The sequence below is a fragment of the Heptranchias perlo genome, chromosome 14 (genome assembly GCF_035084215.1).
Source record: "Heptranchias perlo isolate sHepPer1 chromosome 14, sHepPer1.hap1, whole genome shotgun sequence".
NCBI classification, from domain to species: Eukaryota; Metazoa; Chordata; class Chondrichthyes; order Hexanchiformes; family Hexanchidae; genus Heptranchias; species Heptranchias perlo.
In genome coordinates, this window is record NC_090338.1 from 40,688,706 (window position 1) to 40,832,884 (window position 144,179).

The 144,179-nt window shown below is 41.9% G+C and overlaps 3 protein-coding genes and 1 long non-coding RNA gene across 6 annotated transcripts; 3 read left to right on the top strand and 1 right to left on the bottom strand.

Annotated features, from left to right (window-relative positions):
- Positions 1–16,792: 16,792 nt before the first annotated feature.
- LOC137332467 (uncharacterized) lies at positions 16,793–63,888 on the bottom strand. Its single transcript, XR_010965671.1, has 3 exons — positions 63,805–63,888; positions 52,540–52,678; positions 16,793–23,179 (listed from the first exon to the last, which is right to left on the bottom strand). It is a non-coding gene; the product is annotated as an uncharacterized lncRNA (long non-coding RNA).
- Positions 27,288–30,208, top strand: si:ch211-39i2.2 (DNA damage-inducible transcript 4-like protein-like). The gene is made up of 2 exons (XM_067995835.1): positions 27,288–27,663; positions 28,866–30,208. Exons 1-2 carry the CDS (start codon positions 27,441–27,443, stop codon positions 29,351–29,353), a joined length of 711 nt encoding a protein of 236 aa, XP_067851936.1. The 5' UTR covers positions 27,288–27,440; the 3' UTR covers positions 29,354–30,208.
- Positions 63,889–63,949: 61 nt separating the features above from the next.
- Positions 63,950–90,889, top strand: dnajc18 (DnaJ (Hsp40) homolog, subfamily C, member 18). The gene is made up of 8 exons (XM_067996335.1): positions 63,950–64,174; positions 69,239–69,416; positions 74,203–74,348; positions 80,087–80,272; positions 82,905–83,014; positions 86,028–86,137; positions 87,917–88,089; positions 89,604–90,889. The coding sequence occupies exons 1-8, from the start codon at positions 64,042–64,044 to the stop codon at positions 89,726–89,728; spliced, it is 1,161 nt and encodes a 386-aa protein (XP_067852436.1). The 5' UTR covers positions 63,950–64,041; the 3' UTR covers positions 89,729–90,889.
- An 8,220-nt stretch (positions 90,890–99,109) lies between these two features.
- On the top strand, positions 99,110–109,141 carry LOC137332469 (extracellular matrix-binding protein ebh-like). 3 transcript variants are annotated; one of them, XM_067996336.1, is made up of 3 exons: positions 99,110–99,262; positions 100,089–100,224; positions 102,696–109,141. In XM_067996336.1, exon 3 carries the CDS (start codon positions 102,881–102,883, stop codon positions 108,860–108,862), a length of 5,982 nt encoding a protein of 1,993 aa, XP_067852437.1. In that variant the 5' UTR covers positions 99,110–99,262; positions 100,089–100,224; positions 102,696–102,880; the 3' UTR covers positions 108,863–109,141. The 3 variants fall into 3 exon arrangements, with proteins under 3 accessions (XP_067852437.1, XP_067852438.1, XP_067852440.1); XM_067996337.1 differs by having other exon boundaries at positions 100,089–100,145; XM_067996339.1 differs by lacking the exon at positions 100,089–100,224.
- The last annotated feature ends 35,038 nt before the right edge of the window (positions 109,142–144,179 follow it).

Genomic DNA, 144,179 nt, shown 5'->3' on the forward strand with positions numbered 1-144,179 from the left:
CCCCAGTACGGGAAACAGACTCAGTTCATTTCAAAATCCCACCCCTCCTAAAATATCAGGTCAATCAGGTCTGTAAACGACCTGAAGTACCTGTTTAAGTACTTTCAGTGGCACCCCGCCGGTGAGTCCCGCAAGCGGGGGCTGCACGCGCATGTAAGCACGTCACTGGGGAACCCGGAAGTGGGCGTGTTGGAGCCGGGCTCCAGACCCGCCCCGGGAATCCCCGATTTTCGCAGCGCCCCCACCATGAACGCACCCGACCGGAGGTGCAAAAATCGAGCCCCTGATGCCTTGCCCAGTCTTCATTTGTGAACCTAAACAATGACTGTCGGCATTGAACTGTGAGTGGACATCACAGCTCAGCTATACCCACCAGATGTTCAGAAATGGAACTCTAGCTGATATTTTCTCCTCCCTACCCTAAGGGCACAGAGGTCAATTTCAAAGCCTTTACACCCTTTCCATTTGAAATCAGCACAAATCTATCAAGGTTAGTTTTAGATTCTTGTTGGTAGTTGAGATTTCTTGTATCATCTCATAGACAAATAGAAGATCCTAATTCAGAAGGGTCCACGGTTTAGTCTCCATGGGCAGTTTAATTGAAGCCTTGTGGGCCATATACAAGATTCAAATCAATGTTCCCATTAAGTTTCAGATATCTCAAGCTGTGAAAACTAACAGATCTATTGTGGTCTGCCTTGGAATTTATGTACCAATGAAGTCGCAGCATCAAAAACAGCCCTTTCCAAAGCTCCAAGCCCATGAGTTCAAATTGGACAAACTAGTGAGTAAGAAATACAAGGGGAAACTCAGTAAAACTGCACTTTTGGCCCAGAGATTTGTTTACTGGGAGTACAGGTCGCAATTGGCCCTTAGTGTTGAGTGACCTATCTGCAACCTACCCTGTTGTGGAGTGAGACTACATGCCAGGAGCCTAGCATCACTGAAATTACCCTATAAGTAAATTAAACTTAAGTTGCCTAGGCTTTGCGGGCCACGTACGGGCATACGAGATGTAGGATCCACTTACAGGAGCAACTGATACCAATAAATCTGAGCAAGTATCTACAGCAAACCCTAAACTTGTAACAATTAGTGGCAGTTTCCTGGGTATTGAGTTACACTGATAATGAAGTTGATTACAATTTAAAGCTGAACAGAAACAGTACAATGTTCAAATCAAACCTTGAGTTGGTGAGGTTAGAGTTTGATTGATGCAGACAGGAAGAATAACAATACAGCTGGGAAGAGAGGAAATGGCATGGTTTTGAAGCTAATGAGAAAGGGAAAAATCACCAGCATGAGGCTGATGAGAAGGAGCAAATGCATCATCAGTCTCAAACTTGCAGAGAAACACACCAGCAGCGAGTCCGACAAGTGGGTTTCTAGAACTCGGGGCCGACCATTTTATTAAATCAAACATTATTCCAAATTTGAAACAGGGGGATAATTATCTGGGCATTTGAATTGTTAGCCGCTCACCAAAAGTGTGTCAAAAATTAATTGGCCAGCCGACTTACAACGTCACCACACGGAAAAGTGTCCACTGTGTTTTATCGTGTCAATCTGGATGATAGTGTGAACTATGATGTTGTAAAGTGTGCTAGTCTCAGGGCTTATGATTTAACTTCTGAAGCATACCGCCAGAAGTATAAGAAATTAAAAAAGGATCTGTTCAATTCTTATAAAGAAATGGTTGTCCAGCTCAAAGATACGTGGCAGGTGTGGCTGGGAGGTGAAGGTGTGACAGACTATGAATATCTTTGTTATTTAATGCGGAGGGACAACATATGGAAATAGTTTCAGGCAATTTCAGAATTTGGTTGCTTGATCAGGAATGTAAAACTCTCAAGCAGCTAGGCACATGTGCTGATTATTCTATGATCTTGAGAGCACAGGTGAGCCATGGTATGGGTGGGGGATCAGGTACTTCATGCCTTCCCACATACAAACTCCCCAGCTGTTTAACACACCCTGAACAAAGCCAGAGGAGGGCAGTCAAGCAGAAATCGGAGATGTTAACAATGAGATCAGGTGTTATAAATATGGCGACGGAGTCCACAAGGCGAACCATTACTAGTCTCTTAGAAATCCTGGGATGCAAATTGGGATGCCAAGTAATCTCAAAGGGTTTGAGTTGGCCAGTTATATGGTAAGGTTGACTCATTATCATCAGCTGGTCACAATGAAGGAAATGCACAAAAGGGGTGGTGAAATTTTGGCTGCTCTTTCACAACAGTATATGGTGATTGATGAAGGGCTACCATTATGTCCACATTTGGGGTTATGGAGGACCACAGAAGTATCCATGGCAGAGTTTGGCTGGAATATTTTGGTTACGCAGGGGTCATGGATGTGGGTGCAGGGGCGGTTATTCCATGTTGTTTTATATTTTAATAGGAAATGACATAAATACTGAAGGTGTTAAAAACAAGCAGCTCAGAGAGGCGATGCAGTGCAGGACCGGTCTAATTGGCCCAGTGCAGGCAGCTGCAGAAGCCAATAACTCAAGTTGCATGAAGTTGAGGGCTCCACACACCTGAAGAAACTCGGGGATAAGGCGATTTCAGGTGCAGGATTTACTGTTTTGGCTCCAAACGCCACAGAGGCTGGCAGGGTGGTGGCAAGTGGTGCATCAAATAATCTTAGGATTTCACCTTCCAAGGAGGTCTAGATATTTGAACTTGAGGTTAGATTGGAGGAAGTGCAGCGATTTGTAATGATCTGGAATGCACTGCCTGAAAGGGTGGTAGAAGCAGATTTAATAGTAACTTTCAAAAAGGGAGTTGGATAAATACTTGAAGGGAAAACATTTGCTGGGCTATGGGGTAAGAGCAGGGGAATGGGATTAATTGGATAGCTTTTTCAAAGAGCTGGCACAGGCACAATGGGCCGAATGGCTGCCTCCTTGCCTCCTGTGCTGTACCTACTATGACACTATGATAAATATGAAGTGATGCACTTTGGGAGGAACCACATGGAGAGGCAGTATAATCTAAATGGTACTATTTTGAGGGGGGTACGAGAGCAAAGGGAACTGGGGTGCATATTCACAAATCTTTGAAGGTAGCAGGGCAAGTTGATAAGGCAGTTAAAGAAGTGTATGGTTTCTTGGCTTTGTAAATAGGGGCATTGAATACAAAAACAAGGAAGTCATGCTAAACCTTTACAAATCACTGGTTAGATGTCAGCTGAAGTATTGTGTACAATTCTGGGCACCACACTTTAGGAAGGATGTCAAAGCCTTGGAGAGGTACAGAGGAGGTTTACAGGGACGATACCAGGAATGAAGGACTTCAGTTATGTGGAGAGATTGGAGAAGCAGGGATTGTTCTCCTTAGAGCAGAGATGGTTAAGGGGAGACCTAATAGAGGTATTCAAAATTATGAGGGGTTTTGATACAGCAAGTAGGGAGAAACTGTTTCCACCGGCAAGTAGGTCGGTAACCAAAGGTCACAGATTTAAAATAATTGGCAAAAGAACTAGATGGGAAATGAGGAGAATTCTTTTCACACAAAGAATTGTTAAGATCTGGAACCCACTACCTGAAAGGGTGGTGGAATCAGATTCCATAGGAACTTTCAAAAGGCAATTGGACATGTACTTGAAGAGGACTACTAATTTGCAGGGTTATGGGGAAGAAGCTGGAGTTTGGGACTAAACTAGACAGCTCTTTCAAATAGCCGGCACGGGCATAATGGGGCAAATGGTGTCCTTCTGTGCTGTAAGATTCTATGATTTATAGCATGTTTAAAGTTATTAGTTTCACTACAAAAATTTGTTTTGCTACTAATTAATTATTAATAAAGAATGTAATCTCAACAGAAATTATAAACCAAAGATCATTAAGGAACAAAACTCAGTTTCTGAAAGATATATTACAATGTTTTATCGTTCTATGCTGCATTAGCATTGTTTCATATTAACACGCAAACTATTTTTAATAAGAATATATTAAAAGGACTGATAAGTAGTCTGCAACATAGCGCTGACATGTTATAAAGCAATGGTTGCAACATAACCGGTGAGTACTGGGTCAGTGAGTCTATCTCTGGCAGCTGCTGTACGGCATCAAGTTCATGTTTCCTGTGGTACTAGCTCTGGTTCATTTCCTATGGTTTCCAAATGTGTATCACAGGTCATTGTGAGCGATGCTAGTTTAAAATTCATTATGATATTACAATAGATTAAGAAATGCTCATGAAACATTTAAAAATGCAAAATTGTGAAAAGTCTTGCCCTTGATATTCTACTTTGAAGTAGTTTTATCTTAATTATAATCTATACTTGTTAATTCTGTTTAACATATTTTCCCTTAAACTTATCAAATGTACAAGAAACAGTAACATTCTGCAAGATGATAAATAGATAAGCCATACTGCAACTTCTGGACTAACTAGTAATAATGCAGGAGAGAACTCATGTTAACACTGACTCTCAACAGAAAACTGAGGAACAGGAAATAGTATTGTAAAACACAGCAGAGGTAATAAAATTATCAGCATCCAAAATTCTTTTGAATGTATAAGTTTCTTGATATTCTGAAATATACAGGAAGCAGATGTATTTAACAGACTGAAGACATCACAGCCATATTTTATTTTAAAGAGTTTAATCAATTTTAAAATGCCCGTGCATCTTTAAAGCTGTTGATACATTTCCAATTTGCCATTGCTGGCTCAGCCAAACTTATAAATTAACTTTATACTTAAGTCAACTTTCAGTACTAGAAACAGAATGAGCCACTTGATATCTTATCTCACATGCTAAATGGAGCAACGAAGCAGACTCCAACTTTCGGCAATGAGTAAAGAAATACTTTTGAAGTTTGTTGTGCCTTATTGCAGTACTTTTGTTTATTTTGGAATTTGTCATTGAGCTAACTTTTCCTGCCAAGATCAGCTTTATAAATTTAAAAGTCTATTGGTAACAAAAGAATGAAAATCAGTCAAAAATTAAATAAGTGAATGCGCATAACATTTTGCAAGGCTATTAAGTCTCATTCAAGTTATAAAGCATACAGGTTGTGCAAATTAATACACTGAGCTCAAAAGTGCTCATTTAAAAATAGTAAATATTTTCTCTTTAACCTAGCTTTTTGAATAAACCAAATCGTTCAAGGAACACTCACTCTCCAGATAAGGTGCGGGAGGCTGGGATGGGAATTATGTCACAAATTCAAATTTTGTTTCCATAAGAACATAAGAAATAGGAGCAGGAGTAGGCCATATGGCCCCTTGAGCCTGCTCTGCCATTCAATAAGATTATGGCTGATTTTCTACCTCAACTCCACTTTCCTGCACAACAGAGAGGGGTGCCGCTGGAGGAGGCCCCATCCACATTTGCCACCCATATTGAGGAGGAGGAGGAGGAGGACGAGGTCGAGGGGGCAGAGGAGCAGGAGCAGCCCATGGGCAGAACATCGGCTCACCTGGCTGCTCGTGAGGCCAGGGAGTCACTGATATGTGAACGATTCTCCTAACATCAGACAGTGTGAAGAGTCCAGTCCTCACCATCTGGACTGAGGAGCGGCCACACCAGCACCATCTCCCGGCCCCTGCACAAAATAGTCGTGCAACTACACATATACCCACTGTAGAGTGACCCAATGGGTGGCATCGAGTGTGGGTGTTTATGGTGAACCTCATGAAAGGGATTTATTACACAAGCCAATCAAGAATGGCCAAGACGTGGCAGTAGTGGTGACAATAACAATATTTAATATGCCATTAACAAAAATCAAATATAAATAAAAAACATGACAAACCGTCAAATACCCTTGTGCATCCCCTTTGTGTTCACAAAACCTTTGCCTTACGCTTACGTGGTGCTTCCCCTGTGGCTGCAGCAGAGGTAGTGGCAGGTAGCTCTTGTTCATGCCCTGACCGATTAGATGCTTTGGGCTTACACCTACTGGGTTTCGGTGCCCATGAGGACCCCTCCAAAGACTGTTCCACCTGCACCTGTGCAGGGGCAGACTCGACCATCTGGAGAGGAAGCAGCATTGCGGGTACTGGTTGAGAGGGGGCAACTGGTAAGACGTGGGAGTGCTTTGAGTAGCGTCCCCACTTCCATGTCCCCTTTCGCCATCATCCCTCTCCTGGGCCAGGTCCACATCACTCCTACCACCCTGCTGGACAACAGTTTGGAGGACATGTGTGAAGCCTTGTAAGGTCAGTGCTAGGGTATCTGCCTGCCTGTTTAAGGCAGCAGAAAATTGCTCACCCTGAGTCCGAAGGGCCGTTGTCAGGGCTTCAATGGACTCATTGGTGAGCCGTGCTTGAAGCTCGATGGAGGTTAGCCTTTCCTCCATCGCAGACATTCCCACACTTACCCGCGACACTATCTCAGAGATGCCCTCACGTCCCTGTGACAGCATCTCAGAGATTCCCTCCTGTACCTGTGCCACCATTCCACTCATGCAGGAGTTGGACTCCTCCATCCTCTGCGCAATTGTGGAGAGTGCGCATGGCACCTGTTCCAACACCACGCAAATGTGCTGCTGCCCCTCGATCATTCTCCTTTGAAAGGATGGCCCCCAGGGTTCAGCATCTGTGTCCAGCTGAGCAGAACCTGGAGAAGAGTGCTCCCACCGATGCGGACTCTCCACAGCTGCCTCTGCCACTTGTGTGTGGTGGCTCACCATGTGTGACCCCAACTAACTGAGGTTGGGGACCCACCGAGGTGTCTGTATCTGCGCTCTTGGATGGCTTGATCAGACGTAACGGTGCCCTCTCAGAGGCCGGCAGGTCCTCTGAGGAATCGCCCTCCGCCACCACGGCAGTCGGTGAAGGCCCTGTTAGAGAACAGAAGGCAATATTAAGCATGATCACAGATGTTGGAGTGCTGAAGATGGCAATGCATGTTAACATCATTTGCTATTGTGAGTGCTGAATGTTAAAGTTCTGTCACCAGCCGTTTGTTGGGTGGCAGTCTCGGCGTCCCCGACAGACAGGCACTCGAGGGTTCGGCTCAGTTCAAGAGCCTCCTGCTCCACGTCCGTGAGGATGACCTGATGTTGCGGCCCCCCTCCGGTCTTTGCCCTCTCCCATGCATTCTGGGCTCTCTTCTCCTGTAAGAGATGATGACGTGGCCAACTGCTGAATGCATTGGTTTGGGTGAGGTGGACCATGAAAGAGATGCATCAGAGGGTGAATATGAGACAGAGCCATGACATTTTATGAGGATTGGATTGAGTGGTAGTGGTGGGATGAGTACTGGGGAGGTGAGTAAGTGCAGGTAAGTTGAGGATGAGGTTTGAGTGGTGTGAGGAGTGATGTGATACAGTAGTGTTGGCAGTGCAGAAGGAGGTGTGGGGTGGGGGCGGTGATGTGGAAGACGGAGTGTAGGAGAATGATTAAGTGTACTCACTTTGGCTGACCTAGTTAGGTCATTGAAACGCTTCCTGCACTGGATCCAGGTGCAGGAGACGTTGCTGCTGCTGGTGGCCTCCTCCACCATCTACAGCCAGGCCTTCTTGGTGGCAGAGACAGGCCACTTCCTCCCGTCCGCTGGGTAGAAAATCTCCCTCCTCCTCCTCACCCCATCCATTAGGACCTGAAGTGAGGCATTGTTAAATCTGGGAGCAGCCTTTCCCTGGTCTGCTCCATGCTGTAGTTTTGGTTGGTTGCTGCAGGAGCAGCATTGGAGGACTGCCCCTTCAAATAGGGCTCCTCCAGCTGTCAGCCTGTGATGCGGGTGCGCAGTCCGCCCGCTGCGCAGGTTGACGACGGGAAACCCGGAAGCCACGGTAAGTGCCTTCAATTTACCCGCGATCGCATGGGGAACGGACCGATTTCACTGGACGGGTTACCCACGCGCCTAGTCGCCACCCCCGCCTCCCTGTTAATATCGGGGTCATGATATCTGCAAATGTTATTGCATTTACCTTATAAAGGTCGGGTCCCCTGTAGTTGAATATTTTTGCTCGTGATTTTGCGCCAGCAGCTGTTGTATGAGAAGTTCCGAGAACCAGGAGGCTACCCGTGGGCAGGCAAAGAAGGGAAATTGAGGACAGGGAAGAGGCGGAGGAGCGATTTGCACACCCACCCCATTCCTTAGTCTTACTCTCTCTGCCTGACCACCCTCTCCCCCATTCCCCAGTCTCCCACCTCCCCCTCCCACCCCCAACAGTGCAGGGATTTTGTGATCCTTCTCATTCTATATCTTGAGGCCTGTCTTGCTCCTGCTCCTCAGCAAGCATGGGCAGTATGCAATATACCACAACTGTTCTGCCACCTGGCTCCAGGTCATACTGCAAGCTACCAAAGCAGTCCAAGCTTAAGAAATGTTGAGTTAATCAGCCAAAGTTTTACCTTGTGAATATACATCATTTCAGGCTTTTTCTTTTGGGATTTGAGAATTTTACAAATGTTGTCAACCATATTTGGAGTGAGTGATCTACATATCCCAGAATTTGGTATCCCTCCTTGAATATTTGAAGAATCATTAATTTTCTCAAGATATGTGCATCTTACTGAAAATGGGCATTTACTTGTATGATTTTTCACCATTGGACATTGCCATCTGAACATTAAGAAAGCAGTAATCCCTTCTATTGAATAATTAAAGAAACATTATTACAGGTTGGTTTTCTTTCATTCCCATAATGTATTTGCCTTGTACAAAGTTATATGCAGCAACATTTCACACAGCTGCCATTTTAATTTGATCCATTAAAAGCAAAAAAGGCACTTAAATTTATTTACAAAAAGAGGAATATATGGCCTTATGTGTACTAATACAATACTAAAAACATTTCCCCACTAGGCATCCAACAAGAATCACTTCTCATCATTCTGTTTCACTGAGCTTTGTAACAGAATTCAACCCTCTCTACAGACAGATTAGGCACTGCAAATTACAGTGTGTTGTATTCCCATCCCTCACCCCATTAGCAGTGGAGCATGTTTGCAGTTCACTGTTACGACAGAGTATAAATGTTTGGGGAACTGCAGTCCCATGATCTGTCATTAGTTTTGTTTTGCTTCATTTCAAAAATATTTTTCTGCTCTTTGACCAGTATAGAAAAAATACCTTTAAACTTTCTGGCATGAAAAGTCACTGCCTTCTCAGCACTTACCTGCAATTCCAGCACATCAGTACAAAAGTGCACTGGAAACACAATGGGCTCGATTTTAGCACCCGCGATCGGGTGCGTTCCTGGCGGGGGGGCTGCAAAAATCGGGGATTCCCAGGGCGGGTCTGGAGCCTGGCCCCCACATGAGGGACTCCCGCCGGCAATTAAATCCAGCGGGGTGCCACTTAAAGTACTTAAACAGGTACTTCAGGTCGTTTATAGACCTGATTGACCTGTTATTTTAGGAGGGGTGGGATTTTGAAAATAGCTGACACTGTTTCCCGTACTGGGGGAAACACTCCCAGTTCAAATGGACGTGTTGCAGCCACCAGCCTGTGGCAGCTGCAAAGGTCCATTTGACAGCTGTGGGGGGGTGGGGGGGGGAGACCCTCACTCATTGCAGGAGGCCACTCTGTCACTTTGGACAAAGTTTGGCCTCCACCACCCTCCTCCTAACGATAAAATTCACCAACTTGCACACTTACCCCGGTGTCCAGGCACATTTACCTACCTTGCGGACCCCCTCAGATGTACATCTTCCGGATGGGGGCCGCCGTAGCTGCAGTCATGACCTCCTCGGAGGGCGAACAGCATCACCAGCCTCGCCGGCCACGCGGTCCACCTTTGACACGTGGAGCTGCACAACACAGTGCTGTGACACATCCACCTACACAACAGGAGGGAGGGCAACCACAGAGAGAGATGTGTCGCAGAGGGCACTACCCTCGGCACAGGGTCTACAGACTGAGGCTCAGCATCCTGGACCTCTCTGAGCAGCAGTGCATATGGAGGCTCCGAGTCACTCGACATGTAGTCGTGGACATCTGCAGCTTCCTTCATGCCGAGCTGCTCCCGGCTGGCCCGAGCACCATCTTCTTACCTGTCGCTGTCAAAGTCACCACTGCCCTCAACAACTTCTCCTCCACATCCTTCCAGGATGCCACCGGGCACATTGCCGACGTCTCTCAGTCATCTGCACAAAAGAGCCCTGCAAATACACCTACACCCACTCTGCAGTGACACAATGGGTGGCATCAGGTGTGGGTCTTCATTGTGATCCTCAAGAAAGGGCATTATTGCACAAACCAGACAAGATTCGCAAAGACGTGGCAGTAGTGGTGACAATATAATATGTGATGTGAGTTGATCAGAAATTAAATATAGGTAAGCACCATGACAAACCCTCAAACATCCTTGTGTAGCCCCTTCATGCTCACGACACGTTTGCCTTACGCTTCCTACTGCACATATGTGATGCATGCCCTGTGGCTGCAGCACAGGTAGTGGCAGGTTGAGTGAGGCTGACCGTAAAAGAGATGCATGGGATGGTGAGTATGAGATAGAGCCATGAGATTCAATGAGGATTGGGTTGAGTGGTAGTGGTGGGATGAGTACTGGCGAGGTGAGTAAGTGCAGGTAAGACGAGGATGAGCTTTGAGTGGGTGTGAGGGGTGATGTGATAGAGTAGTGTTGGTAGTGCAGGAGGAGATGTGGGGTTGGGGCGGTGATGTAGCAGACGGAGGGGAGGGGAATGAGTAAGTGTACTCACTTCGGCTGATCTACTTAGGTGATTGAAGCGCCTCGTGCACTGTATGCAGGCGTGCGATATGTTGGTGGTGCAGGTGACCTCCTCTGCCACCTTGAGCCAGGCCTTCTTCCTCCCACCTGCCGGGGGGAAGATCTCTGTCCTCTCCCTCCTCCTCACCCCATCCAATGATACCTGGAGGCATCATTAAACCTTCCACCTGGGCTGCTCCATGCTGTAATATTTCCTATAATCTGCAGCATCAGTCAGTGGAGGACTGCCCCTTTAAATTGGGCTCCTCCAGCTGACAGACCTTGCTGCGCATGTGCAGTCCGCCCGCCGCGCAGCTTACCAGCGGGAAACCCGGACGCACAGGTAAGTGGCTCCAATTAACCTGCGATTCCGTGCGGAGCACACTGATTTCACCAGGCATGTTACCCATGCGCCCAGTCGACCCCCTGCTGAGAACCCGTCGCCCTGCTAATATCGAGCCCATTGGGCTGGATTTTGCAGGAGTGTGGCATGCCCCGTTAGTTAGACTTGTTCTTGCACATCTAGGTTTTAAAAATTTTTGCCCACAAAGTTGCTGGAAGTGTGAGCTGATGACGGGCAAGGGCGAGGGCAACAGGGATTTTGGTGAACAATGGGTCAAACAGTGTATCTCCTTTACCAATGAGATGTAAGGATTGAGGAATAAACAGAGGAAGGACTGAGAAGGAGGGTGAATTAGAGTCGGTGAATTCAATGTCAAATCAGGTCCAGAAACAGACATGAAAATAGGGAAAGGAAGATTGGATTAAGAGAAAGAGAAAAATGAAACAGAAAGGAAAAGCAAGTATTTTAAAAATTTTTAAGTTGGACATTTTTAAAATCTCCTAAAACAATTCACAACCTGAAGGCATGAGACTCCACACTTATAATTGTTTACTTTCCGGGCAAAAGAGGTTCATGGGCAGTCATTAACAATTATCAATTCATTAAAAGGGTACTTACACTGTTAATTACTAGGCTTAACTTTCTGTGGCGAGTTTAATGGGCAATTAATGTGAAAATGCAGCAACTTCATGAAAACCATGGGAAGGTTAAGTGTGAGATGCTGTTTTCGTGAAGCTAATGGCGAAGCGGCATGAATCGACTGGCAACTTGTGGCAATTCGCAGTTCATGAGGTATCTCTTCCCCGCTACAAGTTGTTGGGCGATTTGCACATTGAGAACGGTGTACGTTGTTCAGACGCCGTTATTTTTTCAGCAAAATATTTCCCATTATGATCAGTTAGCCAATATTAAACCGACAAGCCAAAAGTCACATCTGTCACTGAACAGATTTTTTTTACAGCAACGTACAGATACAGATACAAGGCACACAGATCAGATTTACCTCAATGCCCAACGCCTAAGATCAGTTGTTGCCTGGATAACTACCAGAAGGCATCAAAGTCACTCAATGACAAAATGATACAAGTATTTTATCACATGGTCTAACATATTTAATGGAAATGCTGCCACTTATGTATTTTTAACTGTTTTGTGAATTTAGCACTGAAATCCAATGTCTTGCAGGTAAATAAGAAAATTAAACTATCTGGGTGCCTAAACTATGTAGCCATTCTGATGAACAGCTTCTGTAACTTTGACAGGAATTCACTGAAATGGCTGGAAACTAGGCCAGGATCCAGTTATGCAAGATCCTGAATCAGCACCTAAATTTCTGTGATGGCCTTGTGGGGGCAGAGCCTCCACCCACCACTGATGTCAGGGGTGGGGTTGGGGCAAACATCAGAGTACCCATGGCCGTCTTCTGGGCCTGGTGTATGGTCATTACAGGTACAGCTGGTGGTGAAGTCAAGCGCGCCGGTCAACCAAGAGTTGAAAGTGGGGCCCACCTAGGGGTCTAAGATGGCATCGTGGCTGGACCCCAGAAGATCAGGGCAGGAAAATGTTCTTTTTTCCAATTTTAAGGCAGCCTCTGGAGCAGCTAAAATTTGCTTCCAGGGACGAACCAACATCTCCCCCTCCGCACCCCCCCCCCCCAACCTCCTCTCCCACCAGACACTTATACCGGACTTTCTGGCACTTTTTGTGGGAGAGGTGGAGAGGGACTCAAATGTTCCTCCCAACCCAACATGCAAATCCAACTTTGACAAGGTCAGCAACAGAGATCTGGATTGGGCACATCTTAGCACTTATATCAAGATGCGCTGCCCTGTGGATTTTTTGGGGCACTGATCTCCTGCAGCATTGCTCAGGGGTACTGTGGGGTCTGGAGTAGGGTTGAGCTGGAGCTGTGTTTAACTTGGCCTTCCCTTCTAGATCTGACCTTAGAAGACATATTATATGGATACATTAATAATGCAGCCATCATTGAGTATTAACAAAGGCCCAGAAATCCCGCTCCATAGATTTATACTAACCCATTAATTTACCGCGGTCTTTACTGTGCGCGCTTCCTCTAATGGGAAGCAGAGAAGAGCCCAGGGTTAGCTCCAGTGAAGCTAGGACTCTGGGAGAAGCGAGAGGATCACACACTCCCATCGACCAATCAGATTGGAGCATTTTTGACAAGCTGCGTACAGTTTCTGCAAGCTGGAACGTAAAAACCAGGAAGTGAAATGTACAACATTAAAATCATTGTGAAAACAGTTATAGACAGCGAAAAGAAGAGAAGGTAAGAAATAATCGAACTAAATAAAAGAGGCCGAAGGGAAAAGTAAATAAAACATTTTTTAATTAAAAAAAAACATTTTTAATGAGCAAAATCCATTAAAATAAGGAGTAATGAGACTCCACATTTTTAAAAGTTAATTTTTAATTGTTTGGCAGTCATTAAGACTTACTGCGCTGTTAAATCTTAGTTTAGACCTGTTATTTTTAAGCATACCTGTTTTGTGGCGATATTAGTTACTTTTCAGCTGGGCAGAAGACAGGTTGGAGCTGGTCCTTGGTTTCCACTGATTCCAGCTGCCGATATTCCTTTAATTCGAAGCTGACATATCGTTGGTGAACCAGGAAGTGCAAGTTCTGGATTTCCACGTTTCACTGTGCATGTATGATCGCCGAAACTTGCTCCTCAATTTCGCCGCTAACAATAGTGAGCGCTGTTGAGCTCACCGTTCTTTTTTAAGCAATTTCTGAGCCAAAATTATCATACTGACTTTCTTGCATGGTTGATGATATGGGGATGGGCCTATAGCACAAAGCTGCCCCAATTTTGCTCTCATTGACAATCTCACTGCCCAAGCTCAGAAGCACACATCATACTGTAATGTCTCTTTGTGATGAATATAAATGGACAAAAAAATCTTAAAGGTCCTGTGGAACAACCCACTGCCTATTTTGGACAAAACTCCAGAGAATGATCATATATCATTAGCTCCCGGTCCACCAAAGCCTCAAATTTAAAATTCACATCCTCCTGTTTATATCCCTCAGGACCTTGTGCCCCCCACCCCTCCCTCCTATATCTTTACCCTTTTCCAGCCCTACAATCCTCTGAGAACTCCTCTGCATTCCTCCAACTCTGGCTCTTGTGCATTCCCCACTCCCTTCGCTCCACCATTGGCGGCAATGCCATCAGCTGTCTAGGCCCTATGCTCTGGAATTATTTCCCTAAAGTTCTCTGCTTCTCCACCTGCCTCTCCTTCTTTAAGACCCTCCTTAAAATCACCTCTTTGACCTTGGTCACCCCTCCTAATATCTCCTTCTTTGGCTCAGCATCCATTTTTTTGATTACACCTCTGTGAAGTTTTTTCTACTTTAAAGGCACTATATGAATGCAAATTGTTGTTGTCGTTGAATACTCTGGAGATGGAGCTGGGGCACATAAATATCACAACAGGGGGTACTGTGGACATCAGTTCATGCATTTTGTATTTTTAAAGTTCAATGCGATGTAAATATTCTAAAGCACCTACCTTAAAATAAGAGTTAGTAATATTGTATACCCTTCTTAACAGTAGAGAATTGCAGAATACCTGACCAGACCTAATTTCGGCTATAGTGCTTGGACAGATGTTTATCAAACTAAGGACAATATATGGTGCACAACTGTACTACAGTATGGTCTGACTAAAACTATTGATATGAGCGTTTCATTTGGTGCCGTTATACTGCAGTCACACCTCAGCCTGACTGGCATCGAAGTGCAATTTCAGCGGAGCTCTGTGCTTGCACACGTTGACACATGTGCAAGGCTTTGTTCTCTTGGCAGTTAGTTTTTAATGTTGGGAGAGTGGATGAGAGTGTTTGCTTCACCTAACAATAAAAACATTCCATGCAAAGTTCCCAGGAAGTTAAATGGACTGCCTAGGCATTTTTAAAATGTGGTTTGTCACCAGACACATCTGATGCAAACTCAAAGCAATGGGATTGCGTCCTTTAGGCTGCTCGAGCGTCAGATTAGAACGAAATACCCTATTTATAGAGCACGTTTCATGTCGCTGTGCACCTGAAATGGCTTTGCATCGATACAAAAGTGCAACGTAATTGCATCTTTCATTTTTCAGACATTTACATCTATTGCTTAGATATCTTCCATGACACACCTTGGTATTTTAATTCACTGGACATATAACCTAAAATGTTCAGTCAATTATAACAACAAAAATGAATGTGGACTTGGTGCTCAGTTCTGCTCATGGGTCATGTATCAGTTCACTCAGAATAACAATTTGTAACAATACGCTGGTAAGGTGTTACAAATCCTTATCCTTAACAGATATAAATTCAAAAGTAAATCATTCTTTTATTTTGCCAAAGCAGGCTCCCACATTTGAAATGCTAAATTCATCAAATAGCCAGTTCAGCTCGATATGATTACCAGGCAACTGTGTTTAGATTTGCAAAATACTTGTACAAAGCAGCAGCCACTGAATTAAAAAGTTTTACATTCCAAAAGCTGTAATTTCAAATAATTACAAAAACTGACAAAACTTTTATTTTTGGACATGCGCAAATAAGGAAAATTGATCTAATCTCATCTAGCTTAGTTTATGATTAATAAATCAATTCAGAACAAGTGTGGAAATGCAGATGACTTAGTCAACAATTCATAGGAACCCTATCATTAATGTGTCTGTATTATAGTCTCTGGAATTTAATGGGTGGAAAAAATAACCCCTGAGCAACTGCGAAAAGCAATATGATCACAAAGCCAAAAATAATGTTGGGTGGGAAGAGTCATTATCATCAATCAAACAATATATTTTTCATTAAAACTATTTGGCCTTTCACAAAAAGCCAATTGTTATACAGGCACAGCTTGATCACATTGGGCCAGAAATTGCTGAGAAAATAATGGTAAATTCAAGGTGTAAAAACGCAGCAATTTGTGGCGAAGAAGAGACATGCCATGATTTGTGATTCGCCACAAATTGCTGGACGATATGCGCCATTCCGCCGTTAGCCCCGTATAAACGGGAGCTCACCGTCAACCTCCCGCTAAGTGTCAAGAAATTACTGGATCTGCGCCGTAAATACGAATAAATCTCGCCACAGATATTTAGGGCTGCTTTTTCAAGCAACCTCTCCAGCCAAGAAGGGGAAGAATTGAAACTCTGGAATTTCACTCCTGCAGGTAGTAAATTTTTCCTAGAGGTTTTTTAAATTTTAAATTTTAGTTTTTAAAAATTCTTTCTTACTTTTCCTTTCTGTTTCTTTTTTCTCTCTTAATCCAATCTTTCTTTCCCTCTTGTTATTTCTCTTTCTGTATCTAATTTGGCTGTAATTCATCCTATTTCCTTCTCAGTCGTTCACTCCGTTTCTTTCTCTATTCTTAAATTTAATTGGTTAACGAGATAGACCATTGGACCCGACGTTCATGATGTCCCAGATGCCCCGTTGACATCGCTGTGCCATTATCAACTCACATTTCCATTCATTTGTGAAGCAAAAATAATACGACTTGAAGAGTGAGGAAAAAAAATCCAATTGAGGCGCTCACCGCGAGATGACTCTCTCCAGCAATTTATGGCCCATTGAATTCTCACTGTTTCTGGGAAGAGGACGAAAGCAATAATGGATATACAAAATTATACTAAAAGGAGAAATTTTGTTTATAGTAGATTGACTTTAAAACTATTTTCCTCATAAAATCAATTTAATCACGTTCTCAACATTTTCCAAAATGAAGCCTTTAAATGCCCAGTTCTGGCGGTTATGAATGTTAATAACCAAACAGAGGAGAAAGAGCATTTTATTTATACCCTTTAATTAACAGAATCATCACTACCACAAAATGTCATTATTGATGTACCAGCGCAAAAAGCAGTTTCATGGACTGTTAGCTAATTTCGTCGAGGTGCTGACAGTGTCCCCGGAAGTGAGGGGGCAACCCTGTTTGCACACATAAATGTAGATCCGACAGTGAAATTCCCATCCTTAATAAACAAACATCCTGAAAGAATTATACACCACAATAATGGCAACAACTTAAATTGTTGTTAGTTATGTTCTCTTTCCATCTCCCTTTTTAACCTTTCAAGTGATCCTCCATATTATAGTAGCTCAAAAAATGACCTTAAAGCAGGAATCCAAACTTTACCTGTGGAGTTTGTAAAAATGCACGGCCTTGGCTAAAGGTTGGGTAAGTACCAAGCACTTCAAATGCCCATGCAAAAGGGCTAGATAATGACCCCCACACACCACACCACAACAAATAAGAATGTTCAGGCTCCTATAACAATTGTCGTAAATCACCACCTGCTCCATTTACCCCAAGAATAGTGACTCAACCCAATGATTCCACCATAGACAACGTAGGGCAGCCCTTGTGTACCCTGACCAGGTAACTCCACAGCACACTGAGCCTGAATCATATAACTATTATACCAATAAACAAAATTTTGCATAACCACCTCTACGCTGCTAGTGATAAGATGCAGACTTCCTTCTCCTACCCAACTGATTGACCTACCAATACCACTATCATGCATGAGTAATATATTGCTTAAATTGATTTATTTGTCAGAACTGTGTCTTTGGGTGAATGTACTATGCCTTTAAATACTCAAATTGTTCTTCCTGGTGTATGTGCAATATCTAGCTTGACAATAGAAAAAGGCACACTCTAAGTACATAAACAACAAAGGAGAGGATGACAAAAAGGAATACAAAAAGGTTAGGGAAGAAGTCAATAAAACAATTAGGAAAGCAAAAAGAAACTACAAAGTTAAATTATCAAGGAATATATAAAAAATAGTAAAATATTCTACAGACAAATAAATTACAAAAGAAAAATCAGAATAGGGATAGGGCCACTAAGGGATACACACGATAAACTCACAGGTAATGACAGCGAAATGGCACAACTATTAAATAATTACTTTGCTTCATTATTTACCAGGGTGACTAATATGGGGGGACATGGCATTAGAAGAAGAGATCAAAAAAGATATAAAGACATTTAAGATAGAAAGGGGAGAGATAATTGATAAATTAATCAAACTTAGAGAGAGGATAAAACCCCTGGTCCATATGGATTGCATCAATGCATCTTAAAAGAAGTTAGGGAAGAGATAGCAGAGGCACTATTACATATATATAAAACTTCATTAGAAAAGGGAATAGTGCCAGAGGACAGGCGGACAGTTATATTTAAAAAGTGAGACAGAACAAATCCAGGGAACTATAGACCAATTCGGTTAACGTCGGTGGTAGGAAAGATAGAAAAACATTTAGGAACCGAAATTATAATAAAGAATAGTCAGCACGGATTTCAAAAGGGAAGGTCATGCTTGACCAACCTTATTGAATTCTTTGAAGAAATAACAGAAAAGGTAGACAAGAGTAATGTAGTAGAAGTAATATATTTTGATTTTCAAAAGGCCTTCGATAAGGTACCACACAGTAGACTCACGACTAAGGTCAGAACATGTGGAGTCAGGGGACAAGTAGCTGAATGGATAGCAAGTTGGCTACAAAATAGAAAACAGAAAGTAGAGATTAAAGGTAGTTACTTAGACTGGCAAAAGGTGGAAAGTGGTGTTCCACAAGGATCAGTGCTGGGACCACTGTTGTTCACCATTTAAATATATGATTTGGACTCGGGAATCGGAAACACAGTTTCAAAACTTGTGGAAGACACCAAATTGGGGGGTATAGTTAATACTGAGGAGGAATGTGACAAAATACAGGAAGACATTAATAAATTTGCAGAATGGGCATGTAATTGGCAAATGAATTTCAATATAGATAAGGGTGAGATGGTACATTTTGGTAGGAATAAGGAAGCCACATACTCCTTGGAAAATAAGACTCTAAATGGGGTAGAGGAGCAGAGGGATCTGGGGGTTCAGAGACACAAATCATTAAAAGTAGTGACGCAGGTTAACAAGGCCATAAAAAAAAACAAGCACTGGGGTACATTTCTAGAGGAATAGAATTCAAAAGCAGGGAAGTTATGTTAAACTTGTATAGAGCCTTGGTTAGACCACATTTGGATTACTGTGAACAGTTCTTGTCTCCATATTATAAAAAGGATATAGAGGCACTGAAGAAGGGGCAAAAAAGATTTACTAGGATGATACCAGAACTGAGAGGTTAGAGCTATCCAGAAAGATTGAACAGGCTGGGGCTCTTTTCTCTAGAAAAGAGAAGACTGAAGGGTGACCTGATAGACGTCTTTAAGATTATAAAGGGGTTCGATAGGGTAGACGTAGAGAAGATGTTTCCACTTGCGGGGGAGACCAGAACTTGGGGCCATAAATATAACATACTCACTCATAAATCCAACAGAGAATTCAGGGGAAACTTCTATACCCAGAGAGTGGTTAGAATGTGCAAGGAGTAGTTGAGGCGTAGATGCATTTAAGGGGAAGCTAGATAAACACATGAGGGAGAAAGGAATACAAGGATATGTTGATGGGGTTAGATGAAAAAGGGTGGGAGGAGGCTCGTGTGGAGCATAAACACCAGCATTGACCTGTTGGGCTGAATGGCCTGTTTCTGTGCTGTACATTCTATGTAATTCTATGTAATAAAGTCTGAGGATTTCATCCATTGTATCCCATTTGTTATTGAACGTCTCCCAATACTGTGTACAACATCAACTCCCTTCCAGTTACCATTTGCTTTTGCACCTTCAATTAAAGCAAAACAAAAAATTACAAAATGTTTGTCCATACTAATTATGTAATGTGCCTACAGGCACATGACTACAAGAAAGTACATTTCTGTTGTGAAGTTGCCTCACTGATGAAGGATGTTTTGAGAATTGCTAACACTTAACATTAACCCTTAAAAGTTCTGTGTCCTTCACTAAGAACCTCCAGTACAATCAAGACAGCTCCACTCTATCCATTCAGATCTGAGCTCATGTTACATCACCAGATATCAGTACAACCATATTATAAAAACATTTATGTCAGCATTAAAGTAACGTACATAGTTACTAGATTGCTGATTTAAATAAATAATCACAAAAAGAGAAACCACTTCAAATATTTAAAATTCGGTCATTAGTTAATTGCAAATCAGATTTTCTACAAACCAATACTAAATATAATGCAAACTAGACATCTGTCCTTGTTACAGTTATCTCCAGCTACACACACTGTTATGCTTGCTAATACACAACCAAAAGAGTTAATTAGAGCCTCGCTTTTCAATCCAAAGTAAAAGAACTTTGCACGTTTTACACTTCCATATGAACAACAGATAAAATACAACTTCAAAGTGCACCAAACCTGTTCTCAGCAAGTTACTTGGGTTGCTCTGATTTTAAGTGCAGGAGTGTATCTCTATCAGTTGTTCAATTCTAAAGTTGCTGAGGCAAGTTTGGCCCTCGATAAAACTTTTGTACAGCATGTTCATTCATATCACAGATGCATCACTGTATTTGTGACACAATGCTTACATAACTGAAAACATAGCCTACAGATTTTGTTGCACAAATGAGAAGGTTTGCAACTTATCAACATTTGATACAGGATGACCTGCCAAAAGAATTTGGTAGTGGTTTAAAGATAAAGACACAATACATCCTCTGTAAAACCACTTGGGAGTCTTTCAGTTGCCAGTGTTCACAGTTAGTGCGGAGTAAGCAAATCTGTCCAAGGAGCAGTCTGGTTATTGTTCGATACTCTTAAGTACAGCTTTTCCACTCTGTGTTGCTTTCTCTTGTCCAATGATAAATTGCCCCCAGTTACAGCAGTCTTGGGCTGAGGACAACTAAGTTTCAAGACTATAAAAATATCTGTAACAAAAATGACTATTACAGTCAGTTACAATCAGAAAATTGGTTTTAACCACTGTGACAATTAACTGACTTTCCTAGTCACTGAGTACTCTATTTATCCAACTTCACATTAAATCAGCACTTGTATATTTCTGGTTGTATAACTTAGAATCATAGAAAGGTTACAGCATGGAAGGAGGCCATTCGGCCCATTGAGTCCATGCCGGCTCTATGCAAGAGCAATTCAGCTAGTCCCACTCACCAGCCCTATCCCCATGGCCCTGCAATGTTTTTCCTTTCCAGTACTTATCCAGTTCCCTTTTGAAAGCCATGATTGACTCTGCCTCCACCACCCCTTCAGGCAGTGCATTCCAGATCATTCCAGATCATCACTTGCTGTGTAAAAAAGTTTTCCCTCATGTCACCTTTGGTTCTTTTGTCAATCACCCTAAATCTATGTCCTCTGGTTCTTGACCCTTCTGCCAATGGGAACAGTTTCTCTTTATCTACTTTGTCTGGACACTTCATGATTTTAAATACCTCAATCAAATCTCCTCTCAACCTTCTCTGTTCCAAGAAGGGCAACCCCAGCTTCTCCAGTCTATCCATGTAACTAAAGTCCCTCATCCCTGGAATCATTCTAGTAAATCTCTTCTGCACCCTCTCTAAGGCCTTCACATCTTTCCTAAAGTGCGGTGCCCAGAACTGGGGCACAATACTCCAATTGTGGCCGAACCAGTGATTCATAAAGGTTCATCATGACTTCCTTGCTTTTGTACTTTATGCCTCTATTTATAAAACCCAGGATCCCGTATGCTTTTTTAACTGCTTTCTCACCTTCAACGATTTACGTACATATACCCCCAGATCTCTCTGTTCCTGTTCCCCTTTTAGAATTGTGCCCTCTAGTTTATATTGCCTCTCCTTATTCTTCCTACCGAAATGTATCACCTCACATTTTTCAGTGTTAAATTTCATCTGCCATGTGTCCGCCCATGCCACCAGCTCGTCTATATCCTCTTGAAGTCTATCACTATCCTCCTCACTGTTCACTACACTTCCAAGTTTTGTGTCATCTGTAAATTTGGAAATTGTGCCCTGTACATCCAAGTCCAAGTCATTTATATCAAGAAAAACAGTGGTCCTAGTACCGACCCCTGGGGAACACCTCTGTGTACCTCCCTCTAGTCTGAAAAACAACTGTTCACCACCACTCTCTGCTTCCTGTTACTTAGCCAATTCTGTATCCATGCTGCTACTGCCCCTTTTATTCCATGGGCTTCAATCTTGATGACAAGCCTATTATCCGGCAGCTTATCAAACACCTTTTTCAAAGTCCATATACACTACATCAACTGCATTGCTCTCATCTACCCTCTCTGTTATCTCATCAAAAAAACTCTATCAAGTTAGTTAAACACGATTTACCTTTAACAAAGCTGTGCTGGCTTTCCCTAATCAATCCGCACTTGACCAAGTGACTGCTAATTCTGTCCCGGATTATCATTTCTAAAAGTTTCCCCACCACCGAGGTTAAACTGACTGGCCTATAATTGCTGGGTTTATCATTACACCCTTTTTTGAACAAGGGTGTATCATTTGCAATTCTTCAGTCCTCTGGCACCACCCCTGTATCTAAGGATGTTTGGAAGATTATGGCCAGTACCTCCTCAATTTCCACCCTTATTTCCCTCAGCAACCTAGGATGCATCCCATCAGGACCGGGTGACTTATCTACTTTAAGTAGAGCTAGCCTTTCTGGTACCTCCTCTTTATCAATTTTTAGCCTATCCAGTATCTCAACTACATCTTCCTTTACTGAGACTCTGGCATATGTCCTGATATTTGGAACTTTGAATTGAGATTTACATTCATGCTTAGTTAATTTATTGTGGTATTTAATTTGACTTGCCTGAGTCACCCTGCATAACCCAACTCAATTGTAAGAGCCCATTAAACTTTTGATTTTCAAAAATATTAAAGATGAAGCAAAACACAATTTCATATACAACTAATCATTAGTACACATAGTCAAGGTTAAGAATGATTATTAGCTTAACACCATGAACAAAACAATAATTTGGCCTAGGAACTATAATATTATATCTGTGTTCAATTTAACAAAGCATAACTCAGTTCAGAATTACAGTATCTCAGCCTTAGGATATCAACAATGTTCATCTTTGCAGATTAAAGTATGTGTTTGGTGAAGTTTTCACTTTATATAACAGAGTTCACCTGGCAATTGTTAATAAAAAAAATGCAATCATTCTGACTTGGTTAGTGGTTTGACGTGTTTGTGGAGACAGCTGTCTTTCTCTGATGTACAGGTTTCAGCCTCCAGGCACACCTTCAGTGAGTCACCTGGAGCCTTCCTCCTTTCAACTAAGACAATGTTATGCCCCTGTTCAAAAGAGGAAAAAGGAAATGATAGATCAATTACCTCATTTGTGAATAAACTTATTACTGCTACTACAATGCATTTTCTAACACCTTTACGGTTGAAAAATGTCCCAAGGTGCTTTTTGGAGGCATAAGGAAAAAAGTGTCCTAATATTCCTTTGCTCCACCCCCTCCTCCCCCCTAAATCTGCAAGTAGCAGCTAGTCAGATACAGGATACTCAAAGTATGCTGTGCCTGGCCTGACTGGAACCCGCCTGGATTTGCAGGTTTCATTCATTTATACTTCCCCAACATAAAAAAGAATGTGCACCATCATAGGAAAATAAAAAAGTTATTGATAAGCCTTAACTACTGTGTTAGTGGCATCAACAGCAATCGATTCCACCACTTATGATCTATCAAATAAAAAATGTATTCTTTAACAAAATATGTTGATTTCAAGCAGACTAGCAAGATTGTTGCCTTGTCAGTGTCACTATTTTAGATTCAGGTAGATTGAGCATATTGCAGCTGCACATTTCCATCCATCTGCATTCGGGCATTTTACTGGCAGATTGATACAGCTCAATGCATGACAGGCTTACTATTGGGTCTATCTTCCTAGTTGACCTAAACCCAAACCTGCAGAAGACCACAAGGAACATAGGAACAAGAGTAGTCCATTCAGCTCCACCATCCACTTAGATCATGGATGATCTGTACCTCAACTCCATTTACCCACCTTTAGTCCATATTCCTTGATACCCTTACTGAACAAAAATCTATTAATCTCAGTCTTGAAAATTTCAATTGACTCATCATCCATAGCCTTTTGGGGGAGTAAGTTCCAAATTTCCACTAACCTTTGTATGAAAAAAGGCTTTCTGATTTCACTCCTAAATGACCTAGCTCTAATTTTAAGATGAAGGTAAAGACAAATGAGGAAGGTCATTTCACCAATCCTAGCTTATCCATCCTGAAAAAATCTAAACTTTCATCACAGATTCCAGCTTTTTTTTTAGTAATTCCAGTGTTTTGTGCCATCACTAAAGTACCCAGAAGTCTATTCCAGTTGTTGATCACTCTTTGTTAAGAATACATTTCTGACATGAATCCTAAATTTACTTTTTGACAGTTTTTTAATCCTCTTGTCCTATGTCATAACTTGATGAATGCTCTGCATTTACCTTTTCTGCATCATTTATTATTTTACATACGTCTAAGAAGTTCCCTCCAAATCATGTCTTTCCAAGACTGAGAAGCCCAAGTTTTTCCTCATAACTCTGTTCTTTGACTCTAGAGATTAGTATTTTGGCTCTCCTTTCCATTGCATGCAGGGCTTGAATGTATACCTAGTGTCGAGGTGAGCAGTGACTCAGCACAATACTCAAAACATCGTCTGGCTAGGTCACTGTTTAACTTCTGACCTGTACTCTTTCGACTGTACAGTTCAGTATTCTATTTGTAAATGCTGGGCTTTGTATAGTTACAAAAAAACCTGAAAAAAGACATACATTTTCTAAAAGATTGCAAACTGTAAAAGGGGCAAATGATTGCCAAAGCCAAAGTCTTCCAACGCGACTATTATTTTTTGGTTTAATATTGTGGGTTCACTAACAGTTGTTCTGCACCCCGCGATTGCAACTATTTATTTTCTCCCTGGGCTCAATCCAGGGATGCTCGAAAATTTTAAACTGGGAGGCTCGGCGAGCGAATCTGGAAACAAAAATACTGGGGCGCACCGCAAGTCTAATTCTTATAGTTGTTAAAAACATTTTTAGTAAAATTGCGATCGAAAGTGAAATGAATGGCCGATTAACACCGTCCCATAGAAGCTGCTTTCCTAACAGTGCCGTATACTTGGACGTACATGTGATTTGCTTGCAGCTTTTTCTCTTCTTTGTTCCTCCTGCCCAGTCTACAATAGGTTGGATTTAAGAAAGTAATGAAATATGGCAACTGGGTTGCAGTGACGTGATTTTGTTCATCACGCCGGCAGCCAGCCAAGGTTACATTTAAAATGCCGCAACCACTGCAGAAGCAGCCCTGTTGTCACATAACAGACAGACGTATAAAAACATCGCTGGTTTATAAATCCCATAGTGTGGTTAGTGCGTGCACTGCATTATGATGCCTATGGAAACATAGAGAGGTCACTGCATCCGCGGATTTACAATCCATTGTTTACAATAGGTAAAACACGATTTTATACATAAGATTAAGATTCATTTCTATCTCGAATTTCCAAAGGGTATTGTGAGATACTTCCCTGAAAAGAATAGAACTGAGCATGGTATTAAAAGGGGGCTACATCGCAAAAAAAAGCAAGCTACTTCCAAGGTATTCAGAAAATATTAAGGTATGTGGAAAAGGTGAGTTTGCAAGAGCTCATTTTTATTATTAAAACGTTATAGCTGCCGAATTGTTGAAAAAAACCCCAACTGGTGTTAGCCTTGGCTCAGTAGTAATATTCTCACTTGAGTCATCAGCCTCTTTCCAGTCAACTGCAAAGTAATTGAAGAAGTCATCAATAGTCCCATCAAGCGACTGACCAATAAGATGTTCACTGATGCTCAGTTCAAGATTCTGATAGAATCACTCAGCTCCAGACCTCTTCATAGTCTTAATCCAGACATGAACATAAGAACTAAATGCAAAAGAAGTGAGCATAACTTTCCTTGTCCTCAAGGCAGTATTTGACCGAGTATGGCACCAAGTAGCCTTAGTGAAACCGAGGTCAATGAGGATCGCAAAAGGGAAAACACTCTAGTGGCTGGAGTTATACCTCACACACAGGAAGATGGTCGTAGTTGTTGGTAGCCAATCATTGTTGCCAGAGTTTCTCAGGGCAGCGTCCTTGGCTCAACCATCTTCAACTGCTTTATCAATCATCTTTCCTCGGTCATAAGGTTAGCAGTGGGGCTGTTCACTGATGAGGGTGGGTACTCTGCGATGAATGGCTCACTTCCTGACCCACCAATACCACTCCGCCATCTCCAATGCTCGTCAGGGTCTGATGTAATACTTCCATTTGCCACAACAACACTCATGAAGCTCAACACCATCCAAGACAAAGCAATCTTCTTAATTAGAGCATTCCTACCCTAAACCCACTATCTACCATCTGCAGTGTGTACTATCTACCGGTTATAATGCAGCAACTTGCCAAGCTAACTTCAACAGCACTCCATAGCTCTACGGCCTCTACAACAAAGAAGCACAAGGAGAAGGCCCACCAGCATCTTCTCAGGGCAAGTAGGAGCAGGCAATAAATGCAGCTTTGCTAGTATTGTTTACATTCCTAAGAACAAAATAAAAACAAATATTGAGATCCTTGAAATCAAACAGATGGAATTTAAACTTGTCTATCATTCTTTACACTTGTGTTCTTCAGTACATTTACCAATAGACGTGAATTATATAGTACAGAAAAGTTACAGTATAGAAAATGAGTCACTGACAGAGATGGAATAACTGCATTATAACATTCAAGCACCAATGTTGCTCCAACAGTTAGCAACAAACGACCAAAACAATGAAGTTAAAAAACGTTAAAATCTCCAACATGAAAAGTTTAAATGTTTCCTCAGAACTAGATATAATCCCCAATTGTACACTGGACAAATATTAAAAATAACAATGATTTTGATTGTATTATCATCTATATCTTAGTTAAATGATGTTAAAGGCACAATTAATTTTAAAGCTATTAATTTCAGATCTGCTTATTATTCACTAATCAATATCATGCAAATATCAAAAACAAATTGGAGAGCATGAACACACGTAATACAAGAAACCCTAATATTTATGTTATAAAGCTGTTCACTTTGATCCCAATCTTATGAACTACAAAGAAGACTCTGTCCTAATACAAAATTACACTAAAGAGAAAATAAGCTTAAAGCTGATTGGTTTAAAGCAGAAAAAGGGACTAAGGTTTCATCACCCTGCTGCAGTCAAACGGAGGAGCTGGAGAGGCTCCTCCTCCGTATCCAGGGCTCATCGCGGCACATAGTGACTACTCTCCCATTGGCTGCACACTGTATCAATTCTGGCCCGAGAGCCAATGAGTGCGGGGGAGGGGGGGCCTCTTCCCTTTTGACATCAGATCATGTGGCTCCTAACAGCTGATGCAATGTTCGAGTACAAAGCGGCGGCTGCAGCCGGCCTGCCTTCGCACTCGGTACTGTCAGCGAGCTGGGGGAGGAGGAGGAGGAGGAACAGGAACAGGTCGTCGGATCCTGGTCGCGACTCAGTGGGGGACTTAATACTGAGCAGTGATGGTGATGATGTACGTTCAGACTTTCGGGGGCTCGAGTCCTTACAGTACAAGGATGAGTCCTATCGGCGATGAGGGGGATAGTGTGGTCCAGTTGATGAAGAAACTCCTTCACCATAGCTTCGCTGGCGAAGCGGTAACAAGTTCAAAGAAGATAAAACATGGTGAAAGTCCCTTTGAGAGGCACTATAGCATAGAAGATGAAAGCCTCATTCCTGGATCAGGTGAGCTGATAGGGTCGCTGGGTCGTTTTGTTCTTGATGGGACCTATTGCAACAAGTTGATACTAAGTGGTTAAAGCCTTGGTATCTTCGGTAGAATTCATAAAGAACCCCTGAAACAGTCGGTTATTATATAAGCTTTTCCTAAACATGCTAAATTAACAATTGGCGTATTATAATAGATTAACTGTTTTAGTCACTTTCTACAATCCTGAAAACAGAATTCTGGATTTTTTTTCTACTAGTGCCCTTATGTGTTTCGTTTAGAGAAGCTGTTTTCCTTTTTGGAATAACAATTACCGTGAAGTAACGTGCTTTTTTACTTTTTTTCTATAAACATCTTGAATCTGAATTCCGATTCAAACTAATCAGTTACATCACCGCTATTCTAGAATCGAGAATCCAGAATAAAGGCTGTATAGCAATTGCACAATAATAAACGTCAACCGCTTCAGAGGCAATGAAATATACCATTCTAAATGCTGTAAAAAAAAATTGAATTGCAATATTAATGTCAACAGTTTTAGTATTCTGGAGATGGCGATTAATGCTCCATGTACTGTAAGCTAGTCATTTTGACGAGCAACTGTTAAGAGGGAATGAGGAAAGACTACTGTGTAGTTGTTAAATAGATGGTCCATAGCCGAAGGTAACTAAACCGTAAAGTCGAAATTAATTAAATGTACGGTGATACCCAATGGCGTGTATCGTCTTTTTGGAAATGACCATAAATATCATGTGTAATACTGCAGCGTCACTGTTGACTGATAGGGAAAGTTTGTGCTGCAATGCAAACTTTTTTTTAAAAAAAAGTCTTACCTTGGCAAGAAGAAAATGTAATTGGGAGTGTGACATCATGTTGGTAATTGTATAATTCTCGCCCCCTTGTGTATATAGAGATGCCGTGAAGTAATAATTACCCTTTAAAATGAATCTGACCTTTTTTATCTCCATTAGGATATCATTTGAAGATCATCCAAATGTGATCAATATTAGTGGATATGACTTTATTGAAACCAGTTCCACATCACACTTTATTCATTTCAGCTGTAGAGTAAGATTTAGAATATTGAAATCAATTAACTTCCAGTTGAGAAGTTGTTAGAAAAGTAAGATCCATATTTCTACACAGATCATGTTTCCACATGGATTATCTGAAAAAAAAACATTTTGAAGATTTTCATATAAGTTTCCTTTCCTTTCAGATACATATTTCCTGAATCAATCTGGCAGTGACTTTATTTTTCTGGAGGAGTTTTTGGAAGAGGGGACATGCCAGCATCTAGCTAAGCAGATAGAGCACTGCCTGTCCACTTCGAAGAAATCTCAGCTGCACTGCCAGGAGCTCTTGATCCCCCAGTACATGAGCAGGAGAATAGCCCTAGATGTACTTCGAATGGCTGCCAGTGAGCCCTGTGGACTGCGTGGTGCAGTGATCTATGTCAATCTGGAGCATGAGAACACTAATAAAAAGCTGGGCAAAATAGTGTATGACAGCAGTGTCATTCCTACCTTTGAACTGACTCTAGTCTTTAAACAGGATAGCAACACCTGGCCCAGTCTGAGGGATTTCTTCTCCATAGGGGCCTGTTTCTCACATGCATCAAGAAGGGTGCTGAAGCTTAGTCCAGGCTTTAGATTGGTCAAAAGAAAATTATATTCTTCTGTAGGTCCAATTGTTGAAGAATGCTGATCGATTGCTGAACAAGATCTTTGAGGGCAGTTTTGTGGTGACTATTCTGACTTGTGCTCTAAGACTTAATGAGTACTACTAAGCCTGCAACAGAAGTGTTTCTCAAAATATTCTCATGTACCAGTTGCTACAGTTTCTTACAATGAATGTTAATAACTTGAATTTCACTTTTGAAGAATTCATAATATTGCATATACAATGTCTACTTAATGAATTGGATGCTAAAGTGAGCAGTGCAGTAAGCAGAGGGTACACAATAGAATTTCACACTTCTGTAGTTTTCACATTGTGTCCTTCTTTACTGATACCACTGCTAGAAGTAGATATTTTTGGTTATGGATGAGGAAAATTGAAAGCATGTGGTGATGGTACAGTGAGCGCAAAGTGCATGGGGGAGAACCCAGGGAAAGGAAATGGAAGGACATGAAACGTGTGTAAACTTTTCATCGGGATGAGGTGATGAAGAAAGTAATAAGTTGAGGCATCAGATACACTACATTACTAAGATGTTTAGCTGCAAGTGGTTACAAGGTTAAAATGGAGTTTAAAAGTTCTGTGATTTTTGTTTTACTGGTGTTCAGTATTGTTACATGTTTGCACTTTTTTGCACTGTATTTGATTGCACTGTTCAAATGAACTATTTTGTATTTTGTATGGGCATGCTGGACTTGCTCTAAAGTAGTATCTTGCATTTATATGAACAGTGCAAGCTTCCTGTAGTGGATGCAAAGTACTGTCAACTGCTACCTTCATCTACTGCAGTACTGTAATTGAGTTTTTGTTAGTGTAAGAGATTGTCTTGTTGTAAACACATTGGCAATATTGCAAATAAACTTTTTATAAAAATAAACATTATCTCCATGTCTCTCGTTTCACATTATTTATTTAGTGAAAAACTGGTAATTTTATCATAGATTAACCTTTTTCAAGTAAGAACCTTAAAATGGAAAAATATAGAATCCCCTCCCAGTTTTATACATGTTACCACAACATATTGGGAAATTGCAAAAATCCTGCCAACCATCCAGACTATATATGTCCATATCTACATAATAATGAAGACTGGAAGGTATCCAACATAGGTGCATTGTAAAATGAATGGAGCAGGTGGTGATTGTAGGGATATATGTCTCTAAAAACTCTGTCATGAGTGCTTCTGACCACTTATTTTGCAATCTGTTGCAGAACAGACAGAAATTGCTTAAGATACTTACTGTAAGTAATTAAATACTTGAACTTTGGTCCAAACCTTAAAAATGCATTTCAATTGACATTGTTTCTGCCTCAACCACTAACCATGAAGTGAATTCCAGTCTGCCAACTCTGTGCAAAGAAGTTTCTCTTGCCCTCTGTTCTAAATCTCTCTCATTTAATTTTGTATCTCTTGTAGAGCCCTCAACTACTTGAATCAGTCTATGCCATCCTTTCATAATTTTAAACATTTCTATCATGTCGCCCTGTAATCTGCGTCGTTCTAACAAAAAAAGTGATGGGAAGTAAATCTCTTTAGCGAATGTCCCTTCCTTGATATAATTGTAATGTTTGTATCACATAGAGGAAGGGATAATGTAAATCGAAATTCTTACACAGATCAGAATAGATGGAATGGGGAGGAATGGAATAGAACAGAATTTTGATGGCAAATAATAGACAAGAATGGTATGGAAATGATTTGAATAGAATAGAAGAGTAGAATGGGAGAGAATTGAGTAAAATGGAATAGGTGGAATGGTATGTAATGGAATAAATTAAATTGATAGAATAGAACACAATGAAGCAAGACCAGTTTGGCTTGTGAAAGCATTAGAAAAAGAGAAAACACTACATTTTTAAATTACATAATATGGTGATCTATAAAGATGGGCTGAAGAATGCCAAGAAACCGATAAGGGCTGCAAAGAGCGATCTCAAGTCAAACCAAGTTGGAAACAGAAAGCAGAATATTAAAGCATTCTTCAAATATGTCAGGAGTAAACAAAGGGTGAAAAGAAGGGTTAGCCTACTAAACAATGACTGGGGGAGTCTTGTCCAAAAAGAGAGAGATTGCTGAAGTACTTAACCCTTATTGTTGAACAGTATTCACAAAAGAAATTGGTGTCAATTTTTGTCTGATTACACCCATGAAGTGCTTTGGGACATTAAAGGTGCTATATAAATGCAAGTTGTTGTTGGTGTTGAGAAATGCTAGAATTGGGGGTACATTTTAAAGGTTGAAAATTTTTGAAATCACAAGAGAGGAGATACTGAGGAGGATGTTGAAGTTCAAGGTAGATGCTGGCTTTGTCAACTTTCATCCAGGGTTCTGAAGCAATTGGCTCAACTGATTGCAAGTCCTCTTGCAGATATTTTTCAGAGTTCACTGGACACAGACTAAATCCCAGAGGATTGGAAAATAGAAAATGTGACTCGCATCTTCAACAATGAGATAAGGGATGAACCATCACAGTAGACCTTCAAGTCTTATTTCCACTGTTGGAAAAATGATTGAAATTATTATGAGGGATAACATAAGGAAGCATTTTGAGGGGCATAAGCTAATCCTAGACAGCATGGTTTTAGGAGTGGGAGGTCATGCTTGACTAATTAATTGGATTTCTTTGAGGAGATGACAGACCTAGTAGATAGGGGAGAGACAGTGGATGTTATCTACTTGAATTTATGAAGTCATTTGACACTGTTCGAAATAATAAACCACTACATAACGTCCAAGCCCATGGAATAGATGGGAATGTATTAAAATGAATTAGCAAATGGTTGCTTGGTAGACAACAATGAGTAGTAGTACATGGGCAGTTATCTGGTTGGCATCCAGTTACTAGTAGAGTGCCACAAGGTTCAGTGTTGGAACTGTTGTTGTTTCTAATTTTTATAAATTATTTGGAGGAAGGAATTATGTCTAAAGTGCCCAAATTTGCATATGATTCCAAATTGGGAGCAGTGGCAAATGATGAATATGAATTCACACAAATTCAAAAGGACTCAAAGTAGATAATCAAGGGGCAAAGGGGAGGGAGGAACTAAAAACAATCACTATCACTAGAGAAAAAGTACTAGGTAAACTAATGGGTCTAAAGGCTGACAAGTCCCCTGGACCTGATGGCTTGCATTCGAGGGTCTTGAAGGAAGTGGCTACAGAGATATTGGATGCATTGGTTGTAATCTTCCAGAATTCACTAGATTCTGGGAAGGTTCCAGTGGATTGGAAAACTGCAAACGTAACACCTCTATTCAAGAAGGGAGTGAGACATAAAGCCAGTAACTATAGACCAGTTAGCCTAACATCTGTCATTGGGAAAATGCTAGAATCCATTATTAAGGAAGTAGTAGCAGGGCATTTGGAGACTCATAATACAATCAAGGAGAGTCAACATGGTTTTATGAAGGGGAAATCGTGTCTGACAAATTTATTAGAGTTCTTTGAGGAAGTAACGGGCAGGGCGGATAAAGGGGAACCAATGGATGCAGTATATTTGGATTTCTAAAAGGCATTCGATAAGGTGCCACATAAAAGGTTACTGCACAAGAGCTCATGGTGTTAGGAGTCATATACTGGCATTAAAGGATTGGCTAACTAACAGAGAACAAAGAGTTGGGATAAAAGGGTCATCTTCAAAATGGCAATCTGTAACTAGTGGGGTGCTGCAGGGATCAGTGCTGGGGCCTCAACTATTTACAATATATATCAATGACTTGGATGAAGGAACAGAGTGTATTGTGGCCAAATTTGCTGATGATACAAAGATAGGTGGAAAAGCAAGTTGCAATGAGGACACAAAGGGATATTGACAGGTTAAGCGACTGGGCAAAAATTTGGCAGATGGAATATAATGTGGGAAAATGTGAAGTCATCCACTTCGGGAGGAAAAATAAAAAAGCAAAATATTATTTGAATGGAGAAATACTACAAAATGCTGCGGTACAGAGGGATCTGGGTGTCCTCGTACATGAAACACAAAAAGTCAACATACAGTTGTAACAGGTAATGTGGAAGGCAAATGGAATATTGGCCTTTATTTCTAGGGGGATGGAGTATAAAAGCAGGGAAGTCATGCTACAACTGTACTGGGTACTGGTGAGGCCACACCTGGAGTATTGCGTACGGTTCTGGTGCCCTTATTTAAGGAAGGATATACTTGCATTGGAGGCAGTTCAGAGAAGGTTCACTAGGTTGATTCCGGGTATGGAAGGGTTGTCTTATGAGGGAAGATTGAACAGGTTGGGTCTATACTCATTGGAGTTTAGAAGAATGAGAGGAGATCTTATTGAAACATATAAGATTCTGAGGGGACTCGACAGGGTAGATGCTGAGAGGATGTTACCCCTCATGGGGGAATCTAAAATTAGGGGGCATAGTCTCAGAATGTGGGGTCGCCTGTTTAAGATGGAAATTAGGAGGAATTTCTTCTCCCAGAGGGTTGTGAATCTTTGGAATTCCTTACCAAAAAGCTATGGAGGCTGAGTCATTGAATACATTCAAGGTTGAGTTAGACAAATTTTTGATCAGCAAGGGAGTCAAAGGATATGGGGAAAAGGTGGGGAAGTGGAGTTGAGGTAAAAATCAGATCAGCCATGATCTCATTAAATGGCGGAGCAGGCTCGAAGGGCCAAATGGCCTACTCCTGCTCCTATGTCTTATGGACTTATATCTGACAATCCTGATCAGTGGATGGAGAAATGGCAGATGCAATTTAATACAGGGAAATGTAAAATGAGATTTTTCAGAGGGAAGGTTGATATGGATTATGTGCTTAATGGGAATGTATTTGAGGTATCAATGTGCTTTCTCCCAACATTCCAACACTATTTACTCAGGCTTACTTTTTCACTACCATGATCAAACCCAGTTATATTAACCCGGGCAGGTGAGATAACACCCCGCTGATATCAATAGGCCATATTTTTACTTCCACAGGTACAGCAATGGTTCACAGGTTATTGAGATTGCTTCCATACTATCTTGCAGTTGGACCATATCAGCATGAAAGCTGAGAAAAAAAAGGCAAAACTTCATCCCTATTTAACACCAGTATCTTTCAATCAGAAAGTTTTTTGTCTGATGACGCTCCTGTGAAGTGCCTTGGGATGCTTTACTACATTAAAGGTCCTATATAAATGCAAGTTGTTGTTTAAACTACTATCTTTAGGCTGGAATGAATCTGAACTGAATTAGTTGAAAGTTTTCTTTATAACTGCAGGCTATCCAAACCACTTCCCACTACAACTTAGTAGGCACACCCAGCATGCTGAGCCTTCACCCAGATCTAGATGTATATCATCCTAATAGTATTTTGTTTAAACCTAGTCAAGAAAATTGGTACAATATATTGACAAATTTTACTACTGAATAGCACCTTTAATTTTATTATGTTGTGTAATGATTGCTGCAGTTTTAACAATTACCTTTGCACTGGAATCAGCATTTAAAAAAAATCTTTTCAATAAGGCTTGCTTTGAGAGGTTGAATGGCCAATGGCAAACATTTGCACACATTACATCATCCTGGCTGACTGCTTGGAGAACAAACAAAACAAACCCCCGAAGGAGGTGATTCGGTGGGTCTTGCCATCAAGTGCACACTTTGGTGCCTGTTCTCTGGGTTTCTGTGAGTGCGTCACTCATATTAAGGCTAAGGCATCTTCTCTGATAAAACTGAATAATGTAAAAGAATACCTTTTTAAACACAATCGTGTTACATTTAGATAATTCATCAATACAGTATAAATGGTTATCAAAATATTTTTGCAAGCCAATAAATGTCTACTAGCTGAGTTAAAAACAAAAGATTTATTACATTTTCAAGTTTTACTTCTAGAATCTAGAAAACAACTTTAAAATATCAGGCTTCTTCTGCATTTGTTTTTAAACAGACACTTTGAAATCTGCCTGTCTTTGATTACTGAGCAGTCACAGTTCATAACAAAGCCACTTTCAGGATAATAGTGAATTACAAATCATTCAAGTGTAAAATGATTGATTAAGAGAACACAACTGCATAATTTTTTAAAATTAAAATTCATAATAAATTGTTCTGCAAATATAAACAAGCATAAATATCTCCAACTTATATTTGAATATATTAAGATGAACGAGGCTTTTTATTCAGATATGATTCATGCTGTTGCTTTATGATTGTGATGGCCTATTCAGCAAAGGCCATGGATCCAGCAAAAAAAACAGTGCTGAAGTGTTTTTTTCTTCCCACATATTGAACAAACCATGCCTAAAATAATCCTCTAAGGAACAAGTGTTTGGAAGCTGTCATGCTGATTGGTCCAATGAAAACACATCAGATCTCGTAGGTCTGACAGGCATTACAATGCTGAACAAAGCTGAAAGCAGGATAAATCTTCACCTAATCTGTATTCAGCTTCTCTTTTCACAGACTGGGGAAATATGTAGTAAACAATCCCACAAGCCACTAGGGCTCAACCAGCTGATCAGAGGCTTGATGAACACTTTCAGAAAAAAATAGTGCATGTGCTTCTAAAGTACTTTTTCATCTGCTTAATTTTAAAGGACAAGAGACAGTAACAAACATGTTGATGTATTAATGATTTATTTCACAGCACAGTCTTACCGATCGAGTTAATCCCCCAACTGTTTGGGCAACTGTTTCTGTAAGTATACTGAGTCTTCTGCGAATATAAACCTGCATCTTTATTTTCTGCCACATACAATTAGCATAGTCCAGATCTAACAATTAACCCAGATCACAGTGAACTGTTCACTGGACAAATGCAAAGGGTGCCCACTAATCAGAAGTTAAACGCACATTGGCTGAAATACCGGCACATTTGCCATAACCCATATAATAATATAAAATTGAATTCACTCAAGATCGATGCAGCTTTATGTTAACTGATTCCCGATCAAATGGCATTTGCCCTTTCCTACAGTTTGACAGGCACCCATCTTCCATTTTGTACCTAACAAAGTTGCAGCTTCCATTTTAAATTTGAACCAAAGTACACAAAAGGCAGAAATTATTATTTATGATACAGAGTTTCATAGACTGTACCAAAATTGCTGAAACTCCTAAAAGTAAATTATTTGCTTGTAATCACATGTCCACAACAATGCAAATGTCAGATACAGTAAGGGAGTTTTCAACATGGACTTGTATCATAACTACAAAGCAATGATAATTTCCAATTTACGAATTTGGTAGACACATTTTGCACTTTCAAAAGTATCAGCATAAATCTAGCACTCTTAAGATGTCAGGATAACTGAGGTTGTACTGTAAAGTATAACTACGTGTTTCTTTAACATTTAGACCAATGGCTAGCTGCAGTGATTACAAGCCTGTAATCTATTCAAGAAATTGATGTCATGAACTATGACAGCAAATTGAAGGGTTTTTAATCATCATCTAAACTCCAAAATTAGATTACAATCCTGAAAATATTCTCTGTCTCTGGTAATATTTACAAGAGCCGCTCAGTTACCCAACCCTCAGAGGCCTAGACATCTCACCTTATCAGCCTTCTTAACTAGAACCTTGCACACCAATGAGCAATCAGCCAGGATCTGGGTGACGTTAAAGGGAGCCTCAGACACCCGAGCTTTTAATCTGGAGATGCCGGTGATGGACTGGGGTTGACAATTGTAAACAATTTTACAACACCAAGTTATAGTCCAACGATTTTTATTTGAAATCTACAAGCTTTCGGAGACTTCCTCCTTCCTCAGGTAAATGTCCTCTCGAGCTTTTAGAACATAAGAACATAAGAACATAAGAAATTGGAGCAGGAGTAGGCCAATCGGCCCCTCGAGCCTGCTCCGCCATTCAATAAGATCATGGCTGATCTGATCCCAACCACAAATCTAAAGAACACAAGAAGTCAGAGCAGGACCCGGCCACATAGCCCCTGGGCCCTCTCCGCCACCCACAGGGCATTGACCGATCCGAACTCAGCTTCATGTCCAATTTCCTGCCCGCTCCCCATAACCCCTAATTCCCTTTACTTCTAGGAAACTGTCTATTTCTGTTTTAAATTTATCTAATGATGTAGCTTCCACAGCTTCCTGGGGCAGCAAATTCCACAGACCTACCACCCTCTGAGTGAAGAAGTTTCTCCTCATCTCAGTTTTGAAAGAGCAGCCCCTTATTCTAAGATTATGCCCCCTAGTTCTAGTTTCACCCATCTTTGGGAACATCCTTACTGCATCCACCCGATCAAGACCCTTCACAATCTTATATGTTTCAATAAGATCGCCTCTCATTCTTCTGAACTCCAATGAGTAGAGTCCCAATCTACTCAACCTCTCCTCATATGTCCGCCCCCTCATCCCCGGGATTAACCGAGTGAACCTTCTTTGTACTGCCTCGAGAGCAAGTATGTCTTTTCTTAAGTATGGAGACCAAAACTGTATGCAGTATTCCAGGTGCGGTCTCACCAATACCTTATATAACTGCAGCAATACCTCCTTGTTTTTATATTCTATCCCCCTAGCAATAAAAGCCAACATTCCATTGGCTTTCTTGATCACCTGCTGCACCTGCATACCAACTTTTTGATTTTCTTGCACTAGGACCCCCAGATCCCTTTGTACTGCAGTACTTTCCAGTCTCTCGCCATTAAGAAAATAACTTGCTCTCTGATTTTTCCTGCCAAAGTGCATAACCTCACATTTTCCAATATTATATTGCATCTGCCAAATCTCCGCCCACTCACCCAGCCTGTCTATATCCCCTTGCAGGTTTTTTATGTCCTCCTCACTCTCTACTTTCCCTCCCATCTTTGTATCATCTGCAAATTTTGATATGTTGCACTCGGTCCCCTCCTCCAAATCGTTAATATAGATTGTAAAGAGTTGGGGACCCAGCACCGACCCCTGTGGAACACCACTGGTTACTGGTTGCCAGTCTGAAAATGAACCATTTATCCCAACTCTCTGCTTCCTGTTTGATAACCAATCCTCCACCCATGCCAGAATATTACCCCCAATCCCGTGATTTTTTATCTTAAGTAATAATCTTTTATGTGGCACCTTGTCGAATGCCTTCTGGAAGTCTAAATACACTACGTCCACTGGTTCCCCTTTATCCACCCTATACGTTATATCCTCGAAGAACTCAAGCAAATTTGTCAGACATGACTTCCCCTTCATAAAGCCATGCTGACTTTGTCCTATTAAATTATGCTTATCTAAATGTTCCGTTACTGTCTCCTTAATAATAGACTCCAAAATTTTACCCACCACAGATGTTAAGCTAACTGGCCTATAATTTCCAGCCTTCTGCCTACTACCCTTTTTAAATAACGGTGTTACATTAGCAGTTTTCCAATCTGCCGGGACCTCTCCTGAGTCCAGGGAATTTTGGAAAACTATCACCAAAGCATCCACAATCCCTACTGCCACTTCCCTCAAGACCCTAGGATGGAAGCCATCAGGTCCAGGGGATTTATCCGCCTTGAGTCCCATTATTTTACTGAGTACCATCTCTTGAGTGATTTTAATCGTATTTAGCTCCTCCCCCCCGAGAGTCCCCTGTTTGTCCAGTGTTGGGATATTCTTAGTGTCCTCTACTGTAAAGACTGAAACAAAATATTTGTTCAGCATTTTTGCCATCTCCATGTTTCCCACCATTAATTTCCCGGTCTCATCCTCTAAGGGACCTATGTTTGCCTTAGCCACCCTTTTTCTTTTTATATAACTATAGAAACTCTTGCTATCTGTTTTTATATTTTTTGCTAATTTCTTTTCATAATCTAACTTCCCTTTCTTAATCAATCCTTTAGTTACTTTTTGCTGTCTTTTGAAGAATTCCCAATCTTCTATCCTCCCACTAAGTTTGGCTACCTTATATGTCCTTGTTTTTAGTCGGATACTATCCTTGATTTCTTTACTTAGCCACGGGTGGCTGTCATTTCTTTTACACCCTTTTTTCCTCAGTGGAATATATTTATTTTGAAAGTTGTAAAATAACTCCCTAAATGAACACCACTGCTCATGTACCGTCTTACCCTTTAATCTATTTTCCCAGTCCACTTTAATCAATTCCGCTCTCATACCATCATAGTCTCCTTTATTCAAGCTCAGTACGCTTGTTTGAGAATCAACCTTCTCACCCTCTAATTGGATATGGAATTCAACCATGTTGTGGTCGCTCGTTCCAAGGGGATCCTTAACTAGGACATTATTCATTAATCCTGACTCATTACACAGGACCAGGTCCAAGGTTGCCTGCCCCCTTGTAGGATCAGTTACATACTGCTCAAGAAATCCATCCCTGATGCACTCAATGAACTCGTCCTCAAGGCTGCTCTGCCCAATTTGATTTGTCCAGTTAATATGATAATTAAAATCCCCCATAATTATGGCTGTTCCCTTATTACATGCCCCGACTATCTCCTGATTAATACTTCTTCCAGCAGAGTTGCAACTATTAGGAGGCCTATATACTACGCCCACTAATGTTTTTTTCCCCTTATTATTCCTTATCTTCACCCAAACTGTTTCATTATCTTGATGCTTTGTCCCAATATCATTTCTCTGTATTACAGTGATTCCTTCCTTTATTAACATAGCCACCCCACCTCCCCTTCCTTCCTGCCTGTCCTTCCTGATTGTTAAATACCCTGGCATATTTAATTCCCAGTCGTTGTCACCCTGCAGCCATGTTTCTGTAATGGCCACAAGATCATACCCATACGTAGTTATTTGTGCCGTTAACTCGTCCATTTTATTACGAATGCTACGTGCATTCAGATAAAGAACTTTCAAATCTGTTTTGTGACGCTTAGTTCCTGCTTTTTCCTTTTTTAACACTTTACCTAATACTCCATACCTTCTGTCCCTTCCTGTTACGCTTTCCTCTCTCTCCCTGCTCAGGTTCCCAACCCCCTGCCACTTTAGTTTATTGTACTGTTTTTGCAGTGGTAGTGAAAGAAGGTTGCTGTAAATTGTGAGTTAGAAGAGGTATCCAAGTCTGAGCACTGGGGTCTCTGTCCTGCTCGGTCCCAACTCCTGACTGAAGCCCAGACCCATCTTCCCTGCTCCTACTGGACTTTGTGAGGAAACATATTTATTAGTTTCTTAGCTCTTTGTTTTACGCCTCAAGGATTGATTCTGTATCTATTCCAGAATGAGAAGTTATGGGAATAGCAGAGTCCAGGTAGGGATCAGATGGCCAAGATATCCATTTATGTTAAAGCTTCAAAGTTATGGCAATTTCAAAATTACATACGCACTTCCATAGTCAAGGTGTCTGGATATCAGGTTTTACAGTATATATACTGACTGAATAATGGAGGAGGCTTTATTCTATTTAATTCTTGTATTGACAGCAGCTGTCAATGTGCACACTGACTGCCAGTGTGTTCCATCTTCTTGTCGTGAGATGATGCTCATTTATGGAATTAATAGTTTGTAATGCTTATTTACTGCAGGTTTATAGAGAAAAAATCTGCAACTAAATTGCAGATAGTAGTAGACACAACATGCCAATTAAATAATATTGATAAAGAAACTGTAACCACCAGATAGAACAGCAGACAATTTCCAGTCCTGTAGCTATTCTGAGCAGAAATTCTTCTGAGACAAAGACATTGTTCAGTACGCAGATTTCTTCATCATGTGGGAGTTTCTTTAAAAAAGCAGAATCCTAAGTTGTTTTGGTTCATAATCACCTTTTTCCTGACTGATTATCATTTGCCCTTCCCCAATAAACCTCACACAAATTCAAGAATTAGAAAAGTATAAGAAATATACAAAGTAAAAACAAAATAAGTCCCTTTTTATATTTTCCTGTTTCCTTCTTTTACCACCGATTTCACCTCCCCATCTCCCTTGAAGTTGGTGTCACTTGTTGGAGTAATTGTACAGGAGCCATCATCCTATGCTAGCTTGTTACAATTGGTAATTCTGCATGTATGAACATGGACAGTGAATTTTGGCAAGTTATTCAACTGTGAAGGGCATTACAAATTTGAGCCAAATTCTGTTCTTGCCTGATGTGCACTTTCCAGCAGGGGATATCGGATAGTAATGAGGAGCTTTTCTGATTTTTCTCCTTCTTTTGCCAGGGATACTTAGGCCATTTGTAGCACTCCAACTGTTGTCCCATGCAAAATCAGCTAACTCGACGCAGACCAAGAACTGAAACCGTGGCCATATTGTCTGCATGACCTCACTACACACTGTTGTTAAAAATTAAGCCATCTGGCCAGTTCCCAAGTACTACCCATGGCTAAGAGGGCAGGTATGGGACTGTTTCCACCAGTGATATAAATTAAAAAATGGGATATGCACAAGAGAAGTCACCTGTGATTAGTGCCTAGCCTTCATTCGGGGCCTCATATGATGGCAAGACTAAAATTGGGAATTCAGCAAATATGAGATCATGGGTATTTGTTTGTGTCACATTGCTTCATGGCATAGCCTAATGTGCTGTCCTATCACAGTTGGTGTTTTTAGAAATTCCATTGCATTCTCCAAGTTGCAGTTGTTTAATTGTAATGAGAGATTTCAACATTGTAAAAAGAGTCTGGTTATCTTTGGAACTTTGGATTGTATTTACTGACAAACACAAGAAATAATTCAAAGTTTTTGTTTTCACTTTTACTCACAGCAGAAAATTTAAAAAATAGCAAGTAATGTAGACAACCAGTAAAGCAGCAAAGTAGGATTGTATTTTTATCAAGGTCCAAAGTCTGAAACTACCTGAACTTGAGTGAATTGAGGAGCTTGGGCCAGAATTAAATTTGAAGCATATGGGCTGCATCATGATATAAAATATATTTCTGTGATATATTTTCGGATGAATTTTAGCTAAGCTAGATTTTTAAAACTGAAGCCACGGTTACTGCTTCTGATAAGATTGTCTTTGTCCCTTTGCCTTGACAGCCTGTGGATAGAGCAAATATTCAGTTCTGTTGTGATACATTACATGCTAAAGGCGCAGAAATTCTGTGATTTGATGACATGCAATGGCTTGTTGATGCATAACATTTCACAAAATGAGTGTTGCATGCCAAACATAATAAGCAACTGACTAGAGAATTTGTTTTCATGTTCAATCCACCTGATTGATAGTAATACTTAATATTGATTACTAGGCCATTGAGAAAGAGCTCGGGTTCAATAGATTGAAAAACAAGATCTCTATGGTGGCAATCTATGATTTTTACCTGTGCCACATACTGAACAGGTTAAGAAGAGGAAGATTAAGATGGGCAATGTGTGGCTGCAGCGCTGGTGCAGCAGGGAAGGGTTCACATCCTTGGGGCATTGGAGCGAGTTCTACAACAAGGGAAGGCTATACCAAAAGGACTGCCATCGCCTGAACCGAAACGGTACCAGTATCCTTGTGGACAGGGTAAATAGAGCAGCCGGGGAGGATCTAAACTAATATGGCAGGATGGTGGGACTAAAGAGTTCGAGCGGGATTAATAAAGCTATTGTAATAAAAGCAGAAGACTGAAATAAATACTGAGAACATCAGAGGAAAAAGGAAAAGAAAGAGACTGAGGTAATGCGAGATAAAAACACTATCTGGACTCCTAAGAGGCACCCTGTCACATTACTGAGGCTGAGCAGTGCATGTATCCTCGATTGCCTAAGAATTAACAAATCATGGCTATTCCATGGATAACATGCATTGACAGTCATAATAAGGTGATACCATCATTCACTATCTGGATATTCAGGAATGAAATCTCTTCCTGTTGATGAGGTTGATAGGGCTTTCAGATGGGGTCTTGATATCCACTTGCATTGCATCAGTGAAACCCTGTATTTGTGGCAATCGAATCACTCAGAAGTTGATAGCTCTCTCTCTCTACTTTACAGGGTCCACGTGGAACTGAATGAACTCAGAGGTGTGCCTGAACAAGGCATCTGTTACCTGTCGAATGCAGTGATGCATGGCTGGCTGACTAATGTCACCAGAGGCAAACTGGAAGCATACAGATGCATAAAAATTAAATGCTGTTGTCACCTCAAAGCCACAGACAAAGTAGTGCCCTGGTGGATAGAGGCTGCAAGTCAGTTTCCAACAGCTAGCATATTTCTGTCAGAGTATCATGGGAAAAGTACAGCCTTGTCACACATTCCATGTTGACAAAAATCCAGATAGGACTTGTGGTCTGTAGACTCTATAGCATCGATACCAGTGGGTCGAGTGTTGCCTGAATACATAATACCACACTTTCCTGGCTTCCATCCTTCCTTCCTGGACGTCCTCATCATCCTTCTCAAAAGCACAGGAACAATAGAATCCCCAGTAGGAAATCCATCATTTCACTCTGCAGAGGTCCCCTCAAATTCTCTGGAAGTTTCACAAAATACCTTTAAATGCTTAGGACCAAAAAGGAGATCTACTCATGAAGGCAGAGGGCATGACCAAGGTACTAAATGAGTACTTTGCATCTGTCTTTACCAAGGAAGAAGATGCTGCCAGAGTCTCAGTAAAGGAAAATGTAGTTGAGATACTGGATGGGCTAAAAATTGAGAAAGGAGGTACTAGAAAGGCTGGCTGTACTTAAAGTAGATAAGTCACCCGGTCCGGATGGGATGCATCCTAAGTTGCTGAGGGAAGTAAGGGTGGAAATTGCAGAGGTACTGATCATAATCTTCCAAACATCCTTAGATACGGGGGTGGTGCCAGAGGACTGGAGAACTGCAAATGTTACATCCTTGTTCAAAAAAGGGTGTAAGGATAAACCCAGCAACTATAGGCCAGTCAATTTAACCTCGGTGGTAGGGAAAGTTTTAGAAAAGATAATCCAGGACAGAATTAGCAGTCACTTGGACAAGTGTGGATTGATTAGGGAAAGCCAGCTCGGATTTGTTAAAGGCAAATTGTGTTTAACCAACTTGATAGAGTTTTTTGATGAGGTAACAGAGAAGGTAGATGAGGGCAATGCAGTTGATGTGGTGTATATGGACTTTCAAAGGTGTTTGATAAAGTGCATCATAATAGGCTTGTCATCAAGATTGAAGCCCATGGCATAAAGGGGGCAGTAGCAACGTGGATACAGAATTGGCTAAATGACAGGAAACAGAGAGTAGTGGGGAACAGTTGTTTTTCAGACTGGAAGGTGTACAGTGGTATTCCCCAGGGGTCGCTACTAGGACCACTGCTTTTCTTGATATATATTAACGACTTGGACTTGGGTGTACAGGGCACAATTTCCAAATTTGCAGATGACACAAAACTTGGAAGGGTAGTGAACAGTGAGGAGGATAGTGATAAACTTCAAGAGGATATAGACAGGCTGGTGGCATGGGTGGACAGGTGGCAGATGAAATTTAACACAGAAAAATGTGAGGTGATATATTTCAGTAGGAAGAATGAGGAGAGGCAATGTAAACTAAAGGGCAAAATTCTAAAAGGGGAACAGGAACAGAGATCTGGGGGTATATGTACACAAATCATTGAAGGTAGCAGGGCAGGTTGAGAAAGCATTTAAAAAAGCATACGGGATCCTGGGCTTTATAAATAGAGGCAGAGAATACAAAAGCAAGGAAGTCATGATGAACCTTTATAAAACACTGGTTCGGCCACAACTGGAGTATTGTGTCCAGTTCTGGGCATCGCACTTTAGGAAAGATGTGACGGCCTTAGAGGGTGCAGATGAGATTTACCAGAATGATTTCAGGGATGAGGGATTTTAGTTACATGGATAGACTGGAGAAGCTGGGTTGTTCTCCTTGAAACAGAGAAGGTTGAGAGAAGATTTGATAGAGATATCCAAAATCATGAAGGGTCTAAACAGATTAGATAGAGAGAAACTGTTTGCATTGGCGGAAGGGTCAAGAACCAGAGGTCATAGATTTAAGGTGGTTGGCAAAAGAACCATGGGTGACATGAGGAAAACCTTTTTTTTTTAACGCAGCTAGTGATTAGGATCTGGAATGCACTGCCAGAGGGGGTGGTGGAGGCAGATTCAATCATGGCCTTCAAAAGGGAACTGGATAAGTACTCGAAAGGAAAAAAATTGCAGGGCTACGGGGATAGGGCAGGGGTGTGGGACTAGCTGGATTGCTCTTGCATAGAGTTGGCACGGACTCGATGGGCCATATGGCCTCCTTCCATGCTGTAACCTTTCTGTGATTCTAAGATATTTCAACTTCTAAGTATTGGAAGTGACTCCCATCCAAGACAGTGTTAGAGAATCACTCTCCTGAAGGACCTTGCACCATAGCAATTTTTTCCCCACCTGTGCAGTACAAGCTCAGCTCCGCCACTTTTACACCACAACCTGACAATGAAGTTCAAATGAAATGATCCTAGTTAGTGCTTTTGTGGTGTGTACTGCGACTGATAAGAGCCATAAAGCAGTGACATTTCTAATACTTTGAAGTAGTTTTGTTGTACAGCAGCATAAGGTCTGATTATTTTTTTTAAAAAACATCACAATCAGTTGTTCTTATTGTACTTATCTTGATTATGGTTATAAAAGCCTCAATTTTGCTAGAAAACAGAGATCATACTGAAATCACGATGCCTCAGACTTGATGCAGTTTCCCATAGCTTTGTATCTCTAGCTGCCCACGTTCATTTTATGTATTGGGCGGTATTCATTTGCCGAAGAGTTGTACTCATAACCTCTTAGTTGTGAGATAGTATCAATCTTGTTTCTCTGATTTACTTTATTTTTTCCAGTTTTTCTGTTGGGAAATAGGACAAATGTTCCGCATGAAGATTGAAAGCTGCCTGATCAGAAAATCACTGGATGTGCTACCATGATAACCAGACTTTCTATGAATCCGAAAATAACAGTAGAGCTCTATTTGTTACAGAGATAGCTGCGATCTGGGAATGAGGAGGGACGAGAGAGCATTTTAAAAAGACTTTAGTTATATCCCCAACCAACAACTGCACTGAGCTCAAGTAATGTGGGGCAATATACAAAAATGTTCGACTTGAATCCATAATCGAATGGCAAGGGAGTTGCACTATTCCCTGAAGTTGCTGCTTCAAAAGAGGCTGGAACAGGAGAGCCGAGAAGCATGATTGTTATTGAAGAAATAAGTACTAGACACAAGAGGAGCAGCAGAAGCAGCAGATTGATTGGGATTCTTTAAGAAACAAGGGAGCACCTTGGCATCTAACCAATTTGAGGGAAGGAGTCACCACTCTCGTGACCTCCCCTTAAGGTGTTAAAAGCTTTCATTCAACAGTTCAGCTAGCTTGTTGTTGGGACAGAAATGATACATATTGCAACTGGCCCATCTGTGAAATCAGATGTGGCAGAGCTAAGACAGTAGTCCTAAGTGCCTGCATTAGACTGTACTCATTTGCTTATCTGTCCATAGAATCAGAATGTTTTAATGGAGCAAAAATTATTGACCTAAAAGCCTCTTTTGCAACAGTCCCTGTTATCATGATTAGTTGATCAGGGGAGTGGGATTAATTGATAGTTCTTTCAGAGAGCCGGCACAGGCACGATGGGCCGAATGGGCTCCTTCTGTGCTGTACGATTGATCACTGTATCCCTTAAAGAAATGCTGCCGTGATCTGCAAGAAGCTGATGATCATATGAATACAAGATTCAAGAACTACTTTATGCCAATAAGCCACTCCATGAGTAACATGAGGAAGTACGATTCTGGGTTATTCAAATACTCCACTGAAACTGCTTGAGGTGCGTGAGAAGAATGGTGTCTGCTTCATTGCATCATAGGATAGTCACAAGTTTCCTTTTTCCTATAAAGGAACTTCCTGAAAGTAAAAATGCTTTCCAGGTGGATCTGTTGCAATGTCAGTTTGGGTAATAGTGTAAGTGCCGTAGCTCATTAATCTAGGCAGGTGACATTCACCTTACCCGAAGTGACACATCTCCTAAAAAAACAGGAATAAGGAAGTAGTTACAACATGCACTACAAGAAATGATGCAATGATAGATTTCTTATTAAACTAATAAAGATCTGAGAGGTTCAATTCTATGTAGTGGCACACAAATTTCAACTCAGGAGAAAGTCCTTTAGTAATTGAAAATCAGATCTGTCTTGCATCTGTCCGTGGAGAAGGATGAGGATCATTCAGAACCAATTCTGTCATCAGCCTAGGACTGGCACATATAGAAAGATTGTATTTCATCTGCAATGGCACAAAATTATCACTAATCATTATGGTGTAATTATTTTTAGCACTGTTATATAAAAGATTGATATTTTTATTTTGTTTTTGCTGTAACTCTGAGGTTACTCAGCTGCTGTGGTGGGCCAGGTCCATTCATTTAAAATAATGAAGTGTTGCAAACTCCTCAATTTATTTATAAGAAATCATCTAAGACACCCTAAGGGCTGCAGCCATGAAGTTGAATTTCAGAGTGCACAGGTACAAAAAGTAATATTGGAATATTGTGCTTTACATCAAGAGTGTTGGAATTCAAAAGTGAGGAAGTAATGCTCGAGTTGTACGGAGCTTTGGTTAGACACCATTTGGAGTACTGCGTTCAGTTTTGGGTACCGGACCTCAGGAAAGATATATTGGCCTTGGAAGGGGTACATTGCAGATTCACCAGAATGATCGGCTTAAAGGGTTAAATTATAAGGACAGGTTGCATAAACTTGGCTTGTATTTCCTTGAGTTTACCAGGTAATCTAATTGGGCTGTTTAAAATGATACGGTAGATACAGCAAAACTATTTCCTCTAGTAGGGGAATTCCACAACAAGAGGGCATAATCTTAAAATTAGAGCTAGGCCATTTAGGAGTGAAATCAGGAAGCATTCAAACCTAGGGTATTGGAAATCTGGAACTCACTCCTCAAAAGGCTCGGTCAATTGAAATTTGCAAGATTGAGATCGATAGATTTTTGTTGGGTAATGGTATCAAGGGGTATGGAACTCTGGACCCCATGAAATCTCATGACAGCAGGTCAAACATGGGCAAGGAAACCTCCTGCTGATTACCACCTACCGCTCTCCCTCAGCTGATGAATCAGTACTCCTTCATGTTGAACACCACTTGGAGGAAGCACTGAGGGTAGCAAGGGCACAGAATTTATCTGGGTGGGGGACTTCAACGTCCATCACCAAGAGTGGCTCGGTAGCACCACTACTGACCGAGCTGGCTGAGTCCTGAAGGACATAGCTGCCAGACTGGGCCTGCGGCAGGTGGTGAGCGAACCAGCACAAGGGAAAAACTTACTTGACCTTGTCCTCACCAATCTACATGTCGCAAATGCATCTGTCCTTGACAGTATTGGTAGGAGTGACCACCGCAGTCCTCGTGGAGACGAAGTCCCATCTTCGCACTGAGGACACCATCCAACGTGTTGTGTGGCATTACCACCATGCTAAATGGGATGGATTCAGAGCAGATCCAGCAGCTCAAAACTGGGCATCCATGAGGCGCTGTGGGCCATCAGCAGCAGCAGAATTGTATTCCAGCACAATCTGTAACCTTATGGCCTGGCACATTCCTCACTCTAACATTACCAATAAGCCAGGGGATCAACCCTGGTTCAATGAGGAGTGTAGAAAAGCATGCCAGGAGCAGCACCAGGTGTACCAAAAAATGAGGTGCCAGCCTGGTGAAGCTACAACTCAGGACTAGATGCATGCTAAACAGCAGAAGCAACATTGTATAGACAGAGATAAGCAATTCCACAACCAACAGATCAGATCAAAGCTATGCAGTCCTGCCACATCCAGTCGTGAATGGTGGTGAACAATTAAACAACTAACAGTAGGAGGAGGATCTGCAAATATCCCCATCCTCAATGATGGCGGAGTCCATCACGTGAGTACAAAAGACAAGGCTGAAGCGTTTGCAACCATCTTCAGCCAGAAGTGTCAAGTGGATGATCCATCTCGGCCTCCTCCCGATATCCCCACCATCACAGAAGCCAGTCGTCAGCCAATTCGATTCACTCCACGTGATATCAAGAAATGGCTGAGTGCACTGGATACAGCAAAGGCTATGGGCCCCGAAAACATCCCAGCTGTAGTGCTGAAGTCTTGTGCTCCAGAACTAGTTGTGCCTCTAGCCAAGCTGTTCCAGTACAGCTACAACACTGGCATCTGCCCGGCAATATGGACAATTGCCCAGGTAAGTCCTGTCCACAAAAAAGCAGGACAAATCCAATCCGGCCAATTACCGCCCCATCAGTCTACTCTCAATCATCAGCAAAGTGATGGAAGGTGTCGTCGACAGTGCTATCAAGTGGCACTTACTCACCAATAACCTGCTCACCGATGCTCAGTTCGGGTTCCGCCAGGACCACTCGGCTCCAGACCTCATTATAGCCTTGGTCCAAACATGGACAAAAAAGCTGAATTCCAGAGGTGAGGTGAGAGTGACTGCCCTTGACATCAAGGCAGCATTTGACCGATTGTGGCACCAAGGAGCCCTAGTAAAATTGAAGTCAATGGGAATCAGGGGGAAAACTCTCCAGTGGCTGGAGTCATACCTAGCACAAAGGAAGGTGGTGGTGGCTGTTGGAGGCCAATCATCTCAGCCCCAGGGCACTGCTGCAGGAATTCCTCAGGGCAGTGTCCTAGGCCCAACCATCTTCAGCTGCTTCATCAATGACCTTCCCTCCATCATAAGGTCGAAATGGGGATGTTCGCTGACGATTGCAGTGTTCAGTTCCATTCGCAACCCCTCAAATAATGAAGCAGTCGAGCCCGCATGCAGCAAGACCTGGACAACATCCAGGCTTGGGCTCATAAATGGCAAGTAACATTTGCGCCAGACAAGTGCCAGGCAATGACCATCTCCAAAGGGAGAGAGTCTTACCACCTCCCCTTGACATTCAACGGCATTACCATCGCCGAATCCCCCACCATCAACATCCTGGGGGTCACCATTGACCAGAAACCTAACTGGACCAGCCATATAAATACTGTGGCTACAAGAGCAGGTCAGAGGCTGGGTATTCTGCGGCGAGTGACTCACCTCCTGACTCCAAAAAGCCTTTCCTCCATCTACATGGCGCAAGTCAGGAGTGTGATGGAATACTCTCCACTTGCCTGGATGAGTGCAGCTCCAACAACACTCAAGAAGCTTGACACCATCCAGGACAAAGCAGCCCGCTTGATTGGCACCCCATCCACCACCCTAAACATTCACTCCCTTTACCACTGGCGCACAGTGGCTGCAGTGTGTACCATCCACAGGATGCACTGCAGCAACTCGCCAAGGCTTCTTCGACAGCACCTCCCAAACCCGCGACCTCTACCACCTAGAAGGACAAGAGCAGCAGGTACATGGGAACAACACCACCTGCACATTCCCCTCCAGGTCACACACCATCCCGACTTGGAAATATATCGCCGTTTCTTCATCGTCGCTGGGTCAAAATCCTGGAACTCCCTTCCTAACAGCACTGTGGGAGAAGTCACCACACGGACTGCAGCGGTTCAAGAAGGCAGCTCACCACCACCTTCTCAAGGGCAATTAGGGATGGGCAATAAATGCCGGTCTCGCCAGCGACGCCCACATCCCATGAACGAATAAAAAAAAACGCAGGTAAATGTAGTTGAGGTATAGATCAGCCATGATCTAATTGGATGGTGGAGCAGGCTCGAGGGGCTGTAAGGCCTACTCCTGTTCCTATGATAACTCCTGTGAAACATACCTTTGTTTAGTCCCCTTGCCAATCTTGGTGCTGCTACTGGCTTCAAACTTACTTGTACTGTTGGTGGGCATTGTTCTTGTACACCTTCTGAGATCACGCTCAGGAAACTGCAATTTATTTTCTGGCAAAAAATGTTATTTCATTCCCATAAATATGTTTAAATGTGTCTTACATTTTCCATTGGTATGTGACAGTTATATCCAGGTGCCCAGATGAATTTGTCATTTCACTAAAGAGTGAAAGAGATAATTTATTCATGGTCAGGGATTGGCTACAAAGTAAGTTTTGCAGAAATTTATAAAGATTATTGTGCACCCTTAAGTTTGTGAATGCTCTGTTTTTCAGCTTACAATTTTTTTGTGCTTAATGGCAGTGTTATATTACCTTGTTTCATTGCTGGGCGGGGGCAGAATATGACAAATTGTTTGCATACCACAGATTTGTACTTGTACTACAAACGTGGTAAAAACACAGTTACGCAGAACTGTAGGGCAATAGAATGCAGCTCAATGTTTCTTAAGTGCAAATTTATCAAGCGCAAAATAAGTGCAGTATTATTAGATGGAAATTAAATTATAAGAGATCAAACACGACTTATAGTCACAAGGTGTAAGCAGCTGCAAACATGCATTACATCAATGAAGATAGTGATGTCAATATGGGCCTTGTAAACTTTAGAAACACAGCAGGCTCTTTAAAAGATGCAGTGTAAACCTGACAGTGTCTGCAGACTTACTTCTATACCTGTTTAAGAGATAATAAAGTTACAATTTTTAAAGTTTGTGATGATAGAGCAATTAGGATCATAAAAAAAATTGGGCTATATCCTAATTCTTTAACCTTACTACTTGTCTCTCCGATGGGCTTGTACGAATTCTTTGCCTGCTGAGGATGTGGTTTATGCTCGAAAGACACTCATGTGCACTTTATATATAGTACTCTATCTATATATAGTACCCAAGACACAGGCATAGCCAAGTACTGTTTTCTGTTTCAATGAGATGCTTATAGAAATTCTGCCCTTTTAATCCTATTAGTAACATTTTGCAGTATTAAAATAAAAAGTGTACAGTAGACATGTTTATAGAAAACTTATTTTAAGGGAAAGCATAGTTGTTGTAGCTACTGTGCTGCAGATATGCCACTGGTTACAAAATATGCCTTCTGACTGTTTTGTCATGTCTCCTGCCCGCTCTTCCTGCTGACAATAATAGCTTATTAAAATTCATACAATTTAAAGGTACTGTTGGGATCTAGCAACACCAGCATTTCAAATGCAGACCAGCTTAGTCTACACTTTGAGCTACTCTGAACTAGAAATGCAACCACATAATTTAATGATTACTCCCCTGCTAAATACACAATTACATTGGTTCTCTTGTGCTGTTGATCATCCCACTTCTTCAGCATAATCCTTTGTTCTACACTCAGGAGTATCTTTTGTTGGACTTGATGTAAGCATATTTTTTAAAAAATGCAAGACTCTTGCAGAAGGGAGTCAAAGTCATAGAAGTAAAGTATTAGTCACAGAAGACTGCTGTCATGTTTTAAATTTAGTATGTCAGAATGGCATGGTTGTGCACCATGTGTCATAAACCAACATCATAAACCCATTATGCCAGAGTGGTAAGATGTGGAGTCTCACTTATCTGGAAAAGCTGCTGAACGATGTGTAGATTCTTCTCGTGGGAAGCAGAAATCGGGCGAGGGAGCGGGTCAACCCAGTTCATTCTGCATACCTGCTCATAGTCATTTCAGCAACAGTATAGGCAGATTAGGAGGAACTATACAGAGGAAACAAAAATAGAATGGGGGCATTATATACTTTTTGCACTGTCACATACATTTTCCTTAACTCAGACTTCAGCAATGCTGCATAAATAAAAAACCCATTGAGTCCACATCAAGTCATATATTTGTCTTTTGGAATGTGATTACTTTAATGTTAACATAAGGGTGCAATACAAGGAAAAAAATAGGATCATCATGCATTAGATCAGTTCATTTTGTTGAAGTAATTTGATCATGTTTTGATTGTAATGTTGTGTATACAAACACATCATTAAAATCAAAACATTACATCACTTTTAACCCACACTTTATTTTCATGGCCTTTGTTATAAAATGTTCTTGTCAGTTTCCTCTTTCGTATTTTTGTTACTGGCTTTGTAATAGCTTTAGCACCTTCTAAAGGAAAATCTTTGTACTGCAGAAAGATTTGTCTTATTTTCAGGACGTCGAGAGTTATTTTTTTTGTTAATTTTATTATGAGGTCTACACAAATAAAAAGTGGTGTAATGTCAGTAGAAAGAGGGAAGACAAAACGGTTTTTAATGCCGTTCTGAGGACTCTTACTCCTTGATCACGGTTTAACAAATCTTAGTGATAATGAGTAAAAGAATTGCTTTATGCTTTTTAAGGACATTAATAAGAAACCCATTCAGTATTCCATAGTGGCAGGGTCAATTTGAAAACTGAGTATCTTATACCAGGGCAGAGCTGGCGTTAGCGAGTTTAACAAAGCAGAACATTTTGAAGTATCACCACAGCAGTGACAGAAACGAATAAGACACAGAAATTTTTGTCAGACAGCATGGGTGTAGCAGTCATTGGCGGATCTATTGTAGTGGAGCAGGGCCAGATAACGGTCTGAGACTGAAGGTTGCATAGTGGATGCAGGACTCCCAATGTTTACTACACACAGGCAGTAGATCTGTTACAACAGAGTCAGCTACCAGGGCATGGTAAAACAGCACGTGAGGAGGTTCACCGGGCAGGTTGTGACTGAAATTAACGACCTATTCCATGAACACTTGCGGAGATAATCAGCCATCTGCCATTCACTACCAGTGGCAGGGAAGGTCATCACTGTTCTTGATTTTAATGTCACAGGGTCTTTCCAGGTATCCATAGGGGACATTTCAAGAGACCATCCTTTTGTTTGCCTTTTCTACACAGGGAAAGATTCACAGACTGCAAGATATAATAAAAGTTAATTAATTTTACCTCACTTATGCAATGGCAGTATGCATATATTTGATTTGTTTGCCTTGTGCTTTTGCCTTGTGTGTTGTGAACTTCTCTGTACAGGTACCATATTAGTAAATATTCTCCAGTTGAAGGAGTATTGCTAGCTGCAGGGGACATACAAGTCTTGTTACCTGTATCAGTGACTAAACCTTTGCACCTACACTAGTGCCAGCTGATGTACATCATTGCTTCCAGATGTGACAGCTGCTGTAACTTGTGGAGAGCTGTGTGATGGCACAGAACTGCTGCTGATATGAATCTCAACTAGCTGTTCTTGTGATACAACATGCATGCCATTGCTGGATGGCATCTCCTCAGAGGTCTTGATCTATCTGAGATGTGGAGATGCCGGTGATGGACTGGGGTGGACAAATGTAAGGAATCTTACAACACCAGGTTATAGTCAAACAGTTTTATTTTAAAATCGCAAGCTTTCGGAGATCATCTCCTTCGTCAGGTGAGTGAAAGGTTTTCAAATCGCATATCTTATATTAGGCTGGGACACAATCACACCAATCAAAGGTGTCGTTGGTGTTCAGACAGGTTAGCCACGGAAAACAGTACATCCCACTATACTGAATACACAATGGGTCAGATTACAAAGCCAGAGAGAGAAAGAGACCCGAAAGGCAGAGAGAGAGAGCAACAATCGCCAGACAGGAGGGTTCCCTCCCAGTCGGGGAACACTTTAAGCAGTCAAGGACATTCAGCCACCGATCTTTGGGTAAGCGTGCTCCAGGGCGGCCTTCGAGACACACGACAACGCAAAATAGTCGAGCAGAAATTGATAGCCAAGTTCCGCACCCATGAGGACGGCCTCAACCGGGATCTTGGGTTCATGTCCACGCTACACATAACCCCACCAGCAGGGAAAAAAAGTTATCTGTTTTTAATACAACTGGACATTCTCTCTCTCTCTGCCTTTCGGGTCTCTTTCTCTCTCTGGCTTTGTAATCTGACCCATTGTGTATTCAGTATAGTGGGATGTACTGTTTTCCGTGGCTAACCTGTCTGAACACCAACGACACCTTTGATTGGTGTGATCGTGTCCCAGCCTAATATAAGATATGAGATTTGAAAACCTTTCACTCACTCACCTGACGAAGGAGATGATCTGCGAAAGCTTGTGATTTTAAAATAAAACTGTTGGACTATAACCTGGTGTTGTAAGATTCTTTACATTGATCTATCTGAGCATAGGACTCTATAAAGTCTCAGAGTCTCTCTGTTGTAGTTACTTGTAATTGTTCTCCAAACAAGCAAAAGCTAGTTGAGGCACAGAGGATTGCATTTTTTAAAAGGGAAAAGTAGATATATTTGGAAAATAAAGGGATATAGGGAAAGCCCAGGCCACTGGGATTAGTTCTGGATTATCCTCGCAAAAAGCCAGTATAGACATGATGAGATGAGTGACCTTCTATGGTCTTATGATTCAGCCATGAATGCATCTTAGAGTTTGGACCCTAAGGCATCGAAGAAAGAACTTGCATTTATACAGCACCTTTCACAATCTCTGGACACCCCAAAGCACTTCACAGCCAATGAATACATTTTGAATTGTAACCACTGTTGTAACATAGGGAAATGTGGCAGCTAATATGCTCACATCAAGGTGCTACAAACAGCAATGAAATAAATGGCCAGGGTACGGTAGCATAGTGTTTATGTTACTGGACTAGTAATCCAGAGGCCTGGACTAAAAATCTGGCGTCACGAGTTCAAATCCTGCCACGGCAGCTGGCGAATTTAAATTCAATTAATTAAATAAAAAAATCTGGAATTAAAATCCTAGTATCAGTAATGGTGGCCATAAAACTACCGGATTGTCGTAAAAACCCTTCTGGTTCACTAATACCCTTTAGGGAAGGAAACCTGCCGTCCTTACCCGGTCTGGCCTAAATGTGACTCCAAACCCACAGCAATGTGGTTGATTCTTAATTGCCCTCTAAAATGGCCTAGCAAGCCACTCAGTTGTAAAATCTCGCTACGAAAAGTCATAATAAGAATAAAACCGGACGGACCACTAGGCACCGAACACGGCAAACCAAGCCCAGTCGACCCTGCAAGGTCCTCCTCACTAACATCTGGGGACTTGTGCCGAAATTGGGAGAGCTGTCCCACAGACTAGTCAAGCAACAGCCTGACATAGCCATACTCACAGAATGATACCTTTCAACCAATGTCCCAGACTCTTTCATCACCATCCCTGGGTATGACATGTCCCACCGGCAGGACAGACCGACCAGAGGTGGCGGTACAGTGATATACAGTCAGGAGGGAGTGGCCCTGGGAGTCCTCAACATTGACTCTGGACCCCATGAAATCTCTTGGCATCAGGTCAAACATGGGCAAGGAAACCTCCTGCTGATTACCACCTAACGCCCTCCCTCAGCTGATGAATCAGTCCTCCACGTTGAGCACCACATGGAGGAAGCACTGAGGGTAGCAAGAGCACAGAATGTACACTGGGGGGGGGGGGGGACTTCAATGTCCATCACCGAGAGTGGCTCGGTAGCACCACTACTGACCGAGCTGGCCGAGTCCTGAAGGACATAGCTGCCAGACTGGGCCTGCGGCAGGTGGTGAACGAACCAACACGAGGGAAAAACTTACTTGACCTTGTCCTCACCAATCTACATGTCGCAAATGCATCTGTCCATGACAGTATTGGTAGGAGTGACCACCATCCAACGTGTTGTGTGGCACCACCACCGTGCTAAATGGGATAGATCCAGAACAAAGCTAGCAGCTCAAAACTGGGCATCCATGAGGCACTGTGGGCCATCAGCAGCAGCAGAATTGTATTCCAGCACAATCTGTAACCTCATGGCCCGGCATATTCCTCACTCTACCATTACCAACAAGCCAGGGAATCAACCCTGGTTCATATGAGGAGTGTAGAAGAGCATGCTAGGAGCAGCACCTAGGCGTACCTAAAAATGAGGTGCCAACCTGGTGAAGCTACAACTCAGGACTACATACATGCTAAACAGCGGAAGCAACATGCTATAGACAGAGCTAAGCCATTCCACAACTAACAGATCAGTTCAAAGCTCTGCAGTCCTGCCACATCCAATCGTGAATGGTGGTGGACAATCAAACAACTAATGGTAGGAGGAGGCTCTGCAAACATCCCCACCCTCAATGATGGCGGAGTCCAGCACGTGAGTGCAAAAGACAAGTCTGAAGCATTTGCAACCATCTTCAGCCAGAAATGCCGTGTGGATGATCCATCTCGGCCTCCTCCCGATATCCCCACCATCACAGAAGCCAGTCTTCAGCCAATTCGATTCACTCCACGTGATATCAAGAAACGGCTGAGTGCACAGGATACAGCAAAGGCTATGGGCCCCGACAACATCCCAGCTGTAGTGCTGAAGACTTGTGCTCCAGAACTAGCTGCGCCTCTAGCCAAGCTGTTCCAGTACAGCTACAACGCTGGCATCTACCCGACAATGTGGAAAATTGCCCAGGTATGTCCTGTCCACAAAAAGCACGACAAGTCCAATCCGGCCAATTACCACCCCATCAGTCCAGTCTCAATCATCAGCAAAGTGATGGAAGGTGTCGTCGACAGTGCTATCAAGCGGCACTTACTCACCGATGCTCGGTTTGGGTTCCGCCAGGACTACTCGGCTCCAGACCTCATTACAGCCTAAGTCCAAACATGGACAAAAGAGCTGAATTCCAGAGGTGAGGTGAGAGTGACTGCCCTTGACATCAAGGTAGTATTTGACTGAGTGTGGCACCAAGGAACCCTAGTAAAATTGAAGTCAATGGGAATCAGGGGGAAAACTCTCCAGCGGCTGGAGTCATACCTAGCACAAAGGAAGATGGTAGTGGTTGTTGGAGGCCAATCATCTCAGCCCCAAGACATTGCTGCAGGAGTTCCTCAGGGCAGTGTCCTAGGCCCAACCATCTTCAGCTGCTTCATCAATGACCTTCCCTCCATCATAAGGTCAGAAATGGGGATGTTCGTTGATGATTGCACAGTGTTCAGTTCCATTCGCAACCCCTCAAATAATGAAGCAGTCCGAGCCCGCATGCAGCAAGACCTGGACAACATCCAGGCTTGGGCTCTTAAGTGGCAAGTAACATTCGCACCAGATAAGTGCCAGGCAATGACCATCTCCAACAAGAGAGAGTCTAACCACCTCCCCTTGACATTCAACGGCATTACCATCGCTGAATCCCCCACCATCAACATCCTGGGGGTCACCATTGACCAGAAACTTAACTGGACCAGCCATATAAATACTGTGGCTACGAGAGCAGGTCAGAGGCTGGGTATTCTGCAGCGAGTGACTCACCTCCTGACTCCCCAAAGCCTTTCCACCATTTACAAGGCACAAGTCAGGAGTGTGATGGAATACTCTCCACTTGCTTGGATGAGTGCAGCTCCAACAACACTCAAGAAGCTCGACACCATCCAAGATAAAGCAGCCTGCTTGATTGGCACTCCATCCACCACCCTAAACATTCACTCCCTTCACCACCGGCTGCAGTGTGTACCATCCACAGGATGCACTGCAGCAACTCGCCAAGGCTTCTTCGATAGCACCTCCCAAACCCACAACCTCTACCACCTAGAAGGACAAGAGCAGCAGGCACATGGGAACAACACCACCTGCACATTCCCCTCCAAGTTACACACCATCCCGACTTGGAAATATATCGCTGTTCCTTCATCGTCGCTGGGTCAAAATCCTGGAACTCCCTACCTAACAGCACTGTAGGAGAACCGTCACCACACGGACTACAGCGGTTCACCACCACCTTCTCAAGGGCAATTAGGGATGGGCAATAAATGCCGCCTCGCCAGAGATGCCCACATCCCATGAACGAATAAAATAAAAAATAAACCTATGTTAGGAAATACTTCTACATGCAAAGGGTGGTAGAAGTTTGGAATTCTCTTCTGCAATGGCAGTTGATGCTAGCTGAATTGTTAATTTTAAATTTGAGATTGATAGATTTTTGTTAACCAGAAGGTATTAAGGGATCTGGGGCTAAGGCGGGTATATGGAGTTGGGTCACAGATCAGCCATGGTCTCCTTGGATGGCGGAACAGGGTCGAGGGGCTAAATGTCCTACTTCTGTTCCAATAACTTGTTTTTAGTGATGTTGGTTGAGGGATACATCATTGGCCAAGACAGCGGGAAAACTACCGACCGAATAGTGTCATGGATCTTTTACGTACAGCTGAGAGGGCAGACACGACCTCAGTTTAATATCTTACAAAGTATTTACAGCACAGAAACAGGCCAGTCGGCTGAACAGGTCTATGCCGGTGTTTATGGTCCACACAAGCTACCTCCTGCCTTTTATCCAACAGGCAGCACCCCATCAGTACAGCACAACGCTGAACTGTCAGCCTAGATTATGTGCTCATGTCTGGAGTGGGGTTTGAATCCATAACCTTCAAGCTCAGAGATGAGAGTGCTACTACTCAGTCAAGGCTGACAGCAGTGAGAGCATTTGTGAGCGATGTTCCAGTTATGATTATGTCTTGCATAACGGAGTTAAACAATTGTAAACTGTGTTAATGCTATTTTATGAAACAAGTTTTATAGGGCTCATAATATATATAGTTTTAACTGGATTCCATTTTGCACATTTGGGAAGAATTTGTACACAAAACATTGTTTTTTTATAACAAAAAAGGTTTTGTGTCTGTATGAATGTAGAATTCAAAGGTTCCTGTATTTTTCAGATTGATCTGTGCCAACAAAGATGAATAAAATCCAATAATCACATGCCACAATAAATACAGACAGTAGCCGTGACTGTTCCATATAAAAAAATAATATTTAAGTAAGCTAAACTAACCATTTAAAAGTTGTAACTGAATCTTTAAGTAAATACATTAAACTGACAGTAAATATTTAAAAGTTCAAGTTCTGACTAAAATGTAACTAATAAGCAACCACATGGCAGTCTGATAAGCCTAAGCCCACAGAACACTGGAACTGGATTTATAAGCAGTCCATGTAATTCTTCTAATTAATGGAAACTAGATTAGTACGGTATCTGAGGTTTTAATGAAAGCCTTTCCTGTACAGTAAACGTGTGCACTCTCCTTAGGTACGTGCCTGGAGATCTTGGTATTGTTGGACAAATGTAAGGCAAAGATTCTCCATTGTTGCTGTAAGTTTGTTTGGAAGTTGACATATTGGCCTGGAAATTGCTCTGGGTGGCAAACCGACAGTACTCGCCGCTCATTAGATTTAAACTCACACACTAAGGGGGTGATTTTAAACCCCAAGAACGGGTGGGTTGGGGGCGGGTGGGAGCTGAAAATTGTTGTTTTTTGGGTCGCGACTGCAACCCGGCTTTATTTCCGGTTTTAATGTCGGCACTTAAAAGTACAGGCTACCAATTGGGAATGCAAAGTCCTAACATTTTGCGGTTGCGACCCAAAAATACAACTATTTTCTACTCCCACCCGCCCCCAACCCACCCGTTCTTCTTGTTTAAAATCACCCCCTAAGTATCCGTGGGCTTTTTTGCAGCAATTTCCTTCAATGGTGAGCTTAAACAAAACCAGCGTTCTTTCCCGGGCTTCTCTGAGCTGTCTCTCTCCTCAATCAATCAGCTTGAAGCAAGCCACGATGTGAGAACCAGGAAGTGAAGCTCATTTAGAAACCAAGCAAACTAAGAACCAGGAAGTGGCAGATAAGATTAGAAAATATACTATTAAATCGGATAGAGAAAGCGAAATAAGGAGAGTGAGATTAAAAGACTGAGATAAGAGAGAGAAAAGAAAGTAAAAAAATAAAAATTTTAAATATTATTGGGAGTAATGAGACTCCACATTTTTAAAACTTAAATTTCAGTGCCAGAAAGATTGTTTGGCAGTCATCGATACTCACCACGCCGTTAAAAGTTAGTTTAGACCTGATATAACTCAGTGTATCTTTTTTTTCCATGATGTGGAGATGCCGGTGATGGACTGGGGTGGACAAATGTAAAGAGTCGCACGACACCAGGTTATAGTCCAACAGCTTTATTTGAAATCACAAGCTTTCGGAGCTTTGCTCCTTAGTAGGTGAAGTCAGACTTACCTGACGAAGGAGCAAAGCTCCGAAAGCTTGTGATTTCAAATAAAGCTGTTGGACTATAACCTGGTGTCGTGCGACTCCTTACATTTATCTTTTTTCTGGCAAGGTAAGTTGGTTTCCAGCTGGGCAGTGCAGCAACTTCACGCTGGTCCATTGATTGCTGCCTGCGAGATCCCTTTAACGCGAAGCTGTCAGATCACTGGTGAATCATCCGGATTTCCGCATTTCACTGCACATGTACGGTTGCTAGAACTTGCTCTTCGATTTGCCCATTAATAATGGTGAGTGCTGTTACGCTCACAGTTATTTTATGAGCAATCTCTGGCCCATTGTGTCCGTAGTAAAACAGCGGCTCCATATCACCTTAGACAATACCATGGTTCCTCAGAGAGAGGTATGAAAAATGGTGATAGCACAGGAGTTGCAGAAGTTGAGCGCTGCAGGGACCTTTAGTGGCACCTATATGATTATCACCATTAAGTTAAGCAGAACATTCCAAATCCTCCTTTAAGATAATAAAACATTGGCATATTAATTCAAATCTCAGGAAACAGTGTACATCAGACCAATCATAAAGGATGCATTTAACTACAATATCGGTAGAGGAGGGAGTCTCATTCTGCTTCGGCTTGGAGTCAAATCAGGCCCTAACAATGGATTTACACTTCAAAACTTTTGTGTTAGAGTGATATAAAACTGCTTCATACCAATGCTAGTTATAGTTTAAATGAACCTTAAAACTAATCCATTGTTCTCAGATGAGTTCTGAGGATGTAAATCTTTCTACAGTACACACCACCAATAATCATCCATGAGTAGTTTATGATCACAGAAATACCAGAAAATGGGAACATTTTCCATGACCGTGGTGCACTATACCTCCTTAACATTCCTGAATTCTCCACGGTCTTTAGCACAGTTGAGCAAACCTTTTTCTTCAAACGCCTCTCCACCATTGTCCAGCTGAGTGGGACTACCCTCGTAATCAATCTTAGTCCAGTCCACAAAAAGCAGGATAAATCCAATCCGGCCAATTACCGCCCCATCAGCCTACTCTCAATCATCAGCAATGTGATGGAAGGAGTCGTTGACAGTGCTATCAAGCGGCACTTACTCACCAATAACCTGCTCACCGATGCTCAGTTTGGGTTCCGCCAGGACCACTTAGCTCCAGACGTCATTACAGCCTTGCTCCAAACGTGGACAAAAGAGCTGAATTCCAGAGGTGAGGCAAGAGTGACTGCCCTTGACATCAAGGCAGCATTTGACCGAGTGTGGCACCAAGGAGCCCTAGTAAAATTGAAGTCAATGGGAATCAGGGGGGAAACCCTCCAGTGGCTGGAGTCATACCTAGCACAAAGGAAGATGGTAGTGGTTGTTGGAGGCCAATCATCTCAGCCCCAGGACATTGCTGCAGGAGTTGCTCAGGGCAGTGTCCTAGGCCCAACCGTCTTCAGCTGCTTCATTAATGATCTTCCCTCCATCATAAGGTCAGAAATGTGGATGTTCGCTGATGATTGCACAGTGTTCAGTTCCATTTGCAACCCCTCAGATAATGAAGCAGTCCATGCCCGCATGCAGCAAGACCTGGACGACATCCAGACTTGGGCTGATAAGTAGCAAGTAGCATTCGTGCCAGACAAGGACCATCTCCAAGAGAGAGTCTAACCACCTCCCCATGACATTCAACGGCATTACCATCGCCAAATCCCCCACCATCAACATCCCAGGGGTCACCATTGAACAGAAACTTAACTGGACCAACCACATAAATACTGTGGCTACAAGAGCAGGTCAGAGGCTGGGTATTCTGCAGCGAGTGATTCACCTCCCGAGTCCCCAAAGCCTTTCCACCATCTACAAGGCACAAGTCAGGAGTGTGATGGAATACTCTCCACTTGCCTGGAGGAGTGCAGCTCCAACAACACTCAAGAAGCTCGACACCATCCAGGACAAAGCAGCCCGCTTGATTGGCACCCCATCCACCACCCTAAACATTCACTCCCTTCACCACCGGCGTACTGTGGCTGCAGTACCATCCACAGGATGCACTGCAGCAACTCACCAAGGCTTCTTCAACAGCAGCTCCCAAACCCATGACCTCTACCACCTAAAAGGACAAGGACAGTAGGCACATGGGAACACACCATCCCGACTTGCAAATATATCACCGTTCCTTCATCGTCGCTGGGTCAAAATCCTGGAACTCCCTTCCTAACAGCACTGTGGGAGAACCTTCACCACACCGACTGCAGCGGTTCAAAAAGGCGGCTCACCACCACCTTCTCAAGGGCAATTAGGGATGGGCAATAAATGCTGACCTTGCCAGCGATGCCCACATCCCATGAACGAATTTTAAAAAGTCATAGCGTCTCCAGCAATTGTACCTCTTCCCAACCCCACACCGTCACCTGAAATCCTCCATGATCTATCCTTGGCTCCTCCTCTTCCTCATCTACATGCCATCCCTCAGCGACATCATCTGTCGACATGAGGTCAGCTTCCATATGTATACTGACAACACCCAACTCTACCTCTTTAGCACTTCTCGTGACCTCTCCACTGCCTCTATGTTCTGAGACTGCTCGTCAGACTTCCAGCTAAACACTGGGAAAACGAAAGCCAAAACCAGCCCCACCACAAACTCCATACCCTTGCCACTGATTCCATCCACATCTCTGGCCACTTCTTGAAGCTTAAGCAGATCAATCACAAAAGCAGCATCCTATTTGATTCCGAGCTGTGTTGCTGACCGCGTATCCTCTCCATCACAAAGACCACCTACTTCCACCTGTTGTATCACCCGCCTCTGCTTTTACCTCAGCCTATCGGCTGCTGATGTGTTCATCCACGCGTTGTTATGGAGAAACTGAACAGACTTTAATGCCCCCAACAAACATGGCCGCTGGCGGAGACGCGCATGCGCTGACTCGATGGATGACGTCAGTCCCCGAGCTGGGGGTTTGTTTCCGGTCGGAGTTTCCTGTCACCGATGGGGGAGGCGGGTCGGGTAAAGGAGAGGAAAACCGCAACTGAAGACAACCCGGCCTCGGGCAATGGAGGCAGGGCTGGAGGAGGCGGAGCGCTGCTTCGAGGCCGCACAGAGGTGTTTAAAGTGCGGAGACCGGGAGAAGGCCCTGCAATATTTGCACAGGGCGCAGCAGAGATACCCGACACAGCGAGTGAAAGGTAACGCCGGGGGGCCGGGGACTCGGCCGGCGGGGGACGCGGCTCTTCGGCTCGTAGCTCAGGCCCTACTGACAGAGCGGATTCATTTAATGCAGATTACAGGAAGACACCTGTTAGGGCAGCGGCATCGCTTGTGGGCCCGCCTGGTCAAAGCAGCTGTAAACATGCAAACACGTTGTATGTTAAATGAAAGCCAGGCCCAAGACAGCAGTAAGGGGCCTTGGGGGTGGATTGTGTGTGTATGGGGGTGGATGGTGTGTGTGTGTGTGTGTGTGTGAGAGGGGGTGTGGTGGATGGCCGACCCCTTATCCTGCGACTGTGCCCTCTAGGTCTAGATTCTCCAGCCAGGGGAAACAACCTCTCATCATCTACCCCAAAAACCCCCCTCAGAATCTTGTATGTTTTAATGAGATCACCTCTCATTCTTCTAAACTCCAGAGAGTATAGGCCCATTCTACTCAATCTCACCTCATAGGACAACCCTCTCATCCCAAGAATCAATCTAGTGAACTTTGTTGCACTGCCTCTAAGGCAAGTATATTTTTCCTTAGATAAGAAGACCAAAACTATACATGGTACTCCTGGTGAGGTCTCACCAAAGCCCTGTACAACTGTAGCAAGACTTCCTTACTCTTGTACTCCAACCCCCTTGCAGTAAAGACCAACATGCCATTTGCTTTCCTAATTGCTTGCTGTACCTGCATGCTATCTTGTGTTTCTCGTACAAGGACACCCAAATCTCTCTCAACACCAACATTTAATAGTTCCTCACCATTTAAAAATTATTCTGTTTTTCTATTCTTCCTACCAAAGTGAATATCCTCACATTTCCCCACATTATACTCCATCTGCCACCACCTTGCCCATTCACCTAACCTATCAAAATCCCTTTGCAGACTCTGTGTCCTCCTCACAGCTTACTTTCCCACCTAACTTTGTATTGTCAGCAAACTTGGATACATTACACTCAGTCCCTTCATTTCAGTCATTAATGTAGATTGTAAATAGCTGAGGCCCAAGCACTGATCCTTGCGGCGCTCCATTAGTTACAGCCTGCCAACCTGAAAGTGACCTGTTTATCCCTTCTGTATGTTTTCTGTCATTTAACCAATCCTCTATCTGTGCTAACATATTGCCCCCAACCCCATGAGCTCTTATTTTGCGTAACAACCTTTTATGTTGCACCTTATCAAATGCTTTTTTGAAAATCCAAATATACGACATCCACTGGCTACCCTTTATCTACCCTATTAGTTACATCCCCAAAAAACTCTAATAGATTTGTCAAACATGATTTCCCTTTCATAAAACCATGTTGACTGCCTAATCATATTATGATTTTCTAAGTGCCCTGTTACCACTTCCTTAATAATGGATTCCAGTATTTTCCCGACGATTGATGTCAGGCTAACTGGCCTGTAGTTCCCTGTTTTCTCTCTCCCTCCTTTCTTGAATAGCGGGGTTACATTTGCTACCTTCCAATCTGGGACTGTTCTAGAATCTGGATCTGATCTTTAAGAATTCCCAGTGCATCCACTATCTCTGCAGCCACCTCTTTTAAAACCCATGGATGTAGGCCATCAGGTCCAGGGGATTTATCAACTTTTAGTCCCATTAGTTTCTCCAGTACTTTTTCTCTACTGATATTAATACTTCAAGTTCCTCACTCCCTTGATTCCCCACTATTCCTGGTATGCTTTATGTGTCTTCTACTGTGAAGACAGATACAAAATATTTGTTTAGCCTCTAATGGACCAATGTTCACTTTTGTTACTCTATTCCTTTTTACACACTTGTAGAAGCTCTTACAATCTGTTTTTATATTTCTTGCTAGTTTACTTTCATATTCCATTTTCTCACTTTTTTATCAATGTTTTAATCATCCTTTGCTGGTTTCTAAAACTCTCCCAATCCCCAGGCTTACTACTCTTCTTCGCAACATTATAGGCCTCTTCTTTTAATCTAATACTATCCTTAACTTCTTTAGTTAGCCACGGGTGGATCACTTTTCCTATGGAGTTTTTATTTCTCAATGGAATGTATATTTGTTGAGAATATTGAAATATTTATTTAAATGTTTGCCACTGCTTATCTACTGTTATACCTTTTTAATCTAATTTCCCAATCTACCTTAGTCAACTCGCCCCTCAATCCTATGTAATTGGCTTGTGGTGCCTTAAGATGCCTTGTTTAAAGTCGCCCCACCACCCTGGAGGAAGATGCTGTCAGATAGCTGAGATTTGCGACCAGCAGCTGCTGGAAGATTTTACCTGGAGGGGGTATAAGGCCATGTGCTCGTAAAGCAATGTTTCTGTGTAGAGAGGCAAGCAGTTGATTCTGAAACTTTGCACCTTCAACTGATGGAACTACCATTTAAGTATCATGTAACCATGTTAAGATTAGGAGCATGGTAGCGATGCCTTCACGTTTTTATGGTGCGTTGCGCTGGACACCGTGTCTGCCCAGTGACCATTCAAACCTAGTCTTTTCAACCTGACTATACATGTTCAGATACCCAACTAACCATATCATTTAAACTGCTGCTTTTCAAATCATTGGATGGTCAGGCATCATTGCAGTATAGATACAAACAGATATGTATAGTAAGTTTCATTAGTGGTATTTTAGCTGTATTTTAAAGTCACCGAAAACTTTGAAAGCCAGATAGTAATTTGAATGTTTTAAATCTTTATGGATAAATAGATTACAGGAAACAGCAATCAGAAACTACATGTGTGATTGCAGCAGTTTGAGCAATCAAAGGAATGCTGGTCATCAATAGTTTATAGGATTTTAAAAATATTGTCCTCACTTTATAAAGCAATTGTGAAAGAAAGAAAGAACTTGCATTTATATCGTGCCTTTCTTGTCCAATAATGTTTTATTGCCAATTAAGTACTTTTGAAGTGTAGTCACTTTTATAATGTAGGGAAATATGATTGGCTACTATATATTTCTGGTCTGCCTGTTTTTGGTTAAATTATTGTGAATCTTGACCCTGAAATGTGCTAGATTAGGTGTACTCGTAATTAATCAGATGCACAGAAAATAGCAGTTGAATATGGTAAACAGCCCAGTGACTCCATAAAACAGGCATGTACATACATTAGCAAAGTCCTGTTGTCACTGTGGCTCTAGTATTATGTCTGGTATGAGGAAGGATTTCTTCTTTGTGTTTCTCTTTTGTTTTTACTTTTTTTTTGAACCACCTTTTTAGTGTGTATCATTTCCTTGTTTCCTTTGACTTTCCCTGTGTCATTCACAGTTCCTGGCTGAGTGTGGATAGAAAACCTGCTCCCACACCTCTGCTAATTGAGCTGGCAACAAAGAGATACATGGGGTAAAGCTATGGATGGCTACTTCTGATTTTTTTTTTACTCCCTTTCCCTGTATGGAAATGTCAAGCTTCAAGTCAATGCCTCTCCCTAACAATGGGATTGAGATTGGAAACCAGCCACGAGCAGTTGTAGGCACAGTATCCATATGTTCCCACTCCCTGGCACAACTTGAGAACACAAATAGAATGCACCAACACTTCACCTGTTAAGTATAAAGTACTTTCTAAAATACAGAGTAACTTTTCTCTTGGTTCTATATGTTACCAGCAGTAGATTGATTACATTAGTAATAACAAAAAAAACAAGCTAGATGGGCATTGCACATTCAGTTTGATTTGGCAGATAGATGCAAATTATTGTGAAATTTTATAAAGCACAAATAAATTAGGTTGCCTCTTGTATTTTGTCAGTAAATATTAACAGTCCCACTTGGAATGATTTAACCTTTAATATTTTTGAAATACGGTAATTTTGTTCTGACCAAACATTCTAATGAACTTTGAATTATTATAGAAATATAGAAAGGTTACAGTGCAGAAGGAGGCCATTCGGCCCATCGAGTCCGCGCCAGCTCTATGCACGAGCAAAGCAGCTAGTCGCACTCCCTCGCCCGATCCCCATAGCCCTGCACATTTTTTTGTTTCAAGTGCTTATCCAGTTCTCTTTTGAAGGCCATGTTTGAATCTGCCTCCATTACTCCCTCGGGCAGTGCATTCCAGATCCCAACCACTCACTGCGTTTAAAAAAAAAAGTTTTTCCTCATGTCACCTTTGGTTCTTTTGCCAATCACCTTAAATCTATGCTTTCTGGTTCTTGACCCTCTGCCAATGAGAACAATTTATCTCTATCTACTCTGTCTAGACCCTTCATGATTTTGAAATCCTCTTTCAAATCTCCTCTCAATCTTCTCCGTTCCAAGGAGAACAATCCCAGCTTCTCCAGTCTATCCACGTAATTTAAGTCCCTCATCCCTGGAATCATTCTAGTAAATCTCCTCACCACCCTCTCTAAGGTCTTCACATCCTTCCTAAAGTGCGGTGCCCAGAACTGGATACAATACTCTAGTTGTGGTCGAACTAGTGTTTTATAAAGGTTCATCGTGACTTCCTTGCTTTTGTTCTCTATGCCCAGGACCCCGTATGCTTTTTTTTAACCGCTTTCTCAACCTGCCCTGCCACCTTCAACGATTGTTGAATGTGCAATGCCCATCTAGCTTGTTTTATTTGTTATTACTAATATAATCAATCTACTGCTAGTAACATATATAGAACCAAGAGCAAAGTTACTCTGTATTTTAGAAAGTACTTTATACTTAACAGGTGAAGTATACCCCCAGATCCCTCTATTCCTCTACCCCTTTTAGAATTGTGCCCTATAGTTTATATTGTCTCTCCTCCTTTTTCCTACCGAAATGCATCACCTCGCATTTTTCTGCGGTAAACCTAATCTGCCACGTGTCGGCCTATGCCACCAGCGTGTCGATATCCTCTTGAAGTCTACCACTATCCTTCTCACTGTTTAGTACCCTTCCAAGTTATTATAATGTGAGTACTTATAGATAAAATAACAGCCAAAATTAAATGAGCACTTTGCTTTTTAAAATAAATTGAGCTAACTTCCTTAAATCTATAAATTGCGTGATTGTTATTTTTGCAGTTTTATTAAGTTTCACAATGCAATTTTTAAAAATCCTATTTTAAGATAATTTTTTCTCTTTAAATTTTAGTATTAATCGATTCAATAATTAGAAATGGAAGTTCAGCTGGTTGGAGCAATGACAAGGATGCAGGTGACGCCGTTAATAAATCCAGTAGATTGAAAAGATGTGTGAATGGAAATACGCCTGCTGGAATCAGTGAAGCTGCCAAGAGTTACACTCAAGAGCAGCTAGAGGGGGTACGAAGGTAAGAATGAGTCAAATGTATTGCACACACACTTCTTAAAAGTTATAGATAGGTACTTTTGTTTGATACAGGTGAAGTTTGTGTAAATTGTGTGTACATTGTGGTGCTGCTGTTTTAAAAGGATTACAATCTATTCTCAATTCAAAATTGCTCAATTTAAATTAGCTGTTACTTTGAATTGAAATTGTGCAAAAACATGCTTCTGTGCTTTTTTATTTAAATTGCTTAATTGGAATTACTGGATGATTTGATTGTTGTTGAGCAAAACAATTTTAAATTAAGAGTCAGCTGTACCTGTAAAGGCAAAAAGAATGTCTCCTTACAGTTAAAGTATCTTTCCAAGTTTTATTATACAGCTGCATTAAAGTCTGCTTGGCATTTCTGCTGTTGGCTCATTCTGGTTGCTCTTAGTAGTGAGGTAGCTGAGTGTGTTGAAGTACCAATAGTTGATGCTACCGAGAGGTGAGCAGCACATTTGGCCCTAACTCTGCTGAGTTCTCAAGTTCAGCTGTGCTGATATGGGAAGGTGCTGACTGGCAGATAGAGAAATTGAAAAGCAGAAGTTAACTCCTTGACAGATTAATTAAGAATGGCAAAATTGGATGTCAGATAATAGGTTGCTCGGGGAGATTAGAAGGAAAGGGTGTGAATTTAGAGTGAATACACACTTGCATTCATAAATTCAAAATAAATGGGTTTTTGAGAATGTATCACAAGATTGTATCTCCTTGCTGGATTTAGATAAAGTTCTAAATCACATAGCAATCTTTGACTTGCAAACAGCTGAGTCTTAAGAATAAGAGACTTGTAACACTCCCAGCTACCTGCTAATCTTGGAAGTAATACAGCCTTTCTTTATTTCACCTGTTATGGACACCTGTAACTGATCCATTTCTTTTAAATTTTGAAGGTAAATTTCTTCCCTCTTTTACCTTTGGTCTCACCAGTCCATTTGCCAATTTCCATTGAACTACCTTTTCCCAAGCCTCAGCCAGTTCTGTTTGAACCAACTTAAAAGCTTAACAGAATAGCCTGATGTGACTCTTCCTCTAACTTTTCATCTTCTCCCCTTCCATTTCTGTGGTGAAGCAGCTAGCCTTTATCCCTCAACCAACATAGGAATAGGAGTAGGCCATTCAGCCCCTCGAGCCCGTTCAGCCATTTGATAAGATCATGGCTGATCTGTGATCTAACTCCATATACCTGCCTTTGGCCCATATCCCTTAATACCTTTGGTTGCCAAAAAGCTATCTATCTCAGATTTAAAATTAGCAATTGAGCTAGCATCAATTGCCGTTTGCAGAAGAGAGTTCCAAACTTCTACCACCCTTTCTGTAGAAGTGTTTTCTAATCTCACTCCTGAAAGGTCTGGCTCTAATTTTTAGACTGTGCCCCCTAGTCCTAGAATCCCCAACCAGCGGAAATAGTTTCTCTCTATCTACCCTATCTGTTCCCCTTAATATCTTATAAACTTCGATCAGATCACCCCTTAACCTTCAAAACTCTAGAGAATACAACCCCAATTTGTGTAATCTCTCCTCGTAACTTAACCCTTGAAGTCCAGGTATCATTCTAGTAAACCTACGCTGCACTCCCTCCAAGGCCAGTATGTCCTTCCGAAGGTGCAGTGCCCAGAACTGCTCACAGTGCACCAGGTGCGGTCTAACCAGGGTTTTGTATAGCTGCAGCATAACTTCTGCCCCTTTGTACTCTAGTCCTCTAGATATAAAGACCAGCATTCCATTAGCCTTATTGATTATTTTCTGCACCTGTTCATGACACTTCAATGATCTATGTACCTGAACACCTAAGTCCTTTTGGACATCCACTGTTTTTAACTTTTTACCATTTAGAAAGTACCCTGTTCTATCCTTTTTTGATCCAAAGTGGATGATCTCACATGTGTCTACATTGAATTCCATTTGCCACAGTTTTGCCCATTCACCTAATCTATCAATATCCCTTTGTAATTTTATGTTTTCATTTACACTGCTTACAATGCTACCAATTTTTGTGTCATCGGCAAACTTAGATATGAGACTTTCTATGCTTTCATCTAAGCCGTTAATAAATATTGTGAATAATTGAAGCCCCAAGACAGATCCCTGCGGGACTCCACTAGTCACATCCTGCCAATGTGAGTACCTACCCATTATCCCTACTCTCTGTCGCCTTTCGCTCAGCCAACTTCCTAACCAACTCCATACTTTTTTCTCGATTCCATGGGCTTCTATCTTAGCTAAGTGGAACTTTATCAGATAACATCCATTGACATTCCCCTGACCACTACTTTAGTCATCTCTTTAAAAAATTCAATCAGGTTTGTCAGGCACGACCTACCTTTCACAAATCCATGCTGGCTCTCTCTGATTAACTGAAAATTCTCGAGGTGTTCAGTCACCCTATCCTTAATTATAGACTCTAGCATTTTCCCCACAACAGATGTTAGGCTAACTCATTCCCTGGTTTCTCTCTCTCTCTTTTCTTAAAAAGCGGAGTGACGTGCAATTTTCCAACCTAGAGGGACGGTTCCTGAATCTAGAGAACTTTGAAAGATTATAGTTAGGGCATCTGCAATGTGCTCACCTACTTTCTTTAAAGCCCTGGGATAGAAGCCATCTGGTCCTGGGGATTTGTCACTCTTTCGTGGGATTATTTTCTTCATTACTGTTGTTTTACTTATGTTAATTTTATTGAGTCCCTGTTCCCGATTCAGTATTAGTTTTCTTGGGATTTCTGCAAAGTAATTATACAACATGTCCGCCATTTCTCCATTGTCAATGACAATATCCCCACTTTCAGTTTTTAAGGGGCCAACACTGCTCCTGACCACCCTCTTTTTCCTAACATAACTATAAAAGTTCTTCGTATTGGTTTTGATATCGCTTGCAAGTTTCTTTTCATACACTCTTTTTGTAGCTCTTACTATCTGTTTTGTGACCCTTTGTTGATCTTTGTATCTTTCCCATTCGCCAGGATCTGTGCCATTTTTTTGCCTTTTGTCTGCCCTTTCCTTATGTCTTATACTGTCCCTTACCTCTTTAGTTGTCCATGGCTGTTTTTTTGACAAGTAGAGTTCTTGCCCCTCGGGTATAAACCGATTCTGTATCACGTTAAATGTTTCTTTAAACATTTCCCACTGATCATCAGTCATTTTACCCATTAACAGATTTGCCCAGTTTACTGTGGACAGTCTCAATCTCATCCCATTGAAGTTGGCCTTACCCAAGTCTAGAATCTTAGCAGCTGATTCACTTTTTTCCCTTTCAAACACTACCTTGAACTCGATCATGTTATGATCGCTATTGGATAGATGTTCACGCACAGTGAAGCTGTTAACTAAATCTGGTTCATTACTCATTACTAAATCTAGTATGGCTTGCCCCCTTGTTGCCTCTAGGACATACTGCTGTAGAAAACTATCCCAGACACACTCAAGAAATTCACTACCTTTCTGACAGTTGCTAGTCTGCTTTCCCCAATCTATGTGAAGGTTAAAGTCCCCCATTAAGACCACTATGCCTTTTTTACACGCTTATCTAATCTCTGCATTTATACAATCTAGCACTTCAGAGCTGCTGCCAGGGGTCCTATACACAACTCCCACTATAGTCTTAGATCCTTTCCTATTTCTTAATTCAACCCATAAGGTCTCTGGCTGCTTACCTCTCATCATATCCTCTATCATTGAAGTGATTTCATCTCTAATCACTAAGGCCACTCCTCCCCTTTTCCATTTTCCCTATCTCTGCTGTAGACCTTATAACCTGGTATATTTAGTTTCCAATCCTGACCATCCTGCAACCATGTCTCAGTAATAGCTATCATGTCATACCCTCCAATTTGAATTTGTGCCTGTATCACTAAAATAGATTATCTGGTCATTATCACATTGCTGTTTGTGGGACCTTGCTGTGTGCAAATTGGCTGCCATGTTTTCTACATTACAACAGTAACTACACTTCAAAAGTATCTAATTGGCTGTAAAGCGTTTGGGACATCCCGAGGTCATAAGGTGATACATAAATCCAAGTCTTTCTTTAATTTGTAAAATATAGCATAAGCTAACAAAAGGATAATGACATCATCATTGCAGAGGATATATCTGTTTCTTCTTGGGCATAGTCTTGTAGAGAAATGCAACTAAATTGGAATTTGCAAAGAAAGATTGCATTTTAATTGGGATTTAATATATTTACAAGGAGTGCTGATTTTAAATTTCTACTTGGACCCAAATGCTGTTATGGTTTGGCATAGACTTTACTGTTCGCTTAATGTTGTTAGTGGAATTCAGGGGCGGTGATTTATCTAGTAATATTCTGCATTGAAAGACCATGACTTTAATAACAGTTTAACTTCAAGGTGTGAATCTTCATAAGATTAAGCATCTTGAAGAGTACTTTTCATAATGTAATGTTGCACTTTAAAGTTTATTCTGCATCCTGGTACTGACTTAAATCTTCTATACTGCCTGATCAAAACATTATGATGCTGTTCTAAAATTGGTGTTACGCAATATTTCTTGGACAGCTTAATCTGTCTCTGGCTATGTTGTAGCTGACCTGGAAGTGCATAGTGCTGACACTGGATACAAAAAGTGTTCCATTCCCTAGCACTGCCATCAGCCACTTCAAAGGGCAGCACCAAAAAAAGTAAAATGCAAAATCATACTACATTTACAGTGTAACTTTACTTTTCTTATCCTTTCTCCTGGCAAACCCCCTCTGAATAGAATATAGTCTGGAATATTTTCCATCAGATGAATTGTTATGTTAATAATTTGCAGGATAAAAAGATGTAAGAATTACTATGAAATTTTGGGAGTTGGTAAAAATGCTGATGACGAGGATTTGAAGAGGTCCTACAGGAAGCTGGCACTGAAGTTTCACCCTGATAAAAACTGTGCCCCTGGAGCAACGGACGCGTTTAAAGGTACAAAGCTGTAACTTAACATTTATGTAGAAATCAAGAAGAAGAAATATCCATAAAGGAAAGTCCTAAAACACTGGAATAAAGGACTAGTAACTAAATGACCAGTACAGTATAGAATTTTAATTACCTACAAAAAAAACTGACCAAAGTTGGCACAGCATTTCTAGAATTTTAATGACAACTATTAGCAATTTTGGAAACTTAACAAAAAATACCAAAACTCATTTTATTTTTAGTTGCTGCTTTAATCACTGAACTTATTCTCCAAACTCTCACTAGTTTTTCAGAATAATTCACATGCTATGGGTAGGTTACTTAGTTTGCTGGTTAAAATTCCCATGATTTGTGTCCCTCTTCAGAACTTTTTGATCAGAACCATATGATCTCCTCCTTAAGAGTACCTAGGTACTACCTTTAGTTCTGTTTCTCTTGTTAGTTTCCTTAAGAGAAAATTTCATTAGTGAAACAAATCTACTTTGGATGCTTGCTTTTGAGGCACACTTGGAAATGTGCTCAGTTAATCCTTATATAAGGAACAGCACCTTTCTAGCAAAGTATGAGACTGATGTCTAGAATTTCCTTGAAACTAGTTACACCACTGTTGCCTCTTTTTAAAAGAAATTTTGCACTTGCTGGTGGCCCGCAGAAGGAATTACACATGGGTTTCCTGAGTTTGCTCATTTGCATTCCCATTGTTGCATTTGTGTAAAACAGGTATAAACAACTGAACCACCTGGAGACTTCAGTATAGCTTTTAAAAAGCCAGTTCAGTCTGCACTCTTCAGCAGCAGACTGGGTGACAAACAGGTAAGAGATGGACCGAGCTTGGCTCTTTCATTTCACTGCACGCTTTAGTGATATTTTTTATCATCCATGAACACAATTCTGACTACGCAGACACCATCTGGACCCAGAGGGCGGCAAGGCATGGCACCAAGCCAGAGATGATGAACACAGAACTTCACCGATTCAGACCTCCAAGCCCTTCTTGATAAAAATCAAAGGCAGGGGGCATAGATTCCTAATGCCGCCCAGAAATGTAACTTGTGCTGTCTGGAGAAAGGTGGCACTGGCACTGAGTACCGACTCCCTCAACCCCAGGACTGCAGCATAGTGCCGGAAAAAGTTCAATGACCTCACCAAGACTGGGGAGATATACACACTGGGTACTCTCATCTCCTCTTTCTTGCCCACCCTGGGCACCAGCACACTCTTCACCCTCTTAAATCAATGCTTGCACAACTCACCCTTCAGAATGCACTCTGGTTAAGGGCGGCTATGTCTCAGCATCTTACATTACGGTTACCCTGCTCCCCTGGCAGCAATTATTTATCATGCAGTACCTTAAAACCCCTTCTTCCGCTTTAACAGCCTCATGCCCCCTCTTGTTTCACCTCCCCATGCTACTTGATGCACACTCATCATTATCCCCATATCTAGCTAGCCTTATCCCCATTCATTATCTTGCAGGACAAATTGGCACATAATGCCTGTCAAAGACAGGCACCGAAGAGCACATCCCCACTTTTAAACCGCTACCCCCTTCGAGGACAAGATCATGCAGCTTCTGGGCACTCATTCACTCTTGCCATGGGAGATGGCAAGGTCAGTGGCATCTAGCTGGTGCCAGGTTCATAACTGAGTGACCATGCTGTCACTCTTAACATCCCTCTGGAGTAACACACAGAACCTTCTCTCTCTCTCTCTCTCTCTCTCTCTCTCTTTCTCTCTCTCTCTCTCTCTCTCTCTCTCTCTCTCATGCTCACCCAATCTTACATTCTACCCTTGTTTCCTGCAGATCGACCACAGCGGTTGGGGCACAGGATGAGGAAGATGATAAGGAGTTGCTGGGGAGTTTTTTCTTTCTCATCGCATTCCAAGTGCAAAGGAATTGTATCACTTCTTAAAAGTACATCATCCTGATGGGACCTTTGCAAAGTAACCAGGGGACATCTGTGCTCATACTCTTATTGAAGAGTTGCCTTAAAGTCAAAAAAGCTATAGATTTACTTCAGTGTTCAAGGTATGAATTTGAACATGCAGTTCAGATTGAACACTGGTGCAGCAGATACAAGATCTCACTGACTAATTTGCATCTGTATGAAACAGAAAATGAGATGCACTCCATGGGTAGGGCAACAGTTGCCATGGGAGAAGCTGAAAGACAGTTATCCAATGTGAGGTGGCAGTAAACAAAACAAACTGAGTATTGGATTATATAATCTGAGTTCAAATCTGATCTTGAATGTTGACCAAGCTTCTGCCTCATCCACTAACCTTAGAAGTGAATTCCACAGCCTCACAACTTTTTGTGTAGAGGTTTCTTCTGCACTCTGTTCTAAATCTCTCATATTTAATCTTGTATCTATGGCCCCTCGTTCTTTTCCCCTTCAACTACTGGAAACAGTCTGCTTCTATCTACCGTAGAAAATAGGAGCAGGAGTAGGCCATTCAGCCCTTCGAGCCGGCTCCGCCATTCAATATGATCTTGGCTGATCCTCTATCTCAATACCATATTCCCATGCTCTCCCCATACCCCTTGATGCCTTTTGTGTCTAGAAATCTATCTAGCTCCTTCTTAAATATATTCAGTGACTTGGCCTCCACAGCCTTCTGTGGTAGAGAATTCCACAGGTTCACCACCCTCTGAGTGAAGAAATTTCTCCTCATCTCAGTCCTAAATGTCCTACCCTGTATCCTGAGACTGTAACCCCTCATTCTGGACCCCCCCAGCCAGGGGAAACATCCTCCCTGCATCCAGTCTGTCTAGCCCTGTCAGAATTTGGTATGTTTCAATGAGATCCCCTCTCATTCTTCTAAACTTGAGTGAATACAGGCCGAGTCGACCCAATCTCTCCTCATACTACAGTCCTGCCATCCCAGGAATCAGTGTGGTGAACCTTCGCTGCACTCCCTCAATGACAAGTATATCCTTTCTTAGGTAAGGAGACCAAAACTGCGCACAATACTCCAGGTGTGGTCTCACCAAGGCCCTGTATAACTGCAGTAAGACATTCTTGCTCCTGTACTCAAATCCTCTTGCAATGAAGGCTAACATACCATTTGCCTTCCTAACTGCTTGCTGCACCTGCATGTTTGCTTTTGGTGACTGGTGTACAAGGACACCAGGTCCCTTTGTACATCAACATTTCCCAATCTATCACCATTTAAATAATACTCTGCCTTTTTGTTTTTCCTTCCGAAGTGGATAACTTTACATTTATCCACATTATACTGCATCTGCCATGTATTTGCCCACTCACTCAACTTGTCTAAATCGCCTTGAAGCCTCTTTCCATGCTCCTCACAACTCATGATCCCACCTAGTTTTGTGTCATCAGCAAACTTGGAAATATTACATTTGGTTCCCTCATCCAAATCATTGATAGCTATTGTGAATAGCTGGGGCCCGAGCACTGATTCCTGCGGTACCCCACTAGTCACTGCCTGCCACCCTGAAAAAGACCCATTTATTCCTACTCTCTGTTTCCTGTCTGTTAACCAATTTTCAATCCATGCCAATATATTACCCCCAATCCCATGTGCTTTAATTTTGCACACTAACCTCGTATGTGGGACTTTATCCAAGGCCTTATGAAAATCTAAATAAACCACATCCACTGGTTCTTCCTTATCTATTCTACTAGTTACATCCTCCAGCATTTCTCCAGCACTTTTTTAAACTAATACTAATTTCCTTTAATTCCTCCTTCTCATTAGACCCTTGGTTCCCTAGCATTTCTGGGAAGTTATTTGTGTCCTCTTCCATGAAGACAGAACCAAAGTATTTGTTTAATTGCTCTGCCATTTCCTTGTTCCCCATTATAAATTCTCCCATTTCTGACTGTAAGGGACCTACATTTGTCTTCACTAATCTTTTTCTTCTTACATACTTGTAGAAGCTTTTACAGTCCACTTTTATGTTCCTTGCAAGTTTACTCTCATACTCTATTTTTCCCCTCTTAATCAATCTCTTGGTCCTTTTTTGCTGAATTCGAAACTGCTCCCAATCCTCAGGCTTGATACTTTTTCTGGCAACTTTATATGACTCCTCTTTTGATCTAATACTGTCCTTAATTTCTTTTATCTTAATTACCCTGTACCATCCTTTGACAATTTTTAAGTACTTCTATCTTATCGTTCCTTAATCTGCTCTGTTCTGATGGGGAAAAAACCCCCCAATTTTTCAAGTCTTTCTTTGTATATGTATTTCCTCATACCAGGCCATCTTCTAATGAATCTGTTTTGTACTCTGTAAAGCTTCAATATTTTTCATATGGTGTGGAGCCCAATAATGCACACGTACCCTGAGATCTTATTAAAGTTTTATATAGGCTCATTTTACCTCTTGGCTTTTATAGTCGATACCTCATGTGATTAAAGGTGCTGCCTTTAATGTCCTATACCCCCAAATCCCTCTGCTCTTCTACAGCACCGAGCCTACTTCCATTGAGTATAATTACTGCTGTTATTTTTTTACCAAAATGCATTTGCCCTCACTTATTGACATTGAATTCCATCTGTCACTTTTTAGTCCATATCCTCAACTTATCAATATCCCTTGAGGGGAGGTACAGAAATGTACAGTTACCTCATTTGCTTATGAGCCCAAAAAGCTCAGATCCCTGGCATTGGATGGCATGCCACTTCTTTTCTAAGTAAATTTCTTGTGTTTGCTGGGCCAGGGCCATCTTGATAGTACCTTTTCCATTCTGAAAATGCATCTGATCTCTTGCTAAACAGAATAGATCACTTTTTTCAAAAGTAGGGAAAGCTCTTGAAAATTTTAGCAGACAGTTTGAAATGAACAGTTTGGCTTTTGAACAGAGCAAGTTATAGTCTTGATGCCAGTGTTTGGGGCATCAAAACGCCTCTTGCTTACTGCAAAACTTTGCCATTAAAAATTGAATTTCTTCCAATTATGTTCTTGATAGGCACCTTAAACCCTGTGTAAAGTTATATAGATTCTGAACTGTCTACAATAATTCCAGGCTTTGTCTTTCGGGTGACTTCTTGACCTTCTGGTGATGTCTCATATTTAAAACTAATTGACAGTGTCATATTTAAAACTAATTGACAGTGACCATTAAGATGCTCTTATTTGCAACAGAAAGGGGATGTCATGTGGTTCTGCCGAAAAGTCTTTATAAGGGGAAAAAGATTATGTTAAGAATCATACAGCACAGAAGGAGACCATTCAGCCCATCGTGCCTGTGCCAGCTCTTTGAAAGAGCTATCCAATTAGTCCCACTCCATTGCTTTTTTCACATAGACTTGCAAATTTCTCCTTTTCAAGTATATATCTAATTCCCTTTGGAAAGTTACTATTGAATCTGCTTCCATCATCCTTTCAGGCAGTGCATTCCAGATCATAACAACTCGCTGTGTAAAAACATTTCTCCTCATTTTCCCTCTGGTTCTTTTGCCGATTATCTTAAGTCTGTGGCCTCTGGTTATCTACCCTTTTGCCAGTGGAAACCGTTTCTCCTTATTTACTCTTATCAAAACACTTCATAATTTTGAAATTATGTTCTGAAATTGGCTAGAAGAATATACCTTCAATCCAAGAGTAACTAACAACTAAAGATATGTCATCTACTTTTAAATTTTTTTTTGATTGGTAAATTTAGTTAGTCAGACATTCTTGGAGAAAGTTTATGCTCACAACCTTTGAAATAAATAAATAGCAAAGTAAGGATGCAAATACTAGTAACTAAAATGACTAATTTTTATTTTAGCAATAGGAAATGCATATGCTATTCTGAGCAACCCAGAAAAACGAAAGCAATATGATCAACGTGGAGAGGAACCACCAACTGTCCGCAGTTCTCATGCCAACAGTTCAAACTATTACAGAGAATTTGAAGCAGATATAACACCTGAGGATTTATTTAACATGTTCTTTGGTGGAAGATTCCCCACAGGTTGGTATTACTATAATGCCATACAGAAAGATCATTTCAATTAGAATAATCACAATGAGCTAAGCTAAATGGGAACCATACTACATGCAGGTCTACAACCAAGGATTTGTTGTTTAAATCTTTTATGAAACTATTGATGTCAGCCAGACGAATGTGTAGATTTCCATGATCCTCAGTTTTTTTCTTTCTATTGGAAGCAGCAAACTTGATAAAACTAACACTGGGAGTCTTTCATGGAGGAAGGTACGGAGAGACACAAATCCTACTATATTCAAGCAATCCTGGTTTTCAAGTGACTAATAGCTGTAAACCAATTTCTGGACAGTTGATTTGTCAGTCCAGACTTGGATGATCTATCTGCAGCATAAAGAAGTGGGATTCCCAAACTACTTAATGGGTAAGATGGCCCTAGCTGGACAGGCAGCAGGAAACTAATCCATATTCTGTACTGGTAAGCTGTGCAATATTAATTTGTTAACCTCCAGCGATACCAATTTCTTTGTATTTAGATGAGTGGACTGTATCCCTACTGGGAGAGAGTGTGCACTCCATATCAAGCAAAAGAAAATTTGACATAAATGGATTTTGCAGTAGTTTGACTCTTAAGCTTGATAATGGGTTTCCCTGTGTGTCAGACACCTAACTGACCAAAAAGAAATTATTGCAATGATTATTTGCCCATCTGGTAATGCTTGCTCAAAGTTTAGGAGATATATCTAGTTATATTGTGTGTCTCTCTAAGAGCAATTTGCATGCACTATGGACCTGATTGAATCTGATTGCACTTTCATCACTCTAATATCTACTTTGCACTTGGGCAGTTAAGAATGAGGAGGTATGCATTATGATTGATTTTAGAAATCCCATGTTTGTTGTGGCACAAACTGTTGCAGACAATTAAAACCATGCCAGCAGCAAACAACAATATTGAAGCAAAACACTGGCGAACTGGTTTGAAATAGTCCAAACTCATTTTATATAGACCCTTGCACCCATTGTATTCTGGGCTGGCTGTGAACACAGGTCCCAGAGCTGAAAGGTTGCCATTCCATTCAGTCTCCTTGACCATGTCAGCAGATTTGGTCCCCTGGTGTTAATTTTCATTATCTCTTTCTTTGGTCTTTTGTAGGCCCATATTTATATCTTTATTGCATTATCACTTATGTAATTTTGCATGTCTGTTGTGGTCTTAAAAGGTATACAGTTTTTATTACAGTATTTTATAAAATGGACATACTGGCAGAAAATGGCCATTATAGTTTTAAATGTAGTTTTGAACTCTGGCATGAAACCAGCTAGAGTGGAGAACATTCTTAATTCTGTGCATTGATTTTCCCATTGGTGTTACGATCAATATAAGAATAAATCTATTTATTGAAGATTATGTTCATAGATTTGTTTTGTTTGTTAGTTGCACTTCAGTTTTTTAATAGCATGGCCAATTGTACGTAAATGTACTGTAGACAAATCTAGCACAGGCTGAACAAAATGTTGAATGTCAAGTTAAATACATAAATGGGCTGTTTGAACTTTGACCATACCTATATTTTTACTTGGTCTGAACATGAAGATACCTTGAGATGCTAAAGCCTGAGACACTTTCTTAATTTTTGATTTTTTTTCTTCTTCACTGAGTTATAGAAAGAAAGCTCACTGTCTATTCCAAACTGATTCGGTGAGTGTCAATTATCTTATCCCAGGCCCATTAGGCAGGATGGAACCGCTTTGTTTTGAAAACAGCAGAAGATGTTCTTTTTAAACCCTTGCTCCAAAGGGAGAGGAGAGGTAGCTGGTTTTATTGACGGGCGTATTGGCAAATCACTAACGGGGGGGGGGAGGTCAGCATCTCTGCATTCTCTGGCTAGGAACATAGAGAGAAAAGAAAGGGTTTTAAACATGTCAGTGAGCTTGAGGCTTAGAGCTGGAAGTTAGAAATGGAGAAGGTTAGTATTTGCAGTTAGAAGAAGTCTGAAAGAAAGATGATGCCAAAAACAAGTAAGTTACCCTATGAAAGGGATAGACTGTGTGGCCTGTTATTTTTTCCATGTTTTTGAGGAGAAAAGTGAGATTCAATTAAATAAGTGATTTATTTCTAATTATTAATCTATATTCACTTGCTGTCTTGTGAAATAAAGCAGCATAACAATTTGTATCAGGCCTCATCTTACCAGGTGTTTCTCAGTCCACCTTTGAAAAGATTGGAGAAGCAATATAAGGGCACATGTGAGAGGCACAGCATCCAGCTGAGATCATAAGATGGTCCTATTGCTACATCTCTGGGTTATGCTGTTGTATAATTAGATAGTACACAGTATGGACGCACCTATAAATGTAAGATACTAGGGCCCCTATGGGAGTGACAAGCACCAATGAATCTAAGAGAATATCTAAGGCAGATTCGAAACTTGTAACACACAAAAATGACTGGTAATTTTTTTTTGAGTGTATATACTGAAGGTACCTTCATGAATTATGATTTACATTGAAATGACAATCTAGCATTGCCTAATCAAACCCAATATTTCTGCATGGAAGACAAGAGCTGTGCTAGATTTTATAAATTGTTTCACACAAAGTTTGTTTGAAATTGTTAATGTGAATATCGTTCTGATAGACGTTGCTTTTTGACCAGGTAATATTCATGCCTATACAAATGGAAGGACAACGTACACCCATATTTACCGCCGCCGCCGCCGTATGAATGAAAGGGTGGAAGAGGACGAGCAAGAGGATAGGACTCAGGTGAATGTTAACGTTTCTATGAGGTAGGATATGTGAGATACTAAGGCGCGAACAATAGAACTGGCTTCTGTTCCTATTCCCTTAAAAAGGTAGGGACTGTTTTCATTTGAGGGAAAAACCTACTTGACATCGTCCTCACCAATCTACCTGTCGCAAATGCATCTGTCCATGACAGTATTGGTAGGAATGACCACCGCACAGTCCTCATGTAGATGAAGTCCCATCTTCACACTGAGTGCCACACAACATGTTGGATGGTGTCCTGTCACCATGCTAAATGGGATAGATTCAGAACAGATCTAGCAGCTCAAAACTGGGCATCCATAAGGCACTGTGGGCCATCAGCAGCAGCAGGTTTGTATTCCAGCACAATCTGTAACCTCATGGCCTAGCATATTCCTCACTCTACCATCACCAACAAGCCAGGGGATCAACCCTGGTTCAATGAGGAATGTAGAAGAGCATGCAAGGAGCAGCACCCAGGTGTACCTAAAAATGAGGTGCCAACCTGGTGAAGCTACAACTCAGGTCTACATACATGATAAACAGCAGAAGCAACATGCTATGGACAGAGCTAAGCGATTCCACAACCAACGGATCAGATCAAAGCTCTGCAGTTCTGCCACATCCAGTCGTGAATGGGGTGGACAATTAAACAGCTAACTGGAGGAGGAGGCTCTGTAAACATCCCCATCCTCAATGATGGCAGAGTCCAGCACGTGAGTGAAAAAGACAAGGCTGAAGCGTTTGCAACCATCTTCAGCCAGAAGTGCCGTGTGGATGATCCATCTCGGCCTCCTCCCGATATCCCCACCATCACGGAAGCCAGTCTTCCGCCAATTCAATTCACTCCACGTGATATCAAGAAACGGCTGAGTGCACTCTATACAGCAAAGGCTATGGACTCCGACAACATCCCAGCTGTAGTGCTGAAGACTTGTGTTCCAGAACTAGTTGTGCCTCTAGCCAAGCTGTTCCAGTACAGCTACAACACTGGCATCTACCCGACAATGTGGAAAATTGCCCAGGTATGTCCTGTCCACAAAAAGCAGGACAAATCCAATCCGGCCAATTACCGCCCCATCAGTCTACTGTCAATCATCAGCAAAGTGATGGAAGGTGTCGGCGACAATGCTATCAAGCAGCAGTTACTCACCAATAACCTGCTCACCGATGCTCAGTTTGGGTTCCGCCAGGACCACTCGGCTCCAGACCTCATTACAGCCTTGGTCCAAACATGGACAAAAGAGCTGAATTCCAGAGGCGTGGTGAGAGTGACAGCCCTTGACATCAAGGCAGCATTTGACCGAGTGTGGCACCAAGGAGCCCTAGTAAAATTGAAGCCAATGGGAATCGGGGAAAGCTCTCCAGTGGCTGGAGTCATACCTAGCACAAAGGAAGATGGTAGTGGTTGTTGGAGGCCAATCATCTCAGCCCCAGGACATTGCTGCAGGAATTCCTCAGGGCAGTGTCCTAGGCCCAACCATCTTAAGCTGCTTCATCAGTGACCTTCCCTCCATCATAAGGTCAGAAATGGGGATGTACGCTGATGATTGCACAGTGTTCAGTTCCATTCGCAACTCCTCAGATAATGAAGCAGTACGTGCCCGCATGGAGCAAGACCTGGACAACATCCAGGCTTGGGCTGATAAGTGGCAAGTAACATTCGCGCCATACTAGTGCCAGGCAATGACCGTCTCCAACAAGAGAGAGTCCAACCACCTCCCTTTGACATTCAACGGCATTACCATCGCCGAATTCCCCACCATCAACATCCTGGGGTCACCGTTGACTTATAAACTTAACTGGACCAGCCATATAAATACTGTGGCTACGAGAGCAGGTCAGAGGCTGGGTATTCTGCGGTGAGTGACTCACCTCCTGACTCCCCAAAGCCTTTCCATCATCTACAAGGCACAAGCTGCCTGGATGAGTGCAGCTCCAACAACACTCAAGAAGCTCAACACCATCCAGGACAAAGCAGCCCGCTTGATTGGCACCCCATCGACCACCCTAAACATTCACTCCCTTCACCACCGGTGCACTATCGCTGCAGTGTGTACCATCCACAGGCTGCACTGCAGCAACTCGCCAAGGCTTCTTCGACAGCACCTCCCAAATCCGCGACCTCTACCACCTAGAAGGACAAGAGCAGCAGGTACATGGGAACAACACCACCTCCACGTTCCCCTCCAAGTCACACACCATCCCTACATGGAAATACATCGCCGTTCCTTCATCGTCGCTGGGTCAAAATCCTGGAACTCGCTACCTAACGGCACTGTGGGAGAACCTTCACCACACGGACTGCAGCGGCTCAAGAAGGCGGCTCACCACCACCTTAAGGGCAATTACGGATGGGCAATAAATGCTGGCGTTGCCAGCGACGCCCACATCTCATGAACGAATAATTAAAAAAAATTGAAAAAAGAACCCTAAATTCCCTTTATTCTCAAAAAGGAACATTGAAGTTTAAAAGGTCAATCTCAAGTTAAATGCCTGTTGGACCTAATCATAGATTGCTGATCAAACCTCTGCAGTTGGATATATTTTGTGTTCAAATTTGTAGTAAAATATATTAACTACTGTAGTATGATTTACCTCACCTGCTCCTCCACTTGAATATTACTACCTTCCAGTTAAGAGCAGAGTTGATGGAAAATCTGATGTCACAAATCATCTGGCCTTTTTTATGCAGGACAATTGGAGTGAGGAGATTTATTTGCAACACATAGTAAACAGGGTGGTTACATGAAGGTCTCTACTCCAAATAACCAGTCCATAATTTTAAAAAAAAAAATAGCTGCATTAGTGAAAGAATCTTTAATAAAGCATAATGTGTGGAGAATTGAGATTCAGCATACACAATAAACAAGCAAAGGAATTGGTTGCTGGGAAACAAACTTATGCTTTTAAGATTAAGGAAATGTTGAAAACAAGATTTCACCCATTGTGATTTAAGTCAATTAGAGATTTCTTAACTGACTGTTTTCCTTTCTTGCACATTTTGTAGGGAACCTATTCAGCATTTGTGCAGCTGTTGCCAGTCTTTATATTAGTACTTGTGTCGCTTGTAGCCCAATTGATGGTGACCAATCCTCCTTACAGCCTTTACTACAAGCCGTAAGTTTAATGTTTTAAAAATGTTATTGTGCTAATCATTTTTCTTTAATTATTTTGACGCATTTACACCCAAATTGTGTGTGGGGGGTGGGGTGGTGGCGCGGCGGAGGGAAGAAAAAGCTAAATTACTTTATTAAACATTAACAATTTTATCTTGAACTGTTCATGTAGGTGGGTAGATTTATCTAACAGCAGCTCTTGATTATTTGGACTGGTTAACAGTAGGTTCAGTCTAAATTGTTATTTTTTTAAAACTAGCTGAAGAAATGGGTGGTGTTGTAAGCCCTTTTATCAATGGGACCTAGGCCTGAATGCAGCCTACATTGGCAATGTAGATTAATGTGATTTTTTTTTTGTTACACCATTTTTGTATTGTATATCAAAAACAACCGTGGGTAATATTATTTTGTTTTTCTTAGAATGCATTGTACTTCAGTATGGTGCAGACAGAAAAGCCATAAATGTAGTAATGTTAAAAAAAATGTACAATATGCAAATAGTTCAGATAGCTTTACCACACATGTATCTGCCTGTTCAAGTGGATCCAAGAGTTCATGCACTTTTCAAAGAAGTTCTGGATATTCTCCCTGTGTCCTGGTCAACATTCACCACTTAACCGGTTAATTTGTTTTAGTTGGTTATTTATCTCATATGCTGTTTGTGGGACGTAGTGCGAAATTGGTTATGTTCACCCACAAAACAGTTGTGATTACTCTTCAAAAAGTAATTAATTGTCTCTGCAGTGCTTTGGGATGTCCTAAGAATGTAAAAGGCATTATATAAATGTAATTTATTTTCTTTCTTTATATACGCAAGGTTAAAGAAGCAAGCCAGCCTGAATTAAAACAGGGCATTGCAATTAGCACAGGATGCCTGAGACAAGAATGGGAAAATTAATCACTTGGGGTTTCTTTTCATAATTGCTACCCAGTGCTCCACCCCCCCCAAAAAGTATATGTTTATGGATATTGAGAATAGGATGGATTTAGCTGCAGTGAACCCCTCCCTCAGTCACCTGTGGTTGCTGCCAGCACTGACTGTTTATTTTCATACCCAAATAGCCATTTAAGTGAGGACAGGAGGACTGCAAGTGCTTGTGAAAATATATTTCAACATGCCCGAAGATGAGAAGGGGAGAAGATTGGTGGGGGAAGGGGAGATTGATTTTCTCTGTCATCTTAATGAGCAAAAGTACCAATTTAGTGATCACACTCTCTAAATTCATACATAACAAGTGCACATCACCTATATGGTTATGTATGAGATGATTGATCTTTTTTGTAGTTGTAGTGCAACCACGAGAGGGCAGAATTAATTTTAATCACAGTTTAGGGTCTAAAAATGAAACATGCTGAGAAATTGCTTTTAAATGGTGGGTACTAGTGGAGATAGAATGAACGAATCTTGAGCATTGTGAGATTAAAAAGTTGAAACTAATACAGGCCACAAAAAATGCCACCCAGTGCACAGTATTGCACAAGAATATACAATTAGTTAAAAAAAAATGTATGTACCACTGCACCCTTAGTCAGCAGAGGGTGCTAAAAATACAGCATATAGATGTTTTAATACTACTGCTACAAAAATATTCTCTTTACACAGGATTGCAAAAACCGGAGAACCAGACATTGTGACACTTTTGTATTCTTTCTTGGAGTAATAAAAAATCTGGAACGTACCATAGATGTTTTACTAAATGTAGCAAAATTAGCTTTTTATGCATAGATTTATGTAATCTATATAGAGGATAACTGCATAACACCCATTCTAATTGTTCAGGTCATTAGGCCATGTTCTGTCCAGAGAAACTGAACGTTTGAAAATAGCATATTTTGTTGACAAAGGATTTGAGCAAGAGTACCGAGGCATACCGTTGCAAAATGTGGAAAAGAATGTTGAGAATGACTACATTGATCACCTTCAAAATAGCTGCTGGAAGGAAAAACAGCAAAGTAAGTACGCATTTAAAAGACCTAGCTTGCTAATGAAGGAAAATGTTAATTCTGTTTTTTTTTTGCATTACAAAGATTTTTTCAAATCCATAGACTGCCAGGTTCATGGAAATGATGATCTCTCTGAATTGGCTGCATGTGTTTTTAGCTGTTTGAACATACAGAAACATATTTACTGCCAGCCAAGGCATATGAAAATAGAATTTTGCATTTTAAACTGTAGTAGGTTTTGTAAACTGAGTGTTTTCAGACTACAAGTTTTTCTTCATTTTTTGACTTCTGTAAGAACAGTGCACGTATTACTAAGCCCAACCATGTGAGGGAGCTCAGTTACTATTAGTAGATATACAGGATTATGAAAGCCTATGGGCTGAAGAATTTAGTTGTACTAGCACAAACAGTTGAAGCACCATTAGGTTAATGGCTAGGTCTATTGATAATTCAGCTCCTTCACAATGTCTAGTTTAGTAATTCCTCCATGCCAGATATCCTCCCTCTTCTAATAGCATCTGCACTCATGATAAGAACAATATATTTTTAAATCAAAGAAAAGACAAAAACTCAAGGTTTTAATGGTTCTTTGTAATTAATTCTTTAACAGGGATGCTGATTGTGACAATAACAGTTTAATACAGTTGATTCCTATTCCTTTCAATTTGCCAGCCCCAAGAGAACACATTTCTTGCACAAACATCCAACATGAGCCATTTACATCAGGAGTTGTAAGGTGATTTGTTTTTGCAGGGACTGTTACTCAGTTGTGTAGTGAATTTAGTTACATTGGTAATTTACATCTCACGAGAAAAATAATTTACATTAAATGACATTTTTATTTTTTCAGTGCTTAGGTTGTGTAAGTAAGCCACACATGAATCCTGCTGTGATACTAGACCTGATCAGATGTAATACAATTTATACTTCTTTTGTTTCAATCTCTGATGCATGCCCAGGTGACATAGAGCACTAGTGTGGACCAGTGGGCACTGTGTTTATTGTTACATCTGACATAGGTATTATATTTTTTCTGTTAATTTTGAAACATTAATTTGGACAGTCTCTTTCCTGCCCTTCTAAACTATTTGAGGTGGCTTCCTATAAAAAGAAGCACATGTTGAATTAGTCTGATGTATTTGGGCAAGTTCACAACTATTGGTTCATGCCGAAATACACTTCTATATTTGTGTAAATATGCAACTATGATACCCAATCAGCATCCTTTGGTTTTATTCTATTCCTGCAGGGGAAACTTTGAATATAGTTGGTTTCAAAAGCAAAATACCACGGATGTTGGAAATCTGAAATAAAAACAGAAAATGTTGGAAAAGCTCAGCAAGTGAGGCAGTATCGTCAGAAAGGTCTTCGACCTGAAACGTTAACTCTGTTTCTTTCTCCACAGATGCTGCCTCACTTGCTGAGCTTTTCCAGCATTTTCTGTTATTGTTGGTTTGTTCTGTACCTATATTCTTTTTTTCCTTAGATGCTACTCACTGAATTAAGTATGCTCTTTTTTTCAGAAACTGATCTGCTGAATTTGGCCAGGTTATACAGGGATGAGCGTCTGAAGCAGAAAGCTGAATCTCTTAAAACAGAAAACTGTGAAAAATTGTCCAGACTTGTTGAACTTCAAAGGGGAGGATGACAACAATTGTAGCTTTACTTCACAAAACCTGGATTAACATCAAAGGAAGTTCTAAAACTGTTACATTTAATACCAGAACCAAACATATTGGTTGTTTAAACTTGAATGCATTTTGAAAAAATCTATCCATTCAGGGTGGTTCTTAAGGAGAAGCCATGACTCTGTAGTATGGGATTAATGGCTAAATTAAGTTATGTTTGGTAGCTAGCATTAAAACTTTCATTGAGCTTAGATTAATACTTTTATTTTTGACTTATACATGAGGTATATTCATTTCCTTACATTAAGGGTGGATAGTTTTAATTAGTACCTGTGATTCTGTTTTTGTTACTCCAGTACCAGCCTTACTGTATAAGATTCACATTTGTAACATGAATAGTGTGGCCGTTTGGTTTGTAACACGTATAACTTGGCAATCTGTTCATTAGCCACGGACAGCTATAGGCAAGTTTAATAGGTGTTGACTCAAAGGTATTTTAATTTTAAAGACAGTTTAATTGTGATTAAAGTGCAGTGCTTCATTAGTAATGCACTCTATTCAAATCCGCCTGTTAATTTAAGCAGTTGAATTATCACCACAAACATGTTGAAGTTGTCATACCTGCAACTTTCAGAAGTGTTCTGTAAATTTGAGAATTTTTTTGCAGTCCCTGTATATTGGCATAAAATGTGGTTGCACTATGAAACTTCTGAATTAGTGCTGAACCAATAGTTCTTGGACACAGATTCTGCTTCATTATATTGCAAAAATACTACTATTTATTGGGTTTGTGCTGCTGAGTAAAATGCTTAAAAATAGAATTTCTAAATAAAATAAGTGAGATTTTGATTAAATACAAAAATTTCCTCTTTTTAAGCTCAACAAAACAATTATTGGAAATAACTTTTAAACATCCAGGAGCCATATTCACAAATGGTCATGCAGTATACAAAATGACACATTGTGTTTTTCAAATTTAGCTAATAGTATACTTATTTGCATCAGTACCTTTTTGCAAATATGGCTCCAGGTCTGAAACTAGTGCAGGAATTGCACATGCTAGTGTCATTTATTGTACATATTTAGAGTTGTATTTATTGAGGCCCAATCACACAAATGATTGTGAAATTGCATGCTGTAAAATTAAAATTTACATGAGTTGAATAAAAACTGTAGCACAATTTTTTAGTTGAGTTATTGTGGTATTTTGAGAAGGCTGTAAACAAATATAATCAATTTATAAGTATTGTACAATACCTAATTTCCCAACACTGAAACTTTGAAGATGCTGAAATAAAATTATTTTTCAACAGTGATAATTGTGTCAGTAAGAACCTTTTGACTTTTGATAAGCTAATTTATTTAAAGGATTTCCAGAAATGTGCAGTAAGCAAAGCTGTAGCGTAACAGTAGGACAGTATAAATAACATCAATTTTGTACTGAAACTTAATAGTTGGAGACATAGGAAATCATTGTACAGTCCCCACCACTTACATCATTCACGTTTATCACAGACAGCCGCCTATATCAGGTAAATGGCGCTGGCCATTTGTCATTACCATAAGTGTCAATTACACGCTTAAAACGTGTTAAGCGTGCCGGCTATTTCGTGCAGTTCAGTACTTACCAATGAAAAAGCTCTGCTGATTTTAGGCATCGTGAATCTGCCTGAAGTCTCCACTTTCTGACTGCCTCCCGTAGTTAACAATGCGAACAGCTGATTGAAGCTGCCTGAAGTCTCAGCTGTTTGCACTGTTAACAATCATGGGAGGCAGTTGGAAAGTAAAGAATTTAGGCAGCTGCGGGAGTTACTTCATTGCTGCAACCTATTATGGCTTTACCATCCACTGTGTATAGCGGGCAAATCGCATTAGCTCGAATATGCCGAGGGGACTGTTTGAACTTTTTTTTAAAAAGTGGTTGCCTTCAAGAGATGGTAAATCCTAGTATTGAAACATTTTTCAAACTGTTCAATTGGGAAGAGTAAATCCTTACTTTTCTATTCCCTCCCCCTGCCCAACAAATAAACACCACTGAAATATTTTGTTTCTTTTGAATTGTTGCTCTTTTTTTGTGTATAACGTCACAGTTACTAATCATTCTGCTGAGGAGAATGCTCTATCTTCCTGTGCACTTGCAGGCTGATTCCATTTCCAAGGCAAGAGTTGGATAGGACAGAAGTGAAAAGCTGCCTTTCATCCTATCTTTATTTTTACCACTGAACCACATGTCTTGATGAGAAATGATCATCTGAAGAACAAGGTCTAGAGGATGTTTTCCAGTCCCTCAAAACTGCAAGCTTAAATTCTACAGCTTAAGATGTTTGAGGGTGTGACTTATATTTAGGTGCTGGTTAGCAATGTACGTTGTTTTCATCAAACTACTCTGAACAAAAACTTTAATAGGTTTAATTTTGAAAGTCACAGCATACATGAATCTTCCATGTGCATCAATAGAAGAGAGAAACTGCAGAGCAATGACTTTCTCAAAGCTTTTGTATCCTTAAGATATCTATTTCATTTTCCCCTACTGCTATCTAAAAACCTCATTCTAGAAATGTCTCCTGTTTTTGCTTTGTCACCAGCAGCAGTGTTCTCACTTTTTTTGTTTTTCCAGATGAGAATGAGGAGTGGCAATATAAATTAAATGGTACAATTTAAAGGGAGTGCAGAAACAGCAAGACCTGGGGGTTCACACATACAAATCTTTGAAGGTGGTAGGACAAGTTGATAAGGCTGTTTTTTTAAAAAAAAAACTACAGGATACTTGGCTCTGTAAATAGAGGCATAGATTTGCAAAGCAAGGAAGTTATGCTAAACCTTTGTATATCACTGATTAGGCCTCAGCTGAAGTATTGTATCCAATTCTGAGCACCACACCTTAGCAAGGATGTAAAGGTCTTGGAGAAGGTGCAGAGGAGATTTACTAGAATGGTACCAGGGATGAGGGACTTCAGTTATGAAGAGAGACTAGAGAAGCAGGGATTGTTCTCAGAGCAGAGACGGTTAAGGTGAAATTTAATAGACTTGTTCAAAATTATGAAGGGTTTTGATAAAGTAAGAAGGAGAAACTGTTTGCACTGGCAGGAGGGTCAGTAACCAGAGGACACATTTAAAATCATTGACAGAAGAACCAGAAGGGAGATGAGGAGAAAATTTTAGGTGGCGAGTTATGATCTGGAATACACTGCCTGAAAGGGTGGTGGGAGCAGATTCAGTAATAACTTTCAAAAGGGAATTGGATAAATACTTGAAAAGGAAAAATTTGTAGGGCTATGGGGAAAGAGCAGGGGATTGGGACTAATTGGATAGCTCTTTCCAAGAGCCCGCACAGGCACAATGAGCCAAATGGCCTCCCTTTGTACTGTATGATTCTAGTGTTTCTTTAGGAGTAGGTTGACTTGGATTATAGCTGTGGTCCTTGTACTTTTGACATGATTTCAACCTTGTGTTGGTTGAAAAAGCTGCTTTTTTTTCCCAGTTCATTCTTCTCCAGAATACAGTGGGTTTTTTTGTGTGGTAAGTGTTTTGGCTGTTTCCCAAAACAAGGTTTTGTCTTATTTTACCTCTTGCAGTAACAGACTTTAACTGCAGTATCTTTGTTATCCTTGCATTGAAAATTTGAAGAAAGTGGTACCTGCCTTTATCTGTTTGGAAAGGTTAAGGGTTTAAATTGTTGGATAGTAATTGAAGAAATGCTAGCTTTGCTGTATGTACCATCTCCTGCCATGAATAAGTCTTTAAGTCAGGCTTGCAGTCCATTTTTAGAAAGTAGAAGCATTCCAAATAGAAGATATACTAAGACACAGGAGGATATTGCAGTTGGTCGTTGCCAGAAGTACATTATGCACCACTTTGTATAAACAAGGGAAAACATCAGAATCTATGAACCAGCATGCACACTTTCATTTTTAGTCCAAAATCTAACTGAGCAGACTCTGGTACTATGTGATGCTGTAGCATCTTGAAGCTTTCTGGGACAAGGTTGTTTAGGGAGTTGATAACTCTTGTTCTGGCACAGGAACATCTAGGGGCTCGATTTTGCAATGGTGGCAGGTTGGCAGCGGTGGGGTGAAGGTGCGTGTGGCAAACCCGTGTGAACAAAACTTAACGTTTCCGACGTGATCGCGTGGTGATTGCTGATGATTAACGTCCTCTCCGGGTTTCGCGCCTGGCAGCCAGCCTGATTGACAGGCTGGCTGCCATTAGGAGCTGCAACCCGGGGGGGGGAACGCGAAAAGGGAGAGAGCGAGACGTCATCCGACGCTGGAACGGAAGACCGGGTTTGGGGGGTGGGGGGGGGGGAAGGAGAGACAGAGGGGAAGAGGAGGTGGGGGAGAGCGAGAAAGAGAGAGAGCGAGACGTCATCTGGCACTGGAACGGAAGACCGGGGAGGGAGAATGGAAGATCCGGCGCTGGACTGGAAGATCTGGGGGGCGGGGGGTAGAGGGGAAGATCGGGAGGGATGAAGAGGGGGACGTCGGCGGGAGATTTGGTGGGAGATGAAGAGGGGGACATCGGAGCAGGGTGCAAACGGAGATTCATTTAGTGTATTCACATTCTTCCATGGATTTTTATTTAATTTATTTAGTTTTTTGTTCCCTGATCCGGACCTTCACGCGTGGTTTCGCCAGATGTGAATCAGAAGCAGTGGGCAAGCTGCCCAGGTAAGATTTAAAAAAAAATCTTTCTAACTACTTAATCTGTCACAGGTAAAGTGCCTTAAGTACCTCAATGAGATACATTTGGCTCTTTATCTGTCATCCCACTAGCTTTAATTGCCAGCGGGACTGCCGTTTGCGGGTCGCCCGTGCGCACACAGGTGGGTCCCTGGAAAACTCAGAAGTTGGGCTGGAGCCAGCTTCCGAACCCGAATGGGATTTCCGCGATTTTCGGAGCCCCCCAACGCACCTACAATTGCCTCCTAAAATCACCCCCCTAATGTCTTGGCTGCAGTTTTGCCATGTGGGATTCCAAATAAGTCCTTATAAATGTTTGATCAGCATTCCTGCTTTGGCTAACCCTGTGTGTTGGAAGTCCTAATAGAGTTCATTAGTTTGGTTTTGAATCTATTGTCTCGATACAATGCATCTGTTGAGCCACTAAGCTGACCCAAATTTCCCAAAGTTCATCAAGCTAAAATGAACTGGTAAGCCTTCAGTTATGGATAACCTATTTCCTCTTCTCCCCCGACCCAGAAAAAAATCTTCTTTGAGAAACACTTCATTGTCAGCCTTGAGTCAGAAGGTCGTGGGTCCAGGACTTAAGCACAAATCAAGACTGGCACTTCGTTGCAGTACTGAGGGAGTGCTTCACTGTCGGAGGTGCTGCCTTTCAGACGAGAGATAAAACCAAGGTTCCGTTTGCTTTCAGGTGGATGTAAAAGATCCTACGGCAATATGAAGAAGAGCAGGGGAGTTCTACTGGTGTCCTGGACAATAATTACCCCTCAACCAACATCACTAAAACAGATTATCCGGTCATGTATCACATTGCTGTTTGTGGGACCTTCCTGTGTGCAAATTGGCTGCTGTGTTTCCCTACATTAAAACAGTGACCACTTCGAAAGTTGGCTGTAAAGTGCTTTGGGGTGTCCTGAGGTTGTGAAAAGTGCTATATAATTGCAAGTCCTTTCTCTTAAACACAGTTTTATTTTTAGACTTGAAAACAACAAAATTCTTTAGAATCTTGAAGTTGAGTGTTTTGATGACATATTACATGGGGCAATCCTCTGCTACCAAGAAGTTCTGTCTTACTAGTTTGATCTAGAAATACAGTTCAGTTGAGTGAACTAAACATCCTAGGGCTGCTAACTAGATATGCCCCTCAATTATCTAATGGAGGCCAGCTTCTTTGAAGAAGCCCTGGATTTTTCACAACTAGCCTTTAATTATAGTAATTATTTCTATCATCTGAGTAGAAGGGAATGTGGATTGCAGCCCCATCACTGTCTGGTAAGATGGCCCTAGAAACCTGTAATGTTTTTGGGACATCTGGGTACGATTAAGGTAGGTGGAGATGGCTCATTCCTGATAACCACCAGCTGCCCCTAGCCAGCATTGTATATTTTCTCTACCCTCGGGCCCCAAAACCAAGGAGATTCTTTCGGAGAGCAGCTAATAGAGTTACATTTAACTTTCCTAATACATTGACCTAGCTAAAAATTTATATTAAAAAATACAGCTTTTATCGCTTTGCATCTGTCATACACTGCGAACACCTATAAACAATATTAAAGCAAGTTAACAATCAAATTTAGTAACAACAGAGAATGGCAATACATATCCAAAATTCCCTACAATTTCCCCACAAGATATGAGGGGACACTCCTGCAAGTTTTGCCACAGTTTTCTGCTATGCTAGTCATGAAACTCAGTTTACCTGCAGATTAAGTTACGACAACCTCATGTCCCACAGTACTTTCAGTATAATTGTATGTCTTAGGCCTGTATTCCTTGTTGTTTATGAATTGTCAATTTTGTTAATGTTCTAGGTTGACAGGGATTAAAATGATATTCCTACATAAACTAAATGACCTAGTTATGCCATTAGATTGCCCATTTTGATTGGCCAAAAGAGTGCTCATAAACAATTAACATTGTAACCATTCTACATAAATCTGGAATGGCTCTCTATGTAATTTTCACTCACGGCATATTTCATTTTTAATATTAGGAAGGCTACGTTTTGAATATAAGTAAATCCAAGTAACACAGCTAATAATTTAGGACAAAGACTAAATTTTACTACAACATGAACACTAAATTTTGTTAGTGTCGCTGTTGTGATGCTAATGCTAGTTAGCGGCATTCCAAAATCTTGCTGGTTTTTAGTCCCCTACCAATGGAAGCATAAGATTTCCACACTGTATCACCTTACCAGGAGCATAGAAAAGAAGCCCCTTTTAACATCACATCAAAGTGCAATCCAACAACATTGTTGTTTGTGAACCACTGTACAGATCTCAGCCCACTATTACTAATACCTCCACTCTCATGCTTCTTGCATCATTCATGGCACAAAAGAAAATAAAGAACTTGCATTTATGTTGTGCCTTTCACAACCTCAGGACACCCAAAAGCACTTTACAGCCATTAAGTACCTTTTGAAGTGTAGTTACTGTTGTAATGTAGGAAACATGCACAGCAAGGTTCCACAAATAGCAATGAGATAATGACCAGATAATCTTTTTCAGTAATGTTGGCCAGGATACCGGGACCACTCCCGTGCTCTTCTTCGAAAAGTGCCACAGGATCTTTTACATCCACCAGAGAGGCCATACAAGGACTGACTGTTTCATTTTAATGTTTAATGTCCCATGCAAAAGATGGCACCACCGACAGTGCAGCACTCACTCAGTACTGCGCTGAAGTGTCAGCCTAGATTACGTGCTCAAATCTCTGGAGTGAGAATTGAATCTACGACCTTTCTGACTCAGAGGCAAGAGTGCTACCAACTGAGCCAAGGCTAGACTATAATTCTATCAGCAGCAATATCACAAAAAGCTCATCACAGAAAACCCTAAATGATGTAATAAATATTTTCCAGCGGCTCCAACCTCGGCTTTGAGCCACAGACCAATATAGACCCTCAGTGGCATTACATCACTTAGAAAGATCTCAGCAGCACGAATGCAACAAAGCTCATAGCAAGATGAGAGTCGAGTAAGAACCTGACCCAGACTGTTCTCTGAGGTATAAGTTGCCATGTCTACAATATATTGAGGACAATAACAGAGGGATGATAGGATCATAAGGACGATGGTATTACAGTAGTAGACATATCAGCTAATACTTCATTTAACTATCAGTTACAGTTTGGCTCTGTATTCAGGTGCACATGATGTTATAATAAAATCCTAGTTGGAAATTGAACAAAATTTGGAATAAATAAGAAAAAATATATATTTTGTGGAGCATTCATTGTAGCATTGTTTGGAGGGAGTGATACTGAAGTGAACAAATTACAATTTAATTAAGAAAAAGGTTTTGGCAAAAGCTTTATCATTACAGAAAAAAATCAGCATAGATCCACCAAAAATGAAATAATTATATGCTTAAAAGAAATTAGGAATAAATTCCAGTCAGGAAAGAACAAAATCCTCTAAATCAGACAGGTTTTATTTTTAAATGATTGTACAATTTAAAATGGAAAAGGAACTACCACCTTAACATACTGGCATTTGTTCTACCTGGTGTTATCCATTAGCACAAAAAGCAAATCATTTTTTCCTTTTCTCCTTTCCTACCCGATGTTGTTGCCTAATGCTGGGATATGGTCCCAAATTCCTCAGGTACCACACTCAAGGAGCTACTCTTTATGTGTGTTCCGAGACAGTAAGTGTAGGGAGCATCACAGGTGAACCTAATCCTGTCCTCATCCGATGCCCATAGTTACGCAATTTATAGCAGAGGTCAGTGGATAGTCATCAGGAGCGAGATCCCTGTTCCTAGCCTACATATGCAGAGATAAATTGTTGTGCCTCAATACCATTTCTGAATGATATCTGATAAAGCACAATTATGTATTGCAGTTCATGCCAGCAGCTAGGGAAATTAGCAAATGTCAGTGTAACCAATTGTGCAGCAGGTTATACTTGTTTATATGATAAAATATCGATCTGTACAAGTGTATTAAACTATTGCAAATAATTGGCTACTGATTGGGTCCCGTATGTGCACATTAATTAAGCACCATTAATACTGATGCAGATTCTTAATATGGAAAAAAAAACACCTTTGTTCCTAAAAAAACCTCTCAGGCTTATAAAACAACAACTAGCACATATTCTTGAAGTGTGATTTTAACATTTCTCAATTTCATTTTGGAAAGAACAGTATGCATCCTGGAAAAAATAACTTTAAGCCGTAGTTGCTCATGGTTGTTATTCTAGCTGAGGATAAATTTAGCTATTCACATGACGAATCCAGCAGAAGGTTTCATATTCTGTTGTCTGTGTGGGTTGGATGCTTGCTGCCAACTATGACTGTTTATCTCCCTACGGAAAAAGACAAATCCATTGAGAGCAAAATCAAAAGTAAAAGCTATCAGTTTAATAGGAATTAACGGTACTACAAATATTAATATTTTATTTCCAATTCATAGCTTTTTATCTTAATATATTTAGAATTTGTTGCAACAATACTGAGGAAGCTTTGACTACATTTTACAAATTACATAAGTGGGTGATAGCCTTTTCAGGATGCATCATAATAACAGATTAACAGATTAGAATCTATCACGAGGAACAGTATTTTGACTAGACATTTTCAGGCTTCTATGATACAGGGGTTAAGTAGTGGATGCATGCACAGTTGTGTTGGCTTTAAGTCAAGGATTGGCATGCTTCCTCTACTAAAATTATAACATGGAGCCTCTGTCCTGCTGGGCTTGTGACAGCCTCAGTCTCGAAGTGGATGGCTGCTGACACCATCGACTCCTCTGACCAGACTGAAGGGATTCTAGCTGAAAAGTGAAAATGTTTCTTGGATTCATCAGTTAAGGATGTGCATGCTCAGCTTTTCCATTCACTCTTACCATTGCATACATACCAGGTAAAAATGTTATTTCTTTTTCCACTTGATTGCAGACTTCAAAAATCATATAATGTGGTATTAATGGTGGATCAATTAAATCCAGTGTATGTGTCAACTTCCTCTTACTCTTGTTGATTACTGGAATAGATCATGGTGTTAATAACACTAACATAAACAAGAATAAAACCCTAAAAATGAAAATAATGTATCAAAATGATATTTATATGTTATCTAAAACTATCCCTGACATATGTCTTGTTCAAATTAGCTGGATTTGAATGTTAGTGTTGAGCTTCTGTACCGTAAGAAAGATTATATATAGTACATCATGTTGGGTTCTACATTACTGAATCACTTTTACATTTGTGTGCATCAGCTAATGAGAAACTCACAGGTTTAACCCATTGATCACACTATCCACTTGATCTAGAATTAGCTGATTTTATTTGGTGTCAGTAAAGGCAAAAAATTGAAAAATAGTATTCAATTAATCCCAACATTGAATATATATGTTCAGAATGATCGTCTTGCTTTTTTATATTATGTCATTTTTAAAGTCTGTGCTTTATGAAAGGAATGATTCCAGGTGTGTTACCTGCAATTTTCTGATATGGGCCAGGCTGGGCAAGGTTCCACGATGCCTGTGTGGAAATATTCCTTACTCACTGGTTTGTCCTGATGGAATTTTGGGGGCTTGAAAGTTTGGAAAGGGCTGTTCCTAGCCCTGATGCCCTACTGGTGGGGAAATGCTAAAGTAGAATACTAAGATCTGTTCAAATCCACATGTAGAGATAACTACAAATCAGTGGGAATATTGGATATAAACTTTCTATGTAACCTGTAGGTAACCATGCTACAGACGAATGTGGACAACAAGAATACCCCTGCCCTGGCGGACAAGGTGGGTAGACAGAACTGAACTGGGATTTCTGCTAAAGTTCCAGTGGCAGAGTGGGAGAAGCTCCAAGGAAATTCCTAATGTATGTCTTCCTGAAGTCTTTTACAGACATCCTCACCGTTTGCCGAACCTTTTGTTTTGTGTCGTCCACAAATTTTGAGATTGTGTTCCTTATACCCAGGTCTAATCATCAATATGTACTGAGAATGTACATGAACCCAGCACTGACCCCTGAGATACACCTTTTCCAGCCTTCTTCAATTCAAGCAACACTCATTTACCCTAACTCTATTTTTGCATGGCTCATTATTAAAATATATAAGTGAAGGTTTCCTGCTCTAGGTGTTAAAGTGACAGGACTGGATTGTGGTGGGATTTATGCCCACCACTTTGCCTGAACACCAGCTACATCGTCCGTCTCTGCCCCTTCCTCAGCTCATCTACTGAAACCCTCATCCATGCCTTTGTTATCTCTAGACTCGACTATTCCAGTGCTCTTGTAAATGGCCTCTCACCTTGTACCCTCCGTAAACTTGAGCTCATCCAAAACTTTGCTGCCTGTATCTTAACTTCCACCAAGTCCCATCCATCCATCACCCCTGTACTTGCTGACCACGTCCGGCCATGCCTCGATTTTAAAGTTCTCATCCTTGTTTTCAAATCCCTCCATGGCCTTGTCCCTCCCTATCTCTGTAACCTCCTCCAGCCGTACAACCGTCCGAGAGCTCTGCGTTCCTCCAATTCTGGCCTCTTGCGCATCCCCGATTTTCTTCGCTCCACCGTTGGCGGCCATGCCTTCAGCTGCCTAGGCCCTAAGCTCTAGAATTCCCTCCCTAAACCTCTCCATCTCTCTACCTCTCTCCCCTCCTTTAAGATGCTCCTTAAAACCTATCTCTTTGACCAAGCTTTTGGTCAGCTGTCCTAATATGTGGCTCAGTATCAAATTTTGCTTGATAATTGCTCCTGTGAAGCATCTTGGGATGTTTTACTAAGTTAAAGGGGCTATATAAATGTTGTTGTTAGTTGCGATTTCCTGTGGTCAGTGTGTTTAAAATATTTATGTAGACAATCTGTAGCCTGTATTGAGCATGGCACTGGGAGCTTGCCTGGTTGCGGGGGTGGGAGGCAGTCACATGCCAGCAGCTGAAAAAGGGATGCTGAAAGGTACTGCTACTTCAATGTAAGCGACTGCTTACGGCAGTGAAAATGTTAAAAGCCTTTAAATATATTGTAAATACTTTTTTCTAATGGCTGCTTGGGGCAAAAAAGTGTCTGCCACAACAAATATGGGGGCAGGAAATGAACTCCAGCTTTCGGTTTGATGGTTGGTGAACTGGAAGTGCTGCTGCATGAGAGGGTGCGAGGAGTCATTCCAGGGCAACCTCTCCAGAAGGCAGCATGTCTAGCAGAAAGTGGCAGCCAGCCTGGAAACAGATGCCAAATAAAATGGCACACCTTAAAGAAACTGCCAAGGATAACCTACCCAATGATGATGCTTAGCAGTTATCTGGCCTATGTATGCATGCCATAAAGTTTGGCTGGGCAATCTGTTGCACATTTCTTGCTGACTCATGCCAAACCCTCACATAACTTTACTTGGTTTCATTGCTGGCCATGTTTGAGCTGTAACTTACAATTGAAAGTCTTAGTACACTCACATCTTCAAAGGGCTTCATACATGACAGCACTGTAACAGAATCTTAGTTGCAATGGTGCATGGTCGCTTAATGACGCCTAGGATAGGTTGCAGGTTTAGCACATATCCATCACCATGCGTATGTTCTTTAAACATAAAATATATCTTAATTCTCTGCTTGCATGACAAGATGGCACCTAACACAAGGGAACTGACTAGAACTGGAGGAGGGCTCAGAAAAGACAAGCTCTCGAATGCCTTGTAGGAGGTCACCCTAGTAAACCTTGACTATAACAGCATTAATAATTAGGCAAAGGCAGAACGGCTGAGGGTTCTGGTGACCTTGATTGTCACTGACGGTGCCAACCCTATGGTGCAGGTTAGCTGTATGTGTCCTCGCAGCAGACTGCACAGTTCCGTAATTGCCTCCCAGCCGACTTGTAGCTCGTGGAGATAAATTCCCCATGGATGTGACTAGGGCCTGCAGGTATCGTTGGTGGCATCATGATAGATGCAGCCAATCTGGTTGTGGTGTATACTGATCGCCCTGTCACACCTTCTTTCATTTTGCACCACTTAAAACATGAAATGTGAGGTGATTTCAAAGCACCCCCGACAATTGTAATACTCCCTGTTTTTTATCTATATTCAAAATTGATTGTAAAATAGGTTTTAGGTTAGGTGTTGAATACCAAATTTGTGTGATCATTGAGGGAACCTACATTACTGATTTGACACCTTGTCATGTTTGAATTATTTGGTACCTTTCACTTGTGATATAGATTCCATATCCAACACTTATAAATCCCGTGTCCCTTATAATTTACATATAAAAAGATCTTTTTACTTATGTATCATGCTTATAGCAATTTTGCTGAATTTCATACTTGCTATAATTAATTATGTTTTTTTCCCAGAATTTGGAATGACTTCAGAGTTAGTAAGAGAAATTACTGAAGTACTCGGCCTACTAATTGGATCACAGTTAAAGAAGCACTTTTTTTTCTACTGGCAAAATTCTTCATTAAAATAAGTTTAGAGACATATTAATTTGAAACTTTTATTGGGGCATTATAGAACAAGTTTATATTGGGCTGAGAAAATGAATTCTTTGGATGAAGAATTTCCACTTGTGAAAAAGCCCAAAGAAAATACATACAACATGATAAATGAGTCTGAAGTTGGTTCTGAGTTTATCTCTGAAATATGGCCCAATAGCCTCGCTAATAACTCAAATCCAGACTTAAGACTTACTTCAGAAAATATAGCTGGAAGAACAGGGTCTGTTCATCAGGTTTTGGCAGAGGACAGCGATCACCATAAGGTAAACACAATTCCTGCTGGACTTTCTGCAGATCCTGATTCTATAAATAACGAGCAGCTTCCTGAGCATGGTGACTTCACATCCACAGTAAAAACGTCATCAGAATCACCTTTGTTTTCCAAGGCCGATGATACTCTTTGTGATTCCTCTGGCTCTTATCACACTGCTGTGTGCTCTGAGACCCTAGACAATCTTAGTGACTGTACCGGGCCATTTGAGGACATTGAAGAGCTTCCTACTGACTACGATGAAAATCAAGATGTTTCTGAAAGCGACATGTCACAGCTTTTAGCTGATTCACAAAAAGAACAAAGCAGTGACCAGTTAAATAGTTCTGAAAATGTGGCACTTCAATCTAACTGTTGCGAAGGGCAAGAGCAAATATTTGTGAATAAGCATAAAAGGGAATTGTGTGAACTAAATGGTGAGAGGGAAAGCTGTAAATTAGATGGAGAGATGAAGTTCTGTAGATTAGATGGCAAAAATAAGCTTGATGTTAACTCTGACAACAAAAAGGACGTGAGAGAAACTGTAAAAACTGCTGATGAAGAAAATTCATTTGGGTATGAAGCTACCTCTAGCTCTCTGGAAGAAGAAAATGTTTACAGTAGTGCTATGATATCTAATGATTTTTTATTAACTGCAAATAGCAACTCACATACCCAAGGAATAGTCAGCAAATCCACTGAATATGATCTATCAGTGAAGGGCACAGATAACAAGAACTGTAAAGGAAATGGTGACCAACAGGTGCAATTGTCAATCACAGCCCAGAATAGCAAAACTGGAGAGAGAAGTAACACAGTGCAACTTGCCAAAAATCAGAAGACTGGAGTAAGTATACACGAATCTCCAGGCTGTTATCTACATCTTGGTTTAAATGAACCTGAAGAAATATTTCAAATAGATAAGGAGTTTGAAAATGGTTTCAAAAATGAATCATGTGTTAATGGTAAAAGGGTATATGCTGATTGTATGAGTGAAACATCCAGTGTAGCAAGTGAATTAGATGAGACTGATTATGAGGTTCGAAAGTTAACTGCTTTGGCCTTTCGAAGTTTGTCCCATTCAAATGATGGTTATCTTGACATTTATAATTCTAGACCATCCATTGATTTTTCATCACCTTTGTCCGAGGAATGCAACAACACAAACAGATTGTCAACTTGCATTGAGTTAGACTACACTGATGTATTTGACCGTAATGAGAAGTGCTCAGATTCCAGCAACACAGCCTGTGCTTTAGATGCTGGGGCTGAGAAAAGTAACAAGGTGCTGTTTGATGATTCATTTGACAGGGCACAGTTTGAGTGTGTTGATGTAGATGTGGAAACTCAAGACAAAAGCAAAGATTTTAGAGCAAGCAGAACAGTCCCAAAACGACAAATTGAACTTAGAAAACGACAGAGAAGTGAATTAAAAGTCTTTACTTCGAGAGGTGCCATTGATTCCTGTGTCCGTGTTGATCCTGAAGTTGAAACTGGGAATAAAGAAGAAACTTTAGAATGCTTGCAAAACTGTGAAAGTATGCCTTGTATAGAAAACGCAACAAGCACAGATATCAAAGATACTGACAATATTGATAAACAGCTACAAAGAGCAACATCCACAGATGGATCTTTGACAAAAAACAAATTTGCATCCTGCCTTATCACAAATGTCATATCTAAGAAAATGCAGTTTGAGCAAGATCTCAAGATGGAGCAGGGATTAGATAAGAACACTTACTCCTCAATCTCCCCAACCCCTACCCTTTTGAAAAAGAAGGATTTTGACCTTCCTCCAGTAGTTTCACAACAAATTCTGCATGACAATTCTACTTCAAAATCTGAGCCCAATAACTCTGTGGAATTCTTTCAAGGTAATTTCAGAAAGAACGGCTGTGAATTAAATGACAAAAATATTGAGGAAAATAGAAGTGTGGGACAAAAACACAGTTGTAGTTGTTTAAAATGTGAAGGTGGTCTAATTTTGGATGGGCAGAAGAACAAAAACATCCTCAATTGCTGTGGAACCAGTGTTTTTAGAAATTGGAGTGAATGGAATGCAGACAGCCAGAATGAAACAAGGTCAGAGAGAACTTTGGAACTGAATGTTGATAAAACATGCCCCATGTTAAATGACCATAGCATTAATGCATCTGAACAAGAGAAGAATATGAATATACCATGCAGTCCAGAGGGTAAATTTGTAGATTATTTGTCACAAACTACTGAAGAAAAGTTGGAGTCAAACTATAGAGTACAAAGTGAACAGACACCATATGAAGATAGAACAAGTGACATTCAGTCAGGTAACACCTTGTACAAAATCAATGCATCAAGTGATGTCCTTGCACTAAAATCGCCAGAGATGCTACACAACTCTCAGATAGCAAATGTGAAACAAACCAACTCATTTTGTATTGCCAAAGAGCTTTCTCCCACTATGGATTCTAACACTATTAGTCTTGACCTTAAGTATCAGACTCTTCCTACTTCATTTAAATTAGAATCTGGACTGGAGCAAGAACAAGTTTCACAGTCTGATGTAAAAGACAAAATATCTACAAAAAATAAAACAAAAGGCCCAAATTATCATGTCAGGGATGTGAGAAAACTGGTTCAAAATACTTACAGTGCTTTAACATTCTGCGCCACCAAGGCTAAATCTGATGTACCAGAAGAAGTTCACAATCCTTCTCATTTAGAGCAATCACTTCCAGCAACTCAAGGCAAGCTATTAGTGAATGACAGCCCTTTGTCACCAATTTTTATTCAATGTCAATCAATAAGCAGGAAAGCTGACAAAGATGATAATAGTCATTCATCAATTGACAAGAAATATTGGACCGGTACAGAAAGTTCAGATACTTCAAGGATATTTTCTTCTGACTTCAAGCTGCCTATTCCATCTAATAAACAGGAAAACAAAATCATTTCTGTTAAAAGAATAGATCATCAAAGTTACTCTATAAAGGAAAATGGGAATAATATAACTGAACACTTGACCTGTATTACTAATAAAATAACACCTGAAAGGAAAATGCAAACCTTATCAATTTCAAATAATGAAGAGTCTAAATTGTCATTTATGAAAGTCCAAGTTGGAGCACAGGATCAGAAAAACCATTTGGCCAATTTTGTGCTGAATAGCGAAATTACTGATTTGGAACCTGGAAAAAGTAAACAGAAAAGAGAATCCCTGGTAGGATTGGAAAATTTCAATACACATTTATCACACTCTACTTTAACTACTGAAGATACTGAAATGTCGTTGGTCAAAACGGAGCCCGATGGAGATACTCAAAGTGAACTTGAAAATGAAGATGAATATCCAACAAATTTTAATTCAAACAAGGAAGATATTCAAATGGCACTCTATAAAGACGAGCCAAGAAGAGAGGTTCCAGATAGAATGCAAAATCAAACTACACTTTTAGAGAATTCACCTTCAACGAGAAATATTGATTCTTCACAAAGAAAAAATGAACCAAAAAGGGATGTTCAAACAAAGCTAGAAATTCAAGATAATCTGTTCGGGATTTTTGGTTACAATAATGAGCATGTTGAACTGTCAAATGGAATCTGTAATTCTACTATCAGCAACAAAGACATGGGTGTATCATCTTGGAAAGATGACCTTAATAAGGATATTACCATGAGACTGGAAAATCAAAACAAGTGTTTAAGGATATCAACCTCAAATGATAAAGAAACCCAAACACCACCGAGAAAAGGTAAACATAAGAAAGAAATTCAATTTAGATTGGAAAATCAAAATAAAATGTTAGAAAGTTTAACATTAGAAAATGAAGATGTCAAACTATCATGTGGAAAACATGAACTGAAAAGAGAACTTCAAGTCACATTGGAAGATCAGAACAAACTCTTTGAAAATTCTACTCTTAATGTAGAAGGCAACACTTTGTTACTAGATGGCCCTAAAAGTCAGATTCAACTTGATCAGGACAACCAGAGTGAATTGTTTTTGAAAAGTGAAGATGGTAAAATGTCACCGAGTATAAATAAGCATACAAATGAGATGCAAAGTGGACTGCAAAATGGAACTAAATCTCTGTATAATTCTAGTTCAAACTGCAAAAAAATTAAATTATCATCTATAAAGAGTAATCTTAATGCAGAGATCATTGATGGGATGGAAAGTCAGAACAAGCTGCTAAATCATTGTATGCAGAACAGTGGGGACATCAAATTACCTGCTGTTAAAAGCAAGAACAAGAAAGAGTTTAAAATTGAACCTATCACCCAAAAAAATACAAGTGAAGTTGAAATGACACCAACAACAGAAAAGGTTGGGTTAACATTCATAAGTGAATTACAGCCATTCAAAGCTAACAATACAATTTCAATGATTTCAGAGGAAGAAAGACAAAGTCCTACTAAAGACTGTTCAGAATCTAGTAATATCAAAATTGTAGATGAACAACTTTCACCTGTGCACATCCAACTCCCAAATGACATTAGTTTACAACCAGTTAAAACCACAGAAAAAAGTAGTGTTGTTTCTGAGGAGTCATCAAATTGTCCAGAAACTACGAAAATTTCAGCAAATACATCACTTCAAGAAACTGAAATCCAAGATGTTCATGACCAATCAATATTTTCACCTGACATTCATAATGCAGCAGTTAATAAGCTGTTGGTGTCACAGGCTCCTTTAAACTTTACAAATTTTAATGCAAAGTCACTTGATTCTTTTAATTCTGTTGTTAAATTATCCAATGATATAACCTATGACCAAGACAAACAACAGTCCTTAGACATGAAAGTGCTGGCAATGAACAAAGCATTCACCCGAGAAGAAGCATCAATATCATCAGATCCAGTAAATTATCTCACCATTCCTATCAAAGAACACAAGGAAAAGGCATCACCCCAAATACAAATGCCTGCTTCTCCTCACCCTGTTATTCTTAAACCAGGTCATTATTCAACAAAAACTAGCCCTCATTTTCAAACTTTTCAAAGCCCTCACCAACAAAATTGGGAAACCCGAGATTCTCATAAACAGGAACAGCAAACATCGTCTCACCAGTTCCTTAAGGAGTTTCAATCATTTGGTACTTCTCTGCAGTATCCATTTTATGCTTCTCCTCATTTGCCAAATCAAGCAGAACCTCATTTTCATTCTACTGGACAAACCCAAAATGTTGTGGAAAATTGTTACAAGATGCCTCAATCTCCTCACTTTGTAAACAAACCACGACTTCCTTGCTTTCAGTACTCCCAAGCTCACAAGAAAATGCTTATTGATCCAGAGACTGGAAAACATTACTTTGTTGAAATACCAATGCAATCCCCACGTAAAATGCTGCTAGATCCAGAAACAGGTTGTTATGTTGAAGTAATAATACCTCAGCAAACATATGGTGGATTGTATCAAGCACCATTCTCCCCATATGCTCTAAATGCAAATGCCTTGAGGCACTCATACATACCCAGAATGCAATACTCCGATTTACTATCAGCACCTCTTGTCACATATCCTGGCCCATCTCCTGGGCCCCCTGAAGTACAAAAGCCACCACATCCAAATAGCACAAATGCTAGCGAAACAGACAAGCAGGATCATAAAAGTAACACACAAAAGAATCAATTAGCTGAATCCAATTACATGGAAAGTGCATACTTTATTCCAACAGGAACAGTAATTCCTAACCCAGCACAGACCTCCACGCAACTAATATCCATGCACTCAAAACCTTGTGTAGAAGTTAAAAACGACTCTACAGTAATTTTATCATCACAGCAAATTTGAGGAAAGAACAACCTTGCCCATAAGAGACCTGCCGGCTTTACTGTGGAACAGAAGCGAGAATTCTGCACCAAAGTGAACAAAATGATAACTTAAAAGGACATGAGCTTAAAATACTAACCGTCTCCACAAATGTTGATTGATTTGTGGTTTTTCTGTGTTTTTTTAACTTACAAGATGCTTAGTTACAACTTTTGAAATCTTTATTATTACCATTTCCCTACAACGATACACATAAATTAAAAGAGCAAATTAAATAAAGAAATTATTTCACACCCACAATTATTTTTTGATGGTATCCATATTTTGAGGGAACCGGTTGTTCTTGTTATCCATAAAAACAATGGAATTAAACATTGTAATTCTTTAATAATGGGCCTGATGTTACCAGGGCTGCGGGTTCTCGGCGGGGGGGCTATTGGGCGCGTGGGTAACGCGCCCGGCGAAATCAGTCTGCCACCCGCACGATCGTAGCCCAATTGGATCCACTTACCTTGTCCTCCGGGTTCCCCACTGCTGATCTGCGCGTCGGGCGGGCTGCGCATGCGCAGTAAGATCTGTCAGCTGGAGGAGCTCTATTTAAAGGGGCAGTCCTCCACTGACAGATGCTGCAACAAATAGAAAAAATTACAGCATGGAGCAGCCCAGGGGGAAGGCTGCTCCCAGATTAATGATGCCTCACTCCAGGTATCAATACATGGGGTGAGGAGGAGGGGGAGGACAGAGATCTTCCCCCCAGTGGCCTGCCTCTGCCACCAGGAAGGCCTGGCTCGAGGTGGCAGAGGAGGTCACCTGCACCACCAACATATCGCCCACCTGCATACAATGCAGGAGGCGCTCCAATGACCTCAGTAGGTCAGCCGAAGTGAGTACACTTACTCTTTCCCCTACATGCCGTCTGCCACATCACCGCCCCCACCCCACATCTCCTTCTGCACTGCCAACACTACTCTGTCACATCACCCCTCATACCCACTCAAACCTCATCCTCATCTTACCTGCACTTACTCACCTCACCAGTACTCATCCCGCCACTACCACTCAACCCAATCCTCATACAATCTCATGGCTCTATCTCATACTCACCCTCTCGTGCATCTCTTTCACGGTCAGCCTCACTCAGCCTGCCACTACCTGTGCTGCAGCCACAGGGCAGGCATCACATATGTGCAGTAGGAAGCGTAAGGCAAACGTGTCGTGAGCATGAAGGGGATGCACAAAGGTGTTTGAGGGATTGTCATGAGAATACCTACGAGGTGCCCCTCTAATGAAATGCATACCTCCTTACCCCAGAATTCAGCTCTATCATATCTCTTTACTTGATTAATCATAAAGCATACATTTTCATACAGAAAATTGATAACAGTCATGGTTGTTACTTATATTGAATTTCTGACCAACTCACATTACATATTATATTGGCACCACTACTGCCATGTCTTTGCGAATCTTGTCTGGTTTGTGCAATAATGCCCTCTCCTGAGGATCACTATGAATACCCACAACTGATGCCACCCATTGTGCCACTGCAGAGTGGGTGTAGGTGTATTTGCAGGGCTCTTTTGTGCAGACGGCTGAGAGACATCGGCGATGTCCCCGGTTGCACCCTGGAAGGATGCGGAGGAGAAGTTGTTGAAGGCAGTGGTGACTTTGACAGCGACAGGTAAGAAGATGGTGCTCGGGCCAGCCAGGAGCAGCTCGGCATGAAGGAGGCTGCAGATGTCCATGACTACATGTCGAGTGACTCTGAGCCTCCGTGTGCACTGCTGCTCAGAGAGGTCCAGGAGGCTGAGCCTCGGTCTGTGGACTCTGTGGCGAGGGTAGTGCCCTCTGTGATGCATCTCTCTCTGCGGTAGCCCTCCCTCCTGCTGTACAGGTGGATGTGCCACAGCACTCTGTTGTGGAGCGCCACGTGTCAGAGGTGGACAGCGTGGATGGCGAGGCTGGTGAGGCTGGTGATGCTGTTCGCCCTCCGAGGAGGTCATGACTGCAGCTACGGTGGCCCCCATCTGGAAGATGTACATCTGAGGGGGTCCGCAAGGTAGGTACACGTCTCTGGACCATGGGGTAAGTGTGCAAGTTGGTGACTTTGATTGTCAGGAGGAGGGTGGTGGAGGCCAAACTTTGTCCCAAGTGACAGAGTGGCCTCCTGCAATGAGTGAGGGTCTCCCCCCACACCTGTCAAATGGACCTTTGCAGCTGCCACAGGCTGACAGCTGCAACAGGTCCATTTGAACTTGGAGTGTTTCCCCCAGTGTGGGAAACAGTCCCAGTTTGCTCTAAAATCCCACCCCTCCTCACATAATCCCTTAATCAGGTCAGTTAATGACCTGAACAAGCAAAGTAAATAGCTTCAAGTGGCATCCCGCTGGCTTTAATTGCCTGCGGGATTCCCACCAGCGCCGGCGCGTCAGTGGGGAACCTGGAAGTGGGCGGGTTGGAGTCGGGCTCCTGACCCACTCCGGAATTCTCCGATTTTCGGAGCCCCCCCGCCAGGAACGCACCCGATAGCGGGTGCTAAAATGACACCCAATGTGTAATTGTGGCAAAATAGTAAACTTATTTTGTTTGCATAAACACTCTAGGCCCAATTTTTACCCTACCCACCTGATGGGAATGGGGCAGGCAAATGGTTAAAATGGTGGTCGGGCGTAACCCGTTGTGTTCCTGGCACGTTTCTGGATGCTGCCATTTTAACCACGCTGTTTCTGGTTGCGGTGAAGGTGGCCACCACAAGCAGGTGTGGGCCTTATTAATATTTAAATATCGGGGTTCAATGATGTCATTCGGACACTGATTCGATTTTAACTGCCAGTTGTGGAAGTGACGCCCAGTGCTGAACTCGCCAGTGAAACCTAGTGGGAGGCAGGATTGGCTCCAGAAGAGGCCCAGGTAAATTCAATTTTAAATTTTTTTAAGGTTTCCTAGTGGGCCAGGAGGAACAGCAGTGAGAGAATTCTGCACCAAAGTGAATAAAAAGATAACTCAAAAGAAAACCTTGGGCTTCCCTTACCCAAGGCTTCCCTCCAACCCCCCGACCACTCACCTTATGCTGGGGACCATTCCATCAGGTTCACGGCCGCATGCTCCTCTCACCCTAAATCCAGCTCCCGCCCGCCAGCCACCTCATGACTCCTGCAGGTTCTTCATGCTTCTCCTGACCATCTCACTCTTTCTGGGGTACAGCTCCGCAGCAACCAGACACTCTCCCATATTTCACTTAGGTAGCCGTTCTTCATATGTGAGACCGGACAATGAGTATCAGCATGCTATTTTACCAAGGGTAGCATCACAGAACAAACTTGATCCTGTTATCACCTGATGCACACACAAGCATACTTTCCAACAGGGGTCACTGGGCAACAATCACGCGTGGGAATGCTGCTAACTTCTTCCCTCTCCCTAGCCCTGTGGCACTGAAGCCAACTACTGCCCTATTGAGAACAGTTAAGTTAACACAGGCCTTGGAATCGAATTTGGGCCTTTTGTGCAGCATAGTGCTGCATGGGGCAGAGAAATCTGGCTTCTGACAATTTTTTCTTCATTTTCCTCAGTACAAATAGTACTTTTACATTTAGTGGGGTAGATTTTCGTCTTCTTCGACTGGGAGGTAATCTGATGGGGAAGATCACACACTCTTTACAAAACCTCACTTATTTCATTGAAATCAGGCTGACACTTACAATACGAAATATAAACCTTTACATGCCTACTTAAATACATTCACCTTCTTTGCCCTTTTAGTTGCTTTAATATTGCTGGAATCAATTTGAATTTTGATTGTAGCCTAACTAAAGTTTCTTAAGTACATCCTACTTTTCTACTGTAGACCTCTTTGACATAAATGTGTTCTGTCAAAGTCTGATTTTTTTAAGTCCCAAGGGATAGAAACTGGACCTTGTTGCACGCATTATACGGGTGGGATGTGGGCTTCGCTGGCGAGGCCAGCATTTATTGCCCATCCCTAATTGCCCTTGAGAAGGTGGTGATGAGCCGCTTTCTTGAACCGCTGCAGTCCGTGTGGTGACGGTTCTCCCACAGTGCTGTTAGGAAGGGAGTTCCAGGATTTTGACCCAGTGACGATGAAGGAACAGCGATATATTTGCAAGTCGGGATGGTGTGTGACTTGGAGGGGAACGTGCAGGTGGTGTTGTTCCCATGTGCCTGCTGCTCTTGTCCTTCTAGGTGGTAGAGGTCTCGGGTTTGGGAGGTGCTGTCGAAGAAGCCTTGGCCAGTTGCTGCAGTGCATCCTGTGGATGGTACACACTGCAGCTACAGTGCGCCGGTGGAGAAGGGAGTGAATGTTTAGGGTGGTGGATGGGGTGCCAATCAAGCGGGCTGCTTTATCTTGGATGATGTCGAGCTTCTTGAGTGTTGTTGGAACTGCACTCATCCAAGCAAGTGGAGAGTATTCCATCACACTCCTGACTTGTGCCTTGTAGATGGTGAAAAGGCTTTGGGTTCAGGTATTGATGGTTCACCCCGCCTGGGGTCTCCTCCGTACCTCTTTGCTGTAGGCCCCTGGCCTTACCCCGTCTGGGGTTTCCTCTGTTCGGATCTGGATCGTCTACTCGTGGCTGCCTGGTCTCTTTCCAGGGTCAGCTCTGACTCCTGTCCTGGTTCTCTACAACCAGACTCTCACAAGGAGTCTCTTTTTTATGCCACTTTTGAGGGAGGGTACCAGGGCTGGTATTGACACAGGGGACACATCCTATTGGGGTCTTTCCAAAGGATGAGGTGGCCAATGGGGCGTTGTGTATCTCTTTAGACAAAGGAAGAAGAGTCAGCCCACTTCTTATCTCTACATTTCACGGCAAGGGTAATTGAGTGGCCCTAACGATGCCACACCTCTTGGTTGACCAATCATTGGCCTACAACACTAGAGAGGGGCTACTTCCTCAACTTATCTTGTTATGCTTCTCTTCAAGGCCAGAAGCAAAAAAGTCTTATACAGCTTCTAAAACTTGCAAAACCCATTTGTATGAGTTAGTTACCATATATTCCATATATTGTTTGATTAATACAGAAAGGTGATCATATAAAGACAGTAAAAGCTACATATCAAAAATACATGTGGACTCATAGATCGTTCCCTTATCAGTAGTAGGGGCCCATCTATCGTTCTTCTTTGATTCTGGAATGTGGTTACCTAGTGATAAGTTCAGACATACTGGCCCATCCTTTGTTTCACTGTTTTTGCCTCAGATAGCATGGTTGTGTGTTTTTAACCATGATTACTGCACTGAGGCTGGTTCCTTTAGTTTCTCACCCATAAGCCTGTTAATTTGTGTGGAAATTATATTTCCTTACAATTGTCAGGACCTCCAATGCCATTTTCTTGTCAATCAGCGCTGGCACCGTATCTTCTTCAACCTACCCACGAACCATGGGTGGTTTAGGTCAGGAGGCAACCATCTACAGTGCTACTTAAAGGGATCCTTAGCTGAAGTCAGGGAAAACTGGAAGAAGCCCTCAACTTACAATATGGTGACCAGAATTGTGCATAGTGTGGTCTAACCAAGGCTCAACACAAGTTTAACATAAATTCTCTGCTTTTCAGTTCTATCCCTCTAAAAATGAACCCCAGCTTTTGGTTTGCCTTTTTTATGTCCTTATTAACCTGCATCTTAACTTTTAGTGATTTGTGTATCTATACCCCAGGATCCCTTTGCTCCTCTACCCCATTTAGACTCTTATTATCCAAGCAGTATGTGGCCTCTTTATTCTTCCCACCAAAATGCACCAGCTTACGCTTATCTATATTGAAATTCATTTGCCAATTGCACAACCATTCTCCAAGTTTATTAATGTTTTCTTGCATTTTGACGCATTCTTCCTTTGTATTATCTACACCGCAAATTTTGAAACTGTACTTCTGATTCCCGAGTCCAAATCGTTAATATAAATTGTGAACAACAGTGGTCCCAGCATCAACCCCTGTGGAACACCAGTTCCCATGTTTTACCAGTCACACTAGCTACCCTTAGCCCCACTCTTTGTTTTCTGTTTTGTAGCCAGCTTGCTATCCATTCTGCTACCTGTCCCCTGACTCCACAAGCTCTGATCTTAGTCATGGGTCTAGAATGCGGTACCTTTTCAAAGGTCTTTTGAAAATTCAAATAGATTACATCCGCTTCGTAACCCTTGTCTACTCTTTCAGTTACTTCTTCAAAGAATTCAATAAGGTTGGTCAAGCATGACTTTCCCTTCTGAAATCTGTGCTGACTATTCTTTATTATATTTTCTTTTTCTTGCGCCTTAAGAATGCCTGCAAGACAACCGACCTGATATTAGGTTGGGCCATTTTTCAGGTGCCCCAACGGCCGCCTAAAAGAGATGTTAGGCCTCTTACATATTTAAATGAGGGACCTAACACCTGTTTAGGACCCCTCTCCTAAATTGGGTTGCAATGAGTGGTGCAGGTGCTGGGCCTACTCCACTCAGAATTCTTCAGCGGCCGGAAAACAGGCCATAACCAATTTCTAGCCCCAATACTTTTGTGTCATTGCCCTTTTTGTGTATCCTTACAAGCATTTCAATTCTTATAATATTATGATTACTGAATCCCAGATACCCCAACGCTTCTAATTTATCACTTTTATCACACTGGGGTCATTGTTAAATAGCGTTGGCTATTCAACAAACTGAATAAGAAAGCAATCCGGCACTATTTTAATAAACATGCACTGCTCCTTAGTTTTCCTCTCTTTTCTCAGTCAATATCTGGGTAGTTGAAATTCACCACGATTAACGTTCTGGACTTTTTACAGGTCTTCTTTATCTATCGAAATACTCTCTTGTCTTCCCTTTGGGAAGGCTGCCTTCCTTGTTCTCAACTGCCACAAGAGCCCTCTATGTTTTCTGCACCTGAAATGAAAGTGAGGGACAAGGGTTAGCTTTTAGTGTCAAGAGTTAGCAGAGCGAGATGACTGGTCGCTGAAAGCAGCTGTAGTTTGTCATGCAGAGAGTGTAGGGTGAGATGGAAGTGAGAAGGGAAAGAGGGTAAGGTGTGAAGAAACCCTGCACCATGGGCATGACATGCCCCCTGCCCATCAGCTCCAGGACATAGTCCTCCAGTGGCATCAAGATGTGTGGGTACCCTTAGCCTTTTCCAGTTGACGCCTGCCCTTTCATGTTGTGTGCACCTTCTCCTGCGAGAAAGAAGGAAGCATATTAGTGTTAGCCTTGTGAGCCATTTTGAGGATGTGGCTGTCAAGGTTGCATATTGTGGATGTTGTGTGCAAGTCATGAGGTATGGGGGGTGAAGTTTCCAATTGGGCTGAGAGTAGGAGGAGAAGGAGGTGGAGTGAAGTGTGGTGCAGTGATTGTAAGAGAGTGAGGGGGGTGGGGGGGAGGGTTGGGAGTAGTGGGGGTGTAGGTGTGAGCAGAGAGATGGGATTCCTGCCTTGACAACCCTGGTGAGTTCATTAAACTTATTTTGTCATTGCAGTCAGGTCAAGGGCCCTGGCATTGACCTCCTGAGCCACCTCTTCCCACTGTCAACCCATGTGTTGCCTGGAGGGCTTTCTGTGCCCCAAGGGGAACAGGGTCTCCCAACTGCTGCCAGCTGCCTGAATAAGGGCTTCCAATGCTGCGTCTGAGAATCAGGGGATCTATCTGCAGCTATTCCAGTCATGTCGCCCAGTTTCAAGCCTTTCCTGCTGCCTGCAGCCACAGTGTACTTCCCCTTTAAGAAGTACAGGCTGCTTTTGAGTGGAGTCATTGACGCCCGATTTCCCACCGCTCCAAACAGGCATGTGGCCAATAAGCAGTGCGGGTAGCATTGGTTGCACATTTGTCTCAATATAATAAGCTCCCAGCATGAATTTCCTGTGGTCCCTGTGACCACGTGAACCGGTGCATGTAGCATGCATCCTGGCCCATATGTGACGGTTTTCAGGCGCGATCAAATTTCTAGGCCTTTATCGTCCTAATGCATTAAATTATCTTCACAATAGTAATGCCTATTGGCTACATAAACAATATGAATAATTTAGTTGATCAGTGCCAATAATGCTTTTACCTTATTGTGAATCTTGTAAGTAGATATTTTAAAAGCTCAAGCACTGACAAAAACTTTGTAATCCAATCAGAGCTGCCAAATGAACAGCATCACAAAAAGAATGGTAAGAATAATTAGTGCATGCCAATGATAGCTGAACAATCACTGGTGACGAGAATATAAAAATATAAATAGCAAAGGTCACATGCACTATCAAGCAAAGGTCAGTGTAACTCAATCATCAATTGTGTCAATTGTGCAGTAATAAGGCTGAGAGTTTTTCGTTATCAATGAGTATTAACAGCTATATACTTGATTTATTGGAAGTATTGATGTTATTTTATTGTAGATGAAAGTTTCCTAAAAGCTACAGGCAGAATTATTATCACTACTTGTGCCAATGCAGATGTAATTTTGGCCTAGGCAAATGATTAAATGTGAAATGCTGAGTTTATTCCAGGTCCAGTGCTTCTGCTCTGACTGGTAGCAGCATAAATAGGCAACCAGGATTTGCACCGTTCTGGAGGACAGTAACAGGAGCTGGTCTGCTGAGGAGAGGGGGACATCCACTTGTGTATTTCACAGATTCCTGGTTATCCTTATGGAAAAGGGCCAAGAGTTTGTTGGAGTAGTTACAACCTGGCTGGGTGCTGTGCTAATAAAGAACAAAATTGAAGATAAAGATATAGAAAGGATAGCGTTCTCCTCTGCATAACTACATTCCATTCCCTCAATGTTTTTTTTAAATAGCAGGACTTTTATAGATGTTCAGAGAATCACCTTCCAATCTTCACTTGCTATCCAATTTTCCATTGGTACAGATTCAAATTTGGCCACCAGAGTATTCCCTGTTGTTACATGCCACATAACTCAAATATAACAATAGTTAGAGCTGTGGGATTAAAATACTATTTTAAAATCTTCAGTAAAATACCATTAACTGTGGGGATTTTCTTAACACCATTATTGTGGAAATTGTATTCTATTTAAATAGATTTGCTAACAATCTAGTTACCATCCATAGTTACAATTTTGGCTACTTCCCAATCATCCTTACTGTGTCCATTGGCAAGCCTGCACATACTTTGAACTTGACCTTATTTGCAAAATATCTGGGATAGTGTTGCCATTGGGATAAGAAGCTGGAAATAAAACAGCTGACTCATTGGCCCTGATATTAGCGGGGAGGCGGGATGGCAGCGGGTGGGTGGGGGGGCGGTGGGGGTGTTTGGGTGCGTGGGTAACCTACCCAATAAAAAATGTCCGTTTCCCACGTCATCGCAGATCAATTGGAGCCATTTAACATGGCTTCCGGGTTTGCCGTCCGAAGGCTGTGCAGCGGGTGGACTGCGCACCCGCATCACAGGCTGTCAGCTGGAGGAGCTCTATTTAAAGGGGCAGTCCTCCAATGGCTGCTCCCGGAGCAAACACCCACACACCTCAATGGAGCAGCACAGGGGCAAGGCTCCTCCAAGATTCAGCGATGCCTCATTCCAGATACTACTGGATGGGGTGAGAAGGAGGAGGGATGTGTTCTACCAGGCGGACGGGAGGAAGTGGCCTGCCTCTGTCACCAAGAAGGCCTGGCTCGAGGTGGCAGAGGAGGTCACCAGCAGCAGCAACATATCCCACATGTGGGTCCAGTGCAGGAAGCACTTCAATGACCTAACTAGGTCAGCCAAAGTGAGTACACTTAATCATTCTCCTACACTCCGTCTTCCACATCACCGCCCCCATCCCACATCTCCTTCTGCACTGCCAACACTACTGTATCACATCACTCCCCACCGAGGTGTGTGCCGGCAGTTCCTCTGAGGAATCGCCCTCTGCCATCACAGCTGTCGCTGAAGGCCCTGTAAGAGAACAGAAGGCAATATTAAGCGTGATCACAGATGTGTCAAGTTGCGAAGAGCATACTCATCCTCAACTTACCTGCACTTCCTCAACTTACCTGCACTTCCTCAGCACTTGCTCACCTCCCCATTAGTCATCCCATCACTACCACTCAACCCAATCCTCATACAACGTCATGGCTCTGTCTCATACTCACTCTCTGATGCATCTCTTTTCATCGGTTGGCCATGTAACCATCACTCACTCACGCGTCTGTACTTTCTTCCCTTATCGGAGAAGAGAGCCCAGAATGCACAGGAGAGGGCGAGGACCAGAGGGGGGCTGCAACAAATCGTCGTCGTCACAGACGTGGAGAAGGAGGCGCTGGAGCTCAGCTGAACCCTCGAGTGCCTGTCCGTCGGGGACGCCGAGAGTGGCACCCAACAAACATCTGGTGACATAATTTTAACATACAGCACACGCAATATGAATTGATGTTAACATGCCTTGCCATCTTCAGCACCTCAGTATGCTCATCGCAACATGACACATCTGTGATCATGCTTAATATTGCCTTCTGTTCTCTTACAGGGCCTTCAGCGACAGCTGTGATGGCGGAGGGCGATTCCTCAGAGGAACTGCCGGCACACACCTCGGTGGGTCCTACTCCTCAGTTAGTTGGGTTTGCACATGATGAGTTACCACACACATGTGAGCACGAGCAGACACTAATGGCTGGGGCGGCTGCAAAGAATCTGCGTCGATGGGAGCACTCCTGTCCAGGCTCGGCTCAGCTGGAAGCAGACGCTGAACCTTGGGGGCCATCATTAAGAGGAGAATGATCGAGGGGCAGCAGCACATTTGCGAGTTGCTGGAACAGGTGCCACGCGCACTCTCCACAATAGCGCAGAGGATGGTGGAGTCCAACTCCTGCATGAGTGGAATGGTGGCACAGGTACGGGAGGGAATCTCTGAGGTAGTGTCACAGGGACATGAGCAACTCTCTGAGATACTGTAACGGGTAAGTGTGGGAATGTCTGCAATGGAGAGAAGGCTAGCCTCCATTGAGCTTCAAGCATGGCTCACAAATGAGTCCATTCAAGCCTGACGACGGCTGTTCGGGCTCACAGTGAACAACATTCTGCCGCCTTAAACAGGCAGGCAGATACACTAGCACTGGCCTTACATGGCTTCACTCATGTCCTCCAAACTGTTGTTCAGCAGAGTGGTAGGAGTGATGTGGACCTGGTCCAGGGGAAGGATGATGGCGAAAGGGGACATGGAAGTGGGGACGCCACTCAAAGCGCTCCCACGTCTCACCCATTGCCCCCTTCTCAACCAGCACCCACAATACTGCCTCCTCTCCAGGTGGCCGAGTCTGCCCCTGCACAGGTGCAGGTGGAGCAGTCTTTGGAGGCGCCCTCACGGGCACTAAAACCCAGAGGGGGTAGGCCCAAAGCAACTAATCAGTCAGGGCATGAACAAGAGCAACCTGCCACTCCATGATGACTGTTTGAGTGTGAGGGGGTCTGCAAAGTAGTTAAATATGTTTGAACAGCAGAATTTTCAGTGGAAAGTAAGAATTTTCAGTGAAAACACAAAGATCTTGCAGCCAAAACTTTGTCTGAAAAACAGAGTGCCCTGCTGCAATAAGTGACCTTTTCTCCCCATCTGTCAGGGGATGCATCATGTAGAAGTAGTTGGAAGAGAAAGGCGAAGGTTTTGTAAGCACGAAAGGGATGCACAAGGGTGTTTGACGGTTGGTCATGTTTTTTATTTATATTTGCTTTTTGTTAAACTCACATTAAATATTATTATTGTTACCACTACTGCCACGCCTTGGCCATTCTTGATTGGCTTCTGTAATAGGGCCCTTTCATGAGGTTCACCATGAACGGTGACACTTGATGCCACCCATTGGGTCACTCTACAGTGGGTGTATGTGTAGTTGCATGCCTGTTTTATGCAGGGAGGGGTGGGTGGGAGGGTGCTGATCTGGGCACTGCTCTATCCAGGTGGTATGAGGACTGGACTCTTCACACTGTCTGATGTTATGAGAACCATTCACATATCAGTGACTCCCTGGCCTCACGAGCAGCCAGGTGAGCCGCTGCTCTGCCCATGGATTGCTCCTGCTCCTGCTCCTCCTCCTCCTCTGCCTCCTCCTCCTCAATGTGGGTGGCAGATGTGGATGTGGCCTCCTCAAGCAGCACCCCTCTCTGATGTTGCCCTCTGTGCTCTTGTGCAGGTGCCTGTGGCACAGCACTGTGTTGTGGAGCTCCTCGTGGCGGAAGTGGACGCCGTGCCTGGTGAGGCTGGCGATGTTGCTCGTCCTCGGATGCAGTGGTGAATGCAGACATGGCGCCCCTCCATCCTGACTGTTTGAGTGTGAGGGGGTCTGCAAAGTAGTTAAATATGTTTGAACAGCAGAATTTTCAGTGGAAAGTAAGAATTTTCAGTGAAAACAAAAAGATCTTGCAGCCAAAACTTTGTCTGAAAAACAGAGTGCCCTGATGCAATTAGTGACCTTTTCTCCCCACCTGTCAAATAAGCATTTGAATCTCCCTCTGGCTGCTGGCTGGAACACGCCAGTTGCAACATGGAGTGTTTCCCACAGCACCGGAAACACGCTGAGGATGCTTCAAAATCGCACCCCTGCCAAAATATGGGGAAAATTAAGTACCTCAAGTACTTAAACTATCTCTATAAGGAATCTTACAACACCAGGTTATAGTCCAACAGCTTTATTTGAAAATCACAAGCTTTCGGAGGCTTTCTGCTTCGTCAGGTGAGTGTCACCTGATGGAGGAGAAAGCCTCCGAAAGCTTGTGATTTTCAAATAAAACTGTTGGACTATAACCTGGTGTTGTAAGATTCCTTACATTTGTACACCCCAGTCCATCACCTGCATCTCCACATCATTAAACTATCTCAACAACTATGTAAATGATCATCTAGCCGGCTTTAATTGCTGGTGGAACTTCCGCATTCGGGAGGCACACGTGCACCCAGACACGTCAATGGGGAACCCAGAAGTGTGCGGGTTGGAGCCGGGCTCCTAACCCGAATGGGATTTCGCTGATTTTCGGAGCCCCCCCCGCCCCCAATGCACCCGCTACTTCACTGGAAAATCGAGCCCATTGTGTGCCCCAAGTCTCTCCCAACTGGCAGAAAACATCACACTGGCAAACCATATAGCTCAGACTAAAAACTACTAAATGGCATGCTACTAAAAAATATGTAAAATTATACAGAAGCAAATGTAGATCATCAGATTAGTAAAATAAAAGAACAATCCTTAATTCTTCTCAAAGCTTTAAAGCTATTTTTCTTGAACCAAAATAAAGACATTTTTATGGAGGTGCATTTATGGAGTTATTAAGTAATCACATCACCTGAATGCGATAAAACTAAAGAACTAAGAAAAGCTTGCCCTACTTATCCCGAATTTCAAACCACTTCTGGCTACAGAGCTGGTAAGATAGATTTTAAGGGTGCAAAGGTACTCTTAGGATATTTACCTCAAGCAATTTGCACACCTTCAGGACAAAACAAAACTGCGAGAGTCATATCAGCAAGACCCCCAATTGGACTGCCATTGTAGGTAACAGTCATTTCCAAACAGAAAATAGACATCAATGAGAGATGGCAGGTATGTCTGCAGTTAATCTTTTGGAGACTTGGAACAATTGCAATTGCAACAGACAATTGTCAGCCTGGTCATTCATATTAACTATTTCTATCGCCTGAGTGGGCTTTGAATTTTTTAAGTTACGAGTAGCCGAGACTTAAACAACCATGGGGTAAAATTCAATGAAATGAAAATCGTGCGGGTTCTATAATGTTCAGGTGAGCCACTCCACCAGATCTACCCCCATATCGGTTTGACCAGAAACTACAAATTAACCCATCCTTTCTTCTATAAAGGTTAACTGTAGTATTTGGTTAACTATAATTCAAAGGGTTACTGGGAGACAATCCAAAGTTTTCAAACCCAACAGTAATTTCCTGTTGCAATGTAACATTGGAATGACTTCAGATAGAATGGTGTGTATTCACACACATACGGAAAGTCAGAGCAAATTCCTTTCAATCAGCGGTTTCCAAAATTAGTTGAAATTTGCCCATTTTGATGTAGCTAAGATTTTATATAAAAAGATAAACTATAACATTTCTTATCAATGGTACTTGGTTGTATATAGCCCATCCATCCTCTTCCGTGGAGATGGATCCAGGGATATATATCTCATCGGGATTTCCTCTCCCCCCACCTCCTGATCAGATCTGCCAGACAGCTCAGCGTAGCAGCCAGCTGATTTCCCGCCCTCCCATAACTGGTGGCATGTCAAACCGTGACCTCTACCACCTAGAAGGACAAGGGCAGCAGGGAACATGGGAACACCACCACCTGCACCTTCCCCTCCAAGACATACACCATCCCGACTTGGAAATATATCGCCGTTCCTTCATCGTCGCTGGGTCAAAATGCTGGAACTCCCTACCTAACAGCACTGTGGGAGAACCTTCACCACACGGACTGCAGCGGTTCAAGAAGGCGGCTCACCATCATCTTCTCAAGGGCAATTAGGAATGGGCAATAAATGCTGGCCTTGCCAGCGACGCCCACATCCCATGAATGAATTTAAAAAAATGTTAATGAGGCCTGGGCCTCAAAATGGTTCAGGCCTCCTGCTGGCACCAATGGGCAGGGTGGAACGGTCACTCCAATGACTTTGCATCTACTTTGGAGCAACTTAAAAATTGCCTCCAAATCGCATTTAAACACTGGTCCCAAGAACAGAAAACTTCTTTTGCTACATAATTTGAAAGGTCTATCTATTTTGATATATCTTTAAGTCAAATGGACAGTTTTTACCCTTGGAAGATATTACTACTTAACTCGACTTTGACAAACCTAGACCACATCTGATTGATACTGAAATGCATACAAAAATAAACAAACACCATTTAACAACTTTTCCTTCTTTGTTTTCTATGGTGCTGCTCAGCATCGATTCTGGCAATACAGATGTTTACTAATACTTTTTCACCATCAGTAAATGAGATTTCATCTTCATATACAGTGATTTCTAGGCTTATGCTTTTTAGTCATCTACAAAAATATTGCAGTCATGAATAAATCATGAATATGGTGTCTTACAGATGAATTATATACAATTGCACCCCCTAGTGGTATTTGCTTGCTTATTCCCAATATTTGTGATTTTTTAATAATAAAACATCATTTGGTTAAGACAATCATTACAAATGCAAGCAGGAAAACAGTTACATGTTTAACAATTAACAATCAAGGTGAAGCATATCATTTGAAAATTCTTTAAAGGGAAAGATAATACACTGGTTGACACATTGGTGTAGTTGACGCATATTTTCTTAACGCAGCATTTACAGGAAAGTATATTGACTACACAGTAGTACATATTTGTACAGTAGTTTTACGTGCTTCGTGGTTCATATAGAAGAGACTAATGGGGCACAGAGACTATCCTACTTACTCTACAGGAAATCTTGAGTTGGCTCAATGCTTTTGTACACCTGATAAAGGGTGATGGTATACTTCCAATTTTTGACTGGCATGAGTCTGCTCTTCATTGTGTGTCATGAGATTGGTTCAGGGTGATGTGGGCTTTCATGAAAGTCATCTGACTGGCATATGTTCAAAAGGTGCTCAATCCACTTTTGTGATGCCTCCAGTGTGCTGTGGTTTCACCATAGTCTGGTGACTCCCTTACTTTTTATGCTAGGGTTTGAATCCACTTGTGCCAATGTGCCAGGGAGTTCTTTGTTGCCCCAGATTAGGGAAAGGACTGTCAGATCCGGAGTGATCTTTGGTAAAGAGCAGGTCTCTTTCCAAATCAATAATGTTAGCACAACTGTATTTGAAATTTATTTGATCAGCAGGTTTGGTGAGGCCTCCTAGTACCATTTGAGCAATAACTTCAGTATTTCAGTTATGGAATCCAACAAATACTGTAATTTGTCTATTTTTCCAGCTGTCTAATATATTAAACATGATGTGGAGTTGCCGGTGATGGACTGGGGTGGACAAATGTAAGGAATCTTACAACACCAGGTTATAGTCCAACAATTTTATTTTAAAATCACAATCTTTCGGAGATTATCCCCTTCGTCAGGTGAGTGAGTGAATAAGAGGTTCTCAAATCGCATATCTTATATTAGGCTGGGACACCATCACACCAATCAAAAGATGTCGTTGGTGTTCAGACAGGTTAGCCACGGAAAACAGTAGGTCCCAGTATGCTGAATACACATTATGTCAAATTATAAAGACAGAGAGAAAGAGACCCAAAAGGCAGAGAGAGAGAGAGAATATTAAAAACAGATAACTTTTTTTTCCCCTTGCTGGTGGGGTTACGTGTAGCGTGACGTGAACCCAAGATCCCGGTTGAGGCCGTCCTCATGGGTGCGGAACTTGGCTATCAATTTCTGCTCGCCGATTTTGCGTTGTCGTGTGTCTCGAAGGCCGCCCTGGAGAACGTTCTCCAAGGCAGCCTTCGAGACACACGACAACGCAAAATCGGCGAGCAGAAATTGATAGCCAAGTTCCGCACCCATGAGGACGGCCTCAACCGGGATCTTGGGTTCATGTCACGCTACACGTAACCCCACCAGCAAGGGGAAAAAAAAGTTATCTGTTTTTAATATTCTCTCTCTCTCTCTCTCTCTGCCTTTTGGGTCTCTTTCTCTCTGTCTGTGTAATTTGACACAATGTGTATTAAGCATACTGGGACCTATTGTTTTCCATGGCTAACCTGTCTGAACACCAACGACACCTTTTGATTGGTGTGATGGTGTCCCAGCCTAATATAAGATATGCGATTTGAGAACCTCTTATTCACTCACTCACCTGACGAAGGGGATAATCTCCGAAAGCTTGTGATTTTAAAATAAAATTGTTGGACTATAACCTGGTGTTGTAAGATTCCTTACAGAATATATTAAAAACAGTACAAAAAAAACACATGTCCTCTAGCATCGCATTTTAATGTCACACTTTCTGATTTGCTGCCACTTTTATGTCACACTTTTTGATTCACGTAACTTTCATCTATTATATGTTAAATTCAGTATATGGGACGAATATCACTGACTTTGGTGCAATGGTGAGCACTTGCAGTCAGTGGTGGCTCCTTTCCTGATCAAACCATGCCAACCCACCACCTCCTACTCAAAAGGAAAGAAAAGAAGAAAAAAATGCAGAAAAGCAGAAGAGGACAAGGTGAGAAGCAAAAAAAAGAATTAAGGGGAGAGGAGCAACAGAGAAGAGAAAGACAAGGACAGAAACAGGAGAGGAAACAGAGAGAAACAGCAACATGAAGAGATCAGAGAGAGGTAAGAGAGTGCCCATTTTCTCTGACTTCCCATGTACAATGCCTTGGGAGATCAATTATATTCATAAAACATCAACAAATCAAAATTTAGAGTGAGCAAATGTATAATCAAAAGTAAACAAACCAGCAATAAATCATTTAGAAATGCTGACCAAGATCTACCAATATTACAAAACAGAGCCTCAACCAATCAAATCATTATTTAAAAAAGTCTGAATTCTTTCAGCCACCATTTTTTCTCAGTAACTGAAATTTATTATTTGAAATAAGATGGATAACATAATAATCACATATAAAAATATATATTTCATGATGACATGATTAGACTTACCAATTAAACTGCATTTTTGAGAATCTTTATTAGTACTTCCTTTTCAAGGAGTCAGCATCTCGCAAAAGCCTGAGCTTAGAAATATTAATTTTCCTCTGTGCTATCTTTGTTTAGCTAGTGGTTTTGAATACACCTGTGTCTACAGTTCTAAGGATGTCATAGTCTGAGTATGTTTAGTGTGCAGAATTTCCTAAGACGTATCAAAAAGATTTTAGGGTTGATTTTAACTTTTGGATGGCTGACCGGCGAAGCGTGCTGGCAGCCCGCCCATACCGGGGATGAAGAAGTCAGAGCCATTTTAAGGCTCAATTAAATGCAGCATTCTGCTGCCATTCTCCGGATTTAGGCCGGCCCAATATTGGATGGCCCGGATGTTGCCATGCCGGCAGGAAGGTAAATTAGGGGGGGTGTTGTGATTGCTTTGGTGGGAGGGAAGGGGGGCATCCGGGGTGGCAGCAGCCCAGGTTATTGTTGTGGGGCCCGGAGGAGCATTCATGCTCCTCCTGGCCCAACAAAAATACTGTAAAACTTACCTTTCCAGACCCAGATTTGCATATTAAAAGGGTTCGACTGCCCAGCGGCAGACCCCTCTGAAAGTGGTAGTGGGCTGATCGTCAGCGTTAATGGGATGGTAAGACTGCCGACCTACTTTTGAGGCCACTGCCATCCCGTTACTGCTGATTTTGGCAAGTTGAAATCAACCCCTTCGTCAGTACAACCTGAAGGATCTTTCTCCTCGGCCTATAACAGTCTATCCATTTGTTTGTTTTTTCAAATGATTGAAGAAAAGCAGGGAGACCAATATCATTAGAATCATAGAATCATAGAATCATAGAAGTTACAACATGGAAACAGGCCCTTCGGCCCAACATGTCCATGTCGCCCAGTTTATACCACTAAGCTAGTCCCAATTTCCTGCACTTGGCCCATATCCCTCTATACCCATCGTACCCATGTAACTGTCCAAATGCTTTTTAAAAGACAAAATTGTACCCGCCTCTACTACTGCCTCTGGCAGCTCGTTCCAGACACTCACCACCCTTTGAGTGAAAAAATTGTCCCTCTGGACCCTTTTGTATCTCTCCCCTCTCACCTTAAATCTATGCCCCCTCGTTATAGACTCCCCTACCTTTGGGAAAAGATTTTGACTATCTACCTTATCTATGCCCCTCATTATTTTATAGACTTCCATAAGATCACCCCTCAACCTCCTACTCTCCAGGGAAAAAAGTCCCAGTCTGTCTAACCTCTCCCTATAAGTCAAACCATCAAGTCCCGGCAGCATCCTAGTAAATCTTTTCTGCACTCTTTCTAGTTTAATAATATCCTTTCTATAATAGGGTGACCAGAACTGTACACAGTATTCCAAGTGTGGCCTCACCAATGCCCTGTACAACTTCAACAAGACATCCCAACTCCTGTATTCAATGTTCTGACCAATGAAACCAAGCATGCCGAATGCCTTCTTCACCACCCTATCCACCTGTGACTCCACTTTCAAGGAGCTATGAACCTGTACTCCTAGATCTCTTTGTTCTAAAACTCTCCCCAATGCCCTACCATTAACTTAGTAGGTCCTGGCCCGATTCGATCTACCAAAATGCATCACCTCACATTTATCTAAATTAAACTCCATCTGCCATTCATCGGGTCACTGGCCCAATTTATCAAGATCCTGTTGCAATCCTAGATAACCTTCTTCACTGTCCACAATGCCACCAATCTTGGTGTCATCTGCAAACTTACTAACCATGCCTCCTAAATTCTCATCCAAATCATTAATATAAATAACAAATAACAGCGGACCCAGCACCGATCCCTGAGGCACACCGCTGGACACAGGCATCCAGTTTGAAAAACAACCCTCTACAACCACCCTCTGTCTTCTGTCGTCAAGCCAATTTTGTATCCAATTGGCTACCTCACCTTGGATCCCATGAGATTTAACCTTATGTAACAACCTACCATGCGGTACCTTGTCAAAGGCTTTGCTGAAGTCCATGTAGATGACATCTACTGCACAGCCCTCATCTATCTTCTTGGTTACCCCTTCAAAAAACTCAATCAAATTCGTGAGACATGATTTTCCTCTCACAAAACCATGCTGACTGTTCCTAATTAGTCCCTGCCTCTCCAAATGCCTGTAGATCCTGTCCCTCAGAATACCCTCTAACAACTTACCCACCACAGATGTCAGGCTCACTGGTCTGTAGTTCCCAGGCTTTTCCCTGCCGCCCTTCTTAAACAAAGGCACAACATTTGCTACCCTCCAATCTTCAGGCACCTCACCTGTAGCGGTGGATGATTCAAATATCTCTGCTAGGGGACCCGCAATTTCCTCCCTAACCTCCCATAACGTCCTGGGATACATTTCATCAGGTCCCGGAGATTTATCTACCTTGATGCGCGTTAAGACTTCCAGCACCTCCCTCTCTGTAATATGTACACTCCTCAAGACATCACTATTTATTTCCCCAAGTTCCCTAACATCCATGCTTTTCTCAACCGTAAATACCGATGTGAAATATTCATTCAGGATCTCACCCATCTCTTGTGGTTCCGCACATAGATGACCTTGTTGATCCTTAAGAGGCCCTACTCTCTCCCTAGTTACTCTTTTGCCCTTTATGTATTTGTAGAAGCTCTTTGGATTCTCCTTTGCCTTATCTGCCAAAGCAATCTCATGTCCCCTTTTTGCCCTCCTGATTTCTCTCTTAACTCTACTCCGGCAATCTCTATACTCTTCAAGGGATCCACTTGATCCCAGCTGCCTATGCATGTCATATGCCTCCTTCTTCTTTTTGACTAGGGCCTCAATCTCCCGAGTCATCCAAAGTTCCCTACTTCTACCAGCCTTGCCCTTCACTTTATAAGGAATGTGCTTACCCTGAACCCTGGTTAACACACTTTTGAAAGCCTCCCACTTACCAGACGTCCCTTTGCCTGCCAACAGACTCTCCCAATCAACTTCTGAAAGTTCCTGTCTAATACCATCAAAATTGGCCTTTCCCCAATTTAGAATTTTAACTTTTGGGCCAGACATATCCTTCTCCATAGCTATCTTAAAACTAATGGAATTATGATCACTGGTCCCAAAGTGATCCCTCACTAACACTTCTGTCACCTGCCCTTCCTTATTTCCCAAGAGGAGGTCAAGTTTTGCCCCCTCTCTAGTCGGGCCATCCACATACTGAATGAGAAATTCCTCCTGAATACACTCAACAAATTTCTCTCCATCCAAGCCCCTAATGCTATGGCTGTCCCAGCCAATGTTGGGAAATTTAAAGTCCCCTACTATTACCACCCTATTTTTCTTGCAGCTGTCTGGAATCTCCTTACATATTTGCTCCTCAATTTCCCGTTGACTATTTGGGGTCTGTAGTACAATCCTATCAAAGTGATCTCTCCCTTCTTATTTTTCAGTTCTACCCATATAGACTCAGTGGGCGAACCCTCGGATATATCCCCTCTCACTACTGCCGTGATGTTCTCCCTAATCAAGAACGCAACTCCCCCTCCTCGCTTACCTCCTGCTCTATCTTTCCTATAGCATCTGTACCCTGGAACATTGAGCTGCCAGTCCTGCCCCTCCCTTAGCCATGTTTCAGTAATAGCTATAACATCCCAGTCCCATGTACCCATCCATGCCCTGAGTTCATCTGCCTTGCCCATCAGACTTCTTGCATTGAAATAAATGCAGTTTAATCTAGACTTCCCTTGGTCTTTGCCCTGCTTTCTCAGATCATCTGTCCGGTCATGTTCTGTACACTCTCCCTTACTGCCTTTTGTTTCTGTCACCACTTTATTTCCCACTGACTTCCTGCATCGGTTCCCATCCCCCTGCCACATTAGTTTAAACCCTCCCTAACAGCACTAGCAAACACTCCCCCTAGGACATTGGTTCCAGTCCTGCCCAGATGCAGACCTTCCAATTTGTACTGGTCCCACCTCCCCCAGAACCGGTTCCAATGGCCCAGGAATTTGAATCCCTCCCTCTTGCACCATCTCTCAAGCCACGTATTCATCCTAGCTATCCTGTCATTCCTACTCTGACTAGCCCGTGGCACTGATAGCAATCCTGAGATTACTACCTTTGAGGTCCTACTCTTTAGTTTAACTCCTAACTCCCTAAATTCAGCTTGTAGGACCTCATCCTGTTTTTTACCTATATCGTTGGTGCCTATATGCACCACGACAACTAACTGTTCACCCTCCCCCTCCAGAATGTCCTGCAGCCGCTCCGAGACATCCTTGACCCTTGCACCAGGGAGGCAACATACCATCCTGGAGTCTCGGTTGCGTCCGCAGAAACGCCTGTCTATTCCCCTTACAATCGAGTCCCCTATCACTATAGCTCTTTCCAGTAAAATTTTCAAAGAACTTATTGAGTTATGTAAAACAGGGAGATGCCTGTCTGAGAGACACAGAGAAAAGCAAAGTGTTGCTTGATCACCTGCACTTCTTTTTGTTTACACTTCATTGCTAAAATCATTATTGTTTACAGAAAATTTACATTTCTCACACGGGACATGTCTCTTTGCCTAGGCTGTAAGTGATCTATTAAATGGTTCAGTCTTTAATCAAAAAGGCTCTGAGGTTTTTTTGTTCCAAAGTATAATAGCTTTATTAAGAAGTTATAATAAGTAGCAAAGATATTAAAATGCAAGAGTACAATTAAACATACTAGTAAGATGATCGAATACAAGGTTCCGAGGTGCACTACTCGAAGGTCCTTTAAATTACAGTTGAGCTGTCCAGCCTCACTCCGAGAACATTCTAACAAATACGATTTAATTCTCAATCTTATATATGTTATACATATTGGAAATAAAAGCTGACAAGTCCCCAGGTCCTGACGGACTTTATCCTAGGGTCTTAAAAGAAATGGCTGCAGAGATAGTAGATGCATTGGTATTAATTTTCCAACAAATTAATTTTGCAAACTGGTCTAACGCATATTCTCCTTACTTTACATGCTGCCAGCATTTGTTATCTGCATGTCTCCTAGTCCTAGATTCCCCAACCAGTGGAAATAGTTTCTCTCTAACTATCCTATCAGTTCCCCTTAATATCTTGTAAACTTCAATCAAATCCCCCCCATAATTTTCTAAATTCCAGAGAATTCACCCTAATTTGTGTAATCGCCCCTTGTAATTTAACCCTTGGAGTCCAGGTATCATTCTAATAAATCTACGCTGCACTCCTTCCAATGCCAATATATCCTTCCTAGAGTGCAGTGCCCAGAACTGAACACATTATTCCAGGTGTGGTCTAACCAGAGCTTTGTATAACTGTAGCATAACTTGTACTCCCTTGTATTCTAGACCTCTGGTTATAAAGGCCAGCATTCCATTGGCCTTTTTGGATATTTCCTCTACCTGTCCATGACATTTTGATGATCTATGCATGTGGACCCCTATGTCCCTTTGGACCTCCACTGTTTTGAGCTTTTCACCATTTAGAAAGTACTCTGATTTATCCTTTTTTGGTCCAAAGTGGATGAACTCCCACTTGCCTACATAGAAATCTATTTGCCACAATTTTGCCCATTCACTTAATCTGTTAATATCTCTCTGTAATTTTATGCTTCCATCTACACTGCTTACAATGCTGCCTATCTTTCTGTCATCGGCAAACTTGGATATGTGGCTCTCTATCCCATCATCTAAGTCTCTAGATCATTTTGCACCTCTATCCTATTCAGACCCTTATTATTCAAGTAGTATGCTTCCTACCAAAATGCACCACCTCACACTTTTCTATATTGAAATTCATTTGCCAATCACACGCTCGTTCTGTAAGTTTATTAATGTCCTCTTACATTTTGATGCATTTCTCCTTTGTATTAAATATACCCACCAATTTGATGTCGTCCACAAATTTTGAAATTGTGCTTCCGATTCCCAAATCCAAATTGTTAATATAAATTGCGAACAACAATGGTCGCAGCACCAATCCCTGTGGAACACCACTTCTTACCTTTTGCCAGTCTGAGTAGCTACCCTTAACCCCTACTCTCTGTTTTCTGTTTGCAGCCAGCTTGCTATCCATTCTGCTACGTTTCCCCTTATTCCACATGCTTTGACCTTAGTCATGAGTCTACAATGCAGTGCCTTATTGAAGGCCTTTTGAAAATCCAAATAGATTACGTCTACTGCATTGTCTACTGTTTCTGTTACTTCTTCAAAGAATCCTATAAGGTTGGTCAGGCATGACTTTCCCTTCTGAAATCCGTGCTGACTACTCTTTATTATATTTTCATTTTCTAGATGTTTTTCTATTACATCTTTGAGTAAAGATTCCATTATCTTTCCTACTGCCAACGTTAAGCTAATTGGTCTATAGTTCCCTGGACTTATTCTATCTCCCTTTTTAAATATGGGAATAACATTAGCTGTCCGCCAGTCCTCTGACACTATTCCCTTTCTAGTGAATTATTATATATATGTAGTAGTGCTTCTGCTATCTCCTCCCTAACTTATTTTAATATTCGTGGATGCTATCTATCTAGACCAGGGGTTTTTATCAATTATCTCCCCCTTTCTATCTTAAATGTTTTATATTTTTTGATCTCTTCTTCTAATGTCATGCCCACCTTGTTAAACATTGAGGAAAAGTAGCTATTCAATATTTCTGCCATTTCACAGTCATTACCTGTGAGTTTATCTTGTGCATCCCTTAGTGGCTCTATCCCTATCCTGATTTTACATTTCTTACACTCACCCCTTAGGAATGTCTCATGCTACATTGATTTTTACAGATCCATTAGAAACATAGGAACAGGAATAGGCCATTCAGCCTCTCGAGTCTGTTCCACAATTCAATAAGATCATGGCTGATCTGTATCCTAACTCCATTCACCCGCCTTCGCTCCATATCCCTTAATACCCTTGGCTAGCAAAAAAAATCTATCAATCTCAGATCTCAGATTTAAAATTATTGTTTGAGTTAGCATCTATTACTTTTTGTGGGAGAGAGTTCCACACTTCTACCACTCTAACTTCTCTCCCGAATGACCTGAATCTGGTTTTAAGGCTATGTCCCATTGTTCTAGACTCCCCCACCAGCGGAAAAATGTTTCTTTCTAACTAACCTATCAATTCCTTTCAAAATCCTGTAAACCTCATTCAAATCACCCCTTAACCTTCCATATTCCAGAGAATACAAGCCTAGTTTACATAATTTCTCCTCATAATTTAAGCCTTGGAGCCCTGGTAACATTCTAGTGAATCTGAGCTGCAGTCCTTCCAAGACCAATACATCTTTTCTAAGGTGCAGTGCCCAGAACTGTGCACAGTACTCCAGATGTGGTGTAACCAGGGCTTTGTATAGCCGTAGCAAAACTTCCTCCCCTTTATATTCTAGTTCTCTAGATATAAAGGCTAACTTTCCATTAGCCTTTTTGATTATTTTTTGTACCTGGCCACTATATTTTAGTGATCTGTTTACATGGACCCATAAATCTCTTTGGACCTCCATTGTTCATAAGAACATAAGAAATAGGAACAGGAGTAGGCCATACGGCCCCTTGAGCCTGCGCCGCCATTCAATAAGATCATGGCTGATCTTTTACCTCAACTCTACTTTCCCGCCCTATCCCCATTTCCCTTGATTCCCTTAGTGTCCAAAAATTAATCGATCTCAGTCTTGAATATACTCAATGACTGAATGTTAACAGCCCTCTGGGGCAGAGAATTCCAAAGATTCACAACCCTCTGAGTGAAGACATTTTTCCATATCTTAGTCCTAAATGGCCGACCCCTTATCTTGAGACTATGACCCCCTAGCTCTAAACTCTCCAGTCATGGGAAACAGCCTCTCAGCATCTACCCTGTCAAGCCCTCTAAGAAGTTTATACATTTCAATGAGATCACCTTTCATTCTTCTAAACTGAAGAAAATATAGGCCCATTCTACTCAATCTCTCCTCGTAGGACAACCCTCTCATCCTAGGAATCAATATGGTGAACCTTCGTTTCACCCCCTTATATCCTTATATATCCTTCCTTATGTAAGGAGGCCAAAACTGTACACAGTACTCCAGGTGTGGTCTCACCAGAGCCCTAGCTTTTCACCATTTAAAAAATACTTGGATCTATCCTCCTTTTGTCCAAAATGGATGACCTCACACTTATTTGCATTGAAATCTATTTGCCATAATTTGAACCACTCTCTTAATCTACCAATGCCTCTTTGTAATTTTATGTTCCTGTCTACGTTACTTACTATGCCACCAATCTTTGTGTCATCGGCAAACTTGGATATATGGCTCTCTATTGTGTTATCTAAGTCATCAATAAATATAGTGAATAGTTGAGGCCCCAGCACACATCTTTGTGGGATACCACTAGTCACTTCCTTCCAAATCGAGTACATAACCATTATCCCAACTATCTGTCTTCTACCACCTAACCAATCTCCTAACCAGGTCAATATTTTGCCTTCAATTCCATGAGCTTTAATTTTAGCTAACAGTCTCTTATGTGGAACTTCATTGAATGCCTTCTGAAAGTCCATATAGACTACATCCATAGACATTCCCTTATCTACTACTTTAGTTTCTTCCTAAAAAAATCAATTAGTCTTGTTAAACATGATCTATCTTTTACAAATCCATGTTGGCTCTCTCTAATCACCTCAAATTCCTCTAAGATCTCAGTCACCCTGTCCTTAATTATAGATTCCAATAACTTCCCCACAGCAGATGTTAGACTAACAGATCTATAATTTCCTGATTTCTCTCTCTCACCTTTCTTAAATAATGGAATTACATTTGCAATTTTCCAATCTAAAGGGACAATTCCTGAATTGAGAGAGCTTTGGAAGATTATGGCATAAGCATCTTCAATTTCCTCACCTACTTCATTTAAAACCCTGGGGCATAAACCATCAGGTCCTGGGAATGTGTCAGTCTTTACTGCCATTACTTTTTCTAATGTATTCAAAGGTTTGGAATGTTTTTTATGAACTGAAGAATTTTAAGCTCCTATTGTTTAGGTTAATGGATGAAGATTGGCTAATTGGATGAGGTACTGAAGGACTTCTGGTGCCTATGGAAGCATAACCTGGCATAAGTCAACATTTTCAGGAAAGGAGGGGGAACAATTTGAGGAAAAAGCAGTTTTAAAAAAGTATTAATTTGCTGTGTTCTATTTGTAAAACGTCACAGTCACATCACTAGTGCTGCACAATCCAACAACTAATGAAGAACCACTGAAAAATTAAAACGCAATGATGCATTGACTTTTTATAAATAAATCCCAAATGTTCCTTTCCATTGCAATCAACTGTCAAGTTCACACTCACTGAAATAGATTGTGAGAATTAATTTGTCTTCAACTGTTTATTTTCAACAACAACAACAATAACTTGCATTTATACAGCACCATTAAGCTAGAAAAAAATCCCAAGGCACTTCACAGAGGTGTAATCAGGCAAAAGAAAACATAATTCTGATGACTTTGTGTTTTTATTGTACAGAGCTATTATGACGATCCTGCATATTAACATGAGTGACATTTTATATTGCCCTAATATTTTTCTGCAGAGCTAGAAAGATTGGAAGAACTGCAAGAGAAACAGAAAATGCTTGAGGCCTCAATACTGAATGTGGTGCTCCAGTTAGCTTAGCAGGTTTGCAGTAAAAGCTTTTAGCAGGCTGACAGTAAAGGATTCCTGGATTGATGAGCATTGATCTAATGGGTGGCATTACAAAGATTTACTCCAAATGAAGAGGTGAATGTAGATGCAACAAATAAAGAGGTGAATGGGGTGAACTGGCACTAGTCATGGAAGGGCATGATATGGCTAACAATCCATTATAAGAAGGACCCAATACTCAGGTGCATAAGAGAACATTAAAAGGAATTTTTCACCCCTTGGGGGAAAGGTAAAATGGTATGAAAATAAATCTGATGAATTGATGAAAATGAAGTCGTGGGTGGGGGGGTGGGTAATAAACCAAGCAAGGATGTGGCATTACATGTAAGAACAAATGATATAATAGATAGAAAGAGGATGTATTTTCTTCTTCAGTACTGGGGTGTAAGAGCTTGGCAGCGCAGAGTCCTAATCACAAAATCACAAGCTGCTCATGATTTTCCATCTATTCATTTTAATGGATGGAAAATCGTGAGCAGCTTGACTTGATTTTGTGATAAAGGCTTCAGGCCTGCCAAGCTCTTACGGCCCAGTGCTGAAGAGTGCAAAGATGGTGATACCTAGATAGTTCCCATTGATGTCGGGGCGTGGACCTCCAACCAACGCTATACACCAGATACATCGACGACATTTTCTTCCTATGGACCCATGGCGAAGAATCACTGAAGAGACTACACGATAACATCAACAAGTTCCATCCCACCATCAAACTCACCATGGACTACTCCTCAGAATCGGTTTCTTTCTTGGACACACAAATCTCCATCAAAGACGGGCACCTCAGCACCTCACTCTACCGCAAGCCCACGGACAACCTCACGATGCTCCACTTTTCCAGCTTCCACCCTAACCACGTCAAAGAGGCCATCCCCTGTGGACAGGCCCTACGAATACACAGGATCTGCTCAGACGAGGAGGAAGGCTGAAAGACGCCCTCGTAAGAACGGGATATGACGCTCGACTTGTCGATCGACAGTTCCGAGAGGCCACAGCGAAGAATCGCATAGACCTCCTCAGAAGACAAACACGGGACGCAACCAACAGAGTACCCTTCGTCGTCCAGTACTTCCCCGGAGCGGAGAAACTACACCATGTTCTCCGCAGCCTTCAACATGTCATCGATGACGACGAACACCTAACTAAGGCCATCCCCACGCCTCCACTACTCACCTTCAAACAGCCACCCAACCTCAAGCAGACCATCGTTCGCAGCAAATTACCCAGCTTTCAGGAGAACAGCTCCATGACACCACACAACCCTGCCACGGCAACCTCTGCAAGACATGCCAGATCATCGACACGGATACCACCATCACACGAGAGGACACCACCCACCAGGTACATGGTTCATACTCCTGTGACTCGGCCAACGTTGTCTACCTCATACGTTGCAGGAAAGGATGCCTCGGAGCATGGTACATTGGCGAGACCATGCAGACGCTGCGACAATGGATGAACGGACACCGCGCAACAATCGCCAGACAGGAGGGTTCCCTCCCAGTCGGGGAACACTTCAGCAGTCAAGGACATTCAGCCACCGATCTTCGGGTAAGCGTTCTCCAAGGCGGCCTTCGAGACACACGACAACGCAAAATCGTCGAGCAGAAGTTGATAGCCAAGTTCCGCACCCATGAGGACGGCCTCAACCGGGATCTTGGGTTCATGTCACTTTACACTTAACCCCACCAGCAAAAGGGGAAAAAAAAGTTATCTGTTTTTAATACTCTCTCTCTCTCTGCCATTTGGGTCTCTTTCTCTCTGTCTGTGTAATTGACACAATGTATATTCAGTGTACTGGGACGTACTGTTCTCCGTGACTGGCCTGTTTGAACACCAACGACACCTTTTGATTGGTGTGATGGTGTCCCAGCCTAATATAAGATATGCGATTTGAGAACCTTTCACTCATTCACCTGACGAAGGGGATAATCTCCGAAAGCTTGTGATTTTAAAATAAAATTGTTGGACTATAACCTGGTGTTGTAAGATTCCTTGAATTTAATAAGCGGCTGTTAAAATTGCTTATACAAAGTAATTGACTTGTGTATAACTAGGAGTTTATAGGTGGAGGTGGAACTTAGATAGGAAAGGTGATCACATATCACCAGGGGTGGGAATTTCCTCAGAGTTTATGGGCGTGATTTTAGCATGGCGGGGGGTCCTTAGCAGGGGGGTCAATGTGCGCATGGGAAACCCGGAAAAAAAATTCCTACCTTTCTGCAGGCGATCGCGACTTAAATGAAGGCCTTTAGTGTGGTGTCTGGGTTTGGCTTCCTCACGCTGTGCAGTGGGCGCACTGTGCACCCGAATGATGTGCTGGCAGCTGGAATATTTAAAGGGCCATTGCAAGCATGGCTTTTGTAAGAGAATGAAGAAATTTAAAAAGATCGAGCAGCAGAAGAGAAAGCTAGTCCTCAGAGGAGCTCCATTCCTCTGAGGGCGCAACATCATATCCAGCCGTGCACCAGTGCAAATACTTGCACTTCGATGGGTCCTGTTAGGCAGATAATTGCGTTGTCACCTGGGGTGATTCAACACTCACAAGTGTGCGTGAGCAGATATTGTTGGCAGGGGCAGCTGTGGAGAATCCACGTGAGGGAGCGCACTCCTCTCCAAGCTCTGTTCAGCTGGATGCAGATACTGAACCCTGGGGGTCACCGTTGAAATTGAGAATTATAGAGATACATAGCACTGAACAAGCCATAGCATTTCTATGGCTTGTTCAATGACAGACTTGGTGGTGATGTGGCTCTGGTTGTACTGCTGCTGTGCATTCATGGTGGGGTTTCTCAGAGGTGTCATGAGCCACGTCTGCAGGGGGTATCCCGGTCTCCAAGAAGCCAGCCCTTAAGTCTGTTTTGTGCATGGAAGAGGGCCGGGATGTTGGATTCACGCAGAATGAAGGAATCATGGCAGCTGGGAGGGAATTTGGCACACACCTGCAGAAACCTGGTCGCAAACCAGCTGCCCATTGGTTAAATGATATCACTTTCGGTTCATGAACATTTCCATGTTGTAACTTCTATGATTCTATTGCAGGCAATTGGGACTAGCTTAGTGGTATAAACTGGGCGACATGGACATGTTTGGGCCGAAGGGCCTGTTTCCATGTTGTAACTTCTATGATTCTATGATTCTATGATTCATGGCTGGTGTGGTGGTGCTCGGATTGCACCCTGTACCTGTGGGAAGCCAGCCAGAGAGTTGAAACCCACTGCCCTCTCAGTGTGGCTGATGTTGTCGATAGGGAAGTTGACATAGTTGGATGCCCTGGCAAACAAGCCATCTGTGAACTGTCGTAAACACTCATGTGCAGATAACTGAGAGACCCCAGTGATGTCACTGGTGGCCCCGGAAGGATCTGGAGGTGAAGAAATTGAGGGCAGTGGTGACTTTAACTGCGTCGGGCAATGTCTTGCCACCAGGCCCAGCCGGCAGCAGCTCTGCATGAAGGAGCCTGCAGATGTCTGTGACCACCTGGCGACTCAATCTGAGTCTTCGTAGGCACCGCTCCTCAGAGAGGTCCAGGAAGCTCAGCCTCTGCCTGTACACCCTCTCACTTGGGTAGTGCCTCCTGCGACCTCGGCCCCTTCGTTGTTCCCTTCTCTGTTCTTCTGCAGGTCCTTGTGGCGCACCTCTATCTTGTGGAGCTGCAAGTCCCAGAACTGCACACCATGCCTGTCATGGATGGTGTTGTGCTTCTCCTCAGATGTACTGCTGAATGCATCCATTGCGCTCCCCATCCTGATGGTGTCAGTCTGAGGGGGTCCAAAATGTAGGTAAATATGCGTGAACACAAGAATTTTGAGTGTGAACAAGGAAATCTCAGTCTAAACACAAAGAACTCCCAGCCAAAGGTTTGTCTGAGGGAACTGCATGCCCTGCAGCAAAAACTCACCTTTTATCCCCATTTGTCAATCACTGGTTTAAAGGTCCAAATCGCTGCTGGCTGCAACGTGCACCCAGATGTGTCTGGGTCGAACACGATAGTCGGTGGCTTGAAGCCGGGATTCATTCCCGATCTGAAAAAAAATCAATTTTCTCTGCCCCCCACGCCCCCGCCCCAACCCACCCAATCCTGGGGGCTAAAATCATGCTCTGTATGTGTAAATGGGGTTCCATTGCACTTCTGGTGAAGTTACGTTGGCGGAACAGGAATAGCTCCAAGGAAATGCCTGGCCATGGTCTTCTCTTCCTTCAAATGAAAAATGAACATGCAACCAGCACCACAGAAGGGCAACCAAGGGAAGACTACCATCACAGGAAACCCGCAATCTGCAGGAAGTGGAGACGTTAGATATAAAAGGCAGATAGACAGGAGAGCCTGTAGGAAAGGGCAAGTTGGAGGCAAACTAGGAAGAGAAAGTTGGTAAGAGCTGGGCCAAGCTCTTCTTATATAGTTTTAATCACTTGCCCTTACACTCACCTGCTACTTCTTCAAAGACAAAACGTCACTGTATGCACAGTCAAGTCTACAGGTAACAAAGGTATGGATGAGGGTTTCAACAGCAGATGAGCTGAGGCTGAAGCGGAGTCGGGCGATGTTATGGAGGTGGAAGTCAGAGTTCTTAATGATGGAGAGGATATGAGGTCGGAAACTCAGAGTCAAATAGGGTGCTGAGGTTGTGAACAGTTTTGTTCAGCCTGAGACAGTGGCCAGGGAGGGGGATGGAATTGGTGGCTAGGGACTGGAATTTGTAATGGAGGTCGAAGACAATGCATTCAACCTTACAATTGGAGGAAATTTTTGCTCATCCAGTATTGGATGTCGGACAAGGGGCCTGACAACACAAAAGTAGTGCAGGGTTCAAGAGATGTGGTCAACGTTTATAAAATAATGAAGGGACTAGATTGTGTTTATGTGGACCAATTATTTCAACTAGATATGTTAGGCAGATTAGGGGTCATGCTTACAAGTTGAGTAATTGGGAGTTTTTTGTTTTGATTGGGATGAGGACTCCTAGTCACTGTTACCCTACCATTGGAATATATCAACCATAAAGGAATTAACCTGACCTGATAGAGGATTAATGCTTTCGGAAGTCCTGATTCACCAGGGAGACACTGACAGAGTTGTGAAACATGCTCCGGAAATGGAGCCTTTCAGTGGAGAATAGCAAGGTGACTGCGCAGCCATCTTGATAGTTGCTCCTGCGTGGGAAGCTCGGGGCTGCAGTTGCCTATCATCAAATCCATTTTTTAAATGTCTTGGGATGTTTTACTACGTTAAAGGTGCTATATAAATGCAAGTTGTTGTTGTTATTAGAACCATAGAACCATAGAAAAGATACAGCACAGAAGGGGGCCATTCGGCCCATCATGTCCGCGCCAGCTCGAAGAACAACCAGGTGCCCATTCTAATCCCACCTTCCATAGCCCTGCAGCTTACAGCACTTTAAGTGTAAGCCCAGGTACTTTTTAAAAGAGTTGAGGGTCCCTGCCTCTACCACCAATTCGGGCAGCGAATTCCATACACCCACCACCCTCTGGGTAAAAAAGTTTTTCCTTATGTCCCCTCTAATTCTTCCGCCAATCAGCTTAAATCTATGTGCTCTAGTTCTTGAACTCTCCGCTAGGGGAAACAGACACTTCCTGTCTACTCTATCTGGGCCCCTCATAATTTTGTACACCTCAATCAAGTCTCCCCTCAGCCTCCTCTGCTCCAAGAAAAACAACCCCAGCCTATCCAATCTCTCCTCGTAGCTGCAATTTTCAAGCCGTGGCAACATTCTTGTAAATCTTCTCTGCACTCTCTCCAGAGCAATTACGTCCTTCCTGTAATGTGGTGACCAGAACTGCGCACATTGCTCTAGCTGTGGCCTTACCAGTGTTTTATACAGTTCCATCATTACATCCCTGCTTTTGTATTCTATACCTCGGCTAATAACGCAGAACATTCTATATGCCTTCTTCACAACCTTATCTACCTGTACTGCCACCTTCAGGGACCTGTGCACATGCACTCCAAGGTCTCTCACTTCCTCTACCCCTCTCAATATATTCCCGTTTACTGCGTATTCCCTTTTACTGTTTGCCCTCCCTAAGTGCATTACCTCACACTTCTCCGGGTTGAACTCCATTTGCCACTTTTCCGTCCACTCCACCAACCCATTGATATCTTCTTGAAGTCTACAGCTATCCTCTTCACTATCAACAACACGGCCAATTTTTGTGTCGTCTACAAATTTGACAATCATGCCCCCTACATTCAAGTCCAAATCAATAATATTGTTGCCGCAGAAAGACCTGCAGTTCAACTCCAGGCCGGCATGGTGCTGCTAGTGTCAGTGACAGCCACCATAACATTTTTTTTTGCCTCGAGCTCTTTCCAGGAGCCCAGTAGAGACATCAGTAACATCACTCAGTCTGCAGTGCATCACTGCATAATACAGGTAACTGATGCATTGTTTGCCAAAGGAAGAGGCGCATCACTTTCCCCATGGAAACCAGAAAACAACAGGCCTGAGTCCTAGGTTTTTTTTCAAATGGCAGGATTTCCAAAAGTCCAGACTGTCACTGATAGAACCCGTAGAACCATACATGCTTCTGCACACAGGATTGTTCCATACCTGCATTATGTGGCGATGTGTGTGAAAAACAAAGTCCTTTTACATAATGCAACTCAATACAAAATAATTTGACCATTTGGAAACAATATTGAAGTGACAAGGACTAGTTGAAATATTTAAAGCACTGTGCAAAAAAAACCCTTCATATGAAAATCTCCTTTCCAACCAGTGGTTATGATGCATGCATTTTACACTAGACCTTGTTATCATTATTTGCCGATATCCAGCAAGTCAAGGATTGGATACTGGGAGATCAAGGATATTCGTTGCTGCCTTAACTTATGACCTCTCTTGTGGCATCCTTACTCATTAGCAGGGCACAGATATAATGAGGCACATGCCTCCACCAAACCCATTACTGACCATATCATAGGTTTGCTGCAGCAGTGGTTCTGATAGTTTGATAGACCTGGGGCATCCTTCAGTATAACTCAGTCAATGTTTCCTGGATCATCATGATCTGCTGGATTGTACATAACCTTACTATTCAAAAGGGATCTACATGGAGCAGCTGGACATGAGCACTTTGACGATTAGCTTGAACAAGCTTAGAACAAGCAACTTTGACATTTGGCAGATTGTTATACAGGACACTTTCTCCTAATGTCTTGAAGGGCCCTTCAGTCCTCTCTGCATCATTTCCATCTCCTGCAATAAATCACAATGCACAACATTCCCCCTGCCACTTTACGTACCTGCCAAGCAGACCAGACTTCTTTACTGTATATGTCCTTCACCAGTTACACAAATAAAACTCTGTGCATACCCTGACAAACCATTTTATTTCTCAAAATGTGAAATGTTATATGTAAAAGTTGCATTTCATTTTGTGAAGAAGTATTCACATTTGCATCGCAGTTTATGGAATATTTGAGAACAGTTCAGCTTAGTTGGTTTCACCTTTGTGAGTAATAAATATACAGGGATTAAAAAAAGAGGCTTGAAATATCTGCAACTGTGACAAATAACTGCGGGTTTGATCATTATTTTTTTCTATTTCTCTTTCACCACCTTCCTGACCTCAGCCTTTGCTCCTTCTCCACTGCTGAAGTTCTGCCGCTGGCCCTGTGTCAGGAATAGATGTGCTCAGTGAATAATTCTCCAGAGATGAAACTTTGCTCCGTGGTTTTAATAAGTGTAAAGAATGATTACTGTGGCATTCCAATATACTCTTTAGAGATAAGAAGTCCTTTTATCCTTGTTACTTCTGTAGTTCTATCTGTCAAACCCACTATCTTGGAGTGCAGTTTGGGGAAGAGATGAGTCTAAACACACAGACCACTCTTTATCTTGATCTGCTGCCTGCCAGTAGTTAAAGTAGTTAATTATAGCCGTGCTGTCAAAATCTATGTCCCTTATTGGCTGATATCACAATGTTTTCGCAATTTTAGCCACGTAGCTTTAAATTACTCCTTTTTTTCCTCGTCCCAGAGTCATCGATAAAGTGATTGTGCAGGATGAGAAAATAATGTCATGACTAGGGATTGTTGCTGAGCTCCCGCTTACTACCTAAATGGTTGACTTTGCTGATGTGGCTGAAGTGTATCTGACCT

Coding starts and splice junctions, on each gene's coding strand:
- si:ch211-39i2.2 (XM_067995835.1), top strand. CDS start 27,441: ATGGTGATGATGTACGTTCAGACTTTCGGGGGCTCGAGTCCTTACAGT. Junction 27,664..28,865: donor AAGCCTCATTCCTGGATCAG/GTGAGCTGATAG, acceptor CTTTCCTTTCAG/ATACATATTTCCTGAATCAA.
- dnajc18 (XM_067996335.1), top strand. CDS start 64,042: ATGGAGGCAGGGCTGGAGGAGGCGGAGCGCTGCTTCGAGGCCGCACAG. Junction 80,273..82,904: donor TGGTGGAAGATTCCCCACAG/GTTGGTATTACT, acceptor CTTTTTGACCAG/GTAATATTCATGCCTATACA. Junction 86,138..87,916: donor TACAGCCTTTACTACAAGCC/GTAAGTTTAATG, acceptor CTAATTGTTCAG/GTCATTAGGCCATGTTCTGT.
- LOC137332469 (XM_067996336.1), top strand. CDS start 102,881: ATGAATTCTTTGGATGAAGAATTTCCACTTGTGAAAAAGCCCAAAGAA.